This window comes from Pinus tabuliformis, chromosome 8 (assembly GCF_031772625.1).
Source record: "Pinus tabuliformis cultivar Carrire ecotype Pingquan chromosome 8, CPIR1, whole genome shotgun sequence".
NCBI classification, from domain to species: domain Eukaryota; kingdom Viridiplantae; phylum Streptophyta; class Pinopsida; order Pinales; family Pinaceae; genus Pinus; species Pinus tabuliformis.
In genome coordinates, this window is record NC_142294.1 from 2,022,421,441 (window position 1) to 2,022,565,619 (window position 144,179).

General features: G+C 39.6%; 1 protein-coding gene across 1 annotated transcript; it reads right to left on the reverse strand.

Annotated features, from left to right (window-relative positions):
- Positions 1–11,937: 11,937 nt before the first annotated feature.
- Positions 11,938–117,653, reverse strand: LOC149244543 (putative RNA helicase SDE3). The gene is made up of 2 exons (XM_089371574.1): positions 115,551–117,653; positions 11,938–12,648 (listed from the first exon to the last, which is right to left on the reverse strand). Exons 1-2 carry the CDS (start codon positions 117,651–117,653, stop codon positions 12,496–12,498), a joined length of 2,256 nt encoding a protein of 751 aa, XP_089227700.1. The 3' UTR covers positions 11,938–12,495.
- Positions 117,654–144,179: the final 26,526 nt, after the last annotated feature.

Sequence of the window (144,179 nt, forward strand, 5' to 3'; positions counted from 1 at the left end):
TTGAAATCAAATTATCATTGCAGAGAATTTTCCACCTGACCAGAGATTCTTGTGGTATGGATTTCAAGTTTCTGTGACTCTTCTTATGTGCATGTTAGTCTCTATGTCCTTGTTAAAATTTTCACTTTTAAATTGGCTCTAAAACAATTTTTCATAATTTAGTCTATGCTAATGCTCTGAGTGATTGTTTTACTTTCTAAACTATAATGGATTTCACCCTTCATTAGGTGCTACTTTATGGTATTCTTCTCGATATTTGATCATAAAATATATGTTGCATAATTCATTTCATGCTCTGTTACATGTGATTGGATATCTTTGTGTATTTTCAAGTTACTTTCAAAACTCACCCACTATGCTATGACATATGTTATGACTTGAAATAATACCTACCTTGCCTCTATTTTCATATGTGTCTAATGTAAGCTCTAATAATTTTATGTAAAAATATGAATCATGGATCCATGCTCAGTGGCCCTCCCTCTCAAGTCTATCAACCATCGTCATCAAATCCTATTTTCCTTTACTATATAGCCTCTATTGAATATCCTTGAGCATTATTGTTTACATAATTTGACTTTATTTCAAGTGAGGGAACCCCCTTCGGTTGGAAAATTCTAGTTTTCTAGCCATAATAGGTCTGTGGTTACCCCTATAAACATTTTCTCAGCCTAGAGATTAAATTATACGGCGCTAACAGATATCATTAATATTCTTCTTCATTGAACTCAACATTTATGTCTTCTATTTCAAAAACGACATTGAAATGATCGGCCATTTAAACTTCATCATCAATGTTATCATTTCCAATAATCATATCAGCATCGATATCATCATGACAAACATCATCTCCTACATTTGGCTCAACTTCTTCAAGTTCTTCATCTAACAACACATCATTGATGTCATCTTCATCGAGAACATTGTCTAGTCAAACATCTCCTTGAACTTCTTTGACATCTCCATGATATGACACATGATCAACTAACTACTCTACATCATCATCATCATATTCAACTGCTACATTATACTCTACCAACCTTGCTCTTGGATCATATCTAATAACATATGACAACTCACTCTACCTAGAACCTATGACTAAAAGACATGTTCGCATTAGCTTAGAAGAGCATAACAATCTGATTTTGTTTCAAATGACTTTGTATTAACCATGGTAAATCCATTATCATGTGGAATAGTATTTCTATCAGGATCATGTTCATTCATTCATAGCATATAGCATTTCACGTTGAACATAACCAATTTGAAGGAACCAAAGTCACACTCAAGTATGTCATCCTACATAATATTTTTCTCTTCTAATGTTTTATATCGTATTTGTGTGTTTGTTTCAATGAAAACCATCTATAGATGATACAAGCGAATAATATGTTTCAACAAAACATAATATATTATATTACATGTAAAACACATGTAATTAACTTGAACAACTAATTGAAAAAACACTTTGCCTTATAAATCACTATTTACCTGTATTTTCCAAGATCATATATAACTTGTTTGACATTATTGTTGAAGCCATCTGGGAGAAATAGAGGTATAAAAGATTGTAATAATAATAATAAATCGTTATATGTTTAATCTAAAGTAGAAAAAAAAAACCATAAAGATGTATATATACCTATATATATATATATATATATATATATATAATTACTTTAATGAAGGTATTCTAGTCGTGTTTTTACCCCACCAAATTCATCTTTATTTATTAAGATGTTATTATATTTAAAGAAAAGTCAATGGAAAATTTAATTATTTGAATGGCCTCTTTTAGATCATCGTGTTTCTCCTCTATTAATAACCATGGAAGGTTGTTTCAATCTCCATCGTTGTTTAATCGTATCCAGCTTTTCATTGCATGATCGACTTGCACAATGTCATTACAAAGTTTGAGTACTTTATTTTTTATTCCCCCCTACCATATATGATCTGCCATATAGTTTTTGTCACACTCTTCTCAATATGCATTGTATCAAACAAATGAGTTATTCTTAGGTGCTCATAATAGGGAAAGCTCATGAATTGAGTGGGATAAATTTCATTCCTCGTGGAAGCCCACCATGTCCTTCATGACTATTTTTGTTATATTTCAACTTCCATAGGTGAGGTGTCATTCTTCATGGTTTTAATCAAGTCTCTTCTCTCCCATTGAAAGTATGTTTTTCAATAGCTCAATACCTATGATTCTTAGAGAGGAAGTGTCTATACTCATCAAACACCTTATTTCCTAAACTTTTTGAACATTGAGATTTCATTTAGGACCACAAAATATACATGCAAATTTACACTTGTTTTAAGGTCTGCAAGGGATGGATTAATATCAATTATAAATAAAAGGACTATTTAAAAAACATGCATGATATGATCTAATTGAAATAATTATATACCATTAAAGTGCAATGGAACACTACATACCACAAAAATGTGTTATTCTCGGGGCATCATGAATTGCCCATACAAGTATTCCCTAGAATTGAAATTTCCTCTGCCCTATTGGTTTACAGATGTCATACATAGTGATCTCGACCTATAAATTCATTAACTCGTTGATAAGAGGCTCGATATATACATTCATATCTTTAACTTGGTACTTATCTAATTGTTTGAAATTACACATAATTACTACTATGATATGTACATATAAATAAATAAATATAGCATATTATGCAACAAACAAGACAAATAAAAACGTTAAAATATTTGAAAAATTAATGTAAAGAAATACCCGAAGCAATCATTTTCAACATAATGTGCTCCCTCTTTATTGACATCCAAGGAGGAAGATTATTGTTGATAACAAAAATTGGCACACTGAGTAAATAGACCTGAGCTCTGAAAATGGATTAACACAATTAGCTGGTAATGAAAGCCTAACATTACAAGGCTCATCTTTAAAATGCAACCATTTTTTCTCAATTTCCCTAAATGCATAACCATTTGCAGACATTTGAAGAAAACCATCTCTACTTTTCTTCCGTGCATGGTAATCCATAAACTATGCTTTACTTTCACAACTGAACAATCACTGCAAACCTAGAATTATGGGAATATGAAGAAAAAACTTTTTTAAGGGACTCTTTTTGTTAGTTGATTGCTTTAATATCTACAACTCTGACATTGTGGGCAATTCATTTTGATGTATGTTGTCAATGTGTTAAAATTGGCAACTAGGGCCAAACTCCATGTGGGTCATCTTATTCATGGCTGATAATATTTTATCTAGATTCCTCTCATCGAGAGGTGTAGGATTGATCTAAAGATCATCCAATTCCGATAAGTATTTATGGAGATATGAATTTATTTTGATTATGGACAAATTGTCAAAGTCGGCCAGCAACTTATGTAGGCTCAGAATCCCAACAGACACATCTATTCATCATCAACGTTTGCATATAAATAGAGGATGTATCCTCCCCATTTGGAGACACACTTCTCATCACATCCTCTCTCTCTCACCCGAGTCGAAACAGGGCATTCAAAACCTTGCACTGGTGCGCGGGGAAATCTTGCACTGGTGCACGGCGAAATCTTTCACTGGTGCACGGTGAAATATTTCTCTGGTGCGCGACGAAATCTTGCACTGGTGCGTGGTGAAATATTGCACTGGTGCGCAGCAAAATCTTGCACTGGTGCGCAGAGAAATCTTGCACTGGTGCGTGGCGAAATCTTGCACTAGTGCGTGGAGAAATCTTGCACTGGTGCGCGGCGAAATCTTGCACTAGTGTGTGGCGAAATCTTGCATTGGTGCGCGACGAAATCTTGCACTTGTGCATGGCGAAATCTTGCACTAGTGCACAGCAAAATCTTGCACGCGAAATCTTGCATTGGTGCGCGGCGAAACCTTGCACCGATGCGCAGCGAAATCTTGGACTAGTGCACGGTGAAATCTTGAACTGGTGCCCGACGAACCTTGGACTGGTGCACAGCGAATTCTTGGACTGGTGCACGATGAACGACTCACCTGTGGAAACTTGACAAGTTCGATCTAGGGTCTGCTGCCCTAGTTTAGGGCTGACCTGGGGTTTGTTGTTGTTGATATAAATCAGATCTTTGTATTATTTCTCTCTACTGAATTATTGAAGATAAAATAAGATTTGATCAAAGGGTTTCCCCATATTGGGGTTTGTCCCTGGCTAGCCGCCACATCTTGTGTCTCTTGTCTTGGCTTGTTTTCTATCGATCATTTAATGTTCTTCTGCACTTTACTTAATGTACATGTGATTGCTAATCTGTGGATAATAATAAGAAAAAGAAGTAAACTGCTCTAAGCATAGAACTTACCATAACTTAACATGGAATCAGAGCTAAGGTGAAGACAAAGCCTGAGCAAGAGCAAGAGCAACCACCGAAGAGAATACTGGCAAGCTATCCAAAAAGAATTCATGAGGTCCTCAACACACTTCCCTGTTGAAGATAAGCTCCATGAGAAGTCTGACTACCAGAGATGGAAGATGTCTCTCGATCCAGCATTAGAAGAACAGGAAGTGTTGGACCATGTGAAAGGCAGAATTGTTGAGCCTCCATCAAATGCATCTGCTGCTGCTAGGAACAAATGGACCTAAGGGTGGAAGAAAAGGACGATGTTACATTTGCGATAAAGCAAGTCACTATGCAAGGGAGTGCCCTGATAGAAGGGACTCACACCAGGACAATGATCAAAATCCCTCTCATGGCAATCAAAGGAATGGCAAATCTAATAGCGGAGGTAAAAGGAGTGCTGGAAATCAAGGAAGAGGACAACCATTCAAGAAGGCTATAAATTCCAGGTATGAATCTAACACTGTTGACAATAAACAGGATAAATATTATCTACCTCTGCTCCTCAAGACTTGCTGAGAAATTGGCTTATTGATAGTGGTGCCTCAAGGCACTTCACTGGTTACAAAGAAGTTATCCATAATCTAATAGAGAAAGAAACTAACCTGGAAATTGTCCTTGGAGATAATATGAAATATCTCGTGAAAGGTGTAGGCAATGTCTCTCTCAAATTGAATCAAGGCAATACGATCCACTTACAGGATGTATTATATGTACCTGACCTCAAAAGAACCTGGTATCCATTTCGGTTATGGAAGACAAAGGCTATGAGGTGGCTTTCAGCGATGGCAAGGTACGTGCATGGAAAAACAATATTAAAGATGCCTTCACTCTTGGGTTTCGAGTTGATTCATTATATCAGGTCGGAGGAAGTCCGCTAGGTGTCATGTCATGTGACACATCTCAAGCCTTAATCAAGAATAAAACTAAAAAGAAGATCAAGATCTTAAGGACTGATAATGGGACTGAATATGAATGTAACGAGTTTCATGACTTTTGTAAAGATGTTGGCATTAAGAGGGAGACTACTACACCATATACTCCTGAATAGAATGGTGTGGCAGAAAGAAAGAATCGTACAATTGTGGAAGCTGTCTGTGCCATGCTTCATGATCAAAGACTTCCGAATTTTCTATGGGCCGAAGCTGCAAACACTGCTGTATATGTACAAAACCGATGCCCTCATCAAGCATTGGGCTCCAAGACTCCTGAATAAATGTTCACCAGTAAGAAACCTGACATATCTCATTTTATAATTTTTGGAAGCCATGTATATTTTCATGTGCCGAAAGAGAAAAGGAATAAATTGGGTGCATCTGGAAAGAAAGGAATCTTTGTGGGCTATGGTGAAAATACTAAGGGCTATAGAATCTATGTAGTTGGTCAAAGGGAAGTCGTGATTAGTCATGATGTCACCTTTGACGAAGATATGGCTCTCAGCAAAGTGAACAATCTTCCTACATTGAGGAGCTCTCAAGAAGCTGACACCAGGGAACCGAAAGAAAAAGAGTATGACGAGATATTTGCACCTGTTGCCAGATATACCACCATTCGCTCGATCATAGCCCTTGCGGCTTCACAAGGATGGAACCTACATCAGATGGATGTCAAGACCACATTCTTGCATGGTTCGATCAAAGAAGAGGTCTACGTGGAGCAACCCGAAGGATTTGAGATTTATGATCGAAAATCTCATGTGTGCAGGTTGAAGAAGGCCCTCTATGGGCTGAAGCAAGCACCCCGAGCATGGTATGAGAGGATCGACAGCTACTTGATGAAGTTGGGATTCACTAGGAGTGAAGCCGACCCTAACCTCTACTTTAAGGTTGAAGATGACAAACCTCTCATACTGGTGTTATATGTTGACGACCTCTTTCTAATAGGTGCAGACCCTCTCATTCACAAATGTAAGAGGGAGTTGGCTTCTGAATTTGAAATGAAGGACCTAGGACTGATGCACTATTTCCTAGAACTTGAAGTCTAGCAGAATCCAAGGTAAATTTTCCTATCTCAAGGAAAATATGTGGTGAAGATATTGGAAAGATTTGGTATGGTGGACTGCAAGCCTGTGACTACCTCGAGGATCTTAACTTTCAAAAGTTATATTGATTGGGTAGGCAGTGTGGTGGATCGTAAGAGCACTTCCGGGTGTCGTTTCTCCTTGGGATATGCTTCGGTATCCTGGATGAGAAGGAAGCAGAAGTCGGTGGCTCTAAGCACCACAGAGGCAGAGTATATTGCTGCTAGCATGGCCTCCTGTGAGGCAGTCTGGTTGCGAAAGATCTTCAGTGAGTTGTTTGGATTTACATTGGATACCACCGTGATCCTATGTGACAACCAGAGTGGGATTCATTTGTCAGAGAATCCTGTATTTCATGATTGCTCCAAGCATATTGATATCAAGTACCACTATATTCGAGATATGGTGCATTGGGGAGTTATAAGGCTCCAACATATCGATACAGATGAACAGGTCGCCGACATTTTGACAAAGCCCCTAGGAAAGGTCAAATTTTTTACTTTCCGAGAACGACTTGGTGTCGTTTAGAAACCCTCTGATGAGGGTCTTGTATGATGTATGGAGCTCTTGTAACTCCGGGGGGGGGTGCAGGGTACTTCTTGGAGCGACATATGATCATAAGGTAAAAGAATCAAAACTTTCCCTGCAACACCTCGTGGCGACTATGTAGCAAGATGATTAGTTCTCCTGAGAGGTCTGGATGATGTGTTCTCCATGACGATTATGTAGCAGGATGATTAGTTCTCCTGTGAGGTTTGGATGATGTGTTCTCCATGACAATTATGTCGCAGGATGATTAGTTCTCCTGTGAGGTCTGGATGATGTGTTCTCCATGATGATTATGTAGTAGGATGATTAGTTCTCCTATGAGGTCTGGATGATGTGTTATCCATGACAATTGTTAGTAGGATGATTAGTTCTCCTGTGAGGACATGAGTGATTAATTCTCCTGTCGAGGCATCCTACCCATGCAGTCTGGGACTCATGGGAAGTACCTCTCATTTGATCAATGAGCAGGGAAATGAGGATAGGGACCATAGTAGTATCAATGGACACATCGCTGTATCTACTGTACTCCCTATGCTAGGATGACCTTCATTGATATGGGATCAATGGTACTGGTCTGGGACCAGTGGTAGGAGTTGTACCCACTATGACGCTGACTTCGGGTCGGTTGAGACTAGTCTGGGACCAGTGGTACATACTCCGACACTGACTTCGGGTCAGTGCAGGACTGGTCTGGGACTAGTGGTAGGAGTTGTACCCACTATGACGCTGACTTCAGGTCGGTTGAGACTGGTTTGGGACCAGTGGTACATACTCTGAGACTGACTTCGTGTCAGTGGAGGATTGGTCTGGGACCAGTGGTAGGAGTTGTACCCACTATGATGCTGACTTCGAGTCGGTTGAGACTAGTCTGGGACCAGTGGTACACACTCTGAGACTGAGTTTGAGTCAGTGGAGGATGATACTAGTCTGGGACCAGTGGTAGGGATTGTACCCACTATGACACTGACTTCGGGTCGGTTGAGGACTGGTCTGGGACTAGTGTTACACACTCTGATACTGAATTTGAGTCAGTATGATACATCCTCGATCATTTCTTCTTCTTCATAATTCAGACAAAGCAAACCAGAGCATAACAAAGCAGAGCAGAACAGATCAGAACAGGGTAGAACAAAACAGAGCAGAGCAGACAGGATAGAGCAGAGCAAAGCAAGGGTCAAGTTGTAAAAGGCAGTGCATTTGATGGATGAATAGTAGCGACCGACAGATGAATTGCAGATGGAGTTCTCCCTAGTTGAGAGGGAGTGTTAAAATTGGCAACTAGGGCCAAACTCCATGTGGGTCATCTTATTCATGGCTGATAATATTTTATCTAGATTCCTCTCATTGAGAGGTGTAGGATTGATCTAAAGGTCATCTGATTCCGATAAGTATTTATGGAGATATGAATTTATTTTGACTATGGATAAATTGTCAAAGTCGGCCAGCAACTTATGTAGGCTTAGAAGCTCAACATACACATCTATTCATCATTAACGTTTGCATATAAATATAGGATGTCTCCTCCTCATTTGGAGACACACTTCTCATCACATCTCTCTCTCTCTCTCTCTCTCTCTCTCTCACCCGAGCCGAAACAGGTCGTTCGAAATCTTGCACTGGTGCGCAGCGAAATCTTGCACTGGTGCGCGGCGAAATCTTGCTCTAGTGTGTGGCGAAATCTTGCTCTAGTGTGAGACGAAATCTTGCACTGGTGCGTGGTGAAATCTTGCTCTGGTGCTCGACGAAATCTTGCACTAGTGCACGGTGGAATCTTGCATTGGTGCACGACGAAATCTTGCATTGGTGCGCAGAAAAATCTTGCACTAGTGTGCGGTGAAATCTTGCACTGGTGTGCGGCGAAATCTTACAGTGGTGCACGGTGAATCTTGGACTAGTGCACGACAAAGTCTTGGACTAGTCTACGATGAACGACTCATCGGTGGAAACTTGACAAGTTCGATCTAGGGTCTGCTTCCCTAGTTTAGGGCAGATCTGGGGTTTTCTGCTACTAATATAAATCAGATCTTTATACTATTTCTCTCTACTGAATTATTGAAGATAAAAGAAAATTTGATCAAAGTGTTTCCCCATATTGGGGTTTGTCCCTCGCTAGCCACCACATCTTGTGTCTCTTGTCTTGGCTTGTTTTCTGTCGATCGTTTAATGTTCTATCTGCACTTTACTTAATATACATGTGATTGCTAATCCGTGGATAATAAAAAGAAAAAGAAATAAACTCCTCTAATCACAAAACTTACCATAACTTAACACCATGATATATAATATGATCATTAGGACATGCATCTATAACTTGATACTCCATTTAAATTTGTTTCATAATGACATATAAATCTCAGTATGTGCAAGGTAACTTGTTTGACGATAACAAAATAAATTCACCTAACACTCTAATACAACATAAAAAATGACTAGTTAGCGTAAAAAATATTAATCATAAATATTGCATTATTATTTTACACTTTAATTAACGAAAAAAGGAGAAAAAAATAAACTTTTCATGGTAGATTATACCTTAGGATCCGTGTCATACAAGTGTTTGACAAACGATTCAAAACCTTTAAGTTCACCAACAATAATGTACCCGAGAGAATATTTTCTCTTGAGCCTTCATAAAGTGGTGTCTCTGTCTTCTCTAACACATTGATTCACCACAAATAAGATCATCATTTTCATCGTCAAACAAGTCTTGGATCAATTCATTTATCCCATCATCTTGAACTATGTTATTATTGTCATCTTCTTCCATAGGATCATTATCACGATCTTCAATATTTACTCGAAGTTCCTTAACTTGTAGAACATCATTTCTAATAGTACTACTTAGCACATTGAGCTTATAACACCTACGGGGACACCTTGACTTTATAATCATTACAAGAAATCACATGAAATTAATCTACAAAAAATATATATTATAACATAAAAATTTATAAATACGATTAATATAAAGAACATATATATAATGATTCATAAAAAGCTTACCACGAGACACCATTCATTCCCCCTTCAACGTGCCCATTCTTCCTACAATGTCTATCAACTATAACATATGAAATTCTTTGTAGATGTGTGCACCCACAAAGAGTGCAAGGGAAATAACATTTCCCATCATCGACCCCTGGCCAATTAGATCCCCATCTAATGTTTTTTTGACATTCTTCCCAGCCACAAAAAAAAAAGAAAAAAAAAAAGTGATGATTATGTTATAAAACTAAGTGGCTATGTAACTAGATCTAATATTATATTTTTGTAATGCAATTGATATATATATATATATATATATATATATAGAAAAAATTGTTTTCCTTGTGCCCTATTAATATATTTTGTAAGATATTAATAGGGAATTCCCAATATATGTTATGGAATCTAATATTAATTGTATTCACCAATAATATTAGTTTTATAAACAAATCTATTTTTTCTCGTGAAAAACACCTTATAACCTTTCAGAATTATTGTCCTTATAGCAAAGATGTTGCAACATCTCTTACATGCAAGATATTTATATATTTATTGATCATCGAAATTCTGATGTTAATTGGCTAGTCAAAGTCAAATATGACCAGTCAAATAACGGTCACATTACTTACGTCATAAGATATGTCATATAAATAGAGCATCAAAATATCGACACCCTATTCATCGGCTATTAGAATTCCAACGAACACAAGTATTTTACAAAAAAAAAAAAAAAAGTGAGATTTTTCTTGTAATCTGCAACAGTATGGCTATATTTTCAGACTATATTTTCTTGTAATTATTATCTCCTTATTCTATTCTTTATATATTCTATAAGTGAGAATAAAAAGTTCTTCTCTGATTTTTAGATTCATGGCTTGAGTTATCATCTCCTTATCCGGAATAATCCCTTGGAGTGCTTTGAAGCCAATTTATCCAAATTTTGTGGTACTTGTAGCTTTGTAATAAAGACATCATCTTATGAGAGAATGAAACCTTAATTATCGGTTGTGTTATGTTTGATTTGTTTTTATTTTTTAGACCAAACAACTTTGAATATTATTTAGGATTAGTTGATCTTCTCTTCCATCAATATAGAATTCAAGGTGCTACGGTCAAAATTACTAATTTCCAAATTTAAAAATTATTGTTTTTAATAATTTTATTTGCTGTTATACATTTTTAAGAGCAGATTTGGGTATTCTAACTACATATTCAAAGTATATTTGAATGTTCTAAACAAATATTAACATGGTTTGGATGTTCTAAATATATAAGTCATCTCTTACATAAATTTTAAGCCTGATATTTTGAAAAAAAATAAATACATTTCACAATTTAGAAAAATATTCCTACCACTAAACCAAAAGTTACAAGATACCATTTGCACTTCCTTAATTACCTTTTAACTCTTCATGTTTCAAACAGCGTTTGAAAGTGCATTGAGAGATACAAAATCATTAAGCAATTCAAAAATTTAAAGATTAAACTATTTATCACTAACAGTTCTTTGATTACTTTTTAACAAGTTTTAAACATTAAACCCTTGAACATAAATTTCAAGCCTGATATTTTGAAAAAATAAAAATACATTGAAAAATATTCAAATCCCTAAACCAAAGTTACAAAGGAAAACTTGCACTTAATTAACTTTTAACTCTTCACATTTCATACAGCCTTCGAAAGTGCATTTTGAGAGATACAAAAACATTAAGCAATTCAAAAGTTTTAAGATTAAACTATTTATCACTACCATTTCATTGATTACTTTTTAACAAGTTTTAAACATTCAGCCCTCGTATATGCGTTTTGAGGAAAAAACATTAATCAATTCAAAAGTTCAAAGATTAAACTATTTTATCAAGTAGCAAAACAAAACCTAAACTCCATACAATTACAGCAATGAAAAGAATATATATTCCATGGAAATCAAATAAATTGGGAAATAGCCCAACGAAAATAACAATAGCAATAAGCGGATTAAATCGTGCTACAAACTTTATCCCCAATCCACACAACGAGTAAGCTCATTCTATTTATAAAAAACTCCTCTTACAAACCAAGTTTGTTTCATATTTTAGAGGAAATTACTCAATTTTATGTTGTTTCTATATATGAGAATAGAATAAAATCTTTGAATGTTCGGAGCAAAACAAACATAAACGGAAAGCTATGCGATGTTTCTTTTGGTATTGACGAGTTGTATCCGGAGGTAGAAATTTGAATGTTTGCAACACAATGTGAAAGAGCATCTCAGCTCACATTAAAGCGCCAAACACATTACTCCATATTTCCAGAGGCACACTACATCATATTCATTCCACAAAAGATTTCAGTCTGACCGATGAGCACATAAGATGAGAAGGTAGGTACATGAAAATTTCTCTAACAGATTTTAACAAGTATGTACAATTGCTGCACTTCTCAAAATTGATTCAAGCTTCACTCTTATCTGCAAATTTTGTCTCATCCTTGATTTTCAGAGCACTGCAAAATGACAAATCATTACCAGAGAAAAATCATGTACAGTTTCAAAATTTCCCTGCAGAGTCTTTGCAAAATTTACTGCATTCACAGCGCTGCCATCAGGCTGCTCAATGCCCTCATGGTATACCTGATCTACATGGAAAATCTAATGGAATGGGCATTCCACCGATGCAAATAAAACCAGCTTCGTTGGCTTTCTGAGGTGGTGAAGATCCAAGATAAGACTCGTGCTTAAGACAATACTGCAGTAGCTCATTCCAATGGTTCTCCTGCTCAAGAAACAACAAATAAACAATGGAAAAGGTCTTCCAAATGCATTAACTATATATCATCTACTGGATAGATTACAAAAGATACAAGACAATAAAAAGCAATTCCTTCATGAAGAACATACATTGAAATTGAGACTGAAAATCTTATTAGTCAGTACAAATTGCCAAAATAGCTCAACCGAACTTGAGTACATGTGCTACAAAGGTAGTATTACGCATATCCCAGCAAAGAGAACCAAGTAGATGAAAGGAAATTATGCATACTTCTCAACTTTTTATATATATATATATATATATAAAGATGCTTTGTGAAACATGGTGGATTGCACTTACTAGATTTCGAGAAAATATCCTCTCGAAACAAATCTCGGCATTTCTAATTAAGACATATACGACTATTTTATCACATTTTTATTTAATAGATGCACCACTATCCACTATAGTGTAACTATATGAATTCAAATTTCAATCCAAAGGATATTTCCAATATGGGAAAAAAATGCAGTTATATATCTCATTAGTACTCAAAAAAAAAATTGCAATTATTTCCAATGAAAACGAAAAGAGAAACTGTAGAATGATGGATGGCACATGCTCCATTCATTAACCTGTTATATATGTGTGTGTGCCAAAACCACTTGACGAGCAGGTAAGCTATGTTTTGAGTGATAAACGTAGTAATGGAGAACCGACTCAGCAAAAACTTGCATGATGTTTGAGTTTATTAAGTTTTCAGGTGATCTTTTATTGAGCAGTATTGCTATCAAATTGCTGCATTATTACTGAAATTGACATCATGTTAGTTTCGAGTTTACTACAAACAGTGTTCACACCATGTTTGGGGATGTTACATGAGATTTGGAGTACATGGTGTATGTTCATCCCCTATTTGGTCCATTATTGATATGCATGAGAGATCATCCATGATGTATTCGCACAATCGAGATGGCTTACAAAATGGTTGTTTGACCTTAGTTGGGTGCTTGCATGATATTCTTCCCTAGGGTTGTTGGAGATTTCTTGATCAAGTCTAATTGATCCTAGCCATTGATGGAAATTTAATCTTAGCCATTGAGCATCAGTCATCTTGGCAGATCGAACTGCCAAGTTCACATCGTTAGTGAGGGTGCAGTTTGGGCCAGAGCGAGAGCATCCGAGAGAGGAAGCAACATAAAATTTAGGTGTAGGATTCCAGAGAGTTTTCCAATGTTTCTCCAGTGTCAGATTGGCAAGAGACAGAAGGTCAAATTATCTGCAGAGAAGGCCGCAGAAACCAGTGCGAATAGCCAGAAACCCTTGAGCGAGTTGCAGGAAGAGAGAAAATCCAGTTTCCGGAGGCTGGATCCACTACTAGGAGGCAAAGCAGGTCACTTCCAGAGGCAAAAGGAGGCAAGATGACTCACTTGGAGCCATTTTCCACGCAGTGCAATTTTCCTAGGGCCAACAGTGTGAATTCTAAGCTACAGTGCTAGTAGCCAATGTGGGGTTTGAGCAGGATTAAGGAGGTCGATTTGTTTAGTAGAGGAGATTTGAGATCTCCAGATTATTTTGGCTAGATATTTGCTAGAGGATTGCCAGTTGGGCATGCAGATTATGTAATCCCAAAATTTGTTGCCCAATAATAAAATAATCCCTCATCTGCTACACTGGTTTTCCCTTAGAGGTTTTTTTGGGGACCTTTTAGTCCAAAAATATTGGTGTCTATTTTTATGTATGTGAAGAATGCATCAGTGAGTTATTTTCTATTTGTCATAAACAGATAAACTGCTAATCAGATAGGAGAATAATTTCCAGTTGGTGAATTTAAGGAAATTTCACATGCAAGTGGAATGTTTTGCATCCCAAAGAAGGGCATCAGAACCTAGACAACACAAGGTAACTTGGATGCTTGCATGGAGGCTTGGAATTAGCTCAAGAATGTAGGGGAGTGGAACTAGTGGTGTACATGGCTTACGGGATTTGATGGAATCTTTGAAGATTTGTAGGAGCATTGCACACATCCCATGGAGACATCACATTTGGAGACTTGCTCGTGGATGACATCACCTTAGAGCTTGACATGTGTACTCTTAGAACGTAACACTCCATATGTGTGGCCCTACATGTGTTATTGTAGGTTTCTTGTAAGAGCATATAGATCCACATATGTATTGTTGGCCCCCCTGACCTCTCATATATGTAGAGGGAGAGAGCCCTTTCCATCATTATCATCATAGTTCGCTTGTTGTCACTATTGTGTTAAAGATGTGATTAATGGCATAGGATGGTGTTCTAGTCTCAAACTTTATAGAGAAGCTAAAACATAAGAGTTCTCGAAAACCCATAAATTGTTTATGGAAATTCCACATAGAGACAACACAATTAAATTAATTGACTATCATTTAAATTTTTCCTAATTCTAACTTAGGAAAACTAGTTAATTAATAGTAATTAATTGAGAAAGGTGAGAATTCTTTAGAAACTCACATGGATTGACTTAGAGACGATCTCAACCATTGATTAAGTTTTAATCATGGTCATTGAAGTCTCAACTGGAGATTATAAGAAGAGGTCGATGGGTAGATGGAGGACACACCCGTGCAAATACTTAGTGATCAAGGCAGTTCAATTTTCCAGTAGCAAGTGATTCAGCCGGGAGATCGAGCCAGTGATCGAGTAGCAGGTGACAGAGAGGCAGTATAACAGATTTCCGGAGGAGTTTCTAGTTTCAGAGAGGCAGTGAGAGGAGGTCAAGTTTATTCTCCAAGAGGTTGTGCAAGGGTTGCACAATGCCTCAAGTGGTGCAGTTCAATTCAGCCAACAGAGAGGTCGATTCAGCTTCCAGTGGCTGGGAAAATTTCCAGGAGATCGGGAGAATCACTTCCAGATGCAGAAACAGGTTCAATGTTATCATCAGAATTTGTTTCTGGGCAGCATGAGTTGGGTTTGCACAGAGGCAGTGCAAAAGCTTGCACAAAGGTGTTCCAGAACCGGTTCTAAGGCTCAGTTTGTTGCAGGATTGCTTGAGGAGGAGGGTAATTTCCCTACGTAAAATTTGCCAGTATTTCTCTCAAATAAAAACGCTAGGTTGGTGTTCATTTTATTGTATTCAGAATTTCTATTGCTGCATAATAATAAAACCCTCAACTGTTGCACTGGTTTTTCCACATTGAGTTTTTCCAAGGACAATTGTCCAAAAATAATTGTGTAATTTTTATGTGTGCGCTAGCATTTCTCAGTTCCTATTTTTGCTTCCACTGTATTTTGTTTATTGTGAAGAAACTACAATGTGAATTCTTCGTTATTTGTGGTAGCAAATAAACTACATAATAATTAACCAGTTAGAAGAATAATTTCGAGTTGTTGCATTTCAAGGAAAATTTCACATGGTATCAGAGCGTATTTGACACACAGGATGCTCAAAGATGAAGAGGGAGAATTTTGTGGCTGAGAGGGAGTAGAAACACAATTTTTTCATGGGGTTGCATAGTGCCTAGCCAGGCAGTGCGAATTGCTGGACAAGATTCGATTTTCAGTGGCAGGGTGGCAGGAAAATTTGACTAGTTCGGGAAAGTGATTCCAACAGGCAGAGGTTGGAAACATAGTATTTTAGCAGAGCAGATTTCTTGTCTGGGCACAAAGGGTTTGCAATAGTATTGCTAGAGCAGATTCAGTGTTGGGTGGGAGAGAACAACACACGAAATTATACTAAGGATGTCTTCAGATTTCTCCAATATGGCCATGGACATATTTGGTATTAAGGGGGATTCAAAATTGTCTTCTAGATTGGAGGACGAATTTGCTCGCTTAAATAGCTCAGCTTCACAGGGTGTCTAGTATATAGACAATGAAGCATCAGCTCACATGACAAGGATTAGAGAATATTTCTCTGGATACAATGAAGAGAAGATGGACTTCCAAATTACGATGGGAAACAAGACCAAGTGCACTCCAATAGGGAGAGGTACCATCAATTTTCAGAGGGACTCAGGAGCAAGTACTGGTGCTACAGATGTATTGCATGTGCCAAGATTAGGTATGAACCTAATTTCAATATCTCAGCTACAGGATAAGGGATACGATGTCCACTTCGTAGGGAAGAAGGTGTTCGTCAAACACCTAAGCTGGAAGAGGGTGAAACACATTGGAGTTCGAAGCAACAAGTTGTACAAGTTGTAGCTCAATTCTCCAATAGCACTAGTGGCAGCAACAATAATAGTGGGAAAGACCTAAATGAGCTATGGCATAGGAGAATGGGACATTTACACCATGTAACACTTCGAATGCTCAGGTAGATAGTGAAAGGTGTTCCAGAACTTGGCACAAAACACAATGATGTGTGTAAAGGGTGCGTGCTTGGGAAATATGCTAAGGCAACATTCCCAAGAAGTGACAACAAAGAAGATGACATGTTGGGACTTATACATTCAAACATTTGTGGCCCTATGTCAACTAGAGCTCTCATTGGGGCCGAATAATTTGTCACCTTTATTGATGATCATTCTAGGAAAACCTAGATCTACTTCTTGAAGACCGAGGATGAGGTCTTCAATCGCTTCAAGGAGTTTAAGGCTCCAGTAGAGAAAGCGACAAAGAAGAAGATCAAGATGCTTCACTCAAATAATGGTGGAGAGTACACAGACAAATACTTCACATATTTCTGTGCGAAGGAAGGCATCAGAAGAGAGTGGATAACTCCATACAATCCACAACAAAATGGGGTAGCAGAGCAAAAAAATAGAACTATAGCTGGGCTTTCAAAAGCAATGCTATATGACCAGGATTTGCCCAAGTTCTTATGGGCATAGGCACGTAACACAATGGTGTATATTCAAAACATGATTCCTCATAGGGCATTGGGGAAGATAACGCCAGAAGAGGTCTTCTCAAGAAAGAAGCCCGAGGTAAGTCACTTCAGGATCTTCGACAACATAGCTTACTACCATGTGCTAGATGAGAAACACGCCAAATTAGATCAGACTGCAGAGAAGGGGTTCCTCGTTGGGTATAGCAAAACCTCAAAGGCATACATGATCTATGTTCCTAGTAGCAGGAAGATCGTAGTGAGACGAGGTGTGAAGTTCATGGAGGACAGAGCCTTCAAGAAGTCTTGCAAGATGCCAGTAGGTGATCAGAGTGAGCCAGCAAAAGCTCCATTGGTCCAGCACCAGGGGCAGCCAGTAGGACCACCGATTTGACAGTCACAGGGATCTACTACAGTGATTAGCACTAGCATATCCTCAAGTGCAGGAGACCTAGTGAGTTCATAGCAGATGGATCTGCAAAGGCAAGATGAGGAGCTGGTTGAGCCTCCCACCACTAGTGGTCAAACCAACAGGGAAGTTCAACAGACATTGAGAGATGCAAAGGAGTTTGTTGGAGCTCCTAGGATGAACAAGAGAACACAGACAACCAGATTTGTACCAAGCATTGGTGGCATAGGTTGAAGAACCTTCTAGCTATCAGGAGGCTACACAGCATCAGGTGTGGATAGATGCCATGGTGGAGGAATATAACTCTATCGTGACTAATGATTTTTGGGAGGTAGTTCCAAGGCCTGACGACATGTCAGTTGTGGGCTCTCTATGGATCTATAAGATCAAGTACGCTGTAGATGGCAGCATGGAGAAGTATAAGTCTAGGTTTGTGGCAAAGGGGTATGCACAAAAGGAAAGGATAGATTACAAGGAGACCTTCACCCCAATTACTAGATATAATTCTATTCGCTTAGCAATATCCCTAGTAGCACAGATGGGATGGAAGATTCACCAAATGGACGTCAAGACAACCTTACTGAACGGGGTGATAGAGGAGGAGGTATATATAGAACAACTAGAGGGTTTCGAGACGCATGAGAGGCGCACACATGTGTGGAGATTGAAGAAAGCTCTATATGGCTCAAGCAGGCTCCCAAGGCATGGTATGGTCAGACTGACAACTACTTGCAGCAGATGCAGTTCATCAAGAGTGACGTAGATCCCAACCTTTATTATCTTATGGTAGAGGATGAGCCACTCATCCTAATGTTGTATGTGGATGACCTCTTCTTGATAGGGTCATCAAGGCTCATAGAGGACTACAAAAGGAACTTGGCAACAGAGTTTGACATGAAGGATTTTGGGTTGATGGATTACTTCCCAGGCTTGGAATTGTGTTAGAAGGACAAGGAGATCTTCCTTGGTCAATATGCAAGATTGTAGACCCATGTTTATGCCCATGATTACCAATTGGAAGAAGATAGACGCATCAGAGGGAAAGGATGTTGACCCAACCTTTGTATAGACAGCTCATTGACTCTCATGTATATGGTCAATACTAGGGTAGATATCTGCTTCGCGGTCAACACTCTTAGTCAGTTTATGGTGGAACCAAAGATAGTACATTGGACAATAGCGAGGCACATTCTAAGGTATTTGTGTGGCACAATAGAGTATGGGTTGAAATATACCTGAGGTGATGATGTCAAAATATGTGGATACATAGATGCAGATTGGGTAGGCAGTTCAGTGGACAGGAAAAGTACCTTTGGGAACTGCTTCAGTGTTGGGTCAGGAATGGTTACTTGGTGCAGTAGGAAGCAGAAGTTAGTAGCACTAAGCTCTGCAAAAGTAGAGTATATGGCAGCAAGCACAACTACGTGTGAAGCCATATGGCTTTCGAAGCTATTGGTGAGCTTGTTCAGGCAAAGGATGGAGGCGGCCAATGTCTACTATGATAATTAGAGTTGCATCAAGCTCTCTAAAAATCCAGTGTTTCATGATAGGTTGAAACACATAGATATTCAGTGTGATTTCATTAGAAATTGTGTGCAGCGTGGAGCATTCCAACTATAGTATGTTCCCATAGAAGAGCAGGTTGCAGATATACTCACAAAATCTCTGGGAAGAGCTAAGTTCGTATATTTCAGAGAACAGAAGGGTATAGTGGAGAATTTGTTTCACTAGCAGTTACAAAGTATTTTGGATGCTTCTCAGTTGCAGTAGTTGTTGGAAACACTGTTTAACACTGAGAGGGGGGGGGGTGAATTAGTATTAAGACTAACTTTAACTTTTTATGCCAATTTATATTTTCTTATTCAAACATAGAAACCATTCATGTGAGCAACCATTAACAAATCATAACAGCAACCATATGAATCAACAAAAGCACACACATAATGAGCAACAAACACATGTGACGCAAAGGTTTAACATGGAAACCCTTTCGAGAGAAAGACCACCAAAGCTTGTTTGTTATTTGATGTAAATAAGAGCACCTAATCTATTACATCAATGTTTGTTTGTGATCCGCCCTCACAGGAAGCACCAACTCCCTTATATTCTTTGCTAGCACCCACTAGCAGGAAGCACCAACTTCCTTCTTTTGTAGACCCCTAATCAACTTACCAGAAGCACCAACTTCATGGATTTGTTGCAAACACCAACTTGTAGGAGGCACCAACTCCCTGGTTTGCAGGCTCCAACTCACACTCAATAAGGAACTAGATATCCACTGTAAATTACAACCACCCTACCTGTTATCAGCTCTTTTTTCTCCTCTGCTCTTGGCCCTCTATTCTCTTCTGTTTTTGGCCCTCTGTTCTGCTTTGCAACCTCCTCTTTATTCGTCCCACACAACATTCTCTGTCCATACTGTAGCATCTCAATGTTCTCGGCCCTCTGCTCTCAGCAGCATACACTCAACTCTCACCCCTCTCTGTTTCACAGGCTCTCTCGGCCTCTCTCTGCAACACAGGCACACTTTGGCCTTCTCTCAGCAACACACTCACACAAAAATCTCTTCACTCAACTCACTTGCAACAATGTTGCATTCCCCCCCAATTGCTCAATGGAAATCCTAAGTTTTGTTCCTCTCTTGCATAATGGTCGATGTTATCTTTGTTGCCATCCACACCACCCAAGAGTGTACTCCTGCATGGCACTCCATCGTGTTGTTGTGTCTAATTACACGACCGTTGCAACATCATTAAACATTGGGAATGGGCTTTTGAGCATTTCTCCATACTGAGAATTAATTCTCAGTCAAACTGTAGGTTACAACTAGGCTCTCCATTCTTCTTTAATTGCTTCACAAAGATCAGGATGTACTTCAAGGATGGCTTTCCTGGTCTGTGATAAGAGATTCTGCACTTAGCCATATTTTCCATTTAATTATTCCTAGCATGCAAGTTAGAACGAAGATGGCTTGCTTTTGTCTGAGTCAGGCTTCATTAATTCATTTTGCTAATCGTGGTCTTGTCTGTCTCAATCGAGAGCTCTCAGCATTCGCCATTGACTCAAACAAAAATTTTAGTTGTCAACTCATCCATGCCTTTGACCTCCAGAACCCAAGCTCGCAACACTGTGCATTTAGCTTGAAGGCTTGTTTTTTTATCACACGGTCCTTGGTCACCAAAACACATAAAACCACCGCTTAAACTGTCGTTGGGCCCCTCTTTGAGCTACAGTCGCGAGGGATTAATCATTAATATTAATCTTTTTGCGCAACAGTCACAAAGCCCCCCACAGAAACAAGTCTTGACGCTTTAATTTAGCCTTGACACATTAATCTTGGCGATATAAACAGTGTGCCCTTAATTACCTCTGGGATTAGCCTTGTGGCATGATGTGTCCTGTGGGACCCCCTGCCTTCACTCTCATTGGTCGTCGTTCTGTGCTTACGCCAATGTGTCTCGGTACTTGTATCCCAACCAAAACTCTTTGCACCCTTATATTTTCTACAGGATGAGCCTTGCGGGATGACGTGTAGTGTGGGGTATGCCCAACGTATTTTCCATTGGTCTGTGCACTGACACGGCCACATCAGCCCATCACTCCCCTTAGTGCTCTGCTTTAACCTTTTGGGGACGGACCAACAGGATGAGATCACATTGACGTCACCAATGCCACATGGCGACCTCTGATTGGTCCATTTGTCACTCAAATATGGGCCATTCAAGTGCCCAAAAACACCAAATATGACTTCCATGTGTCACGCTCCCGTTGGTTGATGCTGACATCATCTTTGACCAATTATACGCTGCCATTTGTCTCATTGTCAAAGAGGAGAGAGAAGGGTCTGGGGCCTTGTTTTCCGCAGATTTCCTTTATAAAATTTTTGGGGTTCCATTGCACTTTGATTTGATATCCCTCCAAGCAAGCCTTTGCAGGCTTTTCTGTCGCTGTGGGGGCCTCCCGCTTATCATTAAGCCAATGGTTGTATCCGTTGTGCTGTGTTCGAGCCACGTACTTCCATCCCAATGCTTTTATCTCTGTGCGCTTAGTTAAACTTCTAGGGAACTGCCATTAGGCTTAGCTGTTGGTGGGACCTCCGCTGGCCAATGAAAACGCTCCCCGTTATTCCTCTGTCTGCCCTCTAAGCTTGATCCTCATTTAACGACTCCGCTAAAGTACTCTGCCTTGTTTGGCAAGGCCGCCAAACTATCACGCCACTAAAGAGTCCTGTAGCCACTTTTAACACAGCAACTTTGACTTTGGGGGTCCTTACTTTGACTAGCAATAAATTTCGATCTAGGGGGCTATTTGCAAACTTCAGCATACTGTTGGAAAGATCTTTCCAAGCACTATCCAACTACGCCACTTTTAGGAGCATCTAAACTCAACTCCAGAGGCTGAATTTCCTTCAAATCATGGGACTCCCTAACCATCATAGTCATCATATTATGGCTTCTTCAGTTAGCCTACTACTATGATGATTCTCTACAAGAGACTGTAGCAACCATGGGACTCCCATTGAGCTTGACACACAATTCACATCAATGCTAGCCTAGTGGAAATCAATGCTAACCTGGTTAACATCAATGCCAACACACCTGCTACCACCAACATCAATGCTCATCTTGTTCACATCAATGCCAACACACTTGCGCCACTGGCCATTGAGACAATGCCAACTATCCAACAATATTTGCAACAACAGAAACAACAGTGAGAATGATTGTTATTTGGGATGCAGTACAGATGCAGATTTGGTAGCAATATAGGTTGTACAGTGTAGTGTCAGCAGCAACACAGAGGCAGTATGGTTGAGCTACAATCAGTAGCAGATGAATCAAAGTTAGCACAGTTGTTGATGGACAGTGACAAGCAGCTACAATTGTCAGACATCGACAACATGTATGGGAGGATGATGCAGAGACAAGTTGTTGTAGGAGTGCAACACTAGAACACCTTCCTTGCTAAGAGGGAGTGTTAGTTTTTGTAGCGTTGGATGCTGTTCTAGTCTCAAACTTTGAGGAGAGGCTAAAACACAGGAGTTCTCCAAACCCCATAAATTGTTTCTAAAAATTCCACCTAGAGATATCTCATTTAAAATAATTGACTATCATTTAACTTTTCCCTTAAGTCTAACTTAGGAAAACTGGTTAATTAATAGTAATTAATTGAGAAATGTGAGAATTCTCTAGAAACTCACATGGATCGACTTAGAGATGATTTAAACTATCGATTAAGTTTTAATCGTGGTTGTTGAAGTCTCAATTGGAGATTATAAGAAGAGGTCGATGGGTAGATGGAGGACACACCAGTGCAGATACTCAATGATCAAGGCAATTCTATTTTCCAGTAGGAGGTGATTCAGTAGTGAGATCAAGTAGCAGGTGGCAAAGAGGCAGTATGTAGATTTCTGGAGGAGTATCCAATTTTGAAGAGGTAGTGAGAGAAGGCCGAGTTTATTCTCCAGGAGGTTGTGCAAGGGTTGCACGGTGCCTCAAGTGGGGTAGTTCGATTCATCCAACAAAGAGCTTGATTTAGCTTCTAATGGTCGAGAAAATTTCCAGGAGACCGGGAGAATCACTTCCAAAGGCAGCAACAGGCTAAATGTCATCATCAGAGGCATTTTCTGGGTAGCACGAGTTGGGCTTGCAGAGAGGCAGTGCAAAAGCCTATGCAAAGGTGTTCCAGCGCCAATTCTAAGGCTTAGTTTGTTGTGGGATTGCTTAAGGAGGAGGGTAATTTCCATCAGTAAATTTTGCCAGTATTTCTCTCAAGTAGAAACACCAGTTTGGCATTCATTTTATTGTGCTCATAATTTCTACTATTGTATAATAATAAAACCCTCAACTGCTACACCATTTTTCCCACATCGGGTTTTTCCAAGGACAATTGTCCAAAAATAATTGTCATTTTTATGCGTGTGATAGCATTTCTCAGTTCCTATTTTTGCTTCTTCAGTATTTTGTTTATTGTGAAGAAATCGCAGTGTGAATTATTCATTATTTGTCATAGCAAATAAACTGCATAATAATTAACTAGTTAGAAGAATAATTTCCACTTGTTGCATTTTAAGGAAAATTTCACAATTAAAAGGAGCCCATCACTTTTCTCTCTCTTGGATTTTCTTATGTACTTGATCTCTTTCTCTCTCTCTTGGAGTCACTAGGGTTTCTTGATCTTGTTGGCCCCATCTGTGTTAAATTTTCCCTAACCCTAGCTATTGGAAATATTGAGAGGGGGGTGAATCAGTGTTTTCTTTCAATTGTTATTATTACCAGTTAGATTATTCACAATTTAATTAGTGAAACATATAAGTATAATTTTATTGAGTATAAAAGAATAAATACAATGTATGACAATTATTGCCAAGCACCAACTTGGTCTTTGATGAGGCTCCGACCTCTAGGGCTTCGACCCTATCTTCTCCAAGGTACCAACCTTGTGTTTATGGGCACCTACCCAAAGGACACCAATCCTTCAATTAAATAGAGTGTATGAAAGACTTACTTTAACAGCTGATCATCTTCTCCACAAGACTGCTTCAGATTTCAATATGCCCATTGTCCAAGATCATCAAGCTCTTTTACTTGTACAAGCTTTCAAAACAAGGATGAAACATGAGTTATTCTTCCAAGAAGAGGTGTATAGGACAGTTTTTAAAGTTATTATAGCACTGAGCCTCCACAAGGTTAAAAATTTCAGGTCCAATCTCTTATATAAGTGATTGTCCAAGCCTCTCCACAGTTCTGGACTCCCACAAGACTTTGTCACAAATTTTGCTGCACAATTGTTCCTACTTCGATTCTCCACAGGTGTATCTGAGCTACACCACAAGTCTAGAATCTGTCTGAGCTGCAAACAAATCCCTGTACCGAGCCCTCTCAAGATGACTACCCCTTTGTCCTGAAGTCTGAACCTTAGAATACTGTCCACAGTATAACAACAAGATATGTCCAAGCTTATAGATCTGAGCTTCTTCAAAGGTGAAATAGGTCCGAGGTTAATGGTTACTGTTCCTGAGTATGAGGAAACCTTAACATAGAAATTGCCACAAGACCGAGCTTCAAACAGTCACCCAAAACCGAGTTCTGGTGAGGTCTAGATTGCCACTTGAACAGTCTTCCACAAATCTGCAAAACCACAGTTCCACAGAGATTATCACAGGTCTGAAGATCTTGATGACAAGACTGAGGCACTGTAGTGTGGTTTGATCTCTACAAATACAGATCTGAGCTCCAGAAAATGTCCAATAAGTAACTGTTTAATACACCAAGCCTAGACACTTGAGATCCGCACTTCAAAACTATATTCCAGCACTTGAGATCCGCACTTCAAAACTATATTCCAGCAGTCTGAGTTCCCTATCTGTATTTTTCACTGAATTTTTATTTGTCAGCGTGTTTGAGTTCTGTCAGAATCGGATTTACTAGCGCACATTACCCAGAATAAATTGCACGCTTATCTTTCTTTGAGTTCACAAGACGTGAACTGTCCCGTTCTATTCTGTTCCTATGTATCTTCGCTGAAATCGTATATCATCCGAATGAGCTTATGCCACAATATATACGTATTTGCTAGCCATGTCCGAATGTGGAGCCGACCAGTCACATTTTTGTGAATTTAGAGAGCCAACATAACAGTTTGAGTTGATTTAAAATATTACAACGGGGCTTTCGTATATTTTAATTTCAATACTATTTGCCATCACTTTGCGTGTATTAACCAATTCAAAAAACATAGCAGTTAACTTCCCGTGCCACTTTTGCTAATTGTTTTGGAGTGAATCAACACATATTTTTTATGATGTGGTGACTGTTGTCCCTTAAGAAACCAATTTCTTAGTTGTGTAGAAATTGTGCTTAAGACGTTAATGTTTATTACTCATGTCACTTATTTGTATGATATATCCTCAAGTGAAGGACTTGAAGGGCCTGACTTTTAACCCTTAATATTTAGTTGATAAGAAAGTCTCAGAATGCCATAAGATTGCTGAATATGAATGTTGAGTGAAGAATGCTTTGAGAAGTTAGAGACAATATGCTGTTTTTCACAGAAACTATTATTTGTAACTTCGAAGAAATGTAGAAGTAGGGACTTTAAATATAGGAGCGTTCTTTTAAGGAATTTTAACTTCATTCACATAAATAAACAAAGACCTGCAGCGTCATTACCATACTTAAAGAAAAGAAGACACATGATGACACTTTACAGAGAAATTACAAAATCATACCCAACAATGTGTGGAAAACTTTTGATTTTTTCATTAATCAACAGTTTATCAAAAATACAATAGCCTAGTCTCCAAGTTCTTCAAAATTCGGACCTCTTTTCTATAATTTTGCCTCTTCTTATACATCATGGGATAGTTGGTAACCACCAAAATTGTCAAACTGCTTAACTATCTCCTAACTGTCTAAAGTAAAAGTCTTTACAGAATATTACATTGAAGGATAAAAGAAACATCATTCTTCTCAGGAGAACAAGATAACAAGTAACAGAAATTAGAATATGATTGGTGATTTGCCTGTTCGCTATTCGAATCTATGGCTTGAGTAGGTGGTCCGACGACAACTAAACTGCTTTAACGCAACAAAGCTGCATCTTTACAAAATTCCGTGCGTGGACCTGTGGGTTATGGGCCCACGTATATATCGGAAGTGTTTAATTGGCGGAATCACAAAAAAACCCGACCAATCACCGTCAGTCCTTCCTTAAATGTTTATGGCCAGAACCAAAGGAATTAAGACTCCGGTTCATAATCTTATTGCATCCGCCTTTTCCACAAACCTTTACCTTCCCACGGAACCGAAAGGAAACAAAACTGCAGTTCATAGACTTCTCGGGTTCAAAATTTATAATAAAACCCGTGCACTTTTTGACGCGATATTCGTCAGATCTCGTCCCTTCTTAATGAGCGGTTGTGATCGATCCGAACTTCAACTGATTAAATCACATTCCATAAACCATCGCGTCCATTTTCTGGATTAAACCTCGTCCTTGTTAACCACGTGATTACCGTCGGATCTGAATCCTTCAAGCGGACAGCCCCGATTAACTCAGTTTTATAATTTCTCGTGTCCGATTTTGGAGTTATCCTTCGCGCTTGTTAGCACGCGATTACCGTTAGATCTGTTGCCTGTCGATTGGACGGCTCAGATCTTCTCCTAGGTTTCTCATGTTCGAAAGCCATCAATAATATAAAACAAATCACTTCTTTCGGACTTCCACATTCTCTTTTAATTCCATTAGAACATAATATTTGATTTTTTTTTTGCGATAAAATTTAAAACGAAATTTAAATGACAATGGATGCTACAACATCTAGCTCCACCTGGGGATAGTGCTTTTGCCACAGAAGCACTAAGAACCGCAGATCAGTGCCTTCACCTCGAGCATGGAGTCACATATTGTTTAGCCAATTTAAATTCTATGGAATTTGTACAATGATTTCACTCCAATATCTACAATGGCAGGATGCTTGTGCTTCAGAATTGAAAATAATGTTTGTGGTACTACCCATTGACAGGCAGCTGTAAAGTTTCACCATCAAGATTCTCTAGGAAGAATGTATTATTTTCCCTTGCTTCTATAATTCTGAATGGGCTATACCAGAGAGGATTAAACTTCCCATGTTTGCCCTTATCATCTCTTCTAGTATCCCACCTTAATACTAGGTCTCCAACTTTAAAACCAATTTCCTTGGCCTTTCTGTCAAAAATACCCTTCATCTTTGATTGATACATAATCAAATTATCTCTTACCTTATCCCTACTTTCACTCAACTCCACTACCTTATGCATCCTTCTTATCAGAGCATTGGGCTCTTCTTTTTCCTCCTAAATCATTACAATCACAGGCTTCACAAGCTGACTTGGGAACAAAGCTTGAGCTCCATACACTAACTCAAAAGGTGATTTGCCTATAGACCTTTTTGTAGTCACTCAGACAACCCATAGAGCAAACTTTAATTTCAAATCCCAGTCTTTCTGATTCTCTGCAATAGTTTTCTTAGGAATTTTCATCAATGTTTTGTTAGTGGATTCAGCCAATCCATTTCCCTGTGGATGATAAGCTGTTGAATGAGATAAAATAACATTATATTTTTGACAAAAAGCAACAAACTTACTTGAACTGAACACTTGAGCATTGTCTGTTATGATTTTGACAGGGCATCCAAATTTGTTGAAAATATTTTCCTCTAAAAACTTCATCACCACCTGGTCATTTGCCCTTTTAGTAGGTATAGCTTCTACCCACTTGGTGAAATAATCAGTAGCTGTAAGAACCCACTTGTGTTGTCCACTTGAAGGTGGGTTAATTTCTCCAACAAAATCTAGTCCCCATTGTCTGAATGGTTCTTCTATGAAGACTGGGATCAAAGGCAAGGGAGCTAACCTCTTCTTCTCAGCAAAAAGCTGACACTTCTGACAGCTTCTGACAAACTTATATATATCACCAAATAGGGTGGGCCAATAAAACCCTGCCTAGAGGATTTTATGTGCAGTAGCTTTCCAACTATAATGTCCACCACATAACTTCTCATGATAATCTTTAATGGTCTCTGTAGATTCATCCTCTGTTAAACATTACAATAAAATTCCCACGGGATCCTTCCAATAGAATCTGCCCTCTACAATCACATATGGTTGTGCTTTGATTTTTAATGCTCTATATCTTGTTCTATCCAAAGATTGAGGACAAGAGAGAAAACATAAATAATGGACTATGTGCTTGTACCATTCTGAACATAAAAATTTATATCGGATCTTCATACCTTGGTTTGATTTTTCTTCACCTTCTTTAATTATTTCCTCATTTACAAGTGTTAGCGAGTTGATTCCCAATGCCTGAAAATTTGACTCTGTCAACATCTTTTCCAATCCCTGCCCTTTCACCAGCTTTGTGGGCTTTATGTCCAGGTCAATCCCTGCCCTTTCACCAGCTTTGTGGGCTTTATGTCCAGGTCATACTCTTGAATCTTAGCTATCCATTTTCTTCTTTTTCCTTCCACATCACTCTAGACTAAGACATCCTTTACTGCAACATTTGGCACATAAGCAATGATTTGTGACTACAACACATAAGTCCTGAAGGCCTTTAGGGATTTTACAAAAGCATATAACTGTTTTTCAAGAATATTGTACTTTAGTTCAACATCTCTGAGAATATTGCTAAAGAAAGCAACTAGCTGCTCTTTTTCTTCATCATTTTTCTGCAACAAAACAACAGCTATTGAATTAAGTGATGCAAATGAAAAAATTTGAAAAGGCTTTTGATAATCAGGGCTAATTAGAACTGGAGTTGCTTGCAATGCTTCTTTAATCTTGGAGAATGACTCTCTGGCTTCTTTGGTCCAATGCACTTCATTTTCCTTCTTCAACATATTTGTAATTTCTTTTACAATTTCAGCGTAATTGGACACAAACCTCCTTAAAAAAATTGATTTTTCCCAGAAATTTTTGAATGTCTTTCTTACTCCTGGGCAGGGGTATTTTCTACACAACTTGCACCCTTGCTGGATCTATCTTCACTCCATCTCTAGAAACAATGTGCCCCAACAATTTGCCTTCTTCTAGAGCAAAAATAGACTTCTTAGGATTCAAAGAAAGCCCAAATTTTCTACATTTCTCAAAAGTCTTTTTAAGATGGTCCAGATGCTCCTCATCAGACTTAGAGAAAACAGTGATGTCATCCAAGTATATCACTACAAACTTATCACCTACAAATGCAATGTCCATAGCCCTCTGAAATGTTGCACCTGCATTCATCAACACAAAAGGCATTCAAGCATACATGAAGGTTCCCCAAGGAGTTGTGAATGCTGTTGGACACCTAATCCTAAAGGGTTAGTGTGGAAATCGAAAAGACTAAGCAGTCCAAGAGACCTTGGGATCTGAAACCCAAGAGTCAGATATTGTACTATAAATGTAAATCAATTGTTAATAAAAATTGCATTGCATGATTTATCCTTCACATCTCTTGTGCTGTCCATGTGAGTTTAACATGGTATCAGAGCCACTTGTTTTTTTGTGGCCTGTTATGTGCATGTCAGTCCTGGCCCTCTGCCATATAACGCCTCTCTCATCAACGCCTCTGTCCTGACACTGCGCCCTCTGCCCTGTTGAATGTGTGTTTCGGTTACACCTTGACTGCGCCCTCTGCACTCCCTGGGCTGTGCATATTCCTTTCCTGCGTGCTGTCTGCACTGTCCATGAGCGTTTCATGATTACGCTGCTCTGTCCTGCGTTTCATTCTCTGCGCATCGAAGACTGTGTGAAATTCCGTTTTAGACCATCATTTCCTGTTCTAGCGCTGAAGCCTGACGGTGCCACTGCAGAGATCCTGTTTTAGAGCTGAAGCCTGAAGGTGCCACTGCAGAGATTCGCCACCATCGATGAAGGTCTGTTGAATGCGTTATGGTTCGAAGTTGAATGGTATGCGTATGAACGATTTTGAATGAATGCGTTATGATCGAAGTTGAATGCATATTAACGCTGTTGAATGGTAGTTGAATGAGTTTGAAACGCTGTGGTATTGAATGCGTTATTGAATGGTAGTTGAATGCTTTTCTGTCTTCCGCCGAAATCTCTCTGAACAAGTTTTCAGTATTGGTTGTATCGAACCTTCCCTGAAAGAAAGCGTAGGGCTCATACAACTCTGCTAAATACATGGCGAAGTTGTAATTTCGGAGCATACGAGTGTAATGTGCTCTGAACACGTTGCAGAAGACACTGTCCACAAGACCAAGCACCTGTAGTGGTGCTTTGTAACGTGTAAACATGTATCCCCGAAAGCTGCTCATGCTCTCCAGAAACAGCAGCGGTTTTACGTGAACTATGTTTCCATTTTTGCCAACACAAGGATTCTTCGAAAAGTAATTATAAGCGGCGTCCGTTGCAACAGAGGAACGCAACGGGTTTCCAGTAGATGATGTCGAGTGATAAATAAACAGACCATTCTGGGAAGCATGTGTGGCCATAGCTACTATCACCGCGTTTACAACCGTTCAAATCTAATGTTACAAGCGTGCACATGATAAGCTTTTCTTTAGGTTGGTTCAATTCTTGCCTACCTCTGATCCGCTTTTGCATTGTACGAAGCCTCTGAAGATAAAACAAAAAAAAACCGAAGAAAAAAAAGGAAGACGAATAGAAGCTGCAGTAATCAAGGTTGCACATGACATTTTGTTAATGAGAAGGTGCATCGACAACATCTAATTAGATTGGGTTTGCATGTTGCCACGTACTCACTCCAAAGAAATCGGAACCCACTAACTCTAAGCATGGGTTTTCATTTTTGAGATTTCTTCTAACAAATACTTGCATTCATCCAGTCCATATTCATTGTTTTAGTCTTGTCTTGCCCTCAAGAACCGTCGCCGGGACCGACTGTGGTCACTACTGTTTGCGTGAAGTGGGTTGTGAAATCTCGGTTCGCTGTGTGTTTAACATATGTCATTTGAAGGTCAGCTTGTTAGATGTGAAAGCCCTCTGCAAAAACTGCTCGCTGGGGAGCGTAAAACTGCCTAAGGGAATATCTCATCTCTTGTCGATAGGGGCATCTCTTGCCGCCAGCACTGCGTTGTGGACGTTCTGCACTCGGGCATCATCACTCCGCCTTGAATTCGACAACTATACATAAGATACCAGAATCACAAGTATTAATGCACTTGGTTGTCTTTCTTCTTACGAGGCTAACATTTCATTCCAAGTCGAAGACTTCTGTGGTCTTTGTGGTTTTAGACTACTATTTTACTCTCCATTGCCTCTCTTGAGAAATGCTTCTGTTGCATTTCTTCAGAAGCGTAAAGCTTTCATTCGAAGTAACATAATGGAGCATAATTTCTTTGCGAGTTACGCATTGTTGTTGGATTGACATAGTGTTATGCACGTTTTCTTGTGAAGGAGTTTAGTCGCTGTTCAGTCGAAATTCCTTTTGATTGGGTTTTTGTAGATACACTTCTCTGTCTCTGTGCGTTGAAGGGATTGATACTCGAAGCTCTGATTTTAGCAAACAGTTTGGGGAAAATCAATCTTGTGCGGTATGTTAGGTGCTTTGTAACTGGTTTATTAAATGATGATATTTTTATCTCCTGAGAATTTTAGGAATTGGAGGAGAAGCCATGAGTAGTTCAAACCTGTTTGGTGAAAAATCGCCCTAAACTATCCTTTCTGGTATAAACATGGATTGAGGTGCGGAAGCAGTTGAATTTTGGCGCTTTGCATAAGCTTACCTGGCCAGATAAAATTGGGCTCCTGTATATCTGTGACATTATCGGCACTGCTACCATCAGCAGCGCGAAAAACATTTCCCTGGAGTGGATCATCAATAATAGCATCAGCACTTTCCTGTATATCATGAGGGCTTTTTCCACGGATGGCGATTTAGGAGGTTGTTCGGTTCCAAGGTTTTCAAAGATGGGGCCTTCTGCTGGCCTGCTTTAGTTTTGAGTATTTACTTCTGACGCTCATTTCCTTAAGTCAAGATTGTTCACAGCGTTATTCATGAATGTTTCCAATAGGGACATCATTTATTCTTCTCAATGAACTGGTGAAGCCATGGTTCAGTTGATATCAGTCCTGTATTGCACTTGGTAATTTTGGAAATTTTATTTTTCTGTTAAAGCTCATCTTGGTAAAGACTGAGCAATAAGTGCTGACAAGAATGAGTTTATTCAAGGTGATTATGAGTTGATGCTTTGAGGATGCTGTTTCTCTCATTCTCTAATCATAATTTCCGTTTGGTTCTTTGTTAAACTGATCTATTTTGTTTGAGAGGCACTTAAAAAAAAAAAAAAAGGTTACAGTTTTGAGCATTCAACAAACAAAAAGAGGTTATAGTTATCGCAGTTATAGTCCATTTGGTCTGCAAACTTGCAAATTCTCATCCAGTTTTGTGTAAATTATAGCGCAAGGTATTATAGTCGGAGAAAATGGCTAGATTTGATGATGTACTAGAGCTACTGAATACACTAATACACTCCACTATTGGTGGGAAGGTAAATGTTAGCAAAGACACTCTTTGTGACATTCAGACCTGCCTGCATGATGCACAAGAAAAAATCGATTTTTTGCAGCTTGAATCACAGCTACAACAAGAAGAGCTACATCAAAATAGACACCATTCTGAACCTGTTTCTGTTCAGAACATTGAGACAACCACCCATGAGCAGCATGTTACTAATGGTACAGTTCATTCAAATAAAGCAGCAGTTGTATATGCAGATGCAAAAACTCAGTCTGCATTTCCCAAGCCCATCATCAGACCTTGGGACCAGCTTGTCCACAACAAGCACAAAACTGGTCTTGGATATGACAAGGACTTGTCCTTTCATATTCCAGACTATGCCAAGCCCATTCAGTTTCAGAGTGCTGGATTCATTTATGACAGTTCACCCGCTCCTCATGACAGTTCAGCTTCAGCTGTTCCAGATTCTGCACCTCTTCCACAACAGCGACAACAACAACAACAGATTATGAAATGCCAACACTGTGACCGAGTTGGCCATTTGAAAGATCACTGTTTTGATCTTCATCCATGTAAGCACTGTCATAAAACCAGCCATTCTTCACACAGATGCTTCAAAAACAAACGTCCTGCAAGAACAAAGATTCATCTTGGATGGATCGCTTCTTGGCAATGGGCATCAACAGCCAAGAAGATATTCCAAACACATGTCAGAACCTGTTCCAGAATATTGAACAGTCTTGCAGTTGAGTTTTCTCCATCTTCTCACCTTGTATCTGACAGGGGGGGAAATGATGGTCATCTACAAGCTTCAAAGCCACATCAAGCGAGCCTGAGCCACAACCTGCCACACCAGTTTCAGAGTTGTAGCCAGAGACTGCCTTCAGTTGGCAATCTGGGACTTCCTCTAGCAGAAGACTCCAGCTTCTTGCCAGTTTTGGAAGAGTTCCAGCAGAGTTGTTGGTCATCCTTAAACCATCACAGATTGAGAACACTTCCTCTAGCAGAAGACACCAGCTTCTTGCCAGCTTTGGAAGAGTTCCAGGAATTGCATTAAGCATTCCAGAGTTGTTGGTCATCCTTAAACCATCACAGATTGAGAACACTTCCTCTAGCAGAAAACTTCAGTTTCTTGCCAGTTTTGGAAGAGTTCCGGGAACTGCACTAAGCGTTCCAGTGTTGGTGGTCACCCTTAAACCACCGCCCTTTATACCAACATTTCATAGAGCACATTCAGCCTAGTGCTGCCATGCATTTTTCGCAGATTTTGTATTACAGCTCTCTTCTTGGACTCATACATAACCCTTCAGATTAAGGGGGGAATGTTGGACACCTAATCCTAAAGGGTTAGTGTGGAAACCGAAAAGACTAAGCAGTCCAAGAGACCTTGGGATCTGAAACCCAAGAGTCAGATATTGTACTATAAATGTAAATCAATTGTTAATAAAAATTGCATTGCATGACTTATCCTTCACATCTCTTGTGCTGTCCATGTGAGTTTAACAAATGCAGTCTTTTTCTGATCGTCTTTATCAACAACCACCTAGTTATACCCAGAGAACCCATCCAGCATTGACATTCTGAATGATCATGTTACCTTTTGCAGCACATGATCCATTTTAGGTAACGGATAGTTATCTTTCAAGGAAGCCCTATTCAGATTTCTAAATTCCACACCTAGCCTTATTTCTCCATTTTTCCCCCTCACAAGTACTAGATTGGCAGCACATGATCCATTTTAGGTAACGGATAGTTATCTTTCAAGGAAGCCCTATTCAGATTTCTAAAATCCACACATAGCCTTATTTCTCCATTTTTCTTCCTCACAAGTACTAGATTGGCCACCCAGTGAGAGTATCAGAGTGGAACTTTTATCTTGGTATCAAGCAGCGTTTTGACTTCTTTCGCAATCAATGGTAAAAGCAAAGGGTTTATCTGCCTAAGTTTCTGCTTAAATGGTTTAATCCCTTCTTTCAAGGGAATCTTGTACTGAATAATACTTACATCATATGTCTTGAGATCCTCATAGGACCAAGCAAAAACATCAGTATACTCCCTGAAAAGCTCAATATATCTCTCCTTATAATTAAGTGGAACTCCATTAAATAATTTGACTAACTTGGGCTCATTCTGGGTTCCAATATTGTGATCTTGAATCTAGTCATCCTGTGGAATTTTCTCTGAACTAACAACTACATCATTGGAGTTAAAAATTATTTCAAGAGGGACAAGCCCCCTTGGCAGAATATTATCTTTCAATTGAATAATTTTTTGATTAACTATGGAATTTTTGAAACCACTTACTTCTGCACCTTCCGATGTTTCATCACCATCTTGATCAATCTTGGTGCCTTGAAAATCTTCAATCATAGTCAAGAATTCTTTAATCTGCTGATCATCTTCAAAAACCTGCCAGTGTTTTATATTATCCGGAACAGAAGGCCTATGCCTCATTTCAACCTCATATCTTAGCTTTGGATTTATAGGAGGCCTAAAAGTACTGGCAGCCATAGCCAAAGAGTCTGCTAATCTGTTTCCATCTCTTGGAATGAACTGTATGTTGAAAGCCTCAAAGAAGTTCTCAACTAAATCCCACACTTCATTTCTGTATGCCCTAAGCCTAGGGTGTTTTGTTTGACAATGGTTCTTAATTTGCTTTATAATCAGCTCTGAGTCTCCAAAAACAGAAATTGACTAGACTCTCATTTGTTTTTTTGTTTGCAGAGCAATAATCAAGGATTCATATTCAGCCACATTATTAGTCGCTTCGAACTCCAATTTAAAAGAAAAAGGGATCATATTACCTCTAGGTGTAATTAAAAGGAAACCAACACCTGTTCCTTCTTTAGAATAGGCTCCATCAAAGAAGCACTTCCACACCCCTTCTGTTTGCAGCTCTGTATTTACACTGGCTAAAGTAAGCTGCCTCTGGTTATCTTCAGCCAACTTTGCATTGTCATGCAGCATGAAGCAAGAAAAGTCATCTTTCTCTTGGCTATATACAGGCAAATTGCTTACTCAGTTCTTTGTGATTGTTTTAACAAATCTTGTTTCTTTGTACAGTCTCCTTTCTTCTCCACCAAAAATTGGTATGACAACATATGTAAAATCCAGTTTCTCAACACCACCCAATTTAGCCCCCCATGACCTAGATAGCAACATTCCAAATCTAGCAGGGATATCTGCTATCACTACATCCATTACTAAGCTTCTAGCTTGGATCTGGGCTAGTGACACCACCATATCTTTAATGACCCCGAGACACTTGACTTTATTTGAATCAAAAGAATACATGTCTCTGTAAGGTTTAGTAACTTGTAGGTTTAGTTGTTTCATCACTAATAGTGGCATAAGGTTATGTGAAGCTCCTGAATCAAACATACAATTATGCAAGAGGAAATCATGAATCAATAAAGAAATGTAGAAATGAGGTGTTGAAGAATCTACCTCCTCCACATGTGGACCAAAAACCACTACTGGTTTATCTTCTTGCAGATTCACAGTGTCAATTATATTCACATTCTCAGACAGGTTGATAAACTCAACAATCTCTCTTTGATAAACTGGTGTTTTGACCAACTCTGTGAGGGGCACTTGAATTCTAATTCTTTCTAACTCTTTGGTGAGACTAAATACATGAACCTGCTTAGCATTCTTTTCATTTTCATCTTCACTTTTCTTCATCACTAAAATATCTTGTGGAATGGAAACAATTTTTTCTAAAGGCATTTTGTCACTTTTATCTTGAGAAGACTCACCTTGAAGTATTTGAGTCTTGCTAATTGTATTCTGCTATTAATTTCCTTTATTTAATTGTTTTGCAGGCTGTGGTTCTTGTGGAGTCGCCTTTTGTAGGGGAGATGGAACTTGCTGCTCACCTTCATATTCTTGAATTCTAGTCTTTTCCTTGATCTCAAGTCATATTTCTTATGTAATTCTGCGTGCATAAAATCAGTAAACTTCTTCCAATACTCATCAATTTCATTTTCATCATAAATGGCATCTGTTTCAGTATATTCTTCTCCCTCAGCACCTAGTTCATCTTCATCTACTGCATACAATGTGGAAATATGATCATCATGGTCCCTGGAATGCTCTGCTACTTCATCAGGATTTGCCTCTAAGTAAAGTGGTGCTTGAACTTGATCTTGGTCTTTTCTCTCCTTCTGCAAAATTTGAAGAGGTTATCTTCTATATTGAGGATTAAAGTTTATGTTATGTTGTACTTGCCTTTGAGAATTCCTACTCTTCAATTCCAATTTAATCAATTTATTAGACAAATTTTTAATTACATTATTCATATCCTCTAATGTTTGACATTGAGAGGATTCCACTTTAGCCTTTCCCTTATCATGGGTAGGTTGTGTCTCTAGTGCTTTACCTGTAGCCACCAGATTTGCTTCTATCTCTAAGGCATCAGTTTGGATCTAATCAAGGGTTGTGGATCTTCTCTCCCTCAATGTGAACCCAAAATATGATTCAAATGCCCTTGCAAAAGTTATTTTTGCACCAGCAGGAGGGGGCTTGATCTCCACTGGAAGACTGTTGTAAAGTTTATTGAACCTTCTGATGAACTCAACAACACTTTCATCAGATTTCTTCTTAATAGCATTAAAATCTGTGAGTGAATACCCATGGTCTCCTTTCTCTCCCCATCTCTGGGTGAACAGGTGCTCCATCTCTTCCCATGTAGGAATAGAGTTATTAGGAAGCCCTTTAAACCACTTTCTTGTTTCTTCATCCAAGGATTGTACAAAAAGTCTTAAAACAACATCCAGGTGTTCAACATTGAGATTTTCTACAAAATTACAAAACACTGCTATATGCTTTTCTGCTGTTTGTTCATCCTCCCCTGAGAAACGAGGAAGAATTTTTAAGTATTCTTGAGGCATTGGATTCAACTATTGCGGAAACTGAATAGGTGCATACCTATTCAACAAGAATGCAGGTGCTGCCATGTTTGCTCCTGAACTTACTAAACCTTGAGTACCAGTAGATGTAAAACCTATCTGAGGAGTAAATGGAGTATGAAAAGGCGGCAATGTAGTTATAGGTTCAGGTTGAACACCTATAGCAGATATATCTCTGAATACTGAAAAAGAAACAGACTCTAAAGACTATTCTTGATAGTTGGGTTCTTGAAATGAAGTGGATGTAAAAGGTAGCTGTTGGTCAATAAAAGGTGAATGTTTGGATGAAAGATATGTTGAACTGCTGCCAGGTGCAGACAGTGTAGGAATTGGTGTAAATGGAGTTTTTGGCCTTCCAACCCTCTTGGAAACTAGTCTCTTAGGCTCTGAAAGGGCTTGAACTTTTTGATGTGAGGTATCTGACCTCGTATGAGGCCTCTTTGAAGCCAGAGTTATTATTTTCTGTTCAATACAGCCAAATATTTCCTCACTGAACAACTAGAACAAAATATTAAAAACTCAGGGAAAAGTGTTCTTGATTTTGTTCCCCGGCAGCGGCGCCAATTAATGTTGTCACTTAAGAAACCAATTTCTTGGCTGTGTAGAAATTGTGCTTAAGACATTAATGTTTATTACTCATGTCACTTATTTGTATGATATATCATCAAGTGAAGGACTTGAATGGCCTGACTTTTAACCTTTAATATTTAGCTCATAAGAAAGTCTCAGAATGCCATATGATTATTGAATATGAATGCTGAGTGAAGAATGCTTTGAGAAGTTAGAGACAATATGTTGTTTTTCACAGAAACTATTATCTGTAACTTAGAAGAAATGTAGAAGTAGGGAATTTAAATATAGGAGTGCTCTTTTAAGGAATTTTAAATTCATTCACATAAGTAAACAAAGACCTGCAGCTTCATTACCATACTTAAAGAAAAGAAGACATGTGATGACACTTAACAGAGAAATTACAAAATCATATCCAACAATGTGTGGAAAACTTTTGATTCTTTCATTAATCAATAGTTTATCAAAAATATGATAGCCTAGTCTCCAGGTTCTTCAAAATTCAGACTTTTCTTCTATAATTTTGCCTCTTCTTATACATCATGGGACAGTTGGTAACCACCAAAACTGTCAAACTGCTTAAATATCTCCTAACTGTCTAAAGTAAAATTCTTTACAGAATATTACATTAGAGGGTAAAAGACACCTTATTCTTCTCAGGAAAGCAAGATAACAAGTAGCATAAATTAGAATATGATTAGTGATTTTCCTGTTCACTGTTCGAATCTGTGGCTTGAGGAGGTGGTATGACGACAACTAAATTGCTTTAACGCAGCAAAGCTACATCTTTACAAAATTTTGTGTGTGGACCTGTGGGTTATGTGCCCACGTATATATCGAAAGCATTCTAATTGGCAGAATCAAAAAGAAACCCGACCAATCACCGTCGGTCCTTCCTTAAACGTTTATGGACAGAACCAAAGGAATTAAGACTTTGGTTCATAATCTTATCGTGTCTGCCTTTTCCACAAACCTTTACCTTCCCCACGGAACCAAAAGGAAACAAAATTGCAATTCATAGACTTCTCGGGTCCGAAATTTATAATAAAACCCGTGCACTTTTTGATGCGATATCCATCGGATCTCGTCCCTTCTTGATGAGCAGCTGTGATCGATCCGGACTTCAATGGATTAAATCACATTCCATAAACCATCGCGTTCATTTTCTGGATTAAACCTCGTCCTTGTTAACCACGCGATTATCATCGGATCTGAATCCTTCAAGCAGACGGCCCCGATTAACTGAGGTTTTAACTCAGTTTTATAATTTCTCGCATCCGATTTTGGAGTTATCCTCCGTGCTTGTTAGCACGCGATTACCGTTAGATCTGTTGCCTGTCGATCGAACGACTCAGATCTTCTCCTGGGTTTCTCACGTTCGAAAGCCATCAATAATATAAAACAAATCACTTCTTTCGGACTTCCAAATTCTCTTTTAATTCCATTAGAATATAATATTTGATTTTTTTAAAATTTTTTGCGATAAAATTAAAAACAAAATTTAAATGACAATGGATGTTACAACAATGACCATCGAGGAGTGAATCCAAATGAGTGTGTATTGTGTGGGGACCGTCATATGGGTTTGTTGGGACCGCATGTATGAAATGAATGTCATATAAATATAGTATATAATGGTCATGCCCCTTTTTTTATTTATTCATGTCTTTATAACCCATCAACATTTCTTTCATTAGTGTACCCTTTTATTAATATGCTTTTAGGGTTAGGGTTCTAGGTTTGTAGCATATTAGGGTTTTATTGTTAAAGGCTAGGCTTTGCTCATTTTTTTTTTTAACCACATGGTGAATCGGTAACTGCCAGGCCTAATCTATGGGAGGCCCAGGATCAAACCTCATAGGCTTTGCTCATTTTTAATCATGCTAGGGTTTCTTATTTTAGGGCTTCAGATGTAGGGATCCCTTGTAGGGTATGCACATAGGATTAGGGTTTCACACCTTTAGGGTTTAGTAAAGCTAGGATTAGAGTTATGAATCACAAGAATATTTTCCATCTCGACAATGCCAAATTGTCATCAATGACAACCTTGATTAACAATCTCCCCCTTTGTCATTGATGGCAATATTCTTGTCTTTCCAACATTCTCTCCCCTTTTGACATCAATGGCAAATGAGTGCACAAGAACTCGCCTTGTCATGCAACATCTTTATGAATCAGCTTAGTGTGATGCTAGAGCAATAACCCCCATCTTTTGGCGAAGATGTTCAAATGCTTCTCGAGAAAAAGGTTTTGTGAAAATATCAGCGATCTACTCCTTGGTATTGATATATTCTAACTTTATGTTTTGTTCAGCTACTTGTTCACGAAGAAAATGATACTTGATTGGTATATGTTTGGTCTTTGCATGCATCACTGTGATTTTTGTTGAGACTGATAGCACTTGTGTTATCACAATAGATGGTGATTGGTTGGTTGGTATCTATGTTGACATCCTTCATAGCTTTCTTCATCCATAATATTTGAGTACAACAATTTGCAGCAGCTATATACTCTGCTTTAGCTGTAGATAGTGATATGGATGTTTGGTTTTTGCTGAGCCAAGATACTAGACAATCTCCTAGGAAGAATGCATTTCCACTAGTACTTTTTCAATCATCGACACCTCCGGCCCAATCAGCATCAGTGTATGCAGTCATAGTAAGAGTTGAGCTCTTGGGGTACCAAAGACCAAAATCAAGAGTTCCTTTCAAGTATCTGAGAATTCTTTTTACAACCAACAAATGGGATTATTTAGGAGCTAATTGAAATCTTCCCACCATTCCTACTACTTGCATAATGTCAGGTCTCGTAACAGTTAAGTATAGGGGGGCTCCAATTATTGACCTATAATGAGTTGCATCTACCGGAGGAGAGTCATCATCTTTGCTTAATTTGCAATCTATGGTCATAGGTGTGCTCATGGGTGTACAGTCCTCCATTCCATATCTTTTAAGCATGTCTTTAAGATATTTTGCTTGAGATATGAGCATGCCTATTGTGGTTTGAGATACTTGTAGTCCAAGGAAGTAAGATAACTCTCCTATCGTTGACATTTCGAACTCTTTTGACATATTTTGAGCAAACTCATGGCTCATCTCATCATTATTGCTAGCAAAAGTCAGATCATCAACATAGACGAGAGTGACTAGTAACTTATCCTCATCCATCTTCATGTAGAGATTACTTCCTGCCACCCCCTTCTTGAAGCCTTGTTGTTTTAGATAGTGATCCAATATTGCGTACCAAGCTCTAGGAGCTTGTTTCAACCCATATAATGCCTTTATCAACTTACAAACAAAGTCTTTTCCTTCTGCTAGATTAAACCCTTTTGGTTGCTCCATGTAGACTTCTTCCTTGAGTTCCCCATTTAGAAATGTTGATTTTACGTCCATTTGATAGACTTTGAATCCTTTTGAGCAAGAAAATGCCAAGAACATCCTTATAGCTTCCATACGAGCTATCGATGCAAGGGTTTCTTCAAAGTCAATTCCTTCAATTTGTGAATAACCTTTACAAACAAGCCTTTCTTTACTTCTGATGATTCGTCCATCTTCATTCATTTTGTTTTTGAACACCGACTTGGTTCCAATTATATTTTTATCCTTTGGACGAGGTACCAGCTCCCATGTCTCATTATTCTCGATTTGAGACATTTCTTCTTCCATGGCTTCCACCCAATGAGGATCCTTACTTGCTTGAGTAAAAGTTTCTGGTTCTATCATAGATAGGAGAGCAACATCATTTTTCCTTGGTGTACTTGTCATCCTTCTTCGGGTTTGTATCCCCTCATCTACATTGCCAATAATCTGCTCTTCCAGGTGATGTTTTTGGAGGAATTTCACCTTTGAAGGAGTTTGAGATGGTTCTTTTTCCTTTTGTTTTTCTTGATCTTTTTCCTCTTTTTCAGGTTCTTCGTTTTCTTCAATGAGAGGGTCAACTTCATGATCTTCAATTTCCTTTTCTGGAAGGGCTTCATCAATCTTCACATCAATGCTTTCCACTATTTTCCGTAGTCGATTATTGTAGCACTTGTAGGCTTTGCTCCTAGTAGAATATCCAAGGAATATTCCTTCGTCAACCCGAGAATCAAATTTTCCTAGTGAGTCATTATTGATTTTTATGAAGCATTTGCTTCCAAAAATCTTGAAGTATTTTACTAAAGCAGGTCTTCCTTTCCATAATTCATAAGGAGTCTTCTCATTATTTGGTCTTAGTTGAGTTCGATTCAAGGTATAAACTGTTGTCCCGACTGCTTCTCTCCAAAATTTTGGCTGCAAGTCAGCTGCTATTAACATTGTTCTTGCCATTTCTTGAACAGTTCGGTTTCTTCTTTCAACTACCCCATTTTGCTTGGGTGTTCTAGCAGCAGAGAGTTCTCTTTTGATTCCATGTACTTTACAGAATTCATCAAATTCTTTTGATGTGAATTCTCCCCCTCTATCTGTTCTAAGACATTTAATCTTAGAATCCTTTTCATTTTCTACAAGAGCTTTAAGATTCTTAAAACATTCAAATTCTTCGGATTTATATTTTATGAAATATACCCACATCATTCTAGTATAGTCATCAACAAATAAAGCAAAGTACCTTTCTCCTTGGAGCGTTGGAGTTCTAGTTGGTCCACATAAATCAACATGAATGATCTCCAAAGGTTTTGATGTAGAGAACTCCTTGGTCTTGTGGCTGGTTCTAGTTTGCTTTCCATGTTGACATGGACCACATACACCTTGATTTGGCTTGAATAACTTTGGGATGTCTCGCACTGCATTAATCTTGCTGATATTGATCAAGTTATCGAAACTTGTATGTCCCAGTCGCTTGTGCCACAACCAACTTTCATCTGTTTGACTTAGGTAACATTTATTTTCTTGAATTTTGTTCAGAATGTAGATGTTATCTGATGTTCTAACTCCTTTCGCCACAAGTTCTCCTGTGGAAGAGTTCCTTGTTTCACAATCTTTAGTGCTAAAGACAACATTATGTCCTTGATCACAGATTTGACTAACACTCGAGATTGTCTTTGAACCCGTCTACTAGCAAAGCATTTTGAGCCTTTCCTTTTCCATTAATAAGGGTAACAGTTCCTTTTCCAACAATTTTGGCAGATCCACTTCCAAAGGATACATTTCCTTCTTTTTTGTTCAATGAGACAAACTTCCTTTTGTCACCTGTCATATGTTTGGAGCACCCACTATCCACAAACCAATGATTTTCATCACTGTGAGCACATAGAGCTAGGCCACATTTATCCATATTGGGATTCTCATCTTTTGCTTCTCTTCTTTTGAGGGGGCAATTTTGTTCATTATGTCCATTATCATTACATAATGAGCAAATTGGATCAAATTTGGCCAAAGGATCAAAAGATTTGTAGGTCTTGATTTGTCCTTTCCCTTTGAGACCATATGGTTTGTTTGTTTGATCCTTCAATTTTGGTGTTTCATTCTTACGAGCCATGCAATGTTTAGCTTGATGCCCAAAATTTTTACAATAATAACAATGCCCAAGAAAGATAGTTTGGTACCTGTTGTAATAGCCATGATTTGAATCAACATTCTTCCTTGGAGTTCCTTGGAGTTTCCTTGGGACAGAATTGAGCATGAAAGAAACCAACGCAAAGGTAAAACTAATGACAAAGGGAAAGGTAAAGCACCTGAATCCGCTCACTATGTTGTGGCACACTGTAATATTGGAGTAAATGAAGACTTATTTAATGCTTCACTTGCTTCTTGGAAAAACGATTGGTTACTTGATTCAGAAGCAACTTGCCACATGACTTTTAGAAGAGATTTTTTTGAGGAATTTACTGACAATGCTGATGGAGCAGTATACTTTGCAGACAAATCAAAACTCAAGCCATCAGGGCTTGGTACAATCAGGCTTAAATTGCCTGGTCTTCCAGACTTTCTTCTGCATCATGTTTTATATCTCCCACAATTGAGGAGAAACTTGTTGTCCTTGGTCCACATCCGCCAGCAAGGACACTCCATTCATATGTTTGATGGCAAGCTTGAGGTGAGAAAAGCATCAGACCACTCACTTGTCATGACGGGGATATAAGAAGAAAGGCTTCTCAAGCTGCAGGGTACCTCTGCTCGTGCACAAAATTTCTCATACAATTCTCATTATGAAGAAGGTACATTTCCATCAAGTTTATTATGGCATGCTAGATTTGGACACTTGAACTATGACAGCCTCCGGTTGTTGAAGAAAAATGGTGTCACTGGTTTTCCTACAATTCCTAGGAAACTTAAGCAATGTGATGCTTGCATTCTAGGAAAGCATAGCAAACAATCTTTTCATGATTCACATTCTAGAGCACATAGAAAACTTGAACTCATTCATTCAGATTTATGTGGTCCAATGCCTATCCCTTCTGCAAATGGAATTAAATATATGACGACATTTATGATGACTACACAAGAATGTGTTGGGTTTATTTATTGAAGAACAAATCTGATGCTTTTCAAACATTCAAGAACTTTCATACATGGATTGAAAATGATGCACAATCTCATATTGGCTCTATTCGCACTGATAATGGAAAAGAATACACTTCAAATGAATTTGAAAACTATCTTCGCCAACATGGGATCAAACATCAAACAATTGTGCCTTATAATCCCCAACAGAACAGAGTAGCTGAAAGAATTAATAGGACAATCTTAAATATGGTGCGCTCCATGATGTTTTTCAAAAATGTAAAATTGATGTTTTGGGTTGATGCAATTCTATGTGTTGTATATGTAAAGAATAGATGTCCATCTAATGCTATTAGAAACAAGACTCCTTATGAAATGTGGTATGGTCACATTCCTTCGGTAAAGCATCTCAAGGTTTTTGGTTACACATGTTACGCCTTGATCCCAAAGGTACATAGAAACAAACTTGGTGCAAGAAGTCGTAAGTGTATCTTCCTGGGGTATTCAAACACCTCCAAAGCATACCATCTGTATGATGAAGTCAATAAAAAGTTTGTTGTATCTAGAGATGTAATCTTTCTTGAATCATGCAAAACTGACAATGTTGTTGAGCGGCAACTTGATCGCTCGGATAGATTCGCAAATGCAAAATCATTTCAAGAATTTGATAATCAGATTCCACATCTTGAAGGGGGGATTCCTATACTAGATCAACCTGTGGAATATTCTTCTAATGCACTCACTCCCCCACATGAAACTCCAACAATGGATGATACTTTGAGTGATGTGATTGACAGAAATGGGAGACTCAATCTTGATTCAAGCCCAACTCAATCAACGGAGCAGCCTACACCATCTCAGAAAGGTCCCCCAAAGTGGCTGAAAAAGACACTTGAAAGTGTTCAACTTGATGAGGTTGGAAAGACAGGAACTAGAAATTCAACCCGGCAAAATGGAGGTGATGTAGATGACTCTGATTCACCTGTTGATATGGATGTTTCTTGTGATTGTGAATTGAATTTGTCTACAGATTTTGAACCAACTTCCTTCAAAGAAGCTGCTTCTCATGATGGATGGAAAGAAGCAATGCAAAAGGAGTATGATGCCTTGATAAAGAATGGCACTTGGAAGCTGGTTGATCCTCCATTGGGAACCAAACCAATTGGCTGCAAGTGGGTCTACAAGAACAAGTATAATGTTGATGGCTCACTTGACAAGCACAAAGCTAGGCTTGTGGCAAAAGGTTTTGCACAGAAGGAAGGGTTCGATTATGAGGAGACTTTTTCCCCCACAGCAAAATGGGATACCATCCGGACACTCTTTGCCCTAGCAGCTCAGAACGGTTGGAAAGTCCATCAAATGGATGTAAAAACTACTTTCTTGAATGGAGATCTAAAAGAGAATGTTTTTATGTCCCAGCCTGAAGGATTTGTTGTAAAAGGAATGAACATAAAGTATGCAAACTTGTGAAATGAAAATCCTTGTATGGCCTGAAACAAGCAACACAAGCCTGGTATGAAAAACTAACTGAGCATCTTCTGAAACTCAATTTCAAACATTATGATCTTGATGATGCAACTTTGTTTATCAAGAAGGTTGGAAAAACAGTGGTATATCTTGTGGTATATGTAGATGATCTTTTGATGACAGGGAACAATGAGAGCTACATTGCATCCATAAAGAAGGAATTGAGTAAAGGTTTTGAAATGACTGATTTTGGGCTATGTTCATTACTATCTTGGTATTGAAGTAATTCAACATCCGAAGTCCATATTCCTTTCTCAAAAGAAGTACATTGGAGATCTGTTGAACAGATTTGGCATGACTGAATGCAATCCTCTGACTACTCCAATGGAACAAAACTTAAAGCTCACATCCATTGAAGGAAAAGAATTTGAGGATGCAACAAAGTATAGACAGCTTGTAGGAAGTCTCAACCACCTAACTGCTACTAGACCAGACATTTTGTTTTTTGTTGGAATCCTCTCCAGGTTTATGCAAAAGCCTTGTGAGGGACATTGGTATGCTGCAAAAAGAGTTCTAAAGTACTTAAAGGGAACTCAAGACTTTGGAATCAAGTATACACAGGTGGGCGACTTCAGCTTGATTGGATACTCTGATTCAGACTTCGATGGAGACAAAGAAACTGGGGTATCTACTTCGGGTTATGCTATGAGTCTTGGATCAGGAGTTGTCTCCTAGAGATCACGCAAACAATCAGTTCCAGCAGATTCCACAACAGAGGCAGAATATGTGGCAGCAGCTGAGGCAACAAAAGAAATTGTGTGGCTCAGGAAAATTCTTGAAGATTTGCAGGTAAAACAAGTACAATTGACTCCACTCATGATTGACAATACCTCGGCAATAAAGTTGGCCAAGAACCCAAAGTTCCATGATCGAATGAAGCACATCAATACAAAATATCATCTGATTCGACATCATGTTGAGGCCAAAACAATCCATCTTCGCCATTGTTCCACTAATGAACAGATTGCAGACATCTTCACCAAAGTGCTTGGAAGAGAAAAGCTTGAAAGATTTAGAACGATGCTTGGACTCACCAACATCCCTTCAGATTAAGGGGGGAAATGTTGACACCTAATCATAGGGATTGGGTGAACAACTGTAATTAGTGTAAATAAATAATAGAGAAAATGGAGAGTCATCGGGAGATGAACTGAACAGTCACTCCCTCTTGTATATAATAATAAACAACCTGAATGAATAATACGATTACATTTGAAGAGTTACCTCCTAGTCTGACAATATTTATAAATTTCCTTAAAAACATAGGAAATATAAATAATTTAAACAATTACACTCAATTAGGGAACCAACTCCCTTGGTAAATGAAAGACCCCTAGATCTAGTCAAAATGTGTTTTGACTTGGAGGTAAGATGCTCCTGCATCATACTCCCAAGGAACAAAAAATTCATGATCTCCTGATCATGAGTTTCATGTTTAAGTCCTCTTGGATCCCAAACTTTAGTTTGTAGTTGATCTTCTACTCTGCTATGTTAATGTTGCACTGTTGTCTTGAATTCTCTAGGATTCCACACTTTGTGTTGTTGCTACTTATTTTCTTTGTTGATGCAAAGTTCCTCGGTCAACTGTATTCACTTGCAGGTTGTCCTCCTTTGTATGTTGTACCTTCTCCTGGATGTCTTCCTCATTAGCATCCACAATCCATCAATTGTATCATCAGACTCTGTTCTTGGCTAAACTTCATTGATGTTACTGTCCACAGGATGCTACATATACTACTCTGGTATAAGAGTACTCAATTCTAATTTATATACCTCCTTATCAACCTGCTGATCATACTTCACAGTCCTCTTCTCATTTCTTTTGAACATAATTTCTTCTTCTTCCAGCTTTGTTTTCACATGTTGAATATGCAGTCTTTGGCTTTCTATCCTTTCCTCCAAGAAATTCAATTCTTCATACAATTCAATAAAATCATCTTGAATTGTACTAGAGTCCTCCATCCAATATTCCTTGTTTAGATCTTCTACCAACCACTCCTCCAAGAGTTTCATCTTGACTTGATCTGTGCTTTCTTCCTCTAGCATGAGACTTTTAATTAGTATTGAAATATCCTCAAACATGTCTTCATGAAGTAACTCTTCATCTTCTACACTTGCAGGTGATGCTATTGTGAAAATTCAAAAAACCGGAATCCTATTGCAGCAACTGGAAATTATTCTCCTAATTGTTGATTTTATTTAACAATTTATTTACTCTTTGCTACAACAAATACTGAATAAATCACACTGCAATGTACACAAATAAAACTGCAGAAGAATAAACGCTGGAAGATATGCTAGCACAGATACACAAAATAACACAGTTATTTTTGGACAAATGTCTCCGGAAAAAACCAACTTGGGAAAACCAGTGCAGCAATTGAGGGTTTTAATATTAAGCAGTAGTGAAATAATCTAAGTACAACTAGATGCCAAAAATGGCAATCCTACTCAGAAATATTGGCAAGAAAAATCTAGTGAGGAAATTTCCTCACTCCACAGGCAAATCAGGGCTCTGACCTCAGCTCAAATTGAGTCGTCCAAACTGGATCTGTGAAGCTACTGCGTCACCCTAGCGCGATCACTTATGCACTCAGTTCCAACCAACTTGTCCTCAAGTCGTCTGGTCTACTGTTGTCTGGGTAAATGTCTCGCCTGGCCTCTAGAACATCTGTCTAGTTTCCGGCACTGAAACTCGACTTTCCCCAACAGTTTTGAAATTGCCTCCAGAGGCTACTACGTTGTCTCTGCGTCAGCCTCACTATGTTCACTTGCCTCTCTGCAAATTCTCTCACTAGATCTGGAATCTTTCCTCCAACTTCACTGTCTCTTCCCCTCTCTCACTGCTTCGATCTCACTGGCTCTCTCTCCAGCAACTGACTGCTACTACTTTGGAAATTGATCTGCTCATGAAATCGAACTTCTCAAGTGTATTCTCCAGGTGCCCATCAACATCTTCTTATAATCCTCTGTTGGGACTCCAACAACCAAGATTAAATCTTAATCGATGGCTAGGATTAACTTGAAGTCCATCCATGTGAGTTTCTAGACCATTCAGGCCTTGAATTAATTAATTCTGATTAATTAGCCATATTCCCTAAGCTTAGACTTAGGAAATATTTAAAAATTGACTAATAATCTAATTAAGTCATTTCTAGGCGAAATTTCCATAAACGATTTATGGACTTTGGAGATCTCATGTATTCCATCCTCTCCACAAATTTTCAAGGCTAGAACACATCTGATGCTACAAAAACTAACAGCTATTCCATCCTCCTCTTGAACAAAAATTAATGTATGTCATGTTGCTACACAAACTAGCAAGCCTTGTAAAATAGGCAAAAGCTAGATATCACAACAACACCCTAGGACAAAGGCCCATTGTCAACACAGCCTAAGTCCCCTTGTCAACAAAAAAGCAAATAGAGACAACATGTGTCAAAGGCGTACTTTGATCACCCATGCTTTTGTTTGATGATAAAATCAAACAGGGAATAAAATCTACTCTAAATGCACCTAATGTAGCATGAAAAAGCTAATATGATATTAAATTCTAATGCAAAAATCATTATGCAATGCATCCTACTCTAAGATGCATGGCCACATTATGCAAATGCTCAATGTAATCATACAACCAATGCAACCAACATATTAGTGGATCAATATAAGAACACATGCCCCTATGATTATTCATGAAATAAATCCCAAAGCAAAGATAGGAAGAATCATATGTAGGATCACAAGGGCGGGAGATGGGAAAATAAAACAGCTAAGTGCTAAGGATAATGAATGAGGAGGGAAAAGGGGGATGTAGCTTGTACCATTGTATCCTCTCTTCTAGCCAAAAGATAAAGATATCTACAATCAAGCTCATGAATCTCCGATGAAGGGCTACCTCAGACATAACATCCTCATCATGGTCCTTCTCAGGGATGTCACACTTCATAAAGTCCTAAGGTCATGATGGGAAGGAAAAGGAGGCGGCTGGCAAGGAAGATCATCACAATTATGATACTCATCATGAGGATCACATCGAAAAGGGAAAACCATCATGGGCCCACCATTCCCAACATATGGTTGGGAGATAGTTACCTCGTCTTCGTGATATGAGGGAAAAGGCAAGACAAAGGTCCTATCAGTATCATCATCAGTATCATAAATAGGGTCTTTTCCAAAGTGGTGGTGATCAATCTCCCACTTCCCTTCCTCAATATAGAAGTAATCACTAACGTCAAAGTCCAAGGGGCTATCATGATCATCTCCATCAAGGTCCTTGATATATACAATTTCAGAGACAACATCCTTGAGAAAGATGGGGCCATCTTCCATTCTACTTTCTAGGGAATCCCTTTCTTCATGATCCTCTCATTTCCAATGAAGGCTTCCTCTTGAATATCTAATACTTGGCAAGCTTGAAAATGTTCAAGAAATCCATCAAAGAATGCTTCAATTAACAAGATGCTCCTAGGTTTGTAATTATATAACCATGAATTATGAGCATGGAGGGATATCATGAATAACATTATGAGGACATCGTGGTGAACCACTTGAGCCTTTGAGGTATATGCAGAAAATTGTGCTACATGATTAATTGCAGAAAGCAGATCACCATCAAACTTGGGCACCCCACATATAGTATTTCAGGTGACATGATTAGGGTACCCAGGGATGGTAGTGAGGTCCAGGGCTCGAATTCATCAAAATAAGACATCCTATTAGGTTACACATATCAATCATGTAGAGTCGCCAAGGTGAATTTAGAGATGCCTTAATAGGTGCTTGCTTCACCCTACAAGCATTGACTTTGAAGTTCAATGAAAAATAGGGCTTTGTTCTTCCAATGGAGTCGCTAAAAGGATATATCAATGATGTCATATAGGGACAAGACACATGTCTCGTGTCCCCGGAAAAAACACCAAAAATGTTGTTGCACAAACTAGAAGGCCTTGTAAAATATGCAAAAGCTAGAGGGCACAACACCCTGGGACAAAGGTCCTTTGTCACCATAGCTTAAGTCCCCTTCTCTTCTCAGATTTTCACCGATAGGAGGAGTCCCAGTATTCCTAACTTATGATAGATATGTTTAGGATAGGGTTGGAGTGAGGCAAGGTGCCTCATTCAATGGAAAGGTTCAACAATGTGCAAATTTTGGGAGAAGCTTGTAAGACATTCCATGAAAAAGCCCTTGGAAAGATCCTACATGAGACCTAGGGTTGACGTTTGATATGATATATACGGTCATCCAAGGTCAAGGTAGGAGATTGAAAAGGAAAATAATGATTTACTCCAACAAGTACTAAAGCAAATGCATTGAAGAAAATCCCCAAGTTGAAGGATTCGTTTCTAGGATTCCCACTTGGTGTGAAGGCTAGGGCATCAAATCTCCGAATATTGCATTGTAATAAATCCACTAAGGAAGATAGTTATCCAAGTGAAATTCAAAATGTACTCCTCTAATGGATTTCACACCCAGCCCTATAGAGGCCTCCTTATCATTAATGGGATGAGGAAAACAAGGTAAGGAGGAGGTCAAAGAAAGAAGATTTATCAATTTGTGAGTGATCACCCTGGATTTAAGACCAGTGCTTAGCAATTGGGAGAATTGGATTCAAAGATAATCTTGAGAAGGGAACTCGCTCTTCAAGGAGACCTAGAAGGAATTTTGCTACCCTAAATGGAAGCAGCAACAAAATAACTTCTAGATTTACACTTTGATTGCAATTATTAATGGAGTTTCGAGGATGCAAAAGTGAGAAATCCTCTAGGAACATTCATTCATTCATTATCCATGAGTAATACAAGAAAAATTTCCCAATAGCTTCAATGTTTAAACAAAGTTTCATCAATTAGGGCACACTGAAAACCATGAGACAAGATTCCATGCATTAGACATTAATCAAAATCATAAATATAGCATTAAACATGACTTACAAGACAATGAAGAATATATCCATCCATAAAAATGCCAAAATGAAGTTCCAAAGGAGATAACGAAGTTTTCCAAACACCAAAATGCATCTAAATCATCCAAATCCATCCACTAATTGCAGGTCCGAAATTCTCAATAAGAGAGATCGAAAATCCAAGTGATGATGATTGAGATGAGATTAGCTCTCATCTATTTATAGATGAGTTATGAGTTCAAAAATTAAAAGACAAAGCCCCTCCAATGCCTAAAATGTCAAGTAACCCACTCATGGTTACAAGCCAACCATGATAGCTCAAAAATTAAATTGAATACGTCTTCTTAGGCCCACACAAGGATGCCATGGAGGCCTAGAAGGGAAACATTAGGCCCTCATTTGCTAAGGATGAGAGTGAGGGCCTAAAAAATGATGAATAAGAGGGGGATACCCTCCAAATGTTACAAAACATCTCCAAACCCCAATTTGGGCTCTGTGGGCTCCAAATAGGTCTCAAAATGGCTCAAGATCAAGTCGATGCTCCATCAATGAGGGCTATAAGATGACACATGCCCACTTGTGTCTCTGTGGAAAAGATATAACCTCCTCTGGGCCCTGGATCAGCTACCAAGTGTCGAGTGCAATGTGTAGCCGACTGGGCAACTTGGTCCAAGTGCATCATCATCTTTGTATAACTAGGGCACAAGCAAGCAAATAGTGGTGCTAAAGAAGCCCATGGTGTGGAAATCAATGCTCTGCATGGTTGGAGGCCCATGGCTCTTAACGCTCACCTAAAAATGCCATTATGACCCTCTAGAGGGCTTGGATCCCATATAGGGAGGCCAATTCCAAGATGAAAACCCACTTGCAACCCTATATAAGATCTAATGTGTCTCCTCACCTTCCAATACAACAATCCATTAGTGCAATTGAGTAAATAAGCTCGCTAATCAGGGGGAAAAGTGGACACTTCATAGTCGCTTTCCCTTCCATATTCGAGCTTTGAACATGTATTGGTGTTCCTTCTTGGGTAGGAGTGGTTAATGAAGGACCCTATTAGGTGGTGTCAACCTCTAAGAGAATGACAAGATCCAAATTACACCCATCAAGTGGTAGGTGGTATGTGAAATGATGATGGAATGGAGTGGGGAAAAAGGAGAAGGCTCCAAGCCACATGCCCTGGTACAAGGGTAGCTATGATGAAGGAGGCCCACACCTTTGGTGTATGAATGTAAGGAGGAAGCAATCTTGGTATGTGGGTTACCCCGACCTTTTTTTTCCACCCTTCATTTTCCTTTTGCCTTTTATGGATTTTTCTTTATTTTACTAATCGGGTCTCAAGGGGATGAGAGTATGATGTGTAAGACGTAGTAGTGATTACCCCCTTAAGGAGGGGCAGTTCATAACCCGCCAAGAGTTGGGACATTCATGGGTTCCTTGATGATGGAAGGGGCACTCATAGGGGCCCTAGGAACTAGGGTGATGGCCATAATGATAGGGGATAGAGATCATGCTTGGTTTTTCCCACGCGCTAAATTTTATTGTCCTGACCATCTTTTGCATTTTGTGGTACATTTCCTATTGTATGTGGCCATATTATGCTTTTATCTTTCTTTTAGCTGCATCAACCTCTGAGGCAACATTCTAGGCCCGACCCAAGGTGTGGACAAGGTGAAGGGGAGGCTAACACCTTCTGCACCTTGTTACTGCTCAAACTAGCAAGGGACCTAAGGGGAATCCCTAAAGGGAAAATGCTAGGCCAAGGGCAACAAATGGAGACTTAGCCCACTGTCACCTCAACTAAGGCTCCTTTCTATTTACGGACTTTCATCGATGGGAGGAGACCCGATATGTATGGAGTCACTAATGAATGATAAGTCAATGAATATGAGTGACCCAACAAACCCTTTCCCAAAAAAGTTTGAAATATGGCGCTTTCTTTCTCACTAAGCAAGGTATTATGTATTATGGGGAAAGGAAGAGAGGATTTTGAGGGTTAGATTTATGGATATAGGCTTGTGAAGGAGTTCCTCAATCCCTAGAATCCTTGTTAGAATTGGTATCCTAGATGGTTCTTGAAGAATGATCTTTTAAAGGAGTGGGACCACACGGGACCAAGTGGACCCGGTCTTGGGTATGAGGAAAGTACGAAACAACCAATGATATTCTTACACTAGACAAGGTGGAGGAAAGGATCAAAGAAAGAATTTCACTTGAAATGTTGTCTTGATCCTATGAGGTACTACCCTTGGGGATGGCAGGGCAAGTTTTAATCCTGGAGCTAGGGCTTGACTTTTCTCCCAACTCCACAGTCAGAATGACTTCAAAATTGGAGGAGAGCTAGAGGAAAGGCCAGTGCAAGAGACCCTAGGAGATCGATCTTTTTTCATGGCTAGGTTGTCGGGAAATTGATGCCCTAGACACCCCAGTGTCACTAGTCCCAGAAGGATGTGAGAAAATATGGATTTTAGTGACCACCCTTGGTAGACCAGTGCCTTAATCTTTGGGAGAATGGAGTCTATTTTGAGAAAGAGTAGGATTTATTGGTTCCCGGTCAAGGAGGCCTCAAGATCACTTCTTCTAGGTCAAGAAGAAGCAATCTTGCAGGTTTTATACTTCGATGTGCAAGAGGAATGGCTTGTCAAGGTGAAATTTTACCCCAGGATATTTCACTCCCATTACAAAGCCCATACATTGATGGCATGCTATAATAGAGACGAATTCCACAATATTAAGCAGTAAATGCATGCAACAATTAGTCCTAGAACAACGAAAATCCCAATCCAACATATATGACAAAAGTAAACAAGAATAACATCAAAAATTACGCACTTACATGTAATAGAGTATATCCAACCATTCACAATTGACAATAAAGAAGCTCCAAGAGAAGATAGACCAATATCCATACATCAAAACTCATCCATAAAGCTCCAATTCATCCTTAGAAAAGTGCAAAAATCTCAAGAGAGATAAGAGATCCAAACCAAAGTGATGATGAGAAATGAACTCATCTCACTTGTATTTATACACAACTTAGGAGTTCGAATTAGCCTCCTTGGCCTACATAAGCCCCAAAAATAAAATAATGTTCTAATAATACAACTTTTGGTGACAAGCCCACCAAACTAGCTCATAAATGAAAAAGTAAGCCTCTCAAGAGGTCAAATAATAATCTATGCATGTCGTAGGGCCCTCTAAGAGGCCTAATGAGGTCCATGGGTGCCATAATGAAGAATAGGACCCTCAAAAGCAGTGGACAAGGGGTTGGCCCCTTGTAATAACCTGTGGTGCTCCAAATGACATGTGGGGGCACACAAGTGTCCTCATGGGTCTCCAAACAAATCGAAGATGCCTGTAGATCACCTGCAAGGGCTAGGATGATGGTGTAGGTGATGCCACATCATTGTGCAAGTCCTGGATTATCTGCCAAGTGTATGGTGTAGATTTGGGGCTAGCTGGGCATGACGGATTAGGTGCATCCTCCTCGTCCAATATGTGAACCACAAGCAATCTCTGAATGGTTGTGGGGATCTATGGAGTGCAATTTGTTGTTGTGGAGGCCCATGGCTCTTAATGCTCACCCTACATGTGCCAATGTAACCCTCTGGAGGGTTAGGACCTTGTATAGGGAGACCAAACCCAAGATGGAAACCATTTGCAATTTTGCATAAGATCCAATGCGTCCCCTAGCCTTCCAGTACAACAAGTCATTAGAGAAATCGAGTAAATGATCTTACCTAATCATGGACCACAAGTGGGGACTTCATAATGGCATGCCCTTCTATAATGGGCTTTGCGATGTGCCAATGTCTCCTAAACACCAAATGGGGTTAACCAATAATCCTATCAGGTGGTTTCCACTTCTAAAGGGGCTAATACAATCAAGGTACATCATTCAAAATGTGGTGCCATGTGATAGATAAGTGAATGAAGTAGGGGATGAAAAGGGGCAGCCCTGGGCCATATGCTGGGGTACAAGGGTAGCTAATAAGAGGGAAGCCCACACTTGGGTTTATAATGTGTAGGAGGGAGCAATCCTGATACATGAGGTGCCCCGACCTTGATTTTTTCACCCTTCTTTATATGTCTTTTGCCTTTTTATGATTTTCTTTGATTAATTGCTCCGGGCACAAGGGGTTAGAGCATGATGTATAAAATGTAGCAGTGAATTCCCCCTCTCAAGGTGGGGCAGTTCATCACCCACCAGGGATTGGGACAATCATGGGATCCTATATGATGAAGAAGGTTCATGGAACCTGTAGGAACCAGGGTGATGGCCATGACGATGGGGTAGAGCTCATGTATTGGCTTTTCCCCACGTGCTAAATGTATTTGTCCTAACCATATTTTTCATTTTGTGGTACATTTTCCTGTTGAATGTGGCCATATATCCTTTTATCTTTATTTTTAGCTGCATCAACCTCTGAGCTTCATTCCAAGCCATGACCCAAGGTGTGGGCAAAGGGAAGGGGTAAGATAACCTTATGTGGACCCAACAGAGGAATGTGGACCCAAGCGGGAGAAATGATGAATGGGTTAATAATGAATGGAAAGAGGGTAATATAAGCGGATAAGGGAGTGGGACCACGCAACCAAAATCGGGGTTTCCCGTGAAATACCATCCCTAGAACCAAATGGTCAGTAAAAGATATCCCACGGGACTAGAATCCAAGGTTAATACCTAAAGGGGCTTTAGGGGACAAGAGTACAGACGAAGCCCATTCTTTTCGTTGAATCCCCCCATTAATCCATGCCCAAAAGTGTCCATGACAAGCAAACTACAATACTTAGTTTCTAAATGACAAGGCATACCTTTAGGTTCAGAAGGCCCACCTTCAAACATATGATCATGGCAGATGGGCGAGGGACCACATGGATAGCTCAGGTTGCGGAGAAATGGTACAATGAAAAAACAGGTGGCTACAAGGAGCTTTTGGCTACTAGTTGAGGACCATCTTGGAGAAAAAATTTCTCCCAGGGATATTACCCACAAAATGGTGGGTAACAGACCCAATGGAAAAATGTGGATTGGGATGGGGAAAATGTGAAAAGGGCTTGTAATGAGTGGAGGGGAGTGAGATATATTGTAAGTGGGACCATGCAACCAAAATTAGGGTTTCCCATGTAGTGCCACTCCTAAAGCTAGTAGCCAATAAAGGAGCTCCCACAGGACTAGGATACATGATTAACCCCCTAGTAGAGGTAAGGAAACAAGAGTGCAATCGAAGCCCTTTCTTCCCTCCAAGTCCCCCCTAGTAATCCATTCCGGAGTGTGCCCAAGAAAAACAAGCATAAGAACCTAATTACATAATGAAGAATCATACCTTCGGGGTTGGAAGGCCCACTTCCAAGCATACGATCATGACAAATGAGCAAGGGTACACAACAACCATATCAAGTGGCAAAGAATGGTAGCACATCGAGCTATCAAGTGGCTGCAAGTGGCTTCTTGTTGCCGACCGAAGACAAATATAGGAGAAAATTTCTCCTATAGGGTTCACCCACAGGTGGTGGGTAACATGTCTTCAACTTCCTTCATTATGATAGCTTCCCTGCTAAGTTCACCATATTCAAGGCCAATAAACACATGCTCATTTATAAATCTTTCCATCTTAGCCATCTCTTCTAGAAGTCTCATTTCTTCATCAACATGTATAAGCACGTCATTTAAGTGTTGGTCATTACATTCCAAACCTACAATCATACACAAAATGTCAGATTCAAAAACATAAGGCATTTGATGCCTCAGCCACCTCATCTTCATGTTGATCCGAACTAATCTCATAGTTCATCAAGTTTTCAATAAATTGCTCCTCGACATCTCTGGCTTCCTCTGCGTCAAGGAATAAACCTTGTCCAAAAACAACTAAATTATATTCAGTTGCTCTGAGTTCTTCCTTTAACCTATCATACATCCCTTGCCTCAGCTGCATTTGTAATGGATGCCATATCACCTTCCTCTTTATTGTCCAACCATATCCTTGGTCTTGTAAAAATTGTTTCACATGATTGAGTTATGCTCTTAACTCAACCAGCTCCCTCTCAAATTCCTCATCACTCATCCTCCTTGTGCCAGCAATTTTGGCATCCTTTCTTCTCTTATTATGACTTCTCTCTGAACCCTTGTCTTGACTATCAGTAAACATTCTTCCTTTCTTGTATGAACTCTCCTTGTCCACTCGTGAGTTGCAACAAGCCTTCCCATCTCTACAACAAGTTTGTAACTTGTCACCAATACCAAGTCATCCTCTCAATATCCTCCTTTTCTCTAGTTCTTTGTAATAGAACCTTTTCTTGAGCACCTCTTCTCCTTAGCTTCCAAAGTTGTTGGCTTTTGCATCTTCATCTCCCCACTTTTCTCTTCTCTTGAGAACTCTTCTATCCTCTCTTCAACAATTTCATCTTGCTGCTGGGGTTCTATCACAATTTCTTCACTTGAGATATTTGTTTGCTCCCTCTCCTTCTGTCATGGTTTATTTCACTGTCATAGCTTCTACCAATCTTCCCTCTTTGTTACTTGCAAACACAATTCTTCACAACCAGAGTTAACAAAAAAAACATCATATTCTTCTTTATAATATCTGTGCCAAGATCTTATGTTCAATAATCGCCCTTTTGGTCCACTTTACTGAACCAATTCTCTTTCAAAAACACATATGCTCTGTATTTTTTCAGAACAATCCTCCTCGAGAGTGCTTCAGTGCTTTCAACCTTCTACTACAATCGCCTTCAATTTCCAATCCTTTGCTAGCTATTCCTTCATTGTTGCAGACCTTCAATGTTTTTCAACTCAAAACATTATGTTCTACTTTCCTACCAAGATCCTCAATGTTTTTCTCAAGCTTCATCCTGTAATCATCAATCTTCAAAATCAATATGAATTGAAAACAAAAGAAAACTTTACCTCATTTGAGTTTCTACAAATTTGGTCATGTTATAATGCCTTGCTTTGTCTAAAACAACTCCTCTGCCGATATCTCCTTCGCTGGTTTTCCTTTGTATTACCAAATTCCTCAATCATTCAAATACACAGATTTAAAACCTACTTTGATACCTCTTTGATGCAACCGCAGGATTTGACCAACATCCCCACAAATCCCTAATCGGATAGGCGCTTCCCTCAATCCAACCATGGGAAATAAATCCCTTTTTAAAACTTTACAAGTTAAGTGGGAGGAGCTACAAGGGTGGAGAGATAACATATAGCACAAAACCTTTTAGATAGTCACTGAAACCAAGCTTGTATCAAAAGCAGTGCAGGCCCAAGACAAGCGCAAAACCATCATATTCAAGCCTCTCATATATGCACTGGAAACATTCCCTGAATCCTGACCATGGAACGATGATGTTCATATAAGAGCGCATGAAGAATTTTTTATATTATAACTATATGCAAGCCAATCTGATTTCACATCCCCTTTCTCCTTAGCAAATCTTCCTTTCAACAAACGGGACAGTACTTTGTGACCACGGGCATAACCGCTAGACTTAACCCCAAACCCTGAAGCCTTTGTATCAAACGCACTTAGGTCTACCTTTGAAACTCCCAGGGAGACAAACTCTGGGACATAAATTATCTTCCTTAATTGTTGCTTATCCTCTGTCTTCATCTTTTGATTGCGCCTCCTTGTAATATTTAAACCCCTTACATTATCAAAGTTCCTTGGTAGTTGCTCCTCGTGACTGCGTGCATGACCACTTCATACTTTTCCCGAGCCCTGGTGATTTGGAATGCAAGCCCTTTTTCCTCCCTTCAAAACTTCCAGGGCAACAAAACCCGAGATGAGAATTCTCCTTCGTTAGTTTCCACACTTGATTCCTATTAATTGTCGACCTCAGACCTTGACCTTTTGGAAAGTTGTCCCATTGTTCCTCTTGTTAAAACTTGTGGGGAAATAGGCTTAAGGGAATGGGAATATTTCCCATTAACAACCAGTCCTGATCTCCATTAAATGACGACCTTGACACTTTAGAAACGAGTCTCGTTTAGAATTTTGACACATCCTCTCATCTTCTCCACATCATCTTGTCACATTCCATGTCATCCTGACAGCTTCTACGCCATCTTGGCAGCTTGACTTTTTCCACTCCTTTGACCTTTTGGGGTAGCTTCTATTTTGAGACAATGCTTCTTCGTTTCTATCAGTGCAATTTGTTAGTCTATGAGTAGCTCAGACAAGTGTTCTAGTCTCTATTGATGTCTAAGAGGCTAACAATCATAGGAAGATAATTATCTCCAAGACACAAAAAATATTTTTAAGGAAAATGTCTTAATTAGATTAATTAGCCAATTATTAAGTATTTTCCTAAGTCTAACTTAGGAAAATTGTTTTATTGAATCGGATTAGTTGAGCTAAATCAATTTGGCTCTAGTGACTTCTAAAAAAGTCATAAGAAGGGGTCAAGATGATCATAGCCATTGATTGTGATTAGATCATGGCTGTTGATTCATCAACGAGAGATTATAAGAGCAAATCGATGGGTTAGTTGGAGACACATCAAGGAATTTGAATCACCTAGTTTGCAGTGAAAACAAGGGCGTAGTTCGAGCAAGGGAGACACTAGTAGCAGAGGTTTCAACATAGAAGAGTTTCAGAGGAATTTTTCTTCATGATTTCCAATTTCCAAGGAGAGGAAGGAAGGCCACATTATTCTGCAGTGAGGCCATACTAGCCTATGCACATAGCTAGGCAACAATTCAATTTCTATTTGCAAGAGACGGATATTGGAGGAGGTGTGAGTTGCTCAATCGAATTGCAGGAGGCAGAGATTATCAACGGAACAAATTTCCGGAGGCAGTGTGAGTTTCAAAGAGGGTCGTATGCATTTCCAATTTTGCCAATGTGAGTTGCGGGCAGGAAGTGCGAGTTGTAGTCAAGAGGCTGTGTGGTTTTGTAGAAGGGAAACTTTTGCTCCCAAATTGATTTTTCCAGTGGAGGAAATATTTGTTGGAGCATTTCCAGAGAGAGGCAAGCAGATTGCAATTCTCATTTTTGCTGAATGATAATAAAACCCTCATTTGCTAAATTGGTTTTCACCGCACTAGGGTTTTTTCAAGGACAAATTGTCCAAAAATACTGGTGTCAATTATTTTGTGTGCACATTAAATTTCTCAATTCCTGTTATCATTTATGAAAATTGTAGTAGTGATTTAATCATTATTTTCCTTAATTTAATTCTAAAGACAAATAATCTCCAGTAGATAGAAGATTAGTTTCAAGTTATTGCAATTAAGGAAATTTCACATGGTATCAGAGCAGATCTAAAGCGCAGGGGTTTACAGGAGGAAATCAGCACAAGACACAGGAAGAGAAAGCCAAGGGTTTATAACCCAATTTATTTTCTCTAGATTTATTTGAGTTTCGCTATATTTCCATATTTCTAGAGATGGTCGCAACAGGTTTGAGAGATCAGGACAGATTGGATGGAGCCTCCAACTTTGGTGTTTGGAAAGCCAAAATGTCTTTTCTATTGGACGAGTTTGGATTGAAGGAGCATGCAACTAATGGGATAGTCGTACCAACAAATCCACAACATCTAGCAACCTACAGAAAGGATAATGCCAAGGCCAAGAGGATTATCCTTGATGGAGTCAAGGACCATATTGTTTCAAATATCACAAAGAAGGACAAAGCGAAGAAAATGTGGGACACAATTGTAAATTTGTACCAAAATCCTACAAAAAATGGGACATTGAATCTCTGAGAGAAGTTGGGGACCATCTAGATGCAAAAGGGTGAAGACGTGACTTCTTATCTCACCAGAGTTCAAGTTGTCAGGGATGAATTGGCTACAACTGGTGCAAATAGCTCTAAATGTGTTTTCCAAGGAGTGGAATGTGATCGTCAAAGTGATAAATGGGAAAGATACACTCTTAGGATGGGATTGCCTATGGAGTGACTTTACTCAGGAGGAGTTGAGGCTCAACATGGTTAATGGAAGTAGTAGAAACAATAGGAAAACACCGAAGGTTGATAAGGAGCCGGAAAATGTGGCCCTAGCAGGTAAAGGGAAGGCGAAGAAAGGATACAATAAGGGATTACGTTCAAAGGGAGAAAATAAGAAGAAAGACCTGAGTAAGGTCAAGTGTTTCGGTTGTAGTCAACATGGACATTATGTCAGTCAATGTCCTAACCAGAAGAAGGGAGATAAGAAGGGGAAGCAGACAACAGCTTCAACAAACATTGATATTTTGTCTTCGAGGCTAGAGGGTGAATTCGCTCTCATAGCTTGCCTCTCTAGCTCTACATCCATAGGAGTATGGTATATCAACAGTGGAGCATCAACACATATGACAGCGGTTAGAGAATATTTTTCCAATTATAAGGAAGAAGATATGGACTTCCAGATACAGATGGGAAACAAGGCTAATGTACTTTAGTCGAGAGAGGTAACATCAACATTCAGAGGCAGTCAGGAAAGAGAAATAGTGTTATAGATGTGTTGCATGTGCCAAGTTTAGGCATGAACTTGATTTGAGATTCTGCACTATAGGACAGGGGATATGATGTCTACTTCATGGGGAAGAAGGTGTACATCAAACATTTGAGTTGGAAGAAGGTCAAACAGATTGGAATTGGAAGTAACAAGTTATACAAGTTGCAATTTGATTCGCCAAAGGCATTGATTAATAGTAGCAGTAGCAGTGGCAGAGACATGGGAGAGCTATGGCATAGGAGGATGAGACACTTACATCATGGGGCACTCAGGATGCTTAGGGAAACCGTGACAAAAGTTCCAGAATTGAGCACAAAACATGACAATGTGTGCAGGGGGTGTGTACTTGGGAAATTTACAAAGCAATAGTCCCAAGGAGTGACAATAGAGTTAGTTGTCTACTTTAGTTGATACACTTAGATATTCGTGGCCCACCGCCTACTAGATCTCTCAGGGGTTATGTATATTTTGTAACCTTCATCGATGACTTCTACAGGAAAACCTAGATCTATTTCTTAAAACAAGGTCTTCAGTCGCTTCTAAGAGTTCAAGGCTCTTGTGGAGAACATGACAGGCAAAAAGATCAAGGTACTTCAAATGGACATGAAGGCAAGTACACAGATAAGGCCTTTGCGAGATTTAGTGCAAAGGAGGGTATCAGAAGAGAGTGGACAATGCCATACAACCCACAACAGAATGGGATCATAGAGCGAAAGAACATGACGATAGTGAGGGAAACGATGGCGATGTTATATGACTAAGATATGCCCAAGTTTCCATGGGGAGAGGCATGTAGCACAATAGTGTACATACAAAATAGGGCTCCTCACAGAGCATTGGGAAAGATAACACCAAAGGAGGCCTTTACAGGGAAGAAGCCAAAGGTTGGGAACTTTAGATAATTTGCCAGTATAGCTTATTGTCACATGCCAGATGATAAATGCACCAAAATGGATCAGACTGCAGAAAAGATTTATTTTGTTGGGTACAATAAAACATCCAAGGCATACAAGATCTATATTCCTAGTAGTAGAAGGATCATCGTGAAATGAGATGTCAAATTTCAGGAGGAGAAATCCTTTAGAAGATCTTGCGAGTTGCCAACTAATGATCAGAGTGGGCCAACAGAAGCTCCAAGAGTTGAGCAACAACTGCAGGGATAGCAGACCACAAGTACTATTACGAGTACAATCACTAGCTTAGATGCAGGTGGTCCAGAGAGTTCTCAACAGACGGAGCAATAGGTATAGGATGAAGAGCATGAAGCTCCAACCACCACCAGCAAAAGAAGAAACACAGAGGTGATCCAGACATTGAAGGATGCATAAGAGTTCATGGGAGCTCCTAAGGAAAGCACTAAAGAGCGTAAACAACTAGATAAGTACAAGGCATTAGTGACAGAGGTCATTGACAAAGGGCCTTCTACTTATCAAGAGGTTACACAACATCAGGTGTGGCAAGATGCAATGGTGGAGTACAACTCCATCATGATTAATGATGTATCAGAGGTCATGCCTAGACCATTGGATAGGCCAGTAGTTGGCTCTCATTAGATCTACAAGATGAACTATCTTGTAGATGGAAGCATGGAGAAGTATAAGGCTAGGTTCATGGCCAAAGGGTATGTGCAAAAGGAAGGCATAGACTATGAGAAGACTTACACACCAATGGCCAGATTCACTTCTATTAGGGCCATAGTATCTCTAGTAGCACAAATGGGATGGAAGATTCACCAAATGGATGTCAAGATAGCTTTCTCACACGAGGTGATAGAAAAGATGTATATCGAACAAAACCAGAGGGATTTGAGATGCATGAGAGAGATACACATGTTTGCAGGTTGAAGAGGGCACCATACAAACTCAAACAAGCTCCCAAAGCATGGTATGGTTGGATTAATAGCTACTTGCAGTAGATGGGCTTCATGAACAGTGAGGCAGATTGAAACCTCTATTATTTGATGGTAGGAGGTGAACCGCTCATTCTAGTACTTTATGTAGATGATCTATTTATGACAGAGTCATCAGGGCTCACAGAGGACTGTAAAAGGGACTTGGCAACTAAGTTCGAGATGAAGGATTTGGGACTGATGCATTATTTCCTAGGCAAGTATTGTAGATAGATGGGGAGATCTGCCTTAGGCAACAAAGATATACTATGGATATCATGAAGAGGTTCAAAATGAAGGAATGTAAACTCATGTCGACACTTATGATTACCAACTGGAGGAAGCTAGATGTATCATAGGATGCAGTGTTGATTTGGGGTAGCATCGAATGTGCTCTAGCCACGAAAATTGGTGGAGAGGCTAAGGCACATGAGATCTCCAATACCCAAAAAGGGTTTGGGCAAATTCTAAATAGTTTTGGAAATATTAAAATAATTTATATTTTTAAAGGTGTCCCTAAGTCTAAACTTGGGGAAAATAAAATATTAATGTGAATTAATATAAAACTGTGTTAGAATGGTCCAAAATTCATGGATCAAGCCAGATCTAATCTTAGCCGTTGATTAGGGACTTAATCTCAGTCGTTGATTTGTCAACAAGAAAAGTATAAGAGGAGACTTGAGGGTCACTTGGAGAACACACCAAGAGATCAAGATTTCGACTTTCTGGGGTTGGGTTTGCTGAAAAAGTTGAGAGAGTGATCAGAGTTGCAGCTGAGGGGTAGTGAATACAGAAACAGAGAGGCAAAGATAGCACCGGGAGGATCAACACAATAGCCGAAGAGAGGGACGCAAAACCAGCGAAAGGTTCATGCAGAGCCAGCTAGGGCTCATGTAGAGGCAGCCATGAGCTGCATAGTGCCTCAGAGGGCTAGCATGAGTGACGCAGAGGGCCAGAGGAGTGACACAATGCCTCCAGACGCTGACGCGGGCCAAGTCGGAGTGACGCTGAGCTAACGTTGGGCTAGGAAGGGCTAATGTAGTCCCTAGAGGCTGACGTTGGGGTTTCGTGGCGCATATTGGAGCTGTGGAGCTGCCGGAGTGTTTATCTAGGGTTTCAGCCGGAATATCTATTTTCGAGTAGAGAGGTACTATTTCCGAGATTTTTCTCTGTTGGGTGAGCCGGATTTGGCACCCAGATTGCATTCTAAAACTGCTTAATAAATCAAACCCTCAAATAGCTGCACTGGTTTTCCCGCATTAGGTTTTTCCGAGGACATTAGTCCAAAAACAAAGGTGTCACTTGTGTGCTTGTTTTTGTTTCCTTCAGTTGATGATCTGTAATGTGTTGAGCATGTACATTTATTTATTTCCACTATTTACATGGTAAATAACTCGTTAATTAACAGAACAAGTAGGTAGGAATAAATCAGTAAAGTACATGAAGGGCTTCTAACAGTTAGACTTAGAAATTCCAACATGGTATCAGAGCATGGTTGAAAATCACAGGAGAACTAAGGACATCAACCGAGCAGAGCAGCAACAACAAAAAACAATTGTCCTAAGTGACAGAAGTTGTTCCTAGCAGAGAAGCAGCAAGGAAGGGGTGATGCAATGTCTGCGTCATTAAGTTTGAGCCAAGAAGAGGTAGTGCAGAGGCTGAGGGAGGCAAAGATAGGCTCACGCAGAGCCACGCAGAGGCTAGGAGGTCTTACGCAGTTGGCTGAGGAAGCTGATTTTCTGGTGCCGGGATCGCGTAAAGCCTAGGAGCTCTAACCTTCAATTTGTTGGGGTTTAGGTGGCTATGGGTAAGTTGCAGAGTGGAGCTGGTGAGTCAGAACAGTATCTAACAGGACAAGGCCAAGGAGGAGGGAGTTGCTGCTGAGGATTTCTAGCCGAGAAATCCGGATCAGTGGTGCAGCTGCACTAACGATTGGAGTGGGGGCATCTCGACATTGGCAAAAGGGTTTCCAGGAAGGAAATCGAGGCTCAAATGGAGTCACACCAAGAACTTCCATGAGGGAAGTAGAGGAGCAGCGAGATGGCAGTGAACGGGGTAAGAGACCAAGACAGACTGGACAGAGCCTCAAACTTCGTAGTTTGGAAGGCCAAAATCCTATCCGTTCTAGACAGGAATCGTGTCAAGCACTTTGCCTTGAGGATGATAGCTATCCTAGTTGACACAGCTGATAATGACAAGTACGAGGAGGCAATGGCGAGGGCCAAGAGAATCATTCTTGACGGGGTCAAGGACCATGTATTACCACATATTGCTGAAAAGGACACGACAAATAAGATGTGGGAGGCCCTAAAGAAATTGTACCAGCATACCTCTGTGCAGAGAAGGATGTTACTAGAAAATCAGCGGCGATCATACCAAATGCAGAAGGGAGAACAGATCGACCCCTTCCTTGGTCGATTGAAGGAGATCCGGGATCAGTTGACTTCCATAGGGGCCATGCTGGATCAAGAATTGATGGTCAGAACAACCCTAACCACAACCTCAGAAGAATGGAAGGTGTTTGTCCAGAGCATACTAGGCAGGGCGACCCTTTCAAATTGGGAGTAAATGTGGGCTTCTCTTCGCCAAGAAGAGATCAAAAGGCTGAGCAAGGCAAGAAGCAGCAGCAAGGGGATCAGAACAGGAGGAAGAGGTGGATGTTGCCCTAGCATCTGAGGGAAAGCAGGAGAAGCGAAAGAAGAAGGACCTCTCCAAGGTCAAATGCTTCCACTGTGGGGAGCTAGGTCATTATGCGACCCAGTGTCCAAGGAAGAAGAGCAAGGGACAGGCCTCCGAGACCAAGGTTCCGCCAGCAAGGAAAGAGAAGGAAGTGGAGACAGACGACGACTGTGCCATGAGTGCACACACACCACTTGAGCGGAAGTGGGGAGACATCAAGTTGTAGTCAGACGGACTACAGGCAATGAGGGGTAGGATCCTTGAGGTACTCAACTCTCGGATTATACCTAGCTACAAGAGCCTCGAAGAGGAGTGGCAGTATTGGCGGATGTCAGTAGAGACGAATGCAGATGGAGCGACAGAGGGAGATCCAGTGCAGGATTCCCAGGACAGCGTGAGGCAGCAGTGCGAGAAGCACGGGAGTGTTGCACCAGGGCAAGATGGCACAAACAGGTGTGCAACGATGCTGTTAATCTAGGTTGTCATTGATGTCAATATGGCAATATTTTGGACAGTAAACAATGATGTGAAGCCAAGTAGCGCAAATCCATGAAGCAACAGGAGTATGTCAATATGGCAATATTCTAGGATACTAAATGATGATATGAAGCCAAGGAGAAGTAGAGCAGATCCGTGAAGAAACAGGAGCAAGAAGCCATGAGGAGAAACCAAAGGAAAGCCAAGATAGTCAAGCCATTGGAGAGAATATCGAAAGTCATAGGAGCTATCAGAGAAGAGGTATTGGAGCGGTATCAGAAGCCATAGGAAAGCCAAGTTAGTGTAAGAGCGGGAGATTAAGGAGGAACCATATAGGGAGTATTGCATATAATATATGCCAAAGAAGAACTGCAGAGTATCAGAGGAGTTAACAGAGGAGCCATATCAGACCAGAGAAGAGTGGAAAGTCAAGGGAGCTGAGATGATTAGGTTTTGAGTGAGAAGCGAGAGGTTGAGTATTAGAGGGGGTTTGAGACAGAGGTCAATTTATTGTTGTAATTGAGCCGAGAGGGCAAGACTCGTGCCTGGTGTGGACTCTCGTTACTTTGTGTATCTGCGTTCAACAGTTAACCAGGTATTTCTTTGTATTCCCACTGAATGGATCGATGGCGATCCAATATTAAGTGAATGAATCGATATATGAAGAACAATTCTATGAAGGGATAAATAAAGTTTCATTTGATATCGCTTGAAGGGAACAATAACTAGCACCAGCATTGAAGCGTATGTGAATTTGTTTTCTGGGAAGTAAGAGATAGCTAGAACACTGAGAAGCAGTTACACCTGAAGTATTTACAGTGATAGTGAGAACAGAGGCCTGAAACTGAGAGTTGATTCTTGTGCAGAGCTTAGTGAAGTTAATTGTAGACACACTGAAGTTGTGTGAAGACATTATTGGAGATCATGATGGCTATTTGATATCATCATGAGATAACTTTTTGCAGACTCTGTGTGGATAGTATGAAGAGTTGTAAAGACTCCTTCATATGAAGACTGGTTGTCATTGATGCTGTTGCATGGAGACTACAGTGAAGCTGTAAACTGGCAGAGGGTTGGAACTCTTGGGGTTGGTGCCTCAGAAGTTGGAAGGATTGGTGTCCTTGGAGTTGGTGCTCCTATATCCAAAGTCGGTGCCTTGATAGGAGAGGGTTGGAGCCCTTGAGGTTGGTGCCTCAGAACTGGAAGGATTGGTGTCCTGGGAGTTGGTGCTCCTAAGTTCAAGGTTGGTGCCTTGACAAAACTGAGCTGGCGCTATGGAGGTTGGAGCCTCACAAAAGTCCAAGTTGATGCTTGGCAACAGATTGGAACCATATATATATTGTATCTATTTTATTGCAAAGATTATATTAATAAAAGCATTTATTCTTGTTGTTCATCTTGTGTTCTAAATATAAATGTTTTTGACTAGAAAAAATAACAATTGGAAAAGAAATATTGATTCACCCCCCCAGTATTTCCAACAATTGGTATCAGAGCCAGTACCTTCATTCAAAGCCTAACAGCTTGAAGGTTGATCTTTAGAACACTAATGGCAAAGTCAAGGAAGAAAGTCTCCAATCCTCCTAAGGATGTGTCTCCCTCTACCACTAAAATAGAAGACAATCAATTTGAGGAGGCTCTGTGGTTCAATGGGAATTTTCATATATGGGAAGCAAGAATGAGAAATTTCTTAAAGACTCAAGACATTGAAATCTGGAAATCAGTAATTGTTGATAGCATGATGGATGGAGAATCCAAGGAGTACAATGCAAAACCAATGAAGGCAATCTTGAATGGGCTACCTGACTCTATAAAGAACAATTTAGGAAAATGTTCGTCAGCAAAGGGTATATGGGACAAACTTCATGACCTTCACTCAAAAGGAGCATTGACCATGACCCTCAGTCACTAAGATGATGGAAATCAAGAAAGAACTCCAGAACCCATCACAGAAGCTGAAAATGAGAATGATGATATCAAGGCTAAAGAAGATCTAGAAGATGAAGAGAATGAAAAAGATTTTGTAGAAGGTCTCCTCGCTCAACTTATGGCTGCCATGGAAGAGATTATCAATTTGAAAAACGAAAACGAGGAACTTAAGAAGAAAGCACTAGCTGGTGACCAAGACCAAACAAGGAAGAAAGTTGACCTTGTCAAGCTTCAAGTACAAGAAAGGGATGAAGAGCTTGCCAAGCTTAGGAAGGAATTTCATCAAAGCAAAAGAAAGCAGCATGAAGAAGTCATAGCCATGACAAATCAATTGGATAAAGCAAAGAAACGGGAAGATACCTTGTCAAGTCAACTTGAACAAAGGCACAAGAGCTTGAACAAACTTGAAGAAGAGATTGGTCAGTACAAGGTAGAGGTCTCCTCTCTCAAATCTCAACTACAAGAAGCAAGAAAGTTAGCACAAGGAGTTGAGAAGACAATGGAAGCATTGGCAATCATAGAAGAACAGGTTGATGAAGCAAAAAAGGAGAGAAACACCATGATATGTCAACTAAAAGCAAAGAATGAAGAAATTTTCAAATAAAAATCTAACATCAAACTTCTCAAAGCCAAAACATTTAAAGCTACAAGGATCAAGGAAGAAATGGAGAGCAGTCTAGCAAAGGAAAATGAAGAAATCTTCAAAATGAAGTCAGATATCATCTCCCTTAAAATAGAAGCAAATGAAGCTGCTCATATCAAGGAAGAAACTGAGAAACAACTTGCTAAGAAGAATAATGAGTGTGAAAGATTGGAAGAAGAGATTGTCTTCCTCAGGAAAAAGGTTGAAGGGATGAACAAAACCTTGAAGAGCTCTCAAGCCTTGGATGACATGCTCAACCATCAAAGATGTCCATTTGATAAATCAGGTCTTGGGTATGCAGGTGAATCCTCAAACAAGAATGATAATGCTTCAAACAAAAGGGATGTGAAGAAGCCAAAAAGAAATGGTGATGCTCCCAGTTCCAGCAAAGGCAAGGAGAAAAATCAAGGCAACAATGGAAGAAATCCCGCTCCAAGAAGAAATGTAGATAATGTCAAGGATGCTAGAAGCAATGGTTATCATCAAAGGATCTCAAGACAGAAAGACTTCAGAAGTACATCAAGGAAATCTCCATCTCCCAGGTACCAAAGTTTATTTCTTGGTTATTGTTATTCTTGTACAAACTTTGGTCACATGGCAAAAGATTGTAAAGCATATCATAAAGATAGATGTTATGGTCCCAACCATATCATAAAGATAGATATTATGGTCCCCAACAATCTCCAAGGAACAATTTTGCAGGAAGAAATCATGAGTTCTTATACATGAACAATATAGAATGCTTCAAGTGTCATAACATTGGTCATATGGCACGTGATTGTAACTTAACTTGGGCTCTTACACAAGCTAGAACCATGCAAAAGAAGAAAGTTACACAAGTATGGAGAAGGAAGCAAATACAATCTGAAAGTCCCTTGAACTCTCCAGCCAACAACACATGTTGTTGACCTGATCTTCGACGATCTGAGCATTTGATAGGAAGATTCCGCCAAAAGAGAAGATGCGTACAGTTAGGGGGAGCCTGTGATTCTTGATCATTATTGTAGAAGCTACTAGTGAAAGGGTTCTTATGAAATCCTTGTTGAGCTATATTAACAATCATTCATTGATAAATATCATTTCTCAAGAGCACTCCATTGAAGAACTTGATCTCTTAACTATTCTTTGGACTGGTGTTGAAGATGTTTTCCACTTGATCACTAAGTAGAAATTGGAACAGCAAAGAATGTCATTTAATACTAGAGAAATAGGGCAAATAACCATGTTGTTGTTATTACAGAAGTTTATGCCTCAACTCAGGGATTGAATGTGAGAACAGGTAAATTATGAACACAAATAAAGGCAACCTTCAAACAAACAGATACATTTGGGAATGAAGTATGAAGAAAGAGCAGTTGGCAGCATCTAACAAAACTGAAGCATTATTGAAGCCATGATAAAGTAGTTCTGAGACATGAAGAGGGGATAATCTACTAGTTGCAGCAATCCTTCTATCTTGAGTAAAAAGAGGAGCACTATGACAGGGGGAGTAACAGACCCATGAAGAAGATAGCAATTCGACAAGGGGAGTCCTTGTGCACTCCTTTGCCATTGATGTCAAAGGGGGAGAGAAGAAGAATATTGCCATCAAAAACAAAGGGGGAGATTGTTAATCTAGGTTGTCATTGATGTCAATATGGAAATATTCTGGACAGTAAACAATGATGTGAAGCCAAGTATAGTAGATCCATGAAGCAACAGGAGTATGTCAATATGGCAATATTCTAGGATACTAAATGATGATATGAAGCCAGAGAGAAGTAGAGAAAATCCGTGAAGAAACAGGAGCAAGAAGCCATGAGGAGAAACTAGAGGAAAGCCAAGACAGTCAAGCCATTGGAGAGAATATCGGAAGTCATAGGAGCTATCAGAGCAGAGCTATCAAAGTAGAGAAGAGGTATTGGAGTGGTATCAGAAGCCACAGGAAAGCCAAGTTAGTGTAAGAGCGGGCGATTAAGGAGGAACCATATCGGGAGTATCACATGTAATATATGCCAAAGAAGAACTGCAGAGTATCAGAGGAGTTAACAGAGGAGCCATATCAGACCAGAGAAGAGCGGAAAGTCAAGGGAGCTGAGATGATTAGGTTTTGAGTGAGAAGCGAGAGGTTGAGTATTAGAGGGGGTTTGAGACAGAGGTCAATTTATTGTTGTAATTGAGCTGAGAGGGCAAGACTCGTGCCTGGTGTGGACTCTCGTTACTCTGTGTATCCACGTTCAACAGTTAGCCGAGTATTTCTTTTTATTCCCACTGAATGGATCAATGGCGATCCAATATTAAGTGAATGAATCGATATATGAATGTCGTGTGTTAAATAGAGTGTGGAAAAAACCGTGGTTTTAACACAGAGTCCATCAAAAGCAAGCGAGATTAAGTTAAGGAGGAAACAGACGAAGAGTGCACAGGATCCGTTGGATCTCATAGATCAACGGTCATTGCATGGTGGAAGAGCGCGGAAGATAATCAGCAAAGAGGTGGTTTCTCAAAACCATAAGTGGTATTTCAGGCAGACAAAAAGTTGTAAACTGTATTGAAGGGTAGTCATCCGATTCCATTAACTGTTCGACACGTAGCAGCCGAGGAGAGAGAAAAACCGCTTTATCGGGCGGGTATTCTCTGTGCTTGTGTCTCACCCGAAATCGTTTTGGATCGTCAGATCAAGCGGATCCAGATCAACAGTCACAAAGTGTCGTGCAAGTTGATTGATCGGGAAAAGGCATCAACCGTTGATCTGATGGAAGGAGATCAATGGTGGAGATCGAGCGGACTGGTTGGTGATCAGGCTAAGCGACAACTGTCGGATCGAGCACCAGATCGACGGTTGCAATTTAATTGCTAATCACAGAGGTTAAGGGCTGATCGGAGATCGGAAAGCGCTCCGGAGATGTCTTTGATGTGCGGACCCAACGATTTATGAACGCAGACCCGATAGCTCCATAAAATATACCTTTATGTAATATCGTGTCCAGGTATCAGGGAAGTCACGCAAATCATAAGGGTTGTCATTGCCGGACTACCGATTGCGATTGAGATAGTGACGTGGCATGTGGGACCTCCCTATTGAGACAGAGGAAGCCAGAGATTGGGAAGCCGAAGATCAAGCGATCAAAGGAGGAAGCCAAAAGGTAGAGCAAGCACAGAGGAAGCGGAAGTTCAAGTGTGCGAAAGGGAAGCCAAAGGTAAGGCGTATCAGTATAAGAAAACAGAGAATTGCCTTTATGAGTGGTGGTTGGCGAACTAGAAGAAAGGAAGAAGCAGTAGGTCCAGCAGGATAGGAGGAAGCCGAAGGTCCAACAGGACAGGGGGAAGCCGAAGGTCCAACAGGACAGGAGGAAGCCGAAGGACAACCAACTCTGTTGATTGGATTCACCTTTGAAAAGCTCAAACCAATGTTGGGTTAATCAGGTACATAACGCAACCTGAAGAACAATTCTGTGAAGGGATAAATAAAGTTTCATTTGATATCACTTGAAAGGAATAGTAACAAGTACCAGCATTGAAGCGTATGTGAATTTGTTTTCTGGGAAGTAAGAGATAGCTAGAACAGTGAGAAGTAGTCACGCCTGAAGCATTTGCAGTGATAGTGAGAATAGAGGCCTAAAACTGAGAGTTGATTCTTGTGCAGAGCTTAGTGCAGTTAATTGTAGACACACTGAAGTTGTGTGGAGACATTATTGGAGATCATGATGGCTATTTGATATCATCATGAGATAACTTTTTGCAGACTCTATGTGGATAGTATGAAGAGTTGTAAAGACTCCTTCATATGAAGACTGGTTGTCATTGATGCTGTAGCATGGAGACTACAGTGAAGCTATAAACTGGCAGAGGGTTGGAGCCCTTGGGGTTTCTGCATCAGAAGTTGGAAGGATTGGTGTCCTTGGAGTTGGTGCTCCTATATCCAAGGTTGGTGCCTTGACAGGAGAGGGTTGGAGCCCTTGAGGTTGGTGCCTCAGAACTGGAAGGATTGGTGTCCTGGGAGTTGGTGCTCCTAAGTCTAAGGTTGGTGCCTTGACAAAACTGAGTTGGTGCTCTGGAGGTTGGAGCCTCACAAAAGTCCAAGTTGGTGCTTGGCAACAGATTGGAACCATATATATATTGTATCTATTTTATTGCAAAGATTATATTAATAAAAGCATTTATTCTTGTTGTTCAACTTGTGTTCTGAATATAAATGTTTTTGACTGGAAAAATAACAATTGGATAAGAAATACTAATTCACCCCCCCTCTCAGTATTTCCAACAGGTGCGAGATGCATGGAGTTGTTGCAGCAGCGCAGAGGTCAGAGAGGGAGCACATGTTAGCGACAGAGGGAGTTTCGGCATCGAGGGTGTCTCTAGCCTGACAGAGATGTCAGAGTTGGGAGATCAGTTACTTACTTCTCAGTAACTAGGTTGCAGTGCAACAGTTAGCAGTGATAGTGCTATGGGCAGCACGATGCAACAACAGGAGAGGGAGTTGTAGTACAGATGCAGCAGTGGTAGTAGCAGGGCCACGAGTAGTGGTAGAGGATGCAGCAGTGCAGGTGAGGGTAGTAGGCCTAGCATTGGCACAGGGACCGATGCCGGATGATCAAAGTGATGCTCAGTGAGGAGTATTACTAGAGCACAGTCCTCGCTAAGAGTGAGTGTTGATTTGGGGTAGCATTGGATGTGCTCTAGCCACGAAAATTGGTGGAGAGGCTAAGGCACATGAGATCTCCAATACCCAAAAAGGGTTTGGGAAGATTCTAAAAAGTTTGGGAGTCCCTAAGTCTAAACTTAGGGAAAATAAAATATTAATGTGAATTAATATAAAACTATGTTAGTGTTGACACCTAATCCTCAACGGATGGGTGAACTGGAACGCGAACAGTCATCAAGGAGATGAACTGATCCGTCCCATTTATGTATATAAATGATAGTTAGCTAATGAATTATGCAATCAGTTTTTTTCTCTGCCCATTCTAGAGTTACCCTGGCCTGACATGGTATCAAAGCACAGGCCCCAGAATCCTTGTAACTCCTCTGGCCATAATGCCTCTGCCTGAACGTTTGCCATAATGCCTCTGTCCTGCGCTGCTCTGCCTCTGTCTGATATTCCTCTGACAGATATCTCTGCGCTCTCTGACTAACCTGAACGCCTGAGACTGCGCACTACCCGGTTTGAACGCCTGCGTTATTTGTCATGCTGGTTACCGTTGAACACACTCCTTGTATTCCCATTCTGTCAGTAAGAAGCTCGTAGGCGGTTTGTATCAGAGCTTCAAAGAACTTTTCTGCCTTTTCTTTTTTCCCGCTCTCGGCTTCGGCTTTTCTCTTGGCCGCCAATGCTTCCAGGATTTTTTTTCCGGTCCTCAGGCATGGTTGCAGTAACGTAAGATCTCTATTAGCCGAAAATCCTGGTATCCATTCATTTGATGGCGGGCTGCTTGCCCCAGAGAAGCAAATCGAATTGCAGCAGGACTTGGAAAAGCAGTACACGGCAGGTTTGAGGCGCCGAGATGGTCGAACTGTTGAATTAGGTCTATAGGCATTACGGGTGGCTATGTCGTCTGCATAGTTTACTTAGTTTGTCTGTCCAGTTCTTTTCTGGGGAAGGTTGTGGCACTTGCCACATTGCTGATATTAGTGTCAGTCTCTCTTGCTTATGAGAGTGATAGAAATAGGTTTATAAATTCTTTTTGCATAACTTTTCCATGCAATTTGAATTATGGGTTCCCTTTCTCAAAACAGTATAGCCGTTTGTTTTGCGGAGGAATGAATTGGCACAATCTGAACAATTGCTGTATATTTTCGTTGAATCAAACAATTGCATCTATGGTCTCGGATAGATCCGCATAAAGATATTGGTTACTGAGAAAGCGTCGACAGGAGGGTTAAGATGTTTTCATTTTCCTTATTGTCATGATGGTGATCGAAGGCTTCAAACAAAGGCTTTGTCGTTGAATTAGAAACCAAGTTCAGTGTCAAATGCTACTACTGCTATATGTGGGCAGCCTCGTGAGTAGTTCAAAAAAAAAAAAAATATCTACCATTTTATAACATGGATTTGTCGTGTTTTAGTTGATGCTTCATTCACGGCTTTCATGGTGGGTTGAAGGCTGTAACTGGGGATTTTATTCATTTTTATTAAAAATCCTAAGCTATCTTCTTTTGCTACAAGGTCTGTTCTGCACAGCCACCAGATTTTGAATAAACTTTTCAATCTGTGTTTAATAGAAACGATACTCAATCTGGTTATGGGCTCAGGTCTAGAGAATCAAAGGGATTTATGGTGATTTTTTAGTCTTTTCAGTGAACTTTGAAATTGTAATACCGTTGCTGCTCCAACTTTGTAGAGCTCGCGGTTAATACCGTTGCTACTCCAACTTTGTAGAGCTCGCGGTTAATACCGTTGCTGCTCCAACTTTGTAGAGCTCGCGGTGAATGACTGATTATTTTTTAAACAACCAAAGTTATTTCCCACAGAAATCTTTTGAGTACAATTTCACTGTACATCAGTAAAAGTTTTTTATCAGCAGAAATTTCTTATCAGCAGAAGTTTTTTAGCAGAAGTATTTTTTTTACAGAATGCATTCAATCATTTCTATGGTAGGAATAGTTCTCACTGGCAAGGAGAACTATTCTGAATGGTCTCGGATGGTAAAACACACCCTCATCTACAATGAGTTGTGGAAAGGAGTGTGTGTCGGAGAAGAAGACAAAGACCCTGTGCAGCCTACATCAGATAAAGAACTTGTCATTTGGGAAAATAAGAACAGCAAAGCCTATGCATTGATCGCAGCATCTGTAAATGAAGAAGTAAGTCGTCATATTTCATCCTATTCCACTGCCTTTGAAGCTTTACAAAAGCTGAAAGAACTCTATGATTCACATTCTGCACTTGAAGTTGTTCAGCTCATGATTAAACTCTTCACTCTTGAACTAAAAAATAATGATCCTCTTGCTCTTGCATCTGAAATAAAGTCTATAATGCATGATATTAAATCCACTAAGGTTGAGCTGGATATCTCTCTTATTGCCTTTCTCAAAGCACTCTATCCTACCTACTCCAATTATCTTGAGTCTTTACAAGCAAATGGAAATCTTAAAGACATAACCTTTGAGTCTCTTGTGAAAAAGTTTGCTGAAAGAGAGAAAGCCTTTGGAAAGAAAACAGTCCCTGAATCCTCTGAAGAGACTGTTTGCCTTGCTCATAAAGAAAAGCATCCTACTCAAGATTCTACAAGAGGAAGAGGTGGACGAAGAGGAAGAGGAAGATACTTCAAAGGCAGGGGGGCAGACATTCTCAAGCAGAAAAGGCAGATCTGCATTGCATTCGCTACAAACGAAATGGATCACATGATGCTTCTACATGCAAGCTACCATGGGAAAAGATTGAGCAGAAAAGAAACCAGCAGAAAGGTAAAACTGATGACACAGACAAAGGTAAAGCACCTGAATCCGCTCACTATATTGAGGCACAATGTAACATTGGAGTAAATGAAGATTTGTTTAATGCTTCACTTGTTTCTTCGAAAAATGACTGGTTGCTTGATTCAGGAGCAACCTGTCATATGACTCATAGGAAATATTTTTTTGAAGATTTCACTGATAATGTTGATGGAGCAGTATACTTTGCAGATCAGTCAAAAATCAAGCCATCAGGGCTTGGCACAATCAGGCTTAAACTACCTGGTCTTCCAGACTTTCTTCTGGATCATGTTCTATATCTCCCACAGCTCAAGAGAAACTTGCTGTCCCTAGTCCACATCCGCCAGCAAGGTCACTCCATTCACATGTTTGATGGAAAGCTTGAGGTAAGAAAGGCATCTGACCACTCACTTGTCATGAGGGGTATAGAAGAAGAAAGACTTCTTAAATTGCAAGGAACCTCTGCTCATGCACAACATTTCTCATATATTTCTCATCATGAAGAAGGTACACTTCCGTCAAGTTTATTATGGCATGCTAGATTTGGACATTTAAACTATGATAGTCTCTGCTTGTTGAAGAAAAATGGTGTTGCTGGTTTGCCTACAATTCCTAGAAAACATAAGCAATGTGATGCTTGCATTCTAGGAAAGCATAGCAAATAGTCTTTTCATGATTCACATTCAAGAGCACATAGGAAGCTTGAACTCATTCATTCAGATTTATGTGGTCCAATGCCTGTTCCTTCTGCAAATGGAAATAAATATATCATGACATTTATTGATGATTACACCAGAATGTGTTGGGTTTATTTATTGAAGAACAAATCTGATGCTTTTCAAACATTCAAGAATTTTCATAAGTGGATTGAAAATGATGCACAATCTCATATTGGGTCTATTCGTACTGATAATGGAAAAGAATATACATCAAATGAATTTGAACACTATCTTCGCCAACATGGGATTAAACATCAGACAACTGTGCCTTATAATCCTCAACAGAATGGTGTAGCTGAAAGAATGAACACAACAATTTTGAATATGGTACGATCCATGCTTTTCTTCAAAAATGTAAAGATAATGTTTTGGGCTAATGCTGTTCTATGTGCTGCATATATAAAGAATAGATGTCCATCTAGTGCTATAAGAAACAAGACTCCTTATGAATTGTGGTATGGACATGTTCCTTCGGTAAAACATCTCAGGATCTTTGGTTCCACCTGTTATGCTTTAATACCAAAGGTACATAGAAACAAACTTGGTGCTAGAAGTCGTAAGTGTATCTTCCTGGGGTATTCAAACACATCTAAAGCATATCGTCTCTATGATGAAGTAAATAAAAAGTTTGTTGTATCTAGAGATGTCATTTTTCTTGAATCATCCAAATCTGACAGTGTTGCTGAGCGGCAACTTGATCGCTTGGATAGATTCACAAAACCGAAATCATTTCAAGAGTTTGATAATCAGATTCCACATCTTGAAGGGGGGATTCCTATACTAGAACAACATGTGGAATCTTCTTCTGAAGAACAATCTCCCCTGCATGAAACTCCAACAACGGATGATGCTTTAAGTGATGTAATTGATAGAATTGGGAGACTCAATCTTGATTCAATCCCAACTCAATCAACAGAGCAGCCTGGACCATCTAAGAAAGGTCCCCCAAAGTGGCTGACAAAGACACTTGAAAGTGTTCATCCTGAGGAAATTGGAAAAACAGGAACCAGAAATACAAACCGACAAGATGGAGGTGATGTAGATAACTCTAATTCACCTGTTGATATGGATGTTACTTATGATTGTGAATTGAACTTGTCTACAGATTTTGAACCAACTTCCTTCAAAGAAGCTGCTTCTCATGATGAATGGAAAGAAGCGATGCAGAAGGAGTATGATGCCCTTATAAAGAATGGCACTTGGAAGCTGGTTGATCCTCCATTTGGAACCAAACCAATTGGCTGCAAGTGGGTCTACAAGAACAAGTACAAAGCTGATGGCTCACTTGACAAGCACAAAGCTAGGCTTGTGGCAAAAGGTTTTGCACAGAAAGAAGGGGTCGATTATGAGGAAACTTTTGCCCCCACAGCAAAATGGGCCACCATCCGGACACTCTTTGCACTAGCTGCTCAGAACGGTTGGAAAGTCCATCAAATGGATGTAAAAACTGCATTCTTGAATGGAGATCTAAAAGAGAATGTTTTTATGTCCCAGCCTGAAGGATTTGCTGTGAAAGGACATGAACACAAAGTATGCAAACTTGTGAAGTCCTTGTATCGCCTCAAACAAACACCACGAGCCTGGTATGAAAAACTAACTGAGCATCTTCTGAAACTCAACTTCAAACATTTTGATCTTGATGATGCAACTTTATTTGTCAAGAAAGTTGGCAAAACAATTGTATATCTTGTGGTATATGTAGATGATCTTTTAATGACAGGGAACAATGAAAGCTATATTGCATCCATAAAGAAAGAATTAGGAAAAAGTTTTGAAATGACTGATTTGGGCTATGTTCATTACTATCTTGGCATTGAAGTAACCCAACATCCAAAATCCATATTTCTTTCTCAAAAGAAATACATTGGAGATTTGTTAAACAGATTTGGCATGACAGAGTGCAATCCTCTTTCTACTCCAATGGAACAAAACTTGAAGCTCACATCTATTGAAGGAAAGGAATTTGAGGATGCAACAAAGTATAGACAGCTTGTAGGAAGTCTCATCTACCTCACTACTACCAAACCAGACATTTCATTTGCTGTTGGAATCCTCTCCAGGTTTATGCAAAAGCCTTGTGAGGGACATTGGTCTGCTGCAAAAAGAGTTCTAAGGTACTTGAAGGGAACTCAAGACCTTGGAATCAAGTATACACAGGTGGATGACTTCAACTTGATTGGATACTCTGATTCAGACTTCGATGGAGACAAAGAAACTGGGGTATCTACTTCAGGATATGCTATGAGTCTTGGATCAGTGGCTGTCTCCTGGAGATCACGCAAACAATCAGTACCAGCAGATTCCACAACAGAAGCAGAATATGTGGCAGCAGCTGAAGCAACGAAAGAAATTGTGTGGCTCAGGAAAATTCTTGAAGATTTGCAGGTAAAACAAATACAATCAACTCCACTCATGATTGATAACACCTCTGCAATAAAGTTGGCCAAGAACCCAAAGTTCCATGATCGCACTAAGCACATCAATACTAAATATCATCTGATCCGACATCATGTTGAGGCCAAAACAATCCATCTCCGTCATTGTTCCACAAACGAGCAAATTGCAGACATCTTCACCAAAGCGCTTGGAAGAAAAAAGCTTGAAAGATTCAGAACGATGCTTGGACTCACCAACATCCCTTCAGATTAAGGGGGGGAATGTTGACACCTAATCCTCAACGGATGGGTGAACTGGAACGCGAACAGTCATCAAGGAGATGAACTGATCCGTCCCATTTATGTATATAAATGATAGTTAGCTAATGAATTATGCAATCCGTTTTTTTCTCTGCCCATTCTGGAGTTACCCTGGCCTGACAGTTAGAATGGTCCAAAAGTCATGGATCAAGCCATATCTAATCTTAGTCATTGATTAGGGACTTAATCTCGACCATTGATTTGTCAACGAGAAAAGTATAAGAGGAGGCTTGAGGGTCACTTAGAGAACACACCAAGAGATCAAGATTTCGACTTTCTGGGGCTGGGTTTGCTGAGAAAGTTGAGAGAGTGATCAGAGTTGCAGCTGAGGGGCAGTGAATATAGAAGCAAAGAGGCAGAGATAGCACCGGTAGGATCAACACAGTAGCCAGAGAGAGGGATGCAAAACCAGCCAAGGGTTCACACATAGCCAGCCAGGGCTCACGCATAGGCAGCCAGGAGCTGCGTAGTGCCTCAAAGGGCCAACATAAGTGACAAAGAGGTACAGAGGACTAACGCAGTGCCTCCAGAGGATGACGCAGGCCAAGCCAGAGTGACGTTGGGCTAACGTTGGGCCATGAAGGGCTAACGTAGTCCCCAGAAGCTAACGCTAAGGTTTCGTGGGGCAGATTGGAGTTGTGGAGCTGCCGAAGTGTTTACCCGGGGTTTCAACTGGAATATCTGCTTCCAAGTAGAGAGGTATTATTGCTGAGATTTTTCTCTGTTGGGTGAGCCGGATTTGGCACCCAGATTGTATTCTGAAACTGCTTAATAAATCAAACCCTCAGATAGCTGCACCGGTTTTCCCGCATTGGGTTTTTCCTGGGACATTAGTCCAAAACAACGGTGTCACTTGTGTGCTTGTTTCTGTTTCCTTCAGTTGATGATCTGTAATGTGTTGAGCATGTAATTGTATTTATTTCCAGTATTTACATGGTAAATAACTTGTTAATTAACAAAACAAGTAAGTAGGAATAAATCAGTGAAGTACATGAAGGGTTTCTAACAGTTAAACTTAGAAATTCCAACATGCAGTAGTGGACCCAACCTTATATAGGCAAGTCATCGGATCTCTCATGTATCTAGTCAACACAGAGCCAAACATTTGTTTCGCGGTCAATACTCTTAGTCAGTTGATGATGGAGTTGGAGAGAGTAAATTGGACAACAATGATATATGTATTGAGGCATCTACAAGATACAGTCGAGTATGGATTGAGGTATTCCCAAGGTGATGGTGTCAACTAGGCAAGTAGCTCGGTGGATCGGAAAAGCACCTCAGGGTGTTGTTTGAGTATTAGATCAAGGGTTGTCTATTCGTACAGCAGGAAGCAACAGTCCTATGGGAGTTTACAAGGTAAGTTCCTCAAACAGAACACCAAAGGACACCTCTCACAAACAAATCACAGATCAATACACCAGTATTCTTGACGTGGTTAAAACCCTCAAAGAGGGAAACAATCCACGACTTGAGCCAACTCGGCCAATTCAGGCAATTTATTAATAAAAGAATGAAAATTTACATAAGATTCTCTCATGAACGGTTACCCTACAAATGACCCTCCATGCTCTTTAAATAGAGATCATGGACCAATCGGGTGTTAAGCCACAGATCAAGTGTCAGTAATACCAAAGAGAGAATGAACCGTCGGATCACTACACATCGTGACTGTCGGATTGTAAGTTACAAAAGTACATAGTAAAAAAACACATTTTACCTAACTCTGCACTAGACCAAGTTATGCTTAACTATTTCCTATGTGTCGGAATATCCTAACATCCCCCCTTAAGAACAACTTGGGATAGGATTGAAGGATGTACAAATATGACACAATAGGAGAAGGAAGGAGGCATTAGAGCCTATCCCCCCTTAGTGACAACTTCCTGAACTCCAACCATAAATCGAAGTTTAGTAAACTTCGCCTCTGTGAGAGCCTTTGTAAAGATGTTTGCAACTTGATCATCTGTTGAAAAATATTGCACTTCAAGAACATGGTCATGAATGAGCTTTCCGATGAAGTGCATCTGCAGTTCAATGTTTTTGCTACGCTGATGTTGGACTGGATCTTTGCATAGTTGAATGGCACTTTGATTATCACACCAAAGTGTAGTCGGATGTTGCTGCTGAAAGCCAAACTCTGACAAGATTTGACGAAGCCATAACGCTTCCTTACTAGCTTCTACGACACCACGATACTTTGCTTCTATTGAAGAAAGAGAAATTGCACTTTGTTTCTTGCAAGCCCATGTAATAGGTCCTGAACCAAGAGTGAACACATAACCTGCAGTAGACTTCCGATCATCAAGGTCACCAGCCCAATCGAAATCAGTGAAACCAACCAATAGAGGAGATGCTTTTGCACTGTAATGAATCCCAAATTGAATTGTACCTCGAACATAACGAAGTATTCTTTTAGCTGCTTTCCAATGACTTTCATGTGGGTTTTGCATAAACCGAGCAATAAGGCCAACATCAAAGGAAAGGTTAGGACGAGCATGGGTCAGATACAAACGTTTTCCTACAAGTTGACGGTATAAGGTAGCATCAACTTTAGGGGAAGTACAAGTGACTGAAAGTTTGGCTCCAGACTGAAAAGGAGAAGGGGCTGGCTTACAGTCTTCCATGTGAAAATGGCGTAGGAGATCACAGGCATACTTTAATTGGGAAAGGGAAATACCTTCCTTGGATCGCAAGACTTAAACCAAGAAAATAGTGCAAGTGTCCTAAGTCTGTCATTTCAAACTTCTTTTTAAGGCTGGACTTCACATGGTTTATAAGGTTGTGATCACTACCAGTAAGGATAAGGTTATCAACATAAAGAACAAGAATGATAAGAGACTTGCCCACTTTCTTGGTGTAGACAGTATTGTTAGAATGACACCTAGAAAAGCTAGTTTCTAAAAGAAAGCTATCCATTTTGGCATACCAAGCCCGAGGGGCTTGCTTGAGACCATAAAGGGATTTCTTAAGCCAATATACAAAGATGGAGTCTGTTTGTATAAAGCTAGTAGGTTGTTCCATATAGATTTCTTCATGCAAGAAGGCAGACTTAACATCCATCTAATGGACTTCCCATTTGAAAGAGGAAGCAAGGGAAAGAACAAGGCGGATAGAGTTCATTTTGGCAACAAGGAAGAAGGTTTCAGTATAGTCAATGCCTTCAACTTGTGAAAAACCCTTAGCAACAAGACGAGCTTTATGTTTATCAACTTTTCCATCTGGTCCATACTTGGTTCTGTAAACCCATTTGCATCTAACAAGTTTTCGTCCTTTTGGAAGAGGAACAAGATCCCATGTATCATTTGCCAATAATGAATGATACTCTTCATTCATAGCTACGTCCCAATCTGGATGGACTGAAGCTTCTGCAAAGGTGTCAGGATCATAATTCGCTGAAGCTTGAGCCAGTAAAGAAAAGGCTCTATCGAACTAAGAACGTGTACGTCGTTGATCTGTAGGATCACCGGCAAGAGCACCTGTTGCATCCCGGGTAGCGCGGACCCATTTTGGAAGCTGAGGAGCTAAAGGAGGATCCTGAGAAGGTAGGGGAGGATTGTCATCCTCGTTGTCATCATCTGAATAAGAAATATTTTCAGAAGTAGAAGGGATAGAGAGAGGTGGCACATCCGCCGAACTAGGCTCGTAGGCCAATATATTTTCAACAAACTTTACATCTCTTCTAATGATGACATTTTTGGACTTAAGTGGAATAAGTCTATATCCTTTGGCATCTTCAGAATATCCAACAAAAATACGTTTTTCACTCTTAGGTTCTAAAGTTTTATGTTTCTCATCTAGAATATGGGCCCATGCTTCACTTCAAAAAACACAAAAGTGACTTACATCTGGTTTAATTGAGCTCCATGCTTCTTCTGGAGTGATATTCTTTAAAACCTTAGTAGGAGTGTGATTTACTATGTAATTTGCACAGTTAATTGCTTCTGCCCAAAAATTAAGACTAAGTCCTTTAGATTGAAGCATACAATTAGCCATTTCCTTTAAGGTGAGATTCTTCCTTTCAGCTACACCATTTTGTTGTGGAGTATATGGAACAATATGTTGCATTTGAATTCCATTCTCAGTGCAGAAGTTGATGAATTTGTTGTTAACATATTCTCTGTCATGATCAGATCTTAGCTTAAGAATTTGATGTCCAGATTGTTTTTCAACAAAGGCCTTAAAGGCCAAGAACATGTTAAATACTTCCTTTTGAGCTTTAAGAAGTATACCCAATGTGTCTAGAGAAATCATCAATGAAAGTTAAGAAATAATTGTAGCCAGAGAATGAAACAACTGGAAGTGGACCACATAAATCACTATGCACAAGCTGTAAAGGGGCTGAGGCGTGCCAAGAGGCACGTTTTTCAAAACTATCTCGATGACGTTTTCTGAGTACACATCCAAAACAAACACCATCTCTGCAAGATACCATTGGAAGACCTGTCACCATATTTTTTTTACTTAGATTCTGAAGGGAGCGATAGTTTAAGTGACCAAATTGCTCATGCCAAAGTTTGCTCGCTTCATCATTATGAGCAGCAAATACTGAGGGAAGATGTGATGACCCAAAGTTGTTAAACTTATACAACCTTGTAGAATCATCAGCAATGCCAGTAGCTAAAATCTGTCTAAGATTTCTTAGGTCCTTAATTAGAACATTGTGAGGTGAAAATTCAACGATTTTACCTTCACCTGAATGAGTTATCTGATATACAGATAGAAGGTTGCAGGATAAGGTTGAAACACATAATACATCATTAAATTGACCATTGTCTAGATGAACAGTTCCAGTCCCTACAACACTAAGAGATCTATCATCAGCAACATATATATTTTTGGTGTTACAATTATTTAAAGAAGAAAACATGGTTTTGTTTTTGGCCATGTGATAAGAAGCTCCAGAATCAATGAGCCACTCATGAGAATGAGAAGAAGAAGATACATTTAGTGCATAACCAGACCGAGATGCTTGGCAACCACATGCATAAAGTGCTATTCCTGAAGATGAAGTTGAAGTTTAAGAGTGCTCCAATGGATGTTATGCTTCTTCATTGTTGCTTCCAAGGCTTCCATATTCTTAAAGCATTTGGATTCTAAGTGGTCATCTCAATTACAAAAGTGGTGATGTCTATTAGTCTTCTTCCCTTTGTTTTTATTTGTCTTATCATTTTGTTGAAATGATTTTTCATTTTAAGACTGAAATTTCTTAGGACCCTTGTTTGGTTTGGGACTATTCTTTTTAGGATACTGCTTCTTAGGATTCTTTGAATTTGGTTGTTATTGGGCAGCTAAGGCTTTCTTAGAAGAGTTTCCAAGATTAAGAAGACCAAGATATAAGATTTTTTCTTGTTCTATTATTAAAGAATCGCAAAAAACATCAAAAGAGGGGAACTTGTAGTCTTGTCCTTGAGAAATAAAGGCTTCTCTAGTAGAATGGAAGGTGGAAACAAACACAGAGTAGGCTGATCCCAACTTAGTAAAAATGGAATAGATAAGGCTACCATTTTCTTTCTTAACCTTAACACCTTCCAAGAAAAGTCTAAGGGTCTTGAACTTGGACAAAAAATCTTCAATGGAAGAAAAATTATTGGGGTCCAATGTAAGCAACTCATTTTCGAGTTGATGGGCTCTAATTTCATTTTTCATTCCAAAAACTTTAGTGAGTTGTTTCATTGCTTCATTAGGAGTATCAAGTTCTGCGATATGGAATCTAAGGTCTGGAGAAATAGACATCTCTATCAACCCACGCGCTTGATCTTGCCTATTTTCCCATTTGGTTGCCTTATCTTCATCTTGAGGTTTGGTTTCTTGGCCTGAGGCTATTCTGTAAAGACCTTTACTTCTAAGTAAATCCACAATATAAGACCACCATTGGAAGTAGTTGGTGCTATCAAAAATAACTTGGCATGGACTTTCCATTTTAACAGAAATTGAAGTTGTAGATGCTGAAACTAAGTGTTCCAATGGAAAGATCTCGAAAAATTAGGCTGATTAAAAAAAAGACGGCTCTGAAAACGGCTTCTGGATGAAGAAGTTATGGCTTTTTGAAGAAAAGTTGTTGAAGATGCCGACGAAGTGCGTGAATGTGCGAAAATGAATGATAATGTTATATTTAAAAAAATTCCCCCCTTTCCAAACTTAATCTAATAAGGTCACTTTAAAAAAAAAAAATTATGTGACTCACTTTTATAAATAAGTGAAAGTCACTTTTACAATGGTACTTTATGAGCTACCCACTAAATTGTAACTTAAATAAAAGATAAAGAGACTTTAGAATTATAAGTGACTCACTTTTTATAATGGGTGAGAACACTTTTACATAAAGTAACTTTAAAACATAAGTTACATGTGCTTTTTGAAAAAGTAACTCAACAAAAAGAAAGACTTGAACTCAAGACCTCTATTCTCAGAAAGTAACTTTGGACCAAGTGCACTAGTTTAAAAGGTTAGTAATTTTTGGAAAAGAAGAAGGGGGTTTTTTTTTTGTCACTGAAGCTTTGGGGTGCGTGCTTACTTGAAAAAGATTTTTTTCCTACAAAACAAAAACCACAAAACCCAACACGGACATACCAAAAAAACAAACGTTACGGCTTGAAGTTAGCTTTAGCCGGAAACTAAATATTTTCCTCAATGTTTTTGATTTTCCGAGATCACACTAAGACGCAACGGAAAAGAGCATACGCATGAGAAAAATCCTTCCTCTTTGTTTCTGATTTTCCTAAATCGCACAGAGTCGCGAGGCAAAGAGCATATACAGAAATGAAAGGTATAGATCCGGAAATAAAAAACAGAGAGCTAAATAAACCAAAATAAACAGAGAGATTAATGACTAGAATTGCAAATAAAGATTGTATACCTCCAAATCTTTAAAATGACGTAGCTAGGGCTACCGAAAACCTTTTCGCATGAAACGAAAGGGGTTCCTCACTGGAACAGATGCTCCTAACACAATAGAGCAGTCCTCTCGGCCCAAAAGCAGTCAGAAATAATAGATCTAGGAAACGACAGTCAGATGCAGTTGTACCGACTTCAGATTTGGATCACCAACGGATGCAGCCCTCAAATAGCTCTAATACCATGTAGGAATTTACAGGGTAAGTTCCTCAGACAGAACACCAAAAGACACCGCTCACAAACAAATCACAAATCAATACACCAATATTCTTGACATGGTTAAAATACTCAAAGAGGGAAACAATCCATGGCCTAAGCCAACGCCGCCACTTCAGGCAATTTATTAATAAAAGAATGAAAATTTGCATAAGCTTCTCACATGAACGATTACCCTCCATAGTCTTTAAATAGAGATCATGGACCAAAAGGGTGTTAAGCCATGGATCAAGTGTCGGTAATACCAAGGAGAGAATGAACCGTCGGATCACTACATATCCTGACCGTCGAATTGTAAGTTACAAAAGTACATAGTAAAGAAACACACTTTACCTAACTCTACACTAGACCAAGTTATACTTAACTATTTCCTATGTGTCGGAATATCTTAACAAGTCCATGGCACTGAGTTCTATAGAGGTAGAATACATGGCATAGAGCATGTCCACATGTGAAGCTATTTGGCTTCGGAAGCTGCTAGTGGGACTATTTGGTCAACGGTTGGATCCGACCAATATCTACTGTGATAATCAAAGTTGCATCAATATCTCTGAGAATTTAGTGTTCCATGATAGGTCAAAGAATATCGACATTAGATACCATTTCATCATAGATTGTGTACAACGTGGATCAATTCGTCTACAATATTTTCCCACAAATCAGCAGGTTGCATATATTCTCACAAAGTCTTTGGATACGGAAAAGTTTGTCTTCTTCAAGGATAAGTTGGGAGTAGTGGAGAACACCTTCCTTGCTAAGGAGTATTAGTTTTTGAGTAACTCAAACAAGTGTTCTTGTCTCTATTGGTGTCTAAGAGGCTAAGGAACACAACAGAATAATTATCTCCAATGTGAAATTTCCTTAAATTACAACAAGTGGAAATTTATTCTTCTAACTGATTTATTATTCAGTTTATTTGCTAAGGCAAACAACAAATAATCACACTGCAATTTTTCCCAAATAAAATATGTTGTGGAAATAAACTGGAAACTGAGAAAAAGCTAGCACACCATAAAATTGACACAATTGTTTTTTGAAAAATGTCCCCAGAAAAAAAAAACCAATGTGGGAAAACTAGTGCAACGGATCAGAGTTTTATTTATTATGCAACAGTTAAAATCTGAGTACAATCTTGATTCCAAACTAGCTATCCTCAACAAATAATCTAGCCAAAATTATTAAGGGAATTTCTCCCTTCTCCACAAGCAATCCCAGCACAACATGCTTCAGAAAACTGGTTCTACAAGAACACTTGCAAGGCATATGTACAATTCTTGTGCGACCCTCACATGCACAACCTTAATCTACCTCTAATCAAGTCATTCTTCCTGTTGCTACTCCTGGAAGTGATTCTTCGGCCCCCTGGAAAATTATACCGGCCTCCGACATTTGAATCAACCTCCTCCTCAGCGAAATCGTACTACCTCACAGAAGTTGCCTATGAAGTCCCTGTGCAGCCTCTAATGGAATAACTCGACCTATTGTTGTTGCCTCTCTGGAACTATAAATTCCTCCAGAATTCACTTATGTTGCTCCCTCTCTATCTCTGCGTCCCTTCTGGGGTGAACTCCCCCTTGCTCGATCTTTGCAGCTAGGTCTCGATCTGCTAAGGAACTCGACCTCTCAAGTGTGTTCTCCATCTACCCATCGAGTTGCTCTTATAATCTCTCGTTGGTGAACCAATGACCATGATTAGATCCCCATCAACGACTAAGATCATCTCAAACTTGATCTGTGTGAGTTTCTAGAGAATTCTCACCTTTCTCAATTAATTGTTGTTAATTAATCACTTTTCCTAAATTAGAATTAAGAAATATTTAGTTATTGATCAATTAACTTAATTGAGCTATCTCTAGGTGTTTTCTCTTGGAAATTTTTCTTAGGTTTTGGAGATCTTGTGTTTCTTAACCTCTCTGACCAAAGTCAAGACTAGAACACCTATATGATGCTACAAAAACTAACACTCCCTCTTAGTGAGGATGGTGTTCTCTCTATCTCATAACATCCTCCCATACACGTTGTTGATGTCTGACAACTGTGCCAACTTTCCACTGCCAACCAAGCTATTGCGCAACTCTAATTTATCTGCCACTTTGTAGCTGAATCACCCTACATTTGCGTTGTTTCTAACACTGCATTGTGCCTCCTGCACTACTACCAACTCTACATTGCACTACAACTGATCTCATGTTGCTACTGCTGCTAGAACTACTGCAACTGAAAACTAAACTGTGAATCAATTATGTCCTTGAACTACCTTTGTAATTGTCTCCCAAGTCTCTCACTGCAACTAGCCTCTGCATTGTCTACTAAGTATCTGTCTGCGCCCATCAATAACTAACTGCAACTAGTTCTACAAATGTCCCTCAAGATCTGACTACACCATTTGACATTGACCCATCTCCTACTGAAACTTGTGGGCCCGTGTAGCAAGGGTAATGATCCATGAGAATAGTATACGACAAATGTTGTTGTCCTCCCAAGGACCCTGCCCGAATCTCTGCGACTCTGGTGACTAAAGTTCAATGTCACCTACTTCTCTCCTGGAGGTATAACCGCATACAATGTAAATTCATCCTCTAGTCTGGAAGACAAATTTTCAATCTTTGTCGAAGTTGTTTCCTACTCTTTCTTCTCCTGCTTGTCCTTCTTCCTCTTGGGACATTGGGTACTGTAGTGGCCGGACTCACCACACCTGAAGAACTTGATCTTCGACAAATCTTTCTTTTTCTTTTATACTCCTTGTGAGCCTTGTTTTGATGCAAGGGCTACATTCTCCTCCTCCTTCACACCCTTCGGTCCTTTGCTACTGATGCCGTTGATATTGCTCTCAACCAGAGCAAGCCTCATCTCCTCCTGTGTAAAATCAATCCACAATCGACCCCAACCTGGTAGATTATCTAGTCCAGTGATACCTTGGAAAAAGGTAGCCCACTCTAGAGTGAAACCATTAAGATTTGTACGCACCAGCTCGCTCTCTTGACGTGCTTCTCCTACTGCAACTAGCTCATCTCGGACACTTTGAATTCTGGTGAGATAAGGAGTGACTCCTTCACCCTTATGCATCTTGGTGGTCCTCAACTTCTCCTTCAAGAACATCTTCCAGTTTTTTTAACGATTCTGAAAAAACGTGGCAATTTCATCCCACATTTCTTTGGCCATATTCTTGGACGCTAAGTGTGAGACTATATGATCCCGAATGCCATCAAGTATCAATTGCTTTGCCTTGGCCATCTCCTTATTGTAGTTCTCTCACTACTGCGGGTATGTCGGTACAACTACAAATCTCTCCGCATACGTCTTCAGGCCATGCTCATCTAGCAAAGAACACATTTTGGCTTTCCAGATACAATAATTTGAGGCTCCATCTAGCATACCTAATCTCAAAGTCCTGCTTAGGCCATTTCTACAAAACTCACTATTGGGAAGATAAACAGGAATCTCTTCCCTTTCCTGCTCGGATTCCTACTCTGCAACTCGCACTCCCTCCTAGGATGCATGGTTTTGTTTAGTGCTACTGCCTTCTACTACTAGAAATCACAGATTTCCTCCTGGAACTGGATTTGGAAACCCTCTCAGAAATTCCTCTGTGTGTGCTTTTCTCTTCCAATCAGTGTTGATTTGCTACTGCTGGTCTAGCTGCAAAATCACTGTGCTCGAATCTGCTCAACAAAATCTTTGATTTCTCACTGGAACTACTTCCTGGCACCACCACTACCTGTTGGAACTGCTACTGAGCTTATTTGAACTTTCCCTGCCTCTACAACTAGAAATCAAATCCCTGCCTAGCAATTTGCATTTCCTGGCTGGACCTATGCGCAGACTTGTAAGAAATTCATTCAGATTCCCTCTAAACTTCGAAATTTCTCCCTCTTTGCCACTGAATTACTAATCTGTCAAACTAGCTCTGATACCATGTCAAATTTCTTAAATTGCAACAACTAGAAATTTAGTCTTCTAACTGATTAATTATGCAATTTATTTGCTATGATAAACAATGAATAAATCACACTGCAATATTTCACAAATAAAATATGTTGCAGAAATAAACTGGAAACTGAGAAAAAGCTAGCAAACACACAATAAAATTGACACGTTTTTGCACAAATGTCCCTGGAAAAAAAAAACAATGTGAGAAAACTAGTGCAGCAGACGAGGGTTTTATTATTATGCAGCAATGAAAATCTTAGTATAATCTCAATGCCAAACTGGCTATCCTCAACATAGAATTTGGCCAAAATTATTAAGGGAAATTATCCCTTCTCCACAAGAAATCCTGGCACAACCTACTTCAAAGCACTAGCTCTCCAAGAACCCTTGCGCAGGCCTCTGTGCAGTGCTTGCATAGACCAACACATGCACAGACTGAATATGCCTTTGATCAAGTCATTATGCCTACTGTTGCTCCTAGAAGTGATTCTCTGACCCTCTAGAAAATTATCACGGCGTCCGGAAACTAAATCAATCTCCTCAGTTAAATCGCACTGCCTCACTGAGGCTGCTTGCGCAGTCCCTACGCAGCCTCTAGTGAAATAACTCGGCCTCTTGTGGCTGCCTCTCCAAAATTGAAAAGTCCTCCAGAATTCACTTCTTTTTTCTCCCTCTCTATCTCTATGTCCTTTCTAGTTCGAACTTCTTTCCCTTGCTTAATCTTTGAAGGTGGGTAGCTCCCTCTACCAAGGAACTCGACCTCTCAAGTGTGTTTTCCATCTACCCATCGAGTTGCTCTTATCTCTCGTTGGTGAACCAATGGCCATGATTAGATCCCCATCAATGGCTACGATCATCTCAAACTCGATCTGTGTGAGTTTCTAGATAATTCTCACCTTTCTCAATTAATTGTTATTAATTAATCACTTTTCGTAAGTTAGACTTAGGAAATATTTAATTATTGATCAATTAACTTAATTGAGCTATCTTTAGGTTTTTTCTCCTGGAACTTTTTCTGGGTTTTGGAGATCTTGTGTTTCTTAGCCTCTCTGACCAAAGTCGAGATTAGAACACCTGTTCGATGCTACAAAAACTAACATCCAAGACCCGGAAAATATTTCTAAGGGAAATGCCTTAATTAGATTAATTAGCTAATTATTAAATATTTTCCTTAGGAAAATTGGTTAATTAAATTAGATGAATTAAAGTAAATCGATTTTGCTCTAATGACTTCTAGAAAAGTCATGAAAAGGGGTCAAGATGATCTTAGTCATCGATTGTGATTAGATCATGGTCGTTGATTCATCAATGAGAGATTATAAGAGAAAATCCAAGGGTTAGTTGGAGACACATCAAGGAGTTCAAACCACCTAGTTTGCAATAATAGCAAGGGCATAGTTCAAGCAAGGGAGACACTAGCAGCAAGCGTTTCAACAGAGAAGATTTCCAGAGGAATTTTTCTCAGTGATTTGCAATTTCCAAAGAAAGGAAGGAAGACCAAATTATTCTACAACGAGGTCGTACTATCCAGTGCGCATAGTTGGGCAACAATTCGATTATCAATTGTCGAAGACAAGTACCTGAGGAGGTGCAAGTTTCTCAGTTGAATTGTAGGAGGCAAAGATCATCACTGGAACTAATTTCTGGAGGCAGGGTGAGTTCCAGAGAGGGCCATATGCATTTCCAGTATTTCCAATGCAAGTTGCAAGCAGGAGGTGTGAGTTGCAGACAGGAGGTTGTGTGGTTTTGCAGAAGGGAAACTTATGTTTCCAGATTGATTTTGCCAATGGGAAAAAAAAAATCTCGAGCTTTTCTAGTGAGAGAAAAGAAAACTCTAATTCTCATTTTTGTTGAATAATAATAAAACCCTCATCTATTGAACTAGTTTTTCCCACACTAGGGTTCTTCCAGCATAATTTTTCCAAAAATACTAGTGTCAATTATTTTGTGTATGTGTATTATTTCTTAGTTCCTGTTATTATTTGTGAAAATTGTTATAGTGATTTAATCATTATTTGTTGTAATTTAATTCTGAAGACAAATAATCCCCATTAGATACAAGATTAAATTCCAGATACTGCAATTAAGGAAATTTCACATAATCTTCGTTATATGACGGACTCCCGCAGGATAAATAAAACAAGTCTCGCCATTTTTCTATTCTTGACTCTGTTTATTTTGAAAGAATGGCCATCGCTCATAGGTTTCAACACAAGGCTTCAATGCACATTCAACCTCCTCTGGAACACTCCTCTAATCAAACTCTTGTACTCCTCTTGGAAATATTTCTAGATCTCACTTCCACTACGCCCTCTGATTAAATTGAATAATTGATCCCATGCATTGATCAAATTACCAATTAGGAAGCTTCCTTAGCTATAAAAAGACTTTCGATCTTTTCTAGACCGTTGCGCTACTCCTCTAGTCAATTTCCCTCTTGTTACCCACCATTTTGTGGGTGATATCCCTAGGAGAAAAAAATTCTCCAGCATGGTCCTCAGTCAGCAACCCCTTGCAGCCACCAACTAGCTTGTTGTGCCACTTCTATGCCACCTAACCCAACCATGTGGTCCCTCACCCATTTGCCATGATCATATGTTTGAAGGTGGGCCTCCCAAACCTAAAGGTATGCCTTGTCATTTGGTAATTGAGTATTGTAGTTTGCTTATCATGGACACTTCTGGGCATGGATTAATGGAGGGATTCGGCAGAAATAATGGGCTCAGTTTGTGCTCTTGGCCCCTTAGACCCCTTTTGGATGTTAACCTTGGATTCTAGTCCCGCGGGATCTCTTTTACTGTCACTTCGGCTTTAGGGATGGTATTACATGGGAAACCCTGATTTTGGTTGCGTGGTCCTGCTCCCTCATCCATATATGTTACTCCCCTTCCACTCATTATGACGTCATTCATCATTCCTCCCACCTCCACTGGGTCCACATAGGCCTAGCTTTCCCCTTCCCCTTGCGCACACCTAGGTTTGGACCTGGAATGATGCCCCGGAGGTTAATGCAGCTGAAAATAAAAGTAAAAGCATAATTGTCCAAATTCAACATGAAAATGTACCACAAAATGCAAAAGATGGCCTAGACAAACACATTTAGTACGTGGGCAAAAGCCAATACATGAGCTCTACCCCATCAACATGGCCATCACCCTAGTTCCTACAGGCCCAAATGGGCCTCCTTTATCATTTAGGAAACCATGGTTCTCGCAACCCCTAGTGGGCAATGAACCTCCCTACCTCAAAGGGGGTATCCACTGCTCTATCTCATGCATTATGCTCTTACCCCTTGAGCCCGAAGCAATTAATTAAAGAAAAATCACAAAAGGAAAAAGGCATATAAAGAAGGGTGGAAAAATCAAGTCTGGGGCACCTCATGTACCACGATTTCTCCCTCCTATACATTATATACCCAAGTGTCGGCTTCCCTTTTACTAGCTACCCTTGTAACCCAACATGTGGCCCAAGGCTGCCCCTTTTCATTCCCTACTCTGTTCATCTCTTTATCACATGCTACCACCTTTTAAAGGATGTAATTTGGACATATTATCCCCTTTAGAAGTAGAAACCGCCTCATGGGATACTTAGTTAACCCCATTTGGAGCTTTTAGACATTAGCACATGCCAAAGCCCATTATGGAAGGGCATGCCATTATCAAGTCCCCACTTATTGTACATGGTTTGTAAGCTCTTTTACTCGATTTCCTTGATGACTTGTTGTACTGGAAGGGTAGGGGATGCATTGGATCTTATGCAGGATTGCAGGTGGTCTCCATCTTGGGTTTGGTCTCTCTATACGGGGTCTTGATCCTCTAGAGGGCTGCATTGGCACATGTAGGGTGTGTGTTGAAAGCCATGGGCTTCCACAACAGTAGAAAACACTCCATGGATCCCTAGAAATGTTCAGATATTGCTCGAGATTCACCTATTGGACGAGGAAGATGTACCTGGTTCACCTTTTCCCAGCATGCCCCACAGTTGTACCATGCACTTGGCAGATGACCCAGGGCTTGTGTGTTGATGTGGCACCACTTACACCATCATCTAAGCCCTTATAGATGGTCTATAGGCATCTTTGACTTACTTGGAGATCCATGACATCACTTGTGTGCCCTCATAATCATTGGGAGCACCACAGGTTTATTATGTGGAGAACAAGGGGCCAACCCCTTGTCCATTACTTTTGGAAGTCCAATTCATCGTTTTGGCACTTATGGACTTCATCAGGCTTCTTAGAGAGCCCAATGACATGCATTATTGATCATTTGACCTCTTGAGAGGCTTGTTATTTTGTTTATGAGCTAGTTTGGTGCGCTTGTCGCCAAAAGTTAGTTATTTTCACATTATTTTTATTTTATGGGCTAATGTAGGCTCAAATAGCTAAATCGAACACCTTAGAGGTGTATAAATACAAATGATGAGATTTCATTTCTCATCATCACTTGGTTTGGACTTGTATCTCTCTTGAGATTTTCGCTATTCCTTATTGGTGGACGAAATTTTGGAGCATGGATGAATTTTGACGTATGGATTGTCTTTTCTTATCTTGGCGCTTCTTGATTGGCAAGTTTATTGGTGGTTGGATATATTCTCTTACATGTAAGTACAAATTTAACGTTATTTATTATTTTTCTTTGTCACATAAATTAATGATGAGATTTTCGCTATACTAGGGCTAGTTGTTGCATACATTTTCTGCGAAATTGTGGAATTATGTTTCTATATATCATATCTCTATGTATGGGCCATGCATATTGAACGAATTCTCCTAGGGATAATTCTATGATTGAATTTATCTTGACAAGCCACTTCACCTTGCAAAAACGAAGTATAAAAGCCTTTAAGGTCACTCTTCTTTTTGCCTAATGACAAGCAAAGTTGATCTTAGAGCCTCCTTGACTTAGAAATAAAGTCTATCTTCAGATTCTTCTTGACTCCAGTCTCCCCAAAGGATTAGGCACTGGTCTACCATAAGGTTATCACTTCAAGAAACATTTTTCTTCACCTCTTCTTCTTTATTCTAGGTCTAGCCACATTAGGGCTCCTAGGCAATCATTTTCCCTACAAACCACCCATATAAAAACTTCAATCTGTGGGCCTCTACTGCGCTAGTGTCTCTCCTAGGCCTCCTCCAAATTTGAGGGAACTCCGATGATGGGGTTATGAGATATCCCATGCCCTAGCCTCGAGATTGGTTTTTTACCTAAGTTTCCATATGCTAGGTCCTCATAGGGATCATTTTGCAGCTTTGAGTGAAAATCCATTCTTTGATCCCCTTCTCCTCCTTGTTTAGGTCAAATGTATCATTGGTTTCTAGACTCCTTACTCTTGACCTAACCTGGGTCTACTTGGTCTTGTGTGGTCCCATACCTTTGAAAAGTCAACTCTTCAAAAAGTCACTTGGGAAACCAAGTTCAACAAGGATTTTAGGGTTTTGGAAGCTCCTTTACAATTCACACTCTTTAAACCTAACCCTAAAATCCCCATGCCCTTCTCCTAGAAAGCCTTGTACCTTGCTTAAAAAGCAAGCAAGTCCCATTCTTGAGCCTCCCCCATGAAAGGGTCCCCGAGATCACTTCACACCCATCTTAGTTGATCTATCCTTCATAAGTGATTCTTTGTATATCAAGTCTCTTCCCATCGGTGAAAGTCCGTAAAGAGTAGGAAGCTTTAGTTGTGGTGAAAATGGGCTTTAGGTGTAGATTTTTACTATGTAGAATCAACAGCTCATGTGATATATTAAAACACAAGACAAGAATCTACTCTACTTTTCTCAGAGGAAACCAAAAATAATCGATAAAAACAATAAGCAAAAAAGGAAGAACATCAATGCACATAACACAATATTTCTCCGAGGAAAGAAACTGCTCAAAACCCCTACTATCTATATTGCATTAAATGGAAGATCTGAAAATAAAATACAAAGCTTGTTCCGCCTAAACAATTCTTGCACAAGCATAATCTAACTCTCTAGCTCACAAGCTAGCTTAAGCCAACACTTAGCCAAATATGTTGCCTTCTAAGCCCCTACTTCCTTGCGCAATTCCTAGAGGAATTAGCCTCTATTTAATGAGGAAATCGTTCTTACATAACTGCGCAATCCAAACTTAGGTCCTCAACTGATTGCATGAACCATCTGTACAACTCGAAAAATATACAACTGATAGTGCACTATCCCTGCACAATAGTTTCAACTGGGTCTTCCTCTGAACTAACATGCATGAGTTATTTTTGAGTGAACCTTCAGTTAGCTGGTGTGGCACTGAGGATGCACTGGTGCACCAACTCACTACTAGACCTCTACTAGTTCCTCCAACAGTTAGAACTAGTTTAACTAACTATAACTCAGTTGAACTGAATGATCTAATTACAACTTGAATAAACTTAATTTGGACCCCTAAAACTTAGGGATCACACTTACATGACTCCAGGTAGACTTCCTACTCGAAAATCCTAAGTTAACTAAGTCAACTTAACTTAGTTTAACTATTACAAGTTGCTATGAGAAAAGAATTACAATTTAATTCTCAATTTAATTCAAGGAAAAATTAAATTGGAATTTCTAGATGCTATTTTTAACATTTCTTGTTGCTATTTTCAACACTCCCTCTCAACAAGAAAGGAATTTAACTCTATCCTGATCCTGAACCTTTGGAATGTTCTGCATGCAACACTTCTCTATAGTGTTGTCGCTACAACAACTCCTGAAACTAAAAAAAAAATCCATTCTGAATCAGTATGATGCATCTGTCATCAAAGTCCCTGACTTCTACTAGCTCTGTCTCTGTTGACTAAAAACTCTGCGCTTCTGCTGACTCTGCCTTTTTTCACTATTGTCAACTCTGCTCTGCGCTCTCTAGTATCTGACTTCTCTAGCCTCTGTCACTGATCTATGACTACATCAATCGCCACTGATCCATCCTGCTACTATGTACTTTGGGCTCCTGTAGCAAGGTATGGTCCAAGAGATAAAACCTCTCAATGGACCCTGCCCAATTTTTTCCCTCTTGGGACTATCACTTCACATCGCCCCACCTCTCACCTAGAGGTATGGCTGCATGTGCTCCCTCTACCCACTTGGCACGAAATTTCCCCCTACTGGAGGTCTCTACTTGAGTGGATGCCTCCACTCGGTCTCCTCTCTGCTTCTCCAATTGTGGTTGCTCCACAACTTCTTGAGTCTACTTTTGAGGCTGCTTCTTCTTTTCTTGAGTGGATCACTCCACTCGGTCTCCTCTCCGCTTCTCCAATTGTGGTTGCTTCACAATTCTCTAAGACTGCTTCTGAGGCTTCTTCTGGGGCTGCATGTTGAGAGGTAATTCACTCTCCCTCTCAACCACCAAGTCTCTAACCTCTACCTTGCTCCTCAAGGCTTTGCATGTATCTTATACCTCAAAAGCATACAGGTCCTTGACTCGTACACCGATTTGTTTCACCTAAACCATGGTGTTGTGTCTAAGGAAAACCTTTCCCTTACTAAAAATCACATCATAGCCACAGTCTTCCAATACCGCAATGGAAACAAGATTCTTCTTTAGTCCTAGAACATACATCACATCTGTGATTCTGAGAGGGGAGCCAAACTCCCTTTGAAAGGTAACTATACTGATCTTGGTAGCGCTATACCTCTCGTCATCTCCAAACTCTATGTTTTGCTTGAGGTCTTTCTCCTCACTAAAGAGATCTCTGTTCCCCGTCATATGGAACGAGGCATCATTTTCAAGATACCACACGCTTCCCATTACAGAGTTGGCCATGCATGTAAAGACAGTGAAATCAAGTTCGAATTGTGAAGCTAGAGATTCACCGACTGTAGCTACTACAGGCTCCTTCTTGCTCGCTTTCTTCTGTGGGCAATTCGTGGCATGGTGCTCGTACTCTGTGACAGTGAAAACATTTGATTTTCAACAATTCCATCTTCTTGTCGCCCGCCTCGCCTTGGGACATATTTCCCTTGGCTTTCTTTGCCTTAATCGCTAATGCAAATTCCTCTTGCACTTCTTTGGAAGAGGTCCCATCTCTGGTGTTTCGTCGAAACTCTTCCTGTACCAAATCCGACCACAGTCATTCCTAATCTAGTAGCTTCTCCCTCCCATTGACAGAGTCCTGATAACTGTGCCAACTCTTGGGAAATCCTAGAAGAGCTAGGCTCACCATATCATACTCAGCAATAGTAATACCGACACTTCTAAGCTCATCCCAAAAATGGGTGAACTTGGTCAAGTAATTCGAAATTGAGTCGCCCTTCTCCATCTTAATCTTTCTGAGTTTTTCCTTCAGTGCCAACTTCCTATGGTCACTGCTATTCTGAAACAGGTTCGTCAATGCCTTCTACATTGAGTATGGAGTATCCTTGCCATGGAGACTCGAGACAATGTGATCTCGAACTCCCTCAAGGATAATATGCCTCGCTCTTGTCACACACTTGCTCCATTCAGCCAGAGCTTTAGCATCTGATGCTGGAGGCTTAGGAATGTCTTGATCAATGAATTCCCTAAGGCCATTGTCTTCTAGCATTGCTTCCATCCTGTCCTTCCAGACTATGTAATTCGAGCTTCCATCCAAGGCATACTCAAGTCTCAAACCATAGAAATCCATTTGCCAACTCTGAAGTATGAACCGCAAATTCAATTTTCACCTACACAACAAACTTGAAATCTCCTCTTCTATATTGTCTTCAACTTCGATACCATGTAGATTTTTACTATGTAGATTCAACAGCTCATGTGATATACTAAAACGCAAGACAAGAATCTACTCTACTTTTCTCGGTGGAAACCAAAAATGATTGATGAAAACAATAAGCAGAAAACGAAGAACATCAATGGCACATAACATAATATTTCTCCAGGGAAAGCAACTACTGGAAACCCCTACTATCTATATTGCATTAACTAGAAGATATGAGAAGAAAACGCAACGCTTGTTCCACCTGAACAATTCCTGCACAAGTATAATCTAACTCTTGTGAAAATTCCTAGACTTGAAGGAACCCCTACTACAGCAAATCTGAATCTACTTCACCTATTTGATTTCTATGTTGCACGAAACTTCAAAGAACCCAGCGTTTCAGGCCGTACCCGTACCCGAAACTCTGAAACTTGGTTGAAACTCGACCATCATGTAATCATATATTAGAGTTAATATAGACTTCTTTTTCCTTTTAAATTGTCATATATGGGTCTTATTCCCTTTTTTCTGGCAAGATAATGTGTTATTCACTTATTTCTTTATATATATATATATATATATATATATATATATATATATATATGTTTAGATATACATATATCACATTTCCACTGACGTTTCGGCCGATGTTTCCATTTTTGGAAGGTGACGTTTCTAAATGTACCCGTTTTGGAAACTCCGAAACGTTTCGGCGTTTCATGCAACTTAGCTTGATTTTCAAATTACATTCATCTAGTTATTCTTTTGAATAGTGAAGTAAATTACTTTGCAGCCTACACTAATTAATTATTTGATCTCATGAAACAGAAAACAGAGCAAAGAACAAGATACATAGGACACACTTATTTTTGACACAATAGTCCCGGGAAAAACCCAATGCGGGAAAACCGGTGCAGTATCACTGAGGGTTTTATTATTATGCAGGAGAAATATCTGAATACAAATCTAGGATGCTCATCTAGCAATCCTTTACAAAGAAAATATTGGCGGAAAATCTGAGTGAGTTTTACCTCACTTCACCAGATAGAATTCCGGCTCATCCGGCACAAGACTGGCTAACCCTGGCTATTTCTGCATCGCCTCTTCTGCCCTCTACGTCATCTTTCTCGGCTATTCTGGCAGTTCCAATTATTCCTAGTAGTTCCGGCTTTTGCCCTCTGCGTCAGCTTTCCCGGTTGTTCCTGGCAGTTCTGGCTCTTCTAGCTCTCTCCGCCTCTCTGTTTGTATTCTCCGGAAATTCCTTCTCCTGGATTCTCACTGCCCCTCTACTGCAAGATCTACCCAATCGATTTTCCTCCTGAGAACTTCTCACCTCAGAAACTTGATTTCCTCAATCTCTATGTGTGTTTCTAAATGAACACCAAGCCTCCTTCTTATACTTTTCTCATTGAGACTTCCACGACCGCGATTAAGTCTCTAATCAACAGCTAAGATTAAAACTTGACTTGATCCACTTTCCAGAACATTCTCACCCATATTTTGATTAATACCCATTAATACTTTAATTTTCCTAAGTTTAGACTTCAGAACGCCATTAAAAATATTAATTATTTTAATATAATACAATCCGGGTGGAATTTCACCAAACGATTTATGGGTTCTTTAGAACTCATGTGCCTTAGCCTCTCCGCCAATTTTCATGGCTAGAGCACATCTGACGCTACCAAAAACTAACAACTCTTTGCCTCACAAGCTAGCTCAAGCCAACATTTAGCCAAATTTGTTTCCTTCCAAGCCCCTACTTCCTTGCGCAATTCCTAGAGGAATTAGCCTCTATTTAATGAGGAAATCCTTCTTCCATAACTGCACAATCCAAACTTAGGTCCTCAACTGATTGCATGCACCATCTGTACAACTTGGAAAATTATACAACTGATAGTACACTGTCCCTACACTCTAGTCTCAACTGGGTCTTCCTCTGAACTAACATGCATGAGTTATTTTTGAGTGAATCTTCAGTTAGCTAGTGTGGCACTGAGGATGCACTGGTGCACCAACTCACTACTAGACCTCTACTAGTTCCTCCAATAGTTAGAACTAGTTTAACTGACTATAACTCAGTTGAACTGAGTTATCTAATTACAACTCCAATAAACTCAATTTGGACCCCTAAAACTTAGGGATCACACTTACATGACTCTAGATAGACTTCCAACTCAAAATTCCTAAGTTAACTAAGTCAACTTAATTTAGTTTAACTATTACAAGTTGCTACAAGAAAAGAATTACAATTTTATTCTCAATTTAACTCAAGGACAAGTTAAATTGGAATTTCTAGATGCTATTTTTAACATTTCTTGTTGCTATTTTCAACAATAGCTTCATTGTTGCTCTTGACCTAGCACGTGCCCCTCTAGGACCCCTAGTTTGAGCAGTAACGCTTTGGCGTCGTTGTCGGCGACACAAAATATGTGTTTTATTCCCCATACGACATATTGACATAACATTATTGGCGACTCCATTGGAAGAACGAAGCCCTAGTTTTCTATTGAACTTTAAGGTCGATGCTTGTAGGGTGAAGCAAGCATTTTTTTAGGCATCTTTAAATTCACCTTGGCGGCTCCTACATATTTTTCATGTATATCTCAAATAGGTTGTCTTTCTTTGATAAATTTCCCGCTTTGGACATTGCTAGGATCCCTGGGCATCCTAATCATGTCGTGGGAAGGATGGTACATGGGGTGTCCGTGTTTGATGGTGATCCACTCTCCACAATTGACCATGTAAAAATATTTAAAGCACATGCTTCAAGAGAGAAGATTTTTCACCAAGATTTCTTTATGTTAATGTTCGTGGGATCTCTTAGTGGTCATAACTCATGGCTGCATGATCATGAACCTAGGAGCATCTCATCTATTGAAGAGTTCGTTGATGGCTTTCTTAGACATTTTCAAGTACACCCTGCATTGAGCATCCAAGAGGAAGCCTTCATCGAGCATCATCAAGACATTGAGAATCTAAGTAATGATTAGGAAGACGAGTCCTCCTTGGGTCCACAGGATGAAAAGGATGATTTTGAGGACACATGAGTTGGGAAAAACGAGTGTATGAAAAGTGAAGTTGAGACTAACCTTACCTTTCTCAAGGATAGTACTCCCAATGATTCTTCTTTTGAGAAACTTGAGGAAGGTGATCCCATTGGCCCCTTAGAAGATGACTTTGGAGATTATCTCCATATTGAAAAAGAGAAATGGGAAGTTGTTGGCCCTCAATTTCACTGTGCTCCCATTTATGACACTGACAAGGAGGATGAGGTTGAGACTGGTCCTCCCTTTCTCCCGAGCATTATTTGTGGGGACATATCCATCAGTACACTTGGGAAGGAGAATTATCACTTTCCCTTGCATGAAAAGGAGCAATTGGAAATGATTGATTCTCCTTTTTGGGAAGACCTTTGTTGATTTGGGGTAGCATCGGATGTGCTCTAGCCACGAAATTTGGTGGAGAGGTTTGGGCACAAGAGATCTCCAATACCCAGAAAGGGTTTGGGCAGATTCTAAAAAAACCAAGAGATATTGAAATAATTAATATTTTTAATGGAGTCCCTAAGTTAAACTTAGGGAAAATAAAATATTAATGTGTATTAATATGAATCTATGTTAGAATGGTCCAAAAGACATGGATCAAGCCGGATCTAATCTTATCCGTTGATTAGGGACTTAATCTCAGCAGTTGAGATGTCAACAAGGAAAGTATAAGAGGAGGCTTGAGGGTCACTTGGAGAATACATCAGAGTGATCAGTCATTCTATTCTCTAGAGCGAGGCTTGCTAAGAGAGATAGAATCAGTGATTGGGATAGCAGCTGAGGAGCATTGAGTACAGAGAGACAGAGAGGCAGAGATAGTGTCGGGATAGCAGCAGAGCAGCCAGAGAGAGATGTAAGAGCAGTCAATGCTCACGCAGGACCACACATAGGCAGCGAAGTGCTACGCAGAGCACTAGAGGGGCCAGTGTAGCTGACGCAGAGGCTCAGAGAGCTGACAGAGGGCCTCCTAAGGCTAACGCAGGCCAAGATAAGCTGACGCAGTGCTAGCACTAGGCTAGGAGAGGCTGACGCAATCCAGATTGGGCAGACGCTGGGGTTTCTACGGCAGATTGGTGCTGAGTAGCTGCCTGAAGGATTATCCGGGGTTTCAGCCAGTAGATTTGTCAAAAACCGAGAGGTAATACTGCTAATGAAATTCTCTGTTGGGTAGGCCAATTTCAGCACCCAGATTGTAATATGATATTGTTTAATAAGAAAACCCTCAGATAGCTGCACTGGTTTTCCCGCATTGGGTTTTTCCAGGGACATTAGTCCAAATATAATGGTGTCATATGGCGTGTTTGTTTCTGTTTCTTTTAGTTGTTGATCTGTAATATGTTGAGCATGCACTAATGTTTATTTTTAGTATTTGCATTATAAATAACTTGTTAAGGAAAATAACAAGTAGGTAGGAATAAATCAGATAAAGTGCATGGAGGGTTTCTAACTAAGTAAACTTAGAAACTTCAACAACCCTATCTTTGTTACCAGCAATGATAGGATTGATAAGGCCATTGCTCATACCTACCTTCCTTATGATTCCAGGAGTATATTCAAATCACTTGAGCCTTTAAATGGATTTTTCAGGAAAAGGGTCCCATTGAGACTTCACCTACCCCTTTGCCCTTTTCTATTATTCATCATCTTGAGTCTTCATCAAGTGATTCCCTCACACCTTGTCATATTGTTAAAATTGGCAACTAGGGCCAAACTCCATATGGGTCACCTAATTTATGGCATCTGATATTTTTCTTGGATTCCTCTCTCCGAGAGGTGTAGGATTGATCTAAAGATCATCCGATTCCGACATGTATATATGGAGATATGAATTTATTTGTATTATTGACAAATTGTCAAGGTCGACCAACAAGCAAAACAAGCATTTTCACCCCTAGCGCAACTGCAACGTTGCATATAAAAGGAGACCTAAACTCATTATTCCATCATCTCATCTTCACTCATCTATCTCTCCTCACTTGATTGGGTACGCAGATTGGGGCAGCATCTCTCACACGTGCGAAGGAAGGAGACAAATTTCTGTTTAGGGTTGCGTTGACCAGGTTTGACCGAAGCTGCAGGGAGACTATTTTGGACAGCGTTGACCTCTCCTTGACTGCGGATTGGGTGAGGTTGCTTCTCCTTGGCAGGCCGCAGATTTGGGCACACAAACCGAGGTGATCTGACCTCTGGTTTGACCAGTGTTGACTGCCCTAGTTGTTGGTTGTAGGTTGACTTTTGTTGACCAGCGTTTGACTGATTTTTTGGACTATTTTGGGTTGTTTCATCCTGCTGTTGGAGGCCAAGTTGACTGAGCTTTGACCGAGCTGATTTGGAGGTCAAATCTGACCTGTTTGACCAGCATTGACTTTGTTGGTTAGGGTTTGTTGTTGCTGTCATAAAATATCATATTTGTATATTTGTACTATCTCTCTCTGCTGAAATATTGAAGAATATAAGAAGAATTGGTCAAGGGTTTCCCCACATTGGGGTTTGTCCCTGGCTGGTGCCACATCTTGTGTCCTCTTGTCTTGGCTTGTCTTCTACTGTTTATGTTTATGTTCTATCTGCATTTTACTATCATGCTAATGTGATTGCTAAATTGGATATTGATATTGGGCTAACTAAGAAATTGAAGTAAATTGCTCTTAAGCATAGAACATACGAAAACTTAACATGGTATCAAAGGTGAAGTGAAGACAAAGCCCAAGCAAGGGTGAAAGAGAAATAACCGAAGACAGTTGGACAAGGAAAAAAGGATCAATGGGTTTGTCATCCCACTTCCCAGCTAAAGACAAGCTCCGTGAAAACTCTGACTATCATGGATGGAAGATGGCTCTTGATTTGACATTAGAAGAACAAGAAGTGTTGGACTATGTGAGGGGTAAAATCCCTGAGCCTCCTTCAAATGCACCAGCTACTACAAAGAACAAGTACAACAAGGCTGAAGTCAAAGCGAAGAAGATTATCAGAGATTCCATTGACAAGCGTTTGGTGGCCTACATCTCCAATCTAAACACCTCCAAGGAAATCTATGACAGGTTGGTCAGCATGTTCAAGGTTAGTGATGCAAATCAAATTTTATTTCTCAAAAATAAGTTGAAGGACATTAAGAAGGGCAAGGACGAGGATATTCAATCCTACTTCTTAAGGATCACTGAGATCAAGAATGATCTACTTTCGATTGGAGAAGTCATTCCTAACAGGGAACTTACTATCACTACCCTTGGAGGACTCCCACCCGAGTGGTATATATTTAGAACCACTATTCTCAATAATGATCGAATTCCAAGATTTGAAGAATTGATGTCGAGATGCATTCAAGAAGAGACAAGAATGGTGGAGCAAGAAATGCCTTCAAATAGAGGCAACCCCACTGCTTTCTTCACTCATGCCAAAAGGAGAAATAATGCAGGGTCTAAAGGTCATTTCAATGGAAAGCCCAGATCTAAGGGTGGAAGGAAGGGCAGGTGCTTTATTTGCAATAAATTTGGCCACTATGGAAGGGAGTGTCCAAATAGAAGGGACACATCACATGATGATGATCACAATCACTCCAAGGGCAACTTCAACAACAACAATCAAAGGAATGGTAGGTTCAATGGAAAAGGAAAAAGGAATGTGGGACATCAAGGAAATGGTCAACCCTCTAAGAAAGCAAGGAACTCCAAGTATGAAGAATCAAATGTTGTGAACAATGTTGAAATTTCTAAGTCTAACACGTTAGAAATTCTTCTTGCATTATCTGGTTTATTTCACCTACTTGTTTATTCCTTAACAAGTTATTTAACCATATAAATACTGAAAATAAACACAAATGCAGTCTCAACTCATATACAGATCATCAACTGAAATAATAGACAAACACACAAGGGACACCGTTATTTTTGGACAATCGTCCCTGGAAAAACCCAACTTGGGAAAACCGGTGCAGCAGTTCTAAGGGTTTTATTATTAAGCAGCTTTCTTGAGTACAACTAGGGTGCCAAACTGGCTCACCCAACAGAGATTTCTATCTAAAAGTAATACCTCTCCTCAAACACTGATATTCAGCAAGTCTGCCACACGAAAATCCTTCTAGCACTTCTCCTAGGCTCTACGTCAGCCCTGCTAGCCTCTACGTAGCTCTGGAACCCCTTGCGTCAGCCCTCTGCCTTTTTGCATCAGCTTTCTGGCCTTCTGCATCACCCACGCGGGCCCCTCAGCCTCTGCGCAATCTCTAGCTGCCTCTGCGTGGCTATTGCTGCCTCTACATAGCCTCCTCAATCACTGCGCTAGCCCTCTGGCACTATCTCTGCCTCTCTGTTATGTACTCACTGCCCCTCGCTGCAACTCAGATCACTTGTTCGAATTTTCTCAGCGAACCCTGCTCCAAAAAAACGAACTGATTGATCAATCTCGGTGTGTCTCCAACTGACCCTCAAGCATCCTCTTATACTTTTCTTGTTAAGTCTTCAACAACCGAGATTAAGTCTCTAATCAATGGCTAAGATTAAATTTGGCTTGATCCATGTCATTTAGAACATTCTCACCCAGTTTTATATTAATACCCATTAATATTTTAATTTTCCTAAGTTTAGACTTAGGAACTCCATCAAAAATATTAAATATTTTACTATCTCTCTAACCGGGTGGAATTTCCCCAAACCATACCTGGGTCTTGGACATCTCATGTGCTTTAGCCTCTCCACCAATTTTCATGGCTAGAGCACATCCAATGCTACCACAAATCAACAAACAATAAGCAAAAGGAGTACTATCTTATATCGACCCTCTCAACTACCTCTCCTCCAGACTCTTTGGGGAATTGGCTAATTGATAGTGGTGCTTCAAGGCACTCACCGGGTACAAGGAAGCTCTCTAATCTGGTAAAGAAGGAGACAAACTTGGAGATTATTCTTGGAGACGATGCCACCTATCCCATGAAGGGAGTAGGCAATGTTACCCTTCAATTGAATCAAGGTAACATGATTCATTTACAAGAATTTCTATATGTACTTGATCTCAAGAAGGACCTGGTGTCCATTTTGGCAATGGAAGACAAAGGATACAAGGTGGCATTCATCAATGGAAAGGTACGTGTTTGGAAAAATAATTTTAAAGATGCTTTAACTCTTGGGTTCCAGGTTGACACTTTGTATCAAGTTGGAGGAAGTCCATTGGGAGCCATGTCTTGCAACACATCTCTACAATCCAAACTATGGCACCGGAGGTTTTCCCATCTTCATTATAAGGCTCTTCCCGATGTGAGACAAATGGTGACAGGTATGCCCAAGTTCAAAGTAGAGCATGAAGGTATATGTCTGGGATGTGCCGAAGGAAAACTTACAAGGGGACCATTCCCCTCAAGTAATAGCAAGACCACCGATATATTGCAGTTGATCCACTCTGACATATCTGGTATGATGCTCGTAAACTCTTTGGGAGGATACTTATATTATCTCACTTTTACAGATGACTATTCTCGCAAGACTTGGATCTACTCTTGAAAAGGATGAAGTGTTCACCTAGTTCCATCACTTCAAAGCCATGATCGAAAACCAATCCAAGAAGAGAATCAAGATATTAAGGATTGATAATGGGACTGAGAACGAATCAAATGAATTCCACGACTATTGTAGAGAAGCTGGCATTAAGAGGTAGACCACAACACCATATACTCACGAGCAGAATCATGTGGCCGACAGAAAGAATCATAGTATTGTGGAAGTTGTTAGTGTCATGCTTCATGATTAAGGGCTTTTGAAGTTTCTATGGGCCGAAGCTACGAATACCGCTATGTATGTTCAAAACTGATGCCTCATCAAGCATTGGACTCCAAGACTCCCGAAAAAATGTTCACTGGTAAGAAACCCGATGTCTCTCATTTTAGAATTTTTGGAAGTCCCATATATTTTCATGTGCCAAAGGAGAAAAGAAGCAAATTGGGTGCATCTGGAAAGAAAGGAATTTTTGTGGGCTATAGCAAAAATTCTAAGGGCTATAGAATTTATGTCGCTGGTCAAAGGGAAGTTGAGATAAGTCATGATGTCACCTTTGACGAAGATATGGCTCCTAGCAAGGTTGACAACCTTCCTATACCAAGGAAGTATAAAGAAGCTGACACCAGAAAACAGGGTGAAAAAGAGGACGAGATGATCCTAGGTGTTGATGAACTTATGGATCCTATTGATCCTCCCCCCCAAGAGCCCTCCTCCTCAAAGAGGAGATCCTTATGGCTTAGGGAGACTCTCGAAGATAGCCGAGAGACATATTAGACCGAGGGGGACTTTTCGTGAGAGCAAGAAGCCGAATGGGTATCAAGGATACTTGACCGCCATGAGCACTATCATTCAAAACGAACCTTCATCATTTGAAGAAGCCGTGAAGCAACAAGTTTGGAAGGATGCTATGAATGAAGAATACGAGTCTATTATGAAGAATGATGTCTGGGATGTGGTCCCTAGACCCCAGGACAAATTGGTTGTCACCTCTAAGTGGCTCTACAAAATCAAGCATGGAGCTGATGGAAGTGCAGAAAAGTTCAAGGCTCGCTTTGTTGCCTAAGGCTTCTCTCAAAAGGAAGGTGTAGATTATGATGAGATATTTTCACCTGTTGCCCGATACACCACCATCCGCTCAATCATAGCCCTTGCTGCTTCATAAGAATGGAACCTACATCAAATGGATGTCAAGACCACTTTCTTGCATGGTTCGATCAAAGAGGAAGTCTATGTGGAACAAACCGAGGGGTTTGGGGCTCATGATGGGGAATCTCATGTATGCAGGTTGAAGAAAGCTCTCTATGGCTTAAAGCAAGCACCCCGAGCTTGGTATGAGAGGATTGATAGCTATCTGATGAAGTTGAGATTCACTAGGAGTGAAGCCGATCCGAACCTTTACTTTAAGGTCCAAGATTTTAAACCTCTCATACTGGTACTTTATGTGGACGACCTCTTTCTGACAGGTGCAGACCTCTCATTCACAAATGTAAGAGAGAGTTGGCTTCCGAATTTGAGATGAAGGACCTAGGACTGATTGACTACTTCCTAGGGTTGGAGGTCTGGTAAAAGCCTAGAGAAATTTTCCTATCTCAAGGAAAATATGTTGTGAAGATATTGGAAAGATTTAGGATGTTGGGATGCAAGCCTGTGACTACCTCGATGGAACTTAACTTCAAGAAGTTATGCGGTAGTGTTGTCGGACCTTTTTTGGGAAATGCTTCTGGGTATCGTCAACTCATAGGAACACTGATGTTCTTGGTGAAATCCCATCCGGATATATGTTTTGCAGTTAATACGTTGAGCCAATATATGGTTGAGCCTCATAACACACATTGGATTGGTGCCAAGAATCTTCTGAAATATCTTCGAGGCACAATCACTCAGGGATTGAGATACACTGTCGGAGATGTGAGGCTGCATGGTTATTTTGATGTTGATTGGGTCGACAGTGTGGTGGATGGCAAGAGCACTTTTGGGTGTTGTTTCTCTTTGGGTTCTGCTTCGATATCCTGGATGAGCAGGAAGCAAAAGTCGGTTGCTTTGAGCACCACTGAGGCTGAATATATAGCTGGGAGTATGGCCTCCTGTGAAGCTGTCTGGTTGAGGAAGCTCTTCAGTGAGCCATTTGGACATGTGTTGGATACCACCATGATCCTCTGCGATGACCAGAGTGGGATCTGATTATCAGAGAATCTCGTATTTCATGATCGCTCGAAGCACATTGATATTAGGTACCACTTTATCTGGGATATGGTACAACGAGGAGCAATAAGGCTCCATCACATTGAGACGAATGAGCAAGTCACCGACATTCTGACAAAGCCGAGAATCTTGTATTTCATGATCGCTCGAAGCACATTGATATTAGGTACCACTTTATCTTGGATATGGTACAACGAGGAGCAATAAGGCTCCATCACATTGAGACGAATGAGCAAGTCACCGACATTCTGACAAAGCCCCTGGGAAAGGTCAGATTCTTGAATTTTCGAGAACAACTAAGATTCGTGGAGAGACCCTCTTATGAGGGTCCTGTATGAGATGGACATTGAGCTCTGGGAGCTCCGGGGGGCTTGGGGTACTTCTTGGAGTGATGAGCAACCACAGGGTGAGTGGTTCAGCCTTCCCCTAGTGGTTTGCTGTGTACAGCGTGAGTAGTTCAACCTTCCCCTGTGATACCCCGTGGCGACATGTAGGGAGGAAGAATGGTTCATCCTTCTCCTGCTGATACATCCTACCGATGCAGTCTGGGACTCATGGGAAGTACCTCTCATCTAGCCAATGAGTAGGGAAATGAGGATAGGGACCATAGTACTACCGATGGACGCATCATGTACTATCATACTCCCTATGCTAGGATGATATTGATCTAGGATCAATTGGAACTGACTTCGGGTCAGTAAGAGTGGTATGACACACTCTCTTCATTGGAACTGGCTTTGGGTCAATAAGAGTGGTCTGAGATACTCTCTTTTATCTAAAATTGACTTCGGGTGAGTAGAGAATGGTATGATACATTCTCAATCACTTCTTCTTCTTCATGGTTCAGCAGAGCAGAGCAGTGCATTGATGGCAGAAATAGTACTGATTGGCAGATGTATTAGCAGATGGAGTTCTCCCTAGTTGAGAGGGAGTGTTAAATTGGCAACTAGGGCCAAATTCCATATGGGTCACCTTATTTATGGCAGCTGATATTTTTCTTGGATTTCTCTCTCTGAGAGGTGTAGGATTGATCTAAATATCATCTGATTCTGACATGTATATATGGAGATATGAATTTATTTGTATTATTGACAAATTGTCAAGGTCGGCCAACAAGCAAAACGAGCATTTTCACCCCCAACTCAACCTCAACGTTGCATATAAGAGGATGAGACCTAAACTCATTATTCCATGATCTTATCTTCACTCATCTATCTCCCCTCACTTGATTGGATACACAGATTGGGGCAGCATCTCTCACACGTGCGAAGGAAGGATACAGATTTTTGTTTAGGGCTGCATTGACCAGGTTTGACCGAAGCTGCAGGGAGACCATTTTGGACATCGTTGACCTCTCCTTGACTGCGGATTGGATGAGGCTTCTTCTCCTTGGCAGGCCGCAGATTTGGGCACACAAACCGAGGTGATATGACCTCTGGTTTGACCAGCGTTGACTACCTTAGTTGCTGGCTGCAGGTTGACTTTTGTTGACTAGTATTTGACTGATTTTTTAGACTATTTTGGGTTGTTCCATCCTGCTGTTGGAGGCCAAGATGACTGAGCTTTGACCAAGCTGATTTGGAGGTCAAATATGACATGTTTGACCAACGTTGACTTTCCTGCTTAGGGTTTGCTTTCGCTGTCATAAAATATCAGATTTGTATATTTGTACCACTGTTGATAATATCAGCAATATATATGCGATATTCGAAAATATCGCGATATTTTCGGCAAAACGATATATCGCCGAGAAAATATCGCGATATTTTCTGTTTTGAAAATATCGCGATATTTTCAAAATATCGGCAAATATCGGCAAAATATCGCGATATTTTGAAAATATCGGCAAAATATCGGCTATATTTAAAAATCTGAAAAAATTATTTTTTATGCTTGCCGATATTTGCCGATATTTTTCCGATATTTTCGTCGATATTGCCGATAAGATATTTTCTGGACCCTCGCCGATATTTTGCCGATACCGATATTTTCAACACTGATTTGTACTATCTCTCTCTCTCTCTACTGAACTATTGAAGAATATAAGAAGAATTCATCAAAGGTTTCCCCACATTGGGGTTTGTCCTTGGCTGATGCCACATCTTGTGTCCTCTTGTCTTGGCTTGTCTTCTACTGTTTATGTTTATGTTCTATCTGCATTTTACTATCATGTTGATGTGATTGCTAAACTAGATATTGATATTGGGCTAATTAAAAAATTGAAGTAAATTGCTCTTAAGAATAGAACATACCAAAACTTAACACATGATCTCAAGTGACCGTAAGCCCATTCCCCCTTCCGAGTATAGTGTCAAGGAAGAGCCCCTCATTGATTATACTTTACCTCCTTGGACACACCCTCAGGGTTTTGATCACTCCATGACCTCCCCTCTCCAATGTGACCATCACCTTGAGTGACCTATTTATTGCACCCCTTCCTTCCCTCGCCCTTTGTTCCCCTCTCATCACAACCTTGTGGCATCTACAAAGCATGATATTATAAACAATGATTGTGATAGGGAGTTGTTGAGAGTGATCTTTCATTCCACCATTGCGTACTTAGAGGGAAAGCCCTGCACTTCTAGATTGGCTTATTCTCCTTCTCGTAGGGATTCCTTTTACCTCGAATGGAGATCATATATTTTCCCACCTCCCACCCGCTTCATCCTCCATACAAATGTATCTGCATCCGCTTCGAGATTTGCTACATGAGTAGTCATACTGGCAGGCATATGTATATTGATATGATGATATGTTGGTTGCACTGGCTTTATGATTACACTTAGCATTAGCATTATTATATGCATGTTAAGGTAGGATGCATTGCATGCTGATTTTTGCATTAGAACCAATGAGATATGATATTTTTCATGATAGATTAGCTGCATTTAGACTTAAAAACTGCATTTGAAAGTTTACTTCTATGAGTCGATTTTACTTCTATGGGTCGAAACAAGACTCTGAATGAGAAAGATGTATTACATCAAATATATGTATATGATTACATAAGATGATGTTGTGTGTGTATAAGAGAAGAGAATTATGTTATTCTCATTATGAACTGCTCACCTATTTTCATAATCACTTTTAAAATAAATGTGATTTATTACATACAACTTATTTCTACTTTATTACATTATAAATTGATACATTAATATAATCATCATTACAATATCTAACTGGTGTTTCAGACATTCTCCTGTGAAATGCAGCTTTTATAATAATCACCATAATCCAACATACAATCCTTTATTCAAAAATAATGAGTTAAACCATCTTTACTGCGATTATGCTCAGTAAGAAAGATGAGCACAAAATCACAGCAAGATGCACTGATAGCAAAGGAACTACAAGAAGGTATGACATGGAAGAAAATTTTGTCTCCACACACACACACAAGTTTCTCACAACAAAAGCTTATAGAAAACACCCGTATTTATCATCTGTTAACACTTTGAAAGTAAAGATACATTGGCATTTTCATATGACAGTGACAAAACAAATTGAACGAACTCTAAGAAGTAATTACATCTGGGTAACAACTTTATCCCAAGATTATTCTTTTTTATAACGTCCATGAATAAAATGAGCCTCTACTTCAATTCTAATGTACACTACAAAAAGGTTACTCATGTTCTTTTTCTTTATGTCTATTTCGTCTGATTTTCACTTCTTACATGCAAAAAAAACACAGCTGTATGTATAAACAGCAAGAAGAATAATCTGCTTTTTAGTTGCCAGAGCGATTCAATATGGGAATCTATTTCCAGGAATGGAGGGACAAAAAATATTTGGACGCTTATGGGCAAAATGACATGGAAAAGATTGTCCTTGGTACAGGCAAAAAATAATGCAAAGAGTTTAACCTTAAGCTGGCATGTGTATATAGATGTTTAGCTTCAGAGTTAAAATCATTCAGTAGCTTTATATGGATGTTCTGATAGTTCTCTCTCATCTAATCTGAAAACACGGTATTTTGAAAAAACAAAAATGCAAGAGAAAAAGGACCAGGAAATAAAATTTCTAGAATACAAAGAAAAAAAAAAAACCACAGATTAGAGTACACCTCCTTAAATGAGATATGGAGCTTCTAGGATTACCTTACTAAGTAAGTATGGGTTTCCCACCACCACAAGCAGATTCTTGGCTCGTGTAACAGCAACATTAAACAACTTAGGATTTCTTAAGAGCCCTAGGTTGTGTTCTTCAACATAGTCCTTGTAACTGTAACCAGATCGAACAGTTGATATAACTATCACACATTTCTCATCCCCTTCAAATTGTTCAACACTACCAACCTTGACATCATGTATAGTATTTGCAGTGAGAGCTTGCTTCAATTTGATGACCTGTTGATTGTAAGATGTTATTATCCCAATGTCTTTTCCTGTTATTGAGCCTCTGCTGCAATCTTTTAGGTTTTTAACGATCTCAAGAACTTTGCATAACTCCACTGTGTTGAACCACGAGGGACTTGACTCTTCTCTTTCATCACAACCCTCTATGCCAATAAAAAGGACAGGAAACTTTTTGTTTGGAAGTTCATCCCAGGCGCAAAGTGATTCCTGCCTCTCTTTCGCTGCACAGGCAATCATTTCACTTCCATAGAAGAGCCGGGAAGGAATTTCTATGATTGCAGGATGTGAGCGATAATTTATGGTGAGCTTTGTCATATATTCTTTATATTCCCCATCAAAAGAACAAAGTTGGAAGTCTGAAAAATGTTCTAAATAAGTTTTCCCCAATCCAAACATTTCAAGTTCAGAAGAACAAATGTGACCCAGTTGATCAGCCTCAACTGCAAGCACAACTGTTGTGTCCACATTAGCAAGATTAGCAATGTGCGCCTTTGACTCTGGCTGCGTAGCTTGCCCAGATTCATCTAAGAAAATATGTGTAAAATGACCTGGAGGAACATCTTGGGCATAGATCATCGCAGCACCTGGGTATGATGATATGACAATTTTATATTTTAATAATGAATCTCTATGGGAATACAATGGTAGAATTTGACACTGTACATCTTGAAATGGACGAGAACATGTATTCAACCTAAATATATCTCTTTTCTTGATGTATTCAAGCAACCTCTCCAGGAGTATGTCAGAAGCATCATCTGAAGGTGCACATGCAAGAATATGGGCATTTGAGTTGATCCTGAGAGTTTGTGAGATTGCTTCTACCAATGCCGTGGTCTTGCCTGTACCAGGTGGTCCATAAACAAGGTGCGGTAGAGAACCATGGGCATTTAATATTTGATCTACAGCAGATAGCTGCTCCACACTTAGATACTTATTGAAAGGCCCATTTTTGGCAGGATTTCCACAAGTCTTTGTAATTCTATTTTTAAATCTATGGTTGATTTGATTGGCCCTTCCAGTATTCCCATCAGATGCAGATATTCCATTAGATTCATGGTATTTTAACTGTTGACAACTATGGAAATCATTCTGAGGCACTTTTACCTCCATTGGAGATGTTTTTACACGCCATTGCGATCTGCGACCTGTAATGCCATTGTTAACCTTGTGTCCAGCATCCACCTTCAATATACAGTAATCTGGTCTCTCACATTCTTTACAGCTTTGAATTTGTAGCTGTTTTCTTGATATATCTTCTGATTTTCTGGCTAAACCTGGCACTGTTTTGCCTTGATTAAATGCCTCCATCTCTTCAGTCTTATAAGTAAAGAATGAGGAGACATCACCTATTCTTGAGATACATTCACACATAATCTTTGCCTTCCTGGGATATTCCAGGTTCTCATGTTGGTTCCCCTGCTTAGAATCCCTAACTTCCTTCATTTCTTCTGTACCTCTCATTTCAGAGCAATTTACCAGTGCTTTGCTCTTAGTTTTTTCATTCATTCTTGGATGATTGTCTTTTCTGATGCTTTTATCTTGAGCAATATTATTTGTTCCTGAATTCACCCTTCCTAACTGTTCTGGTATCCTTTCAGTTTCTAAATTCCTTTTATGTCTCTGTTCAATTCTATCTTGAGCTTGGTTATTGTTTCCTGAATTTAATTTTTGTTTCTGTTCATTATAATTTTTATCTTCAGCCCTGTCTTTACTCCCTGAATACCCTCTTTGTTTGTATCCATTTTTATCCTGAGGCCCATCTTCAATTCTTTCTGCATTGTCAAGATCTGTGCGATGCCATTGTTCCGAAATGGAATTCTTAAAACTGCATTGAACTGCCATACCTACTTCGCAATACAGGTCTTTTCCCTTTTGTGATTGTTTTAGCTCAAGCAGTCGTGCCAATGAAACATATCCTGAAGGCAGGGAGTGTTGGAATTTTACACTTGGTTTTGACATTTCAGTCAAACTATCTGGTATATCTGGGGAAGCTACAGAGCAACCATTTATGGATGACTTTCCTGAGATAACTTTCTTCCCACCCCATAAAATATTCTCATTGGAGTCTTTCAATGATGCACCATTGCCATATAATTGACTATCCACTTCCTTGCCTTTTACAGAACATTGTGTCACAAAGCCGCATTCTATCTTGGAGATTGAACTACACATTTCATCCTCCATATTGCCTGCATCTAAATCAACACAATAGTATTTGGACCTTTTCCTAAACATTTCATCTTCAATCTTAACTGCACCTGAATCAACACAACCGTCTTTGCAACTTTTCCTGATAAGGTATCAGTACCCCACTCTCTCAATAGCACTCATTGCTTTCAAGTGTCTTTAAAAGTGCACATGCATTGTAAGATGTGGTTGGAGTTCTACTTCTTTTACCAAAGAGTATGCAGCTCAAACTAGATCATGTGTTATCTAGGGGTGCAATCCCTCATCCTCTTAAGAATTTCACAAAATCTATTATATCCCTGTAGCTTTCCTGTCTGAAGTACATCTATGCTGTTCAGAACTGAAACCTGACACTTAAGACTAATCCAGGGTCTTTGGCAAGTATCCAGTATCATAGTTTTTTCAGAAATATATTTTGATCCACTCCGGGCTTTACATAGTCTGAATATCATTACATATTGTTCATATCCTATTTCAGTAACAGTTAAGTTGACTGTTGTTTTGTGCAACAAATACTCTCCCTGTCACAAACTTGTCTACAGGGCATATTAGTTCAAATATAAAGATCTTATATCTTTCATGCCAATCAAAAATATCCCTGTGAAGAAAAAGGCCACAAAGCAAGAATGAGTTAACATTGGAATGAGAAACCAACAATTGCTGAAAAGAAATTAAAGGTGCCCATAATTTTCAGTTTAGCTGTATATTTCAACTGAAAGTTATATTTTGTATTACATCAAATAAAATATATTAAATAATTTTTTTTAAAAGAACAGTTTCACTCTGTTACTGAAGTATCAGTATGCTTCCGTATATATACGATTTAAAATAAATTTACTCGGCATTGAAAAATAACAAATAGAAAAAAAAAAAAACAAAAGTGAGAAATAAACTATCTAGAACCAGTAAAACTTGATTTAATATACAATTTGATGCTTCTAGAGGCTTGCCATTAAATAGACACATTAGGAGGATCTTTGACGTTCTAGTCCCAAGCCCTGTAGATAATTAGAAAGAAAAGGCTTACACTTGAAAGTTTGAAGTCCAAGATCAAAGTTAAAAACTAAAAGGGGACTTGGTAGTGTTACACAATATATTGTATGATGTGTCTGAGGACCATTTCATGACAACTTGAAGGGTGACACCTATGAACTTCCAATCTACGTACCAGTTGCAGATCTGTGAGGCATTTTCATGTTACACATGTTATTTTGATGCTACACTTAAGGGTTACCTGACCCCTTTTCCAACTAAAGGGAAAGGTGGCAATCTTACGAGATGACATGGCAGTATCATTTTTATGATCGCTTGCTCTCTCCAGCTTATCAGATTTATTGGTCATACATTGTATCATTGGTGGAGGCTGCTTCAACAGCATATTATGTGTGTTCTCTCATTACAATTGTTACATGATTGATTACTAGTGGAGAAATTTCTTATTTCCTTTATCTTGAGCTCATGATGTTCCATTCATTAGATGATGGTTCAAGTCTTAATCTTAGTTGTTGTGTCCTCTAGCTTGGTTGTGTGCTTTACTGTAGTTTGCTTAGATTCCATACCCCTTTCACTTTCAACCTATCATTTTGCCTAGGTACCATTCATTATATCATCACTTTTCCCTTTAACCTAGACAAAATTCATATCAGACTCATATTTCATCATTTTATCAACTCCTAGAAAGGTGCATGACCCATTTTCATCAATTTTCATATAGCTTTTCTCCATAACTTAACTCCCATTTGGAATATTTCTTAAATCACCTTTTTCTTGTGTGAATTCGCCACAGTGGCTTTGTTTCCTCAAAATCTAGTAGCTCTTGCGAGGGGAGCTCATAGGACAAGAATTAGACCAAGGGACAACAATGAGGTGGAGGCCCAATATCACCACAGCACACCACCTCCTCTTTAGTGGATTTTCACCACAAGGGAGGTTTCCCAGTTTAGGTCACCTAGAGGATATTCTTGGTATAGGGTTCAAAGGTGACAATCAAATAGGATAAGATGGGCTATTCGAACTAAGAACAAGGCTCAATTCTATGTAATAAGGAAAAGCGTACCCTCAAAGGAACTGTTACCGCTCAATCTAGTAAGGGCCCTAGGAGGGGTTGCTATAGAGCGACTACTAGGTCAAGTAGCAACAATAGAGCAATAGTCCACTGTCACCTTAGCTAAAAATCCCTGTTCTTTACAGACTTCCACCAGTGGGAGGAGTCCCGGGATTAGAGAAATCACTAAGAATAATGTATCAATGGTGTAGAGGTAGTGATTTCGATAGCCTACTCAAAGGAGAGACTCTAGTGATGGGGTTTACTTTCTTAAGAAGCAAGGTGAATGGCTCTCCAAGAAGGGCTAGAGGGAGACCTAGACCTAGGGTTGAGGAGTATTTCTTGATGTAAAGTTCCCTAGACCCAAGAATCCTTGCAGAATGGCATTCTCTAAGCAATCCTTGTGGAATTGGAGTGACAAGTTGCGGGACCACAAAGAAACCCTAGTGGAGCCAAACGAGCTCAAGGGTTCGAGGGTGAAAATTCAAGCAAAGGGCCTTGACCAAGTGAGGGAGATGAAAAGGATCAAATGAATTGGATTTGATTTGACACTTTGATACAATGATCCTTAATGAAGCCAATAACCAAAGGAAAACTACAGAGAATGGTTCTCGAGCTAGGGCTTGGCAAGGCTTGGGATTCCACGTCGAAATAGCTTCAAAATTGGACCTCTCAAGGACACACCAATGCAGTTCTAGACCCAATTACACCATTTTTATGGCTACAATTGATTTCATGTAATGCCCTAGGGGACCCTAGGGTTAGGGCTTAGAAAAAGATTTTAGTTTTGCTGATCACCGAAGACCAGTGTTTTAAAAACCAGCCAGTCTGAACCGGTAACCGGTCGAACTGGCCAGTTAGCTAGCCCACTGGGTCAAACCGACATAAAAACCTGGTTTGACCCTCCATTTCGCCAAAAAAATGACATTTCCTTTAATTTTAATTTTCATCCTTTTACTTAAATTTTTAACATTACCATGAAATGACTCAGGATGTTTGAGAGTGGCTTCAACCTCATTGGATTTCATATGGAGAAACTAGAATTTTAGATTTCACTCAAAATTAAGCAGACTTAATGGTTTTCAAGATTTCATGGTTTGTGGGTTTGCAATGTTTCCATTTGATTCTATCATGCATGAGGGTATGAGATTAGCATTTGATCAAGAGCATGAATCCCTTTAAGAACCTTGATCGTCGTGGCATTGATTGTCGAACTTTGTTGATGTTGGTGGTGTTGTCGCACAAAATGTCTAGGCAGCGCGACAATGCTTAGAGTAAAGGCTATCACTTTTAAATCCTTACTCCGTTTAGACTCTCTCCTAGACAAGTCAAGGGGGGTAGTCCCTAGGTAAATGGATGAGGATAGCCTGTGAAAAACAAACTCTAGGAGATTTTAATGACGGACAACTTAATGAATTGATCCCAATTAATTTCAGATAAATAGATTAAACGCCAATGTAAACAAGACACGACCACAAGATAAAACCAATTATAAACCAGTGCCTTTGATATTTGAATTAACCATCAATAAAACAAGTTATCCAGAATGATTTTCAATATGTGACGAAAAGTGACAATAATCCATATAAATGCCCAACACTATCACATGCAAAAGATTCCAGATTTAAAACGATTATCGTTAATGACCAAGATCTAGAATTAATTAATCAATCTTTTCCAAAAGCCAATATGATTTATCGCACCAGACTATAGAAGAATCATGAGAAATGCATTTAATAACACTAAGGAACTTTAAATTTAAATTTTTATTATTCCTTAGGCAATAATGTTTAATGGTAACTAAAAAAATTAAAATCTTTTAATGCGACGGAAAAATGAAAAGGGACTAAAATAAAAATTTTAATGGGCCATAGACCACATTTAAATTTTCTTAACGTTAAAGCACAAACCCTTTTTATTTTATTTTTAAAATCCTTAGTCACCAAAGTTTTTTAAATTTTTTATGATTTTTTAAATGTTTAGGATTTTTATAAATTTTTAGAATTTTAATTGTTTTTATATTTTTTAATAAAAAAAAAAGAAATAAAAGAAATAAAAATGAAATCAAAAGGCAAATTGTTTGATTTTTTGATTTTTATGATTTAGAAGTTTTTTTTTTTTAGGATTTAAGTAAATAATGAAAAGAAAACAAACTCGATTTTTATATTTTTTAATTTTTAATTTTTAAAGAATCAAACTAAACTAAAAAAATATAAAACCAAACCAAATAAAGAAAAAAGGGGGACTTACGCTAACCCTAACTCTAATTAAAAACTAAATAAAATGAAACTTAAACACATATAAAACAAATGAAGGTCGAAATTTTATTGATCGTATGCAAGTTCGAACGGCTGAAGACAGCAAGAGGAGGCCGCAGGTCAGTGAAGGGATATGCGTAGAGCTGCGTGAGGGTTTAAGGCAGCGAGGGAGGATGGAGATCTGGGCAGACGAAGAGGGAAGGAGATGATGGATGCTGCATGTAGAGGAATACGAATGAGCTGCGGATTTGAATGTTTTTGAAGACTGAGTGCAGGTACGCACAACAAAAGGAGAATACGGGCAGCATATAAAGGAAGGACGGCTGCGGGAGAAGAGGACGCAGGCAGAGAGGGGATGAGGAGTTCAATGACTGCAGTGAGAAGAGTAGGCAGCTGATATCGGACAACGTTTAGGCAGAAAGATGTGCGGGTGTTTTGGCAGCGTGGAGTTGCGTAGGGTTTTTGCAAGGGATCTGACAGTGTGAGGGAGAAGCAAGGAGATGAATGATGCGGACAGGCAGCACGCAGGTGGAAGAAATGGCTGCGTGAAGGGGATGACGGCGGTTAGAGTAAGAGGCCGAGGGTTTGAAGAATGCGTGGGAAGCTGGAGGCTCGAACCAAGTTTGGATGGCTGATGGGCGAACAACGTGGATAGGGCTACGTACAAAGGGCAACAAGGAAGAGTTTCGATGTGCAAGCGCAGGGATGGAGCTTGGACGCAAGGTTGAGGAGGAAATGCGTGAATCTATGGGCAGCTATGTGGGGATGGATGCAGGGTTTTTTGGCAACAAAATTCGAAATTTGCAGCAGAAAAAAAGCCCAGGCAATAAACAAAAATTTAAAATTTTTCCAGAGAAAGAAAAATGCAGCCAAAAGATGGTAAACCCTTAAAAATTTTCGGAAATTTGTGATTAAAGAGATATTCTTATGCTTCAGGCTGCCAGCGAGGGTTTTACACAGTTCACCCAAAAATTTTCGAAACTTTCTTGCAACAAAAAAAAAAAAAAAAAACGAAAACCCCAGACAACGACGGGGCAGGTGGCCCAGAAAACCCTCAAAATTTTCCAAAAATCTTAATAAAAATTTTAAATTGTCCTACTTTAGATTTGCCCGATGAAAACCCCACAAAATTTTTTTCCGATCTGAAATAAATACCCCTAAAAGCGTTGATTCTGAGGCCAGATCTTACCCTCCAGGGCCTAGATCTGGCTTCAAAATTAAACTTCACCTTCAGATCTGCAGCCTGTTCCTGAAAACAAACAGCCAGAACCCGAATATGCAAAAAAAAATGAAACCCCAGAAACCTAAGTCAAAAAAATAAAAATAAAAATAAAATAAGATAAAATAAAAAATTACAGATCTATGTACATAAATGGCAGATCTATCAGATCTAGGGATTGTAAGTCCGACTCCGCTCCTAGATCTGATGATCTGTGGCTCCCAACAGCGAAATATGACAATTTAGCACATAAAAATTAATTTTTTTTGAATTTTGGAGGAGGTACTAAGCTTAAAACTCTTCATGCGTCACCCATAAAAATAATATCTTATGATAAGCTCGGGATCAAATTTTAAGCTGGGCTCTTCAGAAAACACGGATCGAGAGTTGGCTGGTTCAACTGAGAACTTTCCTGAATGCTCGATGATCTAATAATCAAGGATTTTCCTACAAAACTCAATTCAGTTGTCAATCATAGAGCGAGAGAACGATAATAAAATTCAGATCTAATAGAAATACCTGCTATTATTTTCAAAACTTAAATTACTATTCAAACCCCAGCAACTTAGCAAGATACCTGTACTCAAATCGCTCTTCAGAAAGCTATATCAATGGCTAAAAAGAAATATATGCATGAAAATAATACATCTTACAGCATTTCCATGAAGAGTCACACCAGCAAAATTTAACCCCAAAATCTTTCTTTATTGCTCACAAAAAAGATTACAAGAGAGAGCTTTTCGCTTAGTACACGATCAAAAGATCGGATGACACTGACTGACAAATGACCTCCTATTTAAAGATAAATCTTCCAACAGCTAGTTTGAGTGATCCTTGTCAAAATGATCTCGACCTTTGATGAGGATCAAAATTTCTCTTAATCTCATCCGTCGAATTTTTAAATATTGAGGAAATTTCGAAATTTTCAATTAAATGCATTTTAATAAATTAAAAAATTAAAATTTTGCATTTATTTCCTCGAAACTTAACTTTGACTTAACCCGAGGGACCTAAGACATAAAATTTCGCAAAATAATCAATTAACCTTAGTCCCTCGACCAGTGAAGATTTAATTTTTTAAAGGATCCACGAATTTTACCACTGGAAAATTTAAATTTACCTAGGACCTAGGACCTATGAAGGGATAAACTATTTTTCTAACCCTCAAAGACATTTTACATCATGATTTTTACATTTTTACACCTCAAGGGGAAAACCCATTTGAACAAGACCCTCACAGACTACCCAATTCTACGACACAAATATGATCTAGCAGATCAAGCAATTTGTAATAAAATAACCTAACCAAATAGTTAGGATTATTCCCAAATTATTTTTACATAGACTCAATCTAGCACACTAGGACTCCCCTAACATTCTAGTGACAAAATCCATTCCAGCTTTGGGGTCAATCTGAAGGAAAACTTTGCCGACCATGGGTCAGTGAGACAAAAAACCTTCCGGAATGTAGATCGTCACCAGAAAATTAGGTTTACCTAGGCAATTACATACACGACACAAATCTGCTAAGATTATTTACAGTTTACACATGCAGAAAGGGTCTACAATATAAGATGATCCTCAGGCTGATGATGATAGCTGGATGGCAAGAACACATCGATTAGGCGCTATCCCTTTTGTGAAAAAGGGGGTGTACTGCTATGGGTAGTTGACACGTAGTGGTCAATAGGTGGTACTAATTGTTGAACTCCTCTACCATGGCCTTAACAAGAATGCACCCTTCACTCAAAGGAAAACGACTGGTTAGGCATGCTAATCTTTTTCTACCACATTATAAAGTTGAGGAGATGAACCCTTCACTCAAACCAAAATCATTGGTTAGGCATGTTAAACCTTTTCAATTTCTATCATGTTATAAGGTTGAGCAATCCAAGTTTGAAGACTTTGAGCTAGATGATGTTCATGTATCTCTTGTTGATGATGTTTATGTATTTCTAGTAGTGTTGAATCAATGATGAGTTTCATGAGTGACCATGTTGATCAGTGATTAGTTTTGATGTCTATTTTTGCTACTACTACTAAAGTTGTAGACGAGTTTTAGGAGTCCTCAATCTCGAAGGCATATTATTTATGTAGCTCATGTTGATGAGCTCTTGTCTAGTAGTGGTGATGAGTTTGATCATGATGAGGAGTTATCATGTTGTTGATCACTGATATGTAGACTTGTAGTAGTTCAGTGACCCCGTAGCTTAGAGCATTGTTTTCGGACTCTAGAGGCCATTTAGATCCTCATTGATTATGTATTTTGTTGCGGATATGTATTGCACTCGATGCCATTTTGATATATTCAACTTTACATGGTATATAGATGAACAAACCTTGCACATTTTGTTTCTATTGGCTTGGAATCATGGTTTTAAATCTTAAAAATAGTTTCTTTTCATTAAAAATTAATTATTTAATGTATTTTTTAAAACTGGTTCGTTTAAACCTGACCAGTCCCCGTTCGACTAGTTCTAGTTCAAAACCCGATTCATTAGGTGGACCGTTCAGGTCACAGATTCCCGTTTTTAAAACACTGTCGGAGACTAGACCAGTGCCTAGCCTATTGGGGAATGGAGTCAATGAGATTTCAATGTTTAGAATTTCTTTTACCCAATCAAGGAGTTCCCCAGCGACTTCGCATAGCCCTAAAGGCAACAATTAGATTACTAGGAAAATTTACACTTCTTTGATGCTGCAATTGATGACTTATTAAGGCAATTATGAAGATCATATACCCCTAGGACATTCATTCACTATACCAAACATGAAACATATGAAAAACCCTCACAAAAGCAAGATTCAACAAATTCGCATTTCCATTAGGGAAACAACTCCAGCTTCATGAGTGAAAATTTTCATACATTATACATGTGACATAAATAAAGAAATAGATCATGAATAAAGCACTTACAAGTATAGCAAAATCATCCAATCATCAAGAGAGACAAAAATCAAAGCTCCAAGACCAAGACAAGAATTTCCAAACATCAAAATGCATCAAAAATATCCAATTCATCCTCCAATAGCTATAGCGAAATTCCCAGAAGAAATAATGATCCAAATCCCAGTGATGATCAAATGAAATGATCATCACATCAATATATATACTCCTCTAAGGGGTTTGATTTACCTAATTAGGCCTAATGATACCCCAACTAATAAAATAATGTGCAAAATAACATTACTTGGTGATAAGCCCACCAAGATAGCTCCATAATACAACAATAAGCCCCTTCAAAGGGCAAAATGATAGATACAATAGGTCGAAGGGCCATTTAAGAGGCCTAGTGGAGTCTAATATGTGCCAAAGTGAATGGATGGGCTCCAAACATAGTGATAAAGGGGGTGGCCCCTTGATATCCAAGCAAATGACCTATGGTGCCTCCAAGTGGCTATGGGGGCACAAAACATCCTCATGGGTCTCCAAATGTATCTAACATGTTTGTATCCCATTTGTAAGGGCTAGAAGAATGATGCAAGCCCTCCCTTTGTCTCCCAAGGTGAGACACATCCTCATTTAGGCCTTGGATTAGCTGCCAAGCATGTGGTGCAAGAATGTAGCCGACTGGGCAAGGTGGTCCAGATGTCAAATAAATGGAACACGAACAAGCAACGAGTGGAACTGAAGGATCCCATGATGTGGCAAACTGCTCTCTGCTATGGTGGAGACCCATGGCTCTCAACACTCACCCTAGAAACGTTGATATGACCCTCTAAAGGGCTTGGATCCTGTATAGGGAGACCAAACCCAAGATGCAGACCCACCTAGGAGACCAAACTCCCTTAACTAGAGTGGCATGTCTCTCCCAGGAGAGATTCTTCCATAAAACTCTCTCACAAAAATCTCTTCTTCAGCATGACAAAATAACAATATCTCACATAAAGTGGCATATAATGATCCTCCAACAAAATGGAATTCATGGATCACAAATTCAAATCATCATCTCAACAAAATCAAATGAACACATGGCGAAAATACACCTTATACTTCCACTTTTGGGGACAGCCTGAAAATCAGCTACTCAGATGAAGAAATAGCATGTGCCATCGCATTCCTTGCGGAAATCCGTGAAATCTGAGTATAAACATGACCCCTTTCTATCTCAATCAAATTTGGGCTCCCTGGGAATCTTTTAGATTCCTCACAAGATTCTCTTCTGGACACGAGGAAAAAATATGTTGCTCAGATCAGAAAATGGACTGCACCATCAGACTCGTAGCGAAAACTTGGTTTAGATAAGTATAAACTCATCATAATTATGACACTGTCAAAATTCGACCCTTGGGGAATCTTCAAGATTCCTCAAAGATTCTCCATAAAGAATATTCTATGGAATATTCCCTAACATATGATCTAACAATATTCCTAGAATATTCTTGAGATTCATGTCTTCATTGGCCTGCCTACGCCCTCATCTCTCATGTATTCTCCATCATTCTCCATGGTTCCCTTTGAACCATTTGAATGACATTTTATAACAAAGTGTGAGGGTGAATAAGACAAAGTGTGTGGTTGGCTTAATGGTTGGCATAGTCATATTAAGTTACTTGTTGTTGGGGGGCTTTCGGGTTCAAAACCCATGGTCTCCCAATTTTGCTCTAATATGGTCTTAGCCAGAGAATCATCAGCAATTAGAGGCAGAGAGTGATCCAACAGATCTCACGCAGAGGCTGACACAGGGCCACGCAGAGCCAACGCAGAGGGTGAGAGAGAGTTCGAAATTTTGCAGCAGAGTTAGTTTCAGAAGTCAGAAGCCGGGTGTGAGACCAAGAGGCTTAGGGCAGTGACTCTGGGCAGCAAATCGATCAGTTGGTTGGGTGACGCAGTGCCAAGAGGGGTTGACGCGGGGATTGTGTGAGGACTGCACAGAGGCATTGCAGGGCGTACAAGAGGCACCTCATCCAGTGACCGGATCAACGAGGATTTTTCTTAGTGATTGTGTGAGGTAATCTCACAAATCTTTCTGCCAATATCTCTCTCTGTAATTGAATAACCCGAGATGTATTCAGAATTTGCTATTGTTTGATAATAATAAACCCTCAAAACTGTTGCACCAGCTTTCCAGCATTGGGTTTTTCCGGGGACATTTGTCCAAAAATAAAAGTGTCTATTGTGTTGTACTTTCTTTCTTGCTAAATTTCCTGTTTCCACACATAATTTAATTAAGTGAAGGTTGCAGTGTATGTATTACGATATTTGCCGTAGGAAACTGCAAGTAATTTGTTTAAAGGAATTTAACAAATAGGAGTAATATCATCAGTTGCTGCAGTAGGGATTCTGGTTGAGGAATTTTCACACCTACCACATGGCAGAATGTTGACTTTAACTTTTGACTTCTTTTTCTTGTTTGATACAAGCTTCAAACTGTAATAACCTTCTCATACAAACCCAGATTGAGGCATCGTTTACGTTGTTGGAAATCTCTAGTCAAGATATACAACCTAGTCTTAGTTTCAACAAAATCCAAAGACTTTGATTTTTGAACCTCTCTAGAGCCACCTAGATCATTACGGGGGTAATCACTGCTTACATCATACAAAGCATGCTCTCATCCCCTGGAGCCTTGAGTAGTATAATAAAAGAAAAATTAAGAAAATGCAAAAAGAAAATGAAGAAGGGTGGAGAAACAAACGTCGAGGTAACTCATGTATCACAATTGCTCCCTCCTACACTTATACACTCAAATATGTGGAAATCCCTCATCATTACCACCCTTGAACCCATCACATCACATTTCGCTTTGAGACCCTTGTGTCCCTATCCACCTCATCATTATTCACATGGCACTTACCACTTGAAGGATGTACCTTGGACATGTCCTTCCTTTTAGGGGCTAGGAACAACCACTCCTGCCTGGGGAGGTAACACCATTACATGCTCAAAGCCCCAAATTTGGAAGGTAAACCCATTATGAAGTCTCATTTCTGCCCATGATTAACAAGCTTGTTTCACTTAGATGCACTAATGAATTATTGTACTTGAGGGCAAGGAGATGCATTGGATCTTATGCGTATTTGTAGGTGGTTTCATCATGGGATGGGTAACTTAACTAGGGCCCAAGCCCACCAAAGGATCATATTGACACTTGTAGGGGATGCATTGAGAGACATGAGACTCCACCATGTGATATGGAATTTTCTCATCTTATGGGTGCCCTCAACACCTTCAACAACTTGTTCATTGCCCCACATTATATGCGAGATGATGCACTTGGACCAGAAGTGCCCCGAGCCGACTTAGCAATATATACATGGTTTGGTAGTTGATCTGAAGCCTAGAGGAGGTTTGTCTCGTCATTGAAACATGGGAGGTTAAGCACCATCTTCCGTGCTCTCATTTGGAGGAGTGTACATGGTCACTTTTCTCAGGAAACCCACGAGACCATCACTTGTGCCCCAAAGATTACTCTTATTTTGATAGATCATCATCATCACACCTAGATCTCTGTTGTAAAGACTTTCGCACTTCTTTTTCTTGGACGAATTGGATGTCTTTAATGCATGTCGATATCTTTGGGAGTTAATTTTGATTTCTCTTGGAGCTGCTTCTTGATCTATGATTGTATATATCTTATGTTATCTTGTAAGTGCTATTTGTTGAAATCTTTTCTTGAAGTGATGTGTAATTTATGGAATCAATGCAACTAGCTAGATATTTTGTGCCTTAATTTATTGAACATCATTGTAAAATTGTTAGATTTTGGAATCACACATGAATAACAAGTAGATGAGCGTACCTAGTGGATTGAAACTTGTTTTCCTTCCATGAAAAGTCCATAGCTCTTGGGTGGGTAATTGTTGAAAATTTGTTGCTAGGGCATCCCTTTTTAGCCTCATTGAGGATGAATTCAGTGAAGTTCGAAACATCATTGACTCCATAGCCAAGGTAAGTAGGCACTAGTCCAAGTAAAATTGGTGGTCACCCTTCTTTTCTCTCTTTTCTCTCCAATATTTTCGTCCCCTCATCCTAGAGGGCCTAGCTAGGGCACCTTACAAAATTCCTTAAGAGGGGGTGTTTTGAAAATCCATTTGGACAAGAATCTGCACTAGTGTCTCCTCTAGGGATTCTGAAAGTTTGGTGGAATTCTCACAGCTAGTTTTCGAGAAAACTTGCATCCTAGTTGTGACTTTGAAAGCTTATCTTGAACGTCTTGGATTGAGTGGCATTTTGAGGGTCATAGTATTCAAAAGAATTGATCATTCTTGACCCTTTCACTATCCTATCTTGACCTAGTGAGCACATTGGAGGGACTTCTCCCACGATTACTCATAAACCCTTGTTCTTGCTTAGGCCCTTTCTAGGTATCTCTAGTGAAGCAAAGGCCCTCTTCAAGTGACAAATCACCTTGGAAAGCTTCTATAGAGGTCCTATATCACATTAGAAGTCTTGACTTTAGGCATACTTATCATCATTGGATATGTATAACTCTAGGTCTAGATTTTCTTTCTAAGTCTTTCTTGGAGAACCCTTCTTATCTTGAAGCATTGAGCCCTAATTGAGTCTCTCCTTGAATAGACCTTGCGAATCACTTCATACCTTATCATTGATCCCATCATTATAAGTGACTTCCTCCATACCAGAACTCCTCCCTTTGGTGAAAGTCCATCAAAAACAGGGGACATTGACTGAGGTGATAGTGGCTCACTATCTCATTGTTGTCTTTTAGTCTAGTTGTCCCTTAGGTTTCCCTCCTAGGACCCCTACTAGATTGTGTGGCAATAGGACACTCTAGAGTCTTTGCCAATATATCTTTGTTGGGTAATTTAATTGTTAGTTAAATTACTTGTCATTAAATTGTCAAACCGGGGGTTCATGAACTTGCAAAGTATACTTGCACAATATATGCTAGGAATCAACTTTAAATATAAGAGTAAATTAATCTATTGGAATGAAATGACAAAACTGAAATAAAACCTATTCATGAAAAATGTCTAAGATGAGTGTGCACGCACTTTCTCTTTCAAAAGTCTCAAATTCGGAACTTAGAAAGAAATCTTTTAATCTATGAAATCGAAATGACAATTGACATGAAAGTAAATTTACTCCATTGACATGAAAATAAATATATTTTAATGACATGATAGTAAATCTAACTTATCAACAAGAAAGTAAATCTATTCTAATGACTTGAAAGTAAATTTAATCTAGAAAGTAGAAAATTCTATACTAAGAAAGCATTGAATTCTTCATCTATGAAATTTAAAGGCAACCGATTCTGAAAGTAGTGAGAGATCAATTGAAATTACTAATATGTGCATTGTCAAATTAGAATCATTCATGAGTATCTATCAAACAAATTGAAAAGTAATGAATTTATGAAATGAGAGCAATAACTCTTAACCTGCAAAAGAACATAAATGGAATGATCATGAAAGAATGTAAACAATGCATCTAATCAAAAGACTTAAAATTAACATAAAGAAACTAAAAAAAACAAAACATCATTAGAATACATCCCATACTCATTAGGTGACCATCCAAAAGTGCATGACAGGTGGAAAGTTAAGAAAACTCTTGATCAATCACCAAATGAAGCCACAATGAGATCAAAGTGAACTACAATGGTATTCATTACATCAATCATAAGCCTAGTACCCGTTTGGTAAATTAATTGTTCTTAATTTACTTCATTAATCGTCACCCTGGATTCATGTACTTGTGAAATGTATGTGCGTTGTATATGCTAGGATTCTTCTTGTGAATTAATTGATTATAGAAATGAAACTAATCCTAAGCATGGAAACAAACTGGAGAATAATTATGCACATGTTCTTTCAATCTAAAGTTATATTAAATCCTAATTAACCAAATTGAAATTCACTTCTTTGCAGAAAGTGAAAATCTATGTAAGTTGCAAAATTCAAACTCTCTTCTAATTGTATGAAATGAAAATGCTTAAAAACCAAATTTCAAGAAAGAAATGATCTAATTCTATTTTGCAGAATTCAAAGCATTCTACACTAACTTGCAGAAGGAAACTCTTATACTAAATTGTAGCAAAGAAATTCTATATTAATTGCATGAAAGAGAAATTGCCATAAAAAGGATCTACTTGTAGAAAATGAAATGAAAATCTTTACAACTTGAGAATGATTACTTGTGTGCGTATTTAGCCTCTAAAGAGTGTTTCATCAACAATTAAGAAATCGATTTAATCTACGAAATGATTAAGTGCTAGAAAGAAGATGCATTCAATAATTGAAATCCTTTTAGTGTTTTTTTGTTTATGAGTACTTTGCAATCAAAATGAGAATTATCAGAAATGTAACTACAATGGAAACAAATTCTGAAAGAAATTATAATACTAAAGATAAGTAATACAAAACAAAACTATAAACAAAACCTCATAGCTCGATAGGGGGCCCTCCTGTGAGTTCAGGTCAGCTAGTAATCACAAGACCTTCACACACGCATTGAGAACAAATTAAATTATATTAAGCTGAAACAATGTATATCAGCGTTCACAGTAAAACAACTATAAACTTCAATATTCGAAACTTATGTCTCAGTTCTCGGCTTACATCCTTTATACACATTTCATAAAACAATTTTAAGAGTTTTATGTCAACACGACATGGGTTTTTTTGACATCTACGAGATAGATTTGATTTAAAACTCAATCTCTTTATGACTTGCTACCGAAAGAACAAGTCATAGGAGATTTATCTCAATCTAAAATATAACATCTTGAACAACTCTTCAATCTTGCTCGCTTGATGTTGTTTTATTCCTCCGCTACTTTTACTTGATTTCTACACGTCGTTTTCAAAGTTTGACTCAAAGTTTGACTTCTAGATCTCCCAATCCTCGTAGATTGCCAAGTTGTGCTAATAGGTGGTTATCCATATGGTGGACAATTGTCATCTCCAGGTAGTCTTCATCATTTATTTGAAGTGCTTCAACCTATCTAACAATGAATATTCTTGCGGAAACCAATATTAACTACAAAATGTTTTTGATTCTGTCATTGTAAGAATATTTTCATTATAATTCATTAAGAAGCAGAGATTCGAATTATGGATGATGAATGCCTTTTTGAGAGTTGAACTTGACCTTGAACATGCTGATATTGCTACAAAATGGTGATAAGAAGGTGAAATAAGAGGATAGTAAAAAGGAAACAATTACAGACTTCAACATTCCCCCACACCAAAGGTTTTCCATGTCCTCATGCACCAAAAATTCAAACCGTCTTTTCTTTTCCCTTTTAGTGAATGATCTTTGAAGCCTGTGCAACCACATCCAGACTAGTGCTTTCTTTCTTCCTTTTAATGTTGAAAGTGGTCCTTGGTTCTTCATTAGAATTCTGCCCTGTAACCACTTTGATTTTGTTCTTAAGAAACTTGTTTTGAACCTTAAGTTTTTTATTCTTCTTACACCAATGACAAAGGTGTAGAAGTATATTATCATTTTGGGTTCTGAGTATCTCATTCTGAACTTTTGCTGCTTCCCTTTCCCGAATTAAGTATTTGTTAAGAACCTCCAGCTCATATATGTCTTGCTTTAGATTTTCTTCAATTTTGTGTTCCTGTTTTTTGCATTTTGTTTTGTTGTTGAAGTTTCACCCATTTCATATTGAGAAATTTTTGCCTTTTGTTGTGCTCTTTGCTCTAGAGATTCCACATAGTCATAAATATCTTGCTGGACTGGATCAATTTCTGGAGTTTGTCTTGTTGGACTGACTGTGTGAGGTGGTGTATTATACCCTTCTTAGATTGATCATCTCCGGTGACTGTGTACTTAACATTTTTGAAATTATTTTGCTTCTCCTTAATTTTATTTCTGAGCTTTTGAAGTCTTTCCTTTTTGTTTTATTATCCCCTGTTTTCTTCTTTTCCTCAGGTAATTTTTGGCTCAGGCTAGCTTTCTTTCTTCTAAGGTCCTGTTTGTCATTTTTTTGTTTAATTTTCTCAAGACACTGGGATAGTGGGGTATCATATTCAAATGGATCTCCTGGTGTTTCAGTTACATTCTGCTCTCGAATTTCTTCTTCAGTTTTCTCTTTTCCAGGGTTAGGATTTGACTTTCTTCGGCTTCTTTTAACCCTACCGTTTTTTCTTCCTCTGGAGCTTCTAGAAAATGGTTTCTCACTAAGAAATCTTTCCAACTATCTCCTATAGCTTCTAAATGTGTTTCTACAAGAATCTTGATGAGTCCATGATGGTAAAGAGAGTTATCAATGGACCTAAACTCTCTCTGTATGCTAAATGCCATTTTTTTTACCTTTGAAGCATAAATTAAGGCAAATTAATCTCATTTCGATCAACAAAATGCATCATAAGTCTGGCATGGTAGAAAAACATTGTACCAAATCTTCCTTCACATGTTACAAATTTTTGAATAATGAGGAAGAAATTTCTCCATTTTCCTTTGAATACAGTGACTGGAGTACCCTTTTTTAAAATGGATAAATCCATACCTGGTTCTCTGAGGAAATGGACCCAGTCATTCTCTTTAATTATTCTATTTTTGAACCAACTTTCCCCGTTTCTTGAAAGTCTTGTTGCTTTTGCTACAATAGATTCTGTGAGGATGATCTTAATATCTCCCATCTCCACTTCTACTCCATCAAATGCTCCAATGAAGGATTTGGTAACTTCTGCTTCATACCCGTTGAATTTTTCGAAAAACTAGAGTCATCCCACCTGTAGCAATTGGTATTTAACCCTTGGATATGCCTGGAGAATTTTAATCCATTTGGTTCAGAACAAACAAGCGTTCCCATGGTGAGGAGAAGTCTCGGTCTCGACTATTTCTTTCGACTGGGATAATGGCAGTTTTTGAAAGAGGGAATGAACGAAATGTGAATTAGGAATGAGCGGAATGGATATGACACAGGGTTAAATGATGGTGAGGTAAAGCACTGATGGGATAGGTTGTGTTGCGTCCGGATTGTACTTCACAATTTTCTAGATCCGATTTCGAAGGACCGGTATTGTGTTTTTAATTCCAATCGGACTTGATGTGACTAGTGATGTAATGATGAGGAGATATGGTATAACGGTTATGAATATGACAAAAAATATACAAGGTCCTCAACAAGTTAATACAATCATCCATGAATCAAAACCTAAGATCTTATATGAAATATAATTTAAACATTCTTACATACCTTTGTTCCTGCATTCCCTGATACTCTTTTTTTGTAGAATTTGAATTTGGTTGCAAAATTGAAGATCGACTGCAAAATGATAGGAATTTTGTTTTCTTCTTTTTATTTCACGGATTTTCTTTATTTCATCAGGAGAAGATTTCTTTATTGTTGTTGTTGCTATTGATGATCAATAAAAATACTGAGCCTAATGAATATAGTTTGACACTTGAAAAGAAAAAAAAGGACAAAATGAAATAGGGACAAGAAAGAGGGTGTTTTGAAAATCTAAACTGCGAAGAAATCTTGGTTTTTAATTAATATTTTTTGTATAAACATGCCAACATAGTTGGTTTTCATGTTTATACTTTTATTATTTTTTTATTTTATTTTTTTATTTGAAAAATTACAATGAAGTTGGAGAGTGAGGAAAAGAATCCCTTTTCTTGACCAACTTGAATTCAAAATTCTCTTGCAAATATTTGACAAATTCTTCCCTTGTTGGTGGTTTATGATACAATCTTAATCTATGACCATTAACAAGGAAATTAATTTGTTCATCATCAATAATTTTGATTTTGACTACTCCATTATCAAAAATACTGTCAATCTAATAAGGACCAAGCCAATGAGTTTGAGATTTTCTATGAAAATCTTTAAACTTGGAATAAAAAAGAAGAGCCCAATCACCTTGCTTGAACTTTTTAGCTTTGATGAATTTGTCATGCCACTTAGATCTTTGTTGTCGAGCTATGCTAGTTCTTTGAATAGCATCTTGTCGGATCTCATCTAGCGCATTCAATTGTGCTAATCTTTGTTTCTGAGCTTCTGATAGATCAATGCCCAATTTAGTTGTGGTTCTCAAGGTATCTGTTGATTTAGGGTAGCATCGGATGTGCTCTAGCCATGAAAATTAGTGGAGAGGCTAAAGCACATGAGATCTCTAAGACCCAGAAATGGTTTGGGCGGATTCTAATCGGTTTGAAAAATATTAAAATAATTAATATTTTTAATGGAGTCCCTATGTCTAAACTGAGGAAAAATAAAATATTAATGGGTATTAATATAAAACTAGGTTAGAAGGTTCCAAAATTCATGGATCAATCCAAATCTAATCTTATCCGTTGATTAGAGATTTAATCTCAACCATTGAAGGACCATCAAGAAAAGTATAAGAGGAGGCTTGAGGGTCAATTAGAGAACACAGCAGAGTGATCAGTCATTCGATTTACTAGAGCAGGGTTGCTAAGTAAAGTCGAATCAGTGATCAACAACGAGGGGCAGTGAGTACTAGATAGAGAGGCAGAGACAACACCGAGAGACCAGCACAGAGGCAGAGAGGCAGACACAGAAGCCAGAGTAGGCCACACAGAGCCTATCAGAGACAATGCAGAGGCCAAAGGGCCTGCGTCATCCACGCAAAGGGCAGCAGGAGTGACACAGAGGTTCCCAGAAGCTACGCTGTTGAAATTTGGTACCGGAGGATAGGTGGTTCCCTTAGGCTTTGATCTTTGGCCTAGGGAAAAGTGTCCAAAAGAATTTAATTTTTCTCCTAAAGTGACTTTATAATTTTATAAAGTTAAATCTAATTTAAAAATGACTTTAAATGATAAAGTTACTAAGTCTAATTTTAAAGTGACTTTTATAAAGTCAATGAAAAATTAGAAAGGAAAAGTGACTTTGGAAATAAATGACTAAGTGAGTCTTTATTAAAGTGGGGTGAATTAAAAAATAAAAAGTGAGATTTAAATGAGCATTTAATCTCAGCCATTGATCTAAATCTATTTCAGCCATTGGATTTAGAGATCACCCAAAAGTCACTTGGGTCACCCAAAATTCATTTGGAGTTATATTAAGGGAGGAAAAGGAGGAAAAGATCACATTCGATTCAATTCTTTCATGAGCAGATTGGGAGAAGGAGAGCAAGAGAGATTTCTGAGCAAGGAGGAGAAGGAGACAGCAGCTTGGCACACATTCCAAGGCAGCAGTTGAGCAGATTTGTACAGCTGATTCAACACACAGTGAAAGGCATATTTTGGCACGATTTTCGAGGAGAGGTTTGCACAAAAACCGAGCAGTTTGCTGGTTTTTCTGCATGCAAAACGAGGGCCATACAACAGCATTTAATGCTGAAAGTGGGCACAAAAATCGAGGAGACCGTACAACATTTATTGCTGTCATGTTTGCTGTAATTTCCAGTTTGTTGTGAAGCATGGGAAAAGAGATAAGTTGTAAATTTGCTTGCTGATTTTTTGCTAAAAATTTCTCACTGTAAAAGGAAATTTTCAGAAATAAAGAAGAGCTCTCAAACTGGTTTTCCCCAAGAGTTGTAGGGGGTTTTTCTAAGGTCACATTGACCAAAAATCTCAGTGTTTAAATGTGTTTTAATGGCTGTTTATTACTGCTGATTTTTATTTCTGCAATTTCCAGCATTCTGTAAAATTTCCAGAATTTGTGTTTTCAGCAAATTTATTTTTTTCAGCTTGTTAAATGTATGGTTATGGGAAAGGGCATTTAACTATATGGGAGAAATAAGGAGAAACTGAAAACCGGGGTGGGAAAACAGAAATTTCTACATGGTATCGGAACTTGAGTGCTGAAGGGCAGTTTGAGACAGCAAAAGGAAAAATTACAGTCGCTGATTTTTCACTCAGAAAATTCCAGCAAGCTAATTTTTTCATAAACAACAGTTTTATCTTTACTACAGCAGTGCTATTTTTCAGTTTTAGGACAGCAGGATGTCATTGGGATTGAGGGTGGAGGATAGGCTGGATGGGCATATAAATTACAGCATTTGGAAGGAGAGAATGCAGAGTATCTTTGAGGAGGCAGAAGTCTGGGATATCATGGTGCATACCACACAGAACCCTGTTGTTGTGCCTACTGATGCTACTCAGTTGACAGCTTATAATAAAAAGAACAACAAGGGTAAGAGGCTGATTCTAGACGGAATCAAAGACCATTGCATTCCTCATGTGAGAGGAAAGAGCAATGCCCATGAGATGTGGACATCATTGTCCAATCTCTACCAGAGTACTAATGAGAACTGGAAGATGGTCCTGAAGGAGAAGCTGAAGAACATTAAGATGGGTAATGATAGTGCAGCTGGATATCTCACAAAGATTACTAATGTGAGAGATGAGTTGGCAGCGATTGGAGAGGCCATTCCACCCACTGAGTTGGTGCGGATTGCAGTGAATGGCCTCCCCCGTTCATGGTTGAACTTTGCTGATGGGGTTTGTGCACGTGAGACCCTTCCCACATGGGAGAGGTTTTGGGATGATTGCATTCAGACAGAGATAAGGAAAGGTCAGCTTGGGGTAGCCAAGCCAGTTGAGCAGGATGAGGATGTAGCACTGGTGGCAGGAGGCAAGAAAGGCAAAGGGAAGAAGCAGGCTTCCACAAGCAGTGGTGGGGGCAAAGGCAAAAGTAAAGGTAAACAGGGGAACACACAGAAGGACTATTCCAAGGTGAAGTGTTGGAATTGTCAAAAGATGGGACACTATGCAGTTGCGTGTCCGGAGAAGAAGAAGAAGAAGGGGAAGAACCAGGACGTGGCAGCTTCAGCAGAGATTGAGGACTTTGCTGGTCGTTTTGACCGAGAGTTTGCGTTCACTACATGTGATTCCTCTAGTGCAGGATCACCTGCCACACAGGTTCAGAGGGAGCATGCTTTTCCCTCGATTAGCGGAGCATCTTCAGGTATCTGGTATGTGGACAGTGGGGCTTCACGTCATATGACAGGTGTCCGTGAGTACTTCTCAGAGCTTTCAGAGAGTGGCACTGATATTGAGGTAGTACTCGGTGATGACAGAGTTGTTAGAGCAGTTGGGGTGGGGACAGTGACATTTCAGAGGGAGTCCAAACCTCCCTTGAAAGTGTCAGAGGTTCTTTATGTGCCAGGGATGAGGAAGAACCTCATATCCGTCTCAGCTTTAGAGGACAGAGGATATGAGGTATTGTTCAGGGGAGGACAGGTGTTGATGTATCCCAGGGGCACTCCAACTGATTCAGCTAGAGTGATAGGTGTACGCCATGCAAAGGTGTACAAGTTTGCATTCCAACCCCTTTTGGCATTGAGCAGTAGTGCCAACAGCAGAGCTAGCAGTTCTGAGCTGTGTGAGAATTGGCACCGCAGGATGGAACATATGTATCATGGAGCCTTGAGGACATTGCGGGAGATCACTACAGGTGTGCCAGATTTCAGTACTGATCACTTTGATACTTGCAGAGGTTGTGCGATGGGCAAATTTGCCAAATCCCCTTTTCCCAGCAGTGACAGCAGAGCGACGGGGATACTTGATTTGATTCATTCCGATGTGCGCGGTCGGATGTCTCATGTTTCCTTGATTGGATATGAGTACTATGTTTTATTCATTGATGATCACTCCAGGAGGACCTGGATTTATGTTTTGAAGACCAAGAGTGAGGTCTTCAAGCGGTTTCAGGAGTTCAGAGCTCTTGTGGAGACTCAAACAGGTCGAAAGATCAAGTCCTTGAGGTCGGACAATGGAGGAGAGTACACCCTTGGAGAGTTTGTTGACTATTGTGCGGAGGCAGGCATTAGGAGGGAGTTCACTGTTCCTTACAACCCCCAACAGAACGGGGTTGCGGAGAGGAAGAACAGATCCATCATAGGGGCTACCAAAGCCATGTTACATGATCAGGGGTAGCCATTGTTCTTGTGCGTAGAGGCCTGCAACACAGTTGTTTACTTGCAGAACAGGAGTCTGCATCGTGCCTTGGGGCACATGACTCCGGAGGAGGCTTTCTTTGGGAAGAAGCCTGATATTGGTCATCTTCATATCTTTGGATGCATTACATACTCCTATATACCCAAGGAGAAGAGGACCAAACTAGAGCCCACCGCAGATAAGGGTATCTTTGTGGGCTACAGTGAGACCTCAAAGGCCTTTCGGATTTACATTCCTGCACAGAGGAGAGTTGTTGTCAGACGGGATGTGAAGTTCGAGGAGGACGGGGCCTTTAGGAGGTCACGGGAGTTAGAGCATCTGGATCAGCCAGACCCTCAGCAGCAGTTGAGTCAGTCGCAGGGATCCAGTGGGCAGGGATCAGGAGGATCCGGAGGTACATCTATGAGGATGTCAGGTCCGTCAGTGAGCAGTGGATCGCCGAGCCAGAGGGGTGGTGCTCCGGGCAGCATGCAGAGCAGTTCACTAGGGAGTCCATTGATGGACAGTTCACACGGTACCTCAGCTTCTACAGGTTCAGGTGCAGGCAGGAGGACAGCAGACAGACAGTCAGGAGTTCAGGCTACTGATGATGATGAGGAGGAGGAGTTTCATTCTCCGGTGGGAGAAGTGCACTCAGGGAAGAGGAAGCCCAAGTGGCTTCAGGACACCTTGAGAGATGCCACATCTGTTGCTGAGCCGAAGAGGCCGGTCAGAGAGAGTAGACCACCTGAGAGGTTTTGTAGCTATATGGCGATGGTTACCAGCATCCTTGACTCTGAGCCTTCTAGCTATGAGGAGGCAGCTAGCCAGCAGGTCTGGAGAGAGGCCATGCAGGAGGAGTATTCTTCTATCATGAAAAATGATGTTTGGGAGGTGGTGCCGAGGCCTGAGGGCAAATCCGTGGTTACTTCCAGATGGCTTTACAAGGTAAAGCATGCTGCAGATGGCAACATTGAGAAATTCAAAGCGAGGTTTGTGGCTAGAGGGTTCTCCCAGGCAGAAGGAGTTGATTATGAGGAGACCTTCGCTCCCGTGGCTCGATATACTTCGATCTGCTCCATTATATCGATAGCAGCAGAGATGGGTTGGAAGATCCACCAGATGGATGTGAAGACCGCATTTCTCAATGGCTTCATACAGGAGGAGGTGTACATTGAGCAGCCACAGGGCTTTGAGGTGCATGGGAAGGAGTCCCATGTGTGCAGACTGAAGAAGGCCCTTTATGGCCTGAAGCAAGCTCCCAGAGCTTGGTACTCCAGGATAGATACATACTTGCAGGGGATGGGTTTCACAAAGAGTGAGGCAGATCTGAACCTTTACTTTATTGTGATTGGTGAGGAGCCTCTCATTCTGGTGCTGTATGTGGATGACTTGATCATTACAGGTGCAGAGAGACTCATAGAGCACTGCAAGAGAGATCTTGCGGCGGAGTTTGAGATGAAGGACATCGGCTTGATGCATTACTTTTTGGGCTTGGAGGTGTGGCAGGAGGAGTGGCATTTCTTCCTGGGGCAGGGAAAGTATATTGTGGACATCCTTAGCAGATTCCACATGGAGGATTGTAGACCCATGTCGACACCGATGATCACCAACTGGAAGAAGCTTCATGCTTCGGATTCCGAGTTGGTGGATCCCACATTGTACAGGCAGCTGATTGGTTCCTTGATGTATTTGGTCAACACTAGACCAGATATCTGTTTTGCAGTCAACACGATGAGTCAGTTTATGTGTGAGCCTAGGAAGGTTCACTGGGTGGCTACAAAACACATTTTGCGGTACTTGCAGGGGACAGTGGATTATGGTCTGGACTACAGGCAGGGAGATGGAGTGAGATTGGCAGGGTACACTAATTCTGATTGGGCAGGTTGTGCTTCTGATAGGAAGAGCACTTCAGGGTGTTGTTTTGGGTTGGGTTCAGCAGTAGTGTCATGGTTCAGCCGGAAGCAGCGGTCAGTAGCACTGAGTTCAGCGGAAGCAGAGTATATGGCAGCCAGTCTAGACAGTTGTGAGGCCATCTGGCTTCGCAAGATGTTGTTTGGCTTATTTGGTCAGCCGTTGAGACCTTCAGTGATTTACTGTGATAATCAGAGTTGCATTAAACTCACGGAGAATCCAGTATTTCATGACAGGTCAAAGCATATCGGGATCAGATATCATTTCATCAGAGACTATGTTCAGAAGGGAGTTGTGAAGCTTGAGTATATTTCCACTGATGAGCAGGTTGCAGATATCCTTACCAAAGCCTTACCACGGGGCAAGCATGTCTACTTCAGAGACAAGATGGGTGTGGTGAGGAACACCTTCCTCGGTAAGAGGGAGTGTTGAAATTTGGTACCGGAGGACAGGTGGTTCCCTTAGGCTTTGATCTTTGGCCTAGGGAAAAGTGTCCAAAAGAATTTAATTTTTCTCCTAAAGTGACTTTATAATTTTATAAAGTTAAATCTAATTTAAAAGTGACTTTAAATGATAAAGTTACTAAGTCTAATTTTAAAGTGACTTTTCTAAAGTCAATAAAAAATTAGAAAGGAAAAGTGACTTTGGAAATAAATGACTAAGTGGGTCTTTATTAAAGTGGGGTGAATTAAAAAATAAAAAGTGAGATTTAAATGAGCATTTAATCTCAGCTATTGATCTAAATCTATTTCAGCCATTGGATTTAGAGATCACCCAAAAGTCACTTGGGTCACCCAAAAGTCATTTGGAGTTATATTAAGGGAGGAAAAGGAGGAAAAGATCACATTCGATTCAATTCTTTCATGAACAGATTGGGAGAAGGAGAGCAAGAGAGCAAGAGAGATTTCTGAGTAGGGAGGAGAAGGAGACAGCAGCTTGGCACACATTCCAAGGCAACAGTTGAGCAGATTTGTACAGTTGATTCAGCACACAGTGAAAGGCAGATTTTGGCACGATTTTCGAGGAGAGGTTTGCACAAAAACCGAGGAGCAGTTTGCTTGTTTTTCTGCACGCAAAACGAGGGCCATACAGCAGCATTTAATGCTGAAAGTGGGCACGAAAATCGAGGAGACCGTACAGCATTTATTGCTGTCCTGTTTGCTGTAATTTCCAGTTTGTTGTGAAGCATGGGAAAAGAGATAAGTTGTAAATTTGCTTGCTGAGTTTTTGCTGAAAATTTCTCACTGTAAAAGGAAATTTTCAGAAATAAAGAAGAGCTCTCAAACTGGTTTTCCCCAAGAGTTGTAGGGGGTTTTTCTAAGGTCACATTGACCAAAAATCTCAGTGTTTAAATGTGTTTTAATGGCTATTTATTACTGCTGATTTTTATTTCTGCAATTTCCAGCATTCTATAAAATTTCCAGAATTTGTGTTTTCAGTAAATTTATTTTTTTCAGCTTGTTAAATGTATGGTTATGGGAAAGGGCATTTAACTATATGGGAGAAATAAGGAGAAACTGAAAACCGGGGTGGGAAAACAGAAATTTCTACATACGCAATGCCTTAGAGGGCTGACGCAGAGGGTTTTGAGGCTGACATAGAGGCCGAAGGGCTGACACAGTGCTTCAGTGTTGCTAGAGAGAGTTCCAAGGGGCAGGTTTTCTAAATACTTGCTTCTTAATAGAGAGGTATTACTTCCAGTTGTTTTTCTCTGTCGGGTGAATCAATTTGGCACCCAGTTGTACTCAAGGATATACTGCATAATAATAAACCCTCAGAATTGCTGCACCGGTTTTCCTGCATTGGGTTTTTCCGGGGACGAGTTGTCCAAAAATAATGGTGTCACTTGTGTGTTTGTTTTCTTTATTTATATGTTTTAAATAACTTGTTCAGAATTAACAAGTAGAAGAAATAAACCAGAAGAATACAGATTAAATTTCTAACAAATAGACTTAGAAATTTCAACAGTCTCCAC

Excerpts from the sequence above, each read along its gene's own strand:
- LOC149244543 (XM_089371574.1), bottom strand. The coding sequence starts at position 117,653 with ATGGCAGTTCAATGCAGTTTTAAGAATTCCATTTCGGAACAATGGCAT. Across the intron at positions 12,649-115,550 it reads ACCCATACTTACTTAGTAAG|GAGAACCATTGGAATGAGCT; the intron begins GTAATCCTAGAA and ends TTTCTTGAGCAG.